Source organism: Protomyctophum parallelum (assembly GCF_964188405.1).
Source record: "Protomyctophum parallelum genome assembly, chromosome: 8".
NCBI classification, from domain to species: Eukaryota; Metazoa; Chordata; class Actinopteri; order Myctophiformes; family Myctophidae; genus Protomyctophum; species Protomyctophum parallelum.
This window is the reverse complement of record NC_139703.1, coordinates 11,605,787-11,749,965: the sequence shown is the minus strand read 5'-3', so window position 1 is coordinate 11,749,965 and position 144,179 is coordinate 11,605,787. Positions and strand designations below refer to the sequence as shown.

At 43.1% G+C, this 144,179-nt stretch overlaps 12 protein-coding genes across 14 annotated transcripts in view; 5 read left to right on the top strand and 7 right to left on the bottom strand.

Moving 5' to 3' along the window:
• Positions 1-1,287: 1,287 nt before the first annotated feature.
• LOC310862886 (long-chain-fatty-acid--CoA ligase ACSBG2-like) lies at positions 1,288-3,354 on the top strand (the record flags this gene model as incomplete). The annotated part of the gene is made up of 1 exon (XM_083771005.1): positions 1,288-3,354. The coding sequence occupies one exon, from the start codon at positions 1,288-1,290 to the stop codon at positions 3,352-3,354; it is 2,067 nt and encodes a 688-aa protein (XP_083627131.1).
• Positions 3,355-15,470: 12,116 nt separating this feature from the next.
• On the bottom strand, positions 15,471-16,064 carry LOC310862885 (mitochondrial import inner membrane translocase subunit Tim22-like; the record flags this gene model as incomplete). The annotated part of the gene is made up of 1 exon (XM_083771004.1): positions 15,471-16,064. One exon carries the CDS (start codon positions 16,062-16,064, stop codon positions 15,471-15,473), a length of 594 nt encoding a protein of 197 aa, XP_083627130.1.
• A 2,297-nt stretch (positions 16,065-18,361) lies between these two features.
• On the bottom strand, positions 18,362-19,534 carry LOC310862884 (leukocyte elastase inhibitor-like; the record flags this gene model as incomplete). Its single annotated transcript, XM_083771003.1, has 1 exon — positions 18,362-19,534. The coding sequence occupies one exon, from the start codon at positions 19,532-19,534 to the stop codon at positions 18,362-18,364; it is 1,173 nt and encodes a 390-aa protein (XP_083627129.1).
• Positions 19,535-25,615: 6,081 nt separating this feature from the next.
• LOC310863817 (haloacid dehalogenase-like hydrolase domain-containing 5) lies at positions 25,616-31,208 on the bottom strand (the record flags this gene model as incomplete). Its single annotated transcript, XM_083772309.1, has 9 exons — positions 25,616-25,804; positions 26,084-26,291; positions 27,111-27,287; positions 27,809-27,983; positions 28,188-28,218; positions 28,828-28,921; positions 29,085-29,197; positions 29,481-29,678; positions 31,203-31,208. The coding sequence occupies 9 exons, from the start codon at positions 31,206-31,208 to the stop codon at positions 25,616-25,618; spliced, it is 1,191 nt and encodes a 396-aa protein (XP_083628435.1).
• Positions 31,209-32,397: 1,189 nt separating this feature from the next.
• Positions 32,398-38,351, bottom strand: isy1 (ISY1 splicing factor homolog). Of its 2 annotated transcripts, XM_083771355.1 has the most exons (12): positions 38,211-38,351; positions 37,663-37,685; positions 36,979-37,030; positions 36,811-36,876; positions 36,685-36,727; positions 36,171-36,283; positions 35,924-36,041; positions 35,406-35,528; positions 34,727-34,845; positions 34,047-34,133; positions 33,614-33,730; positions 32,398-33,582 (listed from the first exon to the last, which is right to left on the bottom strand). In XM_083771355.1, the coding sequence occupies exons 1-11, from the start codon at positions 38,211-38,213 to the stop codon at positions 33,623-33,625; spliced, it is 855 nt and encodes a 284-aa protein (XP_083627481.1). In that variant the 5' UTR covers positions 38,214-38,351; the 3' UTR covers positions 32,398-33,582; positions 33,614-33,622. The 2 variants fall into 2 exon arrangements, with proteins under 2 accessions (XP_083627481.1, XP_083627480.1); XM_083771354.1 differs by having other exon boundaries at positions 32,398-33,730.
• A 2,875-nt stretch (positions 38,352-41,226) lies between these two features.
• Positions 41,227-48,646, top strand: LOC310862805 (uncharacterized protein). Its single transcript, XM_083770895.1, has 5 exons — positions 41,227-41,350; positions 43,517-43,716; positions 44,273-44,338; positions 45,500-45,698; positions 47,481-48,646. Exons 2-5 carry the CDS (start codon positions 43,548-43,550, stop codon positions 47,596-47,598), a joined length of 552 nt encoding a protein of 183 aa, XP_083627021.1. The 5' UTR covers positions 41,227-41,350; positions 43,517-43,547; the 3' UTR covers positions 47,599-48,646.
• Positions 48,647-52,714: 4,068 nt separating this feature from the next.
• On the bottom strand, positions 52,715-61,807 carry gmppb (GDP-mannose pyrophosphorylase B). The gene is made up of 10 exons (XM_083770920.1): positions 61,701-61,807; positions 59,107-59,239; positions 58,823-58,903; positions 58,554-58,602; positions 57,691-57,836; positions 56,071-56,229; positions 55,796-55,874; positions 54,533-54,660; positions 54,006-54,188; positions 52,715-53,167 (listed from the first exon to the last, which is right to left on the bottom strand). Exons 2-10 carry the CDS (start codon positions 59,233-59,235, stop codon positions 53,036-53,038), a joined length of 1,086 nt encoding a protein of 361 aa, XP_083627046.1. The 5' UTR covers positions 59,236-59,239; positions 61,701-61,807; the 3' UTR covers positions 52,715-53,035.
• Positions 61,808-62,499: 692 nt separating this feature from the next.
• On the bottom strand, positions 62,500-98,776 carry nisch (nischarin). Its single transcript, XM_083772097.1, has 29 exons — positions 98,551-98,776; positions 96,599-96,682; positions 95,005-95,187; positions 93,254-93,302; positions 92,050-92,213; positions 91,812-91,907; positions 91,492-91,587; positions 90,161-90,313; positions 88,365-88,433; positions 86,697-86,882; positions 86,125-86,253; positions 85,562-85,675; positions 80,681-80,837; positions 79,360-79,422; positions 76,239-76,333; positions 75,895-75,953; positions 74,716-74,931; positions 71,748-71,974; positions 71,101-71,321; positions 70,605-70,990; positions 70,089-70,258; positions 69,320-69,398; positions 68,741-68,909; positions 68,345-68,495; positions 67,758-67,883; positions 67,186-67,338; positions 66,478-66,641; positions 65,845-65,999; positions 62,500-65,009 (listed from the first exon to the last, which is right to left on the bottom strand). Exons 1-29 carry the CDS (start codon positions 98,626-98,628, stop codon positions 64,667-64,669), a joined length of 4,335 nt encoding a protein of 1,444 aa, XP_083628223.1. The 5' UTR covers positions 98,629-98,776; the 3' UTR covers positions 62,500-64,666.
• Positions 98,777-109,759: 10,983 nt separating this feature from the next.
• Positions 109,760-112,174, top strand: LOC310863136 (uncharacterized protein). Its single transcript, XM_083771288.1, has one exon. It carries the CDS (start codon positions 110,210-110,212, stop codon positions 110,963-110,965), a length of 756 nt encoding a protein of 251 aa, XP_083627414.1. The 5' UTR covers positions 109,760-110,209; the 3' UTR covers positions 110,966-112,174.
• Positions 112,175-116,930: 4,756 nt separating this feature from the next.
• Positions 116,931-117,956, top strand: LOC310863816 (ADP-ribose glycohydrolase MACROD1-like; the record flags this gene model as incomplete). Its single annotated transcript, XM_083772308.1, has 1 exon — positions 116,931-117,956. One exon carries the CDS (start codon positions 116,931-116,933, stop codon positions 117,954-117,956), a length of 1,026 nt encoding a protein of 341 aa, XP_083628434.1.
• A 2,553-nt stretch (positions 117,957-120,509) lies between these two features.
• On the top strand, positions 120,510-127,195 carry LOC310863815 (exosome complex exonuclease RRP44-like; the record flags this gene model as incomplete). The annotated part of the gene is made up of 3 exons (XM_083772307.1): positions 120,510-123,308; positions 124,190-124,717; positions 125,444-127,195. The coding sequence occupies 3 exons, from the start codon at positions 120,510-120,512 to the stop codon at positions 127,193-127,195; spliced, it is 5,079 nt and encodes a 1,692-aa protein (XP_083628433.1).
• Positions 127,196-128,979: 1,784 nt separating this feature from the next.
• The window catches only part of nol8 (nucleolar protein 8), a 23,409-nt gene continuing 8,209 nt past the window's right edge, over positions 128,980-144,179 (bottom strand). The window contains exons 2-14 of one of the 2 annotated variants that reach the window (XR_014569624.1): positions 143,215-143,486; positions 141,502-142,838; positions 139,961-140,101; positions 137,903-138,010; positions 137,305-137,401; positions 136,074-136,209; positions 135,827-135,904; positions 134,129-134,481; positions 132,860-132,995; positions 131,231-131,292; positions 130,616-130,698; positions 129,159-129,269; positions 128,980-129,123 (exon numbers count right to left, since the gene is read on the bottom strand). Coding sequence is in view for 1 of the 2 variants with exons in the window: in XM_083770880.1 (XP_083627006.1) it covers positions 129,210-129,269; positions 130,616-130,698; positions 131,231-131,292; positions 132,860-132,995; positions 134,129-134,481; positions 135,827-135,904; positions 136,074-136,209; positions 137,305-137,401; positions 137,903-138,010; positions 139,961-140,101; positions 141,502-142,838; positions 143,215-143,486 (2,863 nt within the window). In the remaining variant the exon portion in view is untranslated. The other variant, XM_083770880.1, reaches the window with a different exon arrangement.

Genomic DNA, 144,179 nt, shown 5'->3' with positions numbered 1-144,179 from the left:
ATGTCGGCCTCCTGGTGGCGCTATAAAGAGCAGATGTGAAAAATTCCAGGCAAAGGTTTTTCCTTGGCCTCTAGGGAGTTGGCATACAAAGTTATCCACAGATCCGTGCAGTTAGAGGTAAAAACACTTTTCGGCCAGTTATAGCGCCACCTTGAGGCTGAGTTGAAATTGTTGATGTGGCATTTTGTCCTCGGCCTAGTGGGAATGTGGGTGCACAATTTCACGGAAATCACGCGATGTGTTCATGATTTGCAGCATTTTGTTTGAAACTGAGCACTCCTGTGAACTTTGGAAGCCAATCTTAACCAATCAGGATGGAGTGTGAGAAATCTGAAAGACCGGTTTCGTTGAATGGCTCTAGAGAGACTGTGTACCAATTTGCGTGATGTTTGGACAAAATCTGTAGGTGTGCTGTGCAAAAACTTGTTTTGCACAAAGCGGCCTCCTGGTGGCGCTATAACAGGCCGTTCTGGAAAGTTTGGGGCAGAGGTTCATCGTTGGCATCCAGGGAGTGTGTGTGCAAAATTTGGCATCGACCGGGTTAACGGTGGCCGAGATTAGCTGTTCACGGACACACGGACACACACACGGACGGACGGACACACGGACGGACGGAGTGCAAAACATACTCTCCCCACATGCCTTCGGCCTGGTGGAGACAACTAGAACTGCACTCTGTCGAGTGCATACTTGCTTGTTGCACACAAGTAGGCCGCAAGCAGAGCACGCGGTGTTCTAGAATACAGCTCTATGACTTGCTTGAAAAGTATTTACCTATCTGACACTATTTTGAGATCTGTTGAAGAACATGAAGGTAATTCTATTTAAGCAATTCAAATTCATTCTTTCGTTACGTAATTAACAACAATCAATTACGTAATGTTGTAATTAATACGGATGAGTGACGGCTTTCGATGGGGAAGTATAAGTCGTTAAAGGCAATGCCTCTATGTATATGTATACGTATGTAATTTGTAAGTTGATTAGCGGTATAATGTGGTTACATATGACGTCAGGGTATAACTAGCTCTCAATGATGACGTAATAAAGATGTGGATTAAAGGACCCAATGCCAGGGTGTAATTGGTTTTTGATGGTGACGTAATGACGATTCTGGAAGGTATTGAACCTATAGATTTCAGTACCCAGCCGACCCAGCCCTGGTGTTGTGTGATGTCAGATAGGAGATGTATAAAGTAAACTTTGTCAACTTGATTCACATTGTCCTGTTCAAGTGCCGGTTTTGCATCTGCAGAACACCCTCATTTGATATACTGTGTGAGAGCCATGTCTGTAGCCGTGGTGGTGGAAGTACCAAAGGATGGTGCCAACAAGAAATTCTCTGCTGAACAGTCCTCACCCACACAGGCTGTCAGTGACCAGCACACAGATTTCCCATTAGTACCATCAGCAGGTGGGCCTCCTCTGTGGACGTCTAGAGGCAATGAGGAGGTGAGGTTGAGAATGGAGGAGTCTGGCACGGCCGGCGAGCCCCCAATGACGATCCACCAGATGTTCACCTCAGCCGTGGAGTGCTTTGGCGACCGTACCGCCCTCAGCTGGAAGGAGGGCGAGCAGCAGATGTTTATCAACTACACAGACTACTACCTGGCCTGTCGCACGGCAGCCAAGAGCTTTCTCAAGCTTGGTCTAGAGCAGCACCACGGTGTGTGCATCCTGGGCTTCAATTCACCGGAGTGGTTAATCTCCGACATTGCTGCCATCTTGGCAGGAGGATTTGCCGTGGGCATCTACACCACCAATTCTCCCGAGGCGTGCCGGTACATAGCAGATAACTGCAAGGCCAATGTGATCGTGTTGGAGGACGACACACAGCTTCAGAAGATCCTCCAGGTCCAAGACCAGCTGCCATACCTAAAAGCAATTATCCAGTACAAAGACGCGCTAAGAGAGAATAGGCCAAATCTTTACACGTGGACCGAATTTATGGAGCTGGGACGGCACGAGCCAGATGCTCCCCTTAACGACATCATCACCAACCAGAAGCCCAACCAGTGCTGCTCGCTCATCTACACCTCAGGGACCGTGGGGCAGCCCAAAGGAGTCATGCTCAGCCACGACAATCTGACATGGACAGCCCTCGCCACCAGCCGTCACTGGTCCTCCGAGGCCTGGGTGTCTGTGATCAGTTACCTGCCCCTCAGCCACATCGCCGCTCAGATGAATGACATCTGGTGCCCTATGAGGATCGGAGGGGCCACGTACTTTGCACAACCAGACGCCCTCAAGGGCTCCCTGGTCAACACCCTGAAGGAGGTGCGTCCCACGTTCTTCTTGGGTGTTCCCCGCGTCTGGGAGAAGATGCAGGAGAAGATGATGGCCGTCGGGGCCCAGTCGTACAGCATTGTCAGGATGATGGCGGCCTGGGCCAAGGATGTGGGGCTACGCACCAACCTCAGCAAAATGAACCAAAGCGCAGCTGTGGGTCGCATGCCACTCGGCTACTACATCGCCAAGATGTTGGTGTTCAAGAAGGTGCGGCAGGCGTTGGGCCTGGACCGCTGTGACATGTGCTTCACGTGTGGCGCCCCCATCAGCAAAGAGACCCAGGAGTACTTCCTCAGCCTGGACATCCCCGTGTACGAGATCTTTGGCATGAGCGAGCTCACGGGACCTCACTCCCTCTGTCGGCCCGACACCTTCAGACTCACCAGCTGTGGGAAGGAGCTCCCAGGGTGCAGGACGAAGATTCACAACCCTAACGAGGAGGGCATCGGTGAGATCTGCATATGGGGTCGACACGTCTTCATGGGCTACCTCAACATGGCCGACAAGACAGAGGAAGCTATGGACGCAGACGGCTGGCTGCACTCCGGGGACCTGGGAAAGCAGGACGAGGACGGGTTCCTCTTCATCACCGGACGCATCAAAGAGCTGATCATCACCACGGGCGGACTGAACATCCCTCCCGTCCCCATCGAGGACGCTATTAAGAAGGCTGTGCCGTTCATCAGCCACGCCATGCTGATCGGAGACAGGAGGAACTTCCTGTCCATGCTGCTCACCGTCAAGTGCCAGGTGAACGAGGAGACGGGTGCCCCCGAGGACCAGATGACGCCCGAGGCCATGGAGCTGTGCAGGACGCTGGGCAGCAAAGCCACGCGTGTTTCCGAGATCGCCTTCGGCCGAGATGGCGCCACTCATGCCGCCATCCAGGATGGGGTTAACCGGGTCAACGAGAACGCCGCCTCCAATGCCCAGCGCGTTCAGAAGTGGATCGTCCTAGACAGGGACTTCTCCATCACCGGAGGGGAGCTGGGTCCTACCATGAAGCTGAAGAGACCCGTGGTCACCAGGATGTACAACGAGCAGATCGAGAACTTATACAAATAGGTAGCGATTTGTAGAATGTTGCTGTCAGAGGTAGACAGTGACCATGGAGACCTATGGAGATCTCCATATCTTAAAATTTTCATATTTTTGAGGGGCGCTAGCCCCTCCTGTACGGCTTTTGTCCCCACACGTCTCTCTCAATATTTTCCATTGACAATGAAAGGAGAAATTGGGTCAAAGGTCTGCCAAATATGATGTAAATTTTGTCCCCACACGTCTCAATATTTGCCATTGACAATGAAAGGAGAAATTAGGTCAAATGTCCGCCAAATATGACATGAATTTGTACGATGACAAGAGCGCCTCTCACTTCACACGGGTGGGATTTTTGTAAATCAATGTCCTACTTCGTCACACTAAAGTGTCACATGGTAAACATAGCAGGGGCGTCCTCTTCCCTGAGCCAGGCCAAAACCTGACCGCATACCAAAAATTAATACCCTACTTTGTCATGCTGTGTCACACAAAAGCAGTGTTGGAAAGTAACTAATTACTTAAAGCAGCGGTTCCTGAACCTTTTTGGCCGTGCACCCCCTGTTACCTCCCGACCTAGCTGATGCACCCCCCCCCCCACCCACATGGAAATATAAATTGCATAAGCTATATAGACATATATTTCCTTTTTATCCACATATATGCACATACTGTATATGAACCTGAATATGACATAATATATGCAGCATAAACTATATTCTGCATTACTTGCCATATATTGACATAATATGTTAATATATTTAAAATAAAACCAGAGCACCACCATTAGACTTTTCATGTTGCGCACCCCCTAGAAGGCGCTCGCAGTTTGGGAACCACTGACTTAAAGTAATATTATTACCTTTTTCCAGTAACTAGTAATATACTGTAACTAATTGAGTGGTGCTAGCCAATCCTATGCACAGCTTTGTGCGTCTGTATGAGCACGGAATGTGCTCATACATGGTGATGTATGATGATAAGAGCGCAGCTCACTTCACACAAGTGTGATTTTTGAGCCCTACCATAGCTTTTGTCCCCACACGTCTCAAGATTTGCCATTGACAATGAACAGAGAAATTAGGCCTAAATTCCGCTAAATATGACATAAATGACATAAATTAAACATCAAAACATTACACGCCATTGACAATGAAGGAAAGATTTACGTCACATGTAAACGAGCAAATCAGCTAACCAATCACAGGCAACAGCATTTTGATTGGCCAGTATGAGATGATGCATGATGATGTACGATGCATGATGATGTCACTTCACACCATTTTGAGTAATGGTATTACTAATATGTTACTATACTTTCAAAAAGTAACTTGTTACTATTCTCACGAGCCTTGGTGGTATGGTGGGCTTGACTGAGTTAGTTGCGGTTCGAGGTTCTTTGCAGTCTGCTGATCCGTTTGGGTCTAGACTGAGCGGATATGGAAACTATGCACACTTGTCTCCATCCATCCATCCATCCATCCATCTTCAACTGCTTATCCGTAGTTGGGTCGCGGGGGCAACAGCTCCACCAGAGTGCTCAAGACTTCCCTCTCCAGAGCAACATTATAGTGACTTCCTCTTGGGGGATTCCGAGACGTTCCAAGGCCAGTCAGTCGATGTGTAAGTAATTTGGAATGGATTTATCCCCCCAAAAGTCATTTTTCTGCAACAAACGGCTATAACCTCTCAACGTGTTGAATCAAGACACGTGAGGATCTTCATTTTTTGCTATTCTTTTTGAGTAAAAGTTGTTAGCTGTGTGTATTTTACATACCGATTCTGATATGTATAACTTGCATATCGGTCAATACCGAGTACCAATACGATACCAGTGTATCATTACTTGCGCAAGCAGAGTGTGCGAGTAATGTTATCAGTCAGGTGCTACGATGCGTATGTCCCAGCATATGATATGACGACATATGCTGGCACGGTACATATGGAAGCAGACCGTGCAGGTATGTTTTCCGTCATGCTACGAAGCGTATGTCCCATGACGTGATGAATATATGTACCAATGTCCCTTAGCAGCAAATGATATGACGTCATATGCTGGAACGGGACATACGGAAGCAGACCGTGCAGGTATGTTTTCCGTCATGCTACGAAGCGTATGTCCCATGACGTGATGAATATATGTACCAATGCCAGGGTATAATTGGTTATCGATGGTGACGTAACGATGACATGTTTCAGTGTTGGGTGGACTAAAGGTAATGCCCCTATATGTATACATGTATGTAATCTGACACCACTGCCATAACAGGCATAAGTAATCATTACCATACTTCAAAATACTACTTTTTTTCCTCCAAAAGCAAGGTACGTAGCAAATAGCTAAACCTAATAATTCAATATTGCAAACGTTCTTTCACAGAGAGACTGAGATTTGAAAGTTTGTAGCGGTCTACAGTAATTGCACGCTCTGCTTGCGCACTAGTAGGTAATTTATGGCCTTGTGTGCAACAAGCAAGTAGGCACTCGACAGAGTGCAGTTCTAGTTTGTATTTATGTCCGGAGACTCCTGTCCAGGACAGGCTTTAGACACACATTCTCAGGAGACCTGTGTAATTTAAACAAAATCCATTAATAATAGTTAAAGTGCAGCTCCAAGTTAGTAAAATAATAATAATTGTACAGTATAAGAATATAAAACAGTATTGCAACATGAATTCAAACTAGATAAATGCAAGTGTGGTTTCCAATCTCTATATATAGGAATATTGTTCAATTAGAGCCATTTAGAAGTGTCTGTCTGTCTGTAACAGGACACTGGACAGTCTACCACAAGGCCACTAAGCATTTTGTGATTCACATCGGTTAACATAGAATTATCACTTGGATGGACAGAAGCCATAATTTGACTTTTGGAAAATAATAATAAATAGTCTGCATTAGAAATGCCTAAATGCTGCTATCATCACACAGATGATAAATTAATTGCACATTTAGCAGCTGCCGGGCAGCAAGCCAGGTTTGTTTGTTTTTACTCTGACCAGACATCTGTTTGATGGTGTTTATCATGAATCACAATCTGAATACTTCATTTAGTGGTGCCGGGGCCCTCTGGTGGACCGTGAGGATATTGGATATTGCAACTCAAATCTATATCTATATCTATACTATAATAGAGCGAAGAATGTCTGAGTGTGTGTGTGAGTGAGTGTCCGACCGCATTATCTCCTCATTATCTCCTCATTGCCTGCACCAATCGCTCCCACTTTTCACACAGGCATTGACCATATGAATATGGAGGGCGTAACGGAGCCCTTTTTTCGATTTGACACATTAATGATTATTAATTAATTTATTAGTGAATTAAAAACGCATGCAGTACCCCCCGCAGCCACAGGGCGGCAAAACTCCTCTCCCCAGAAATCACGTGTCACCAGTGAATTGCATTTTGGGACGGTCACTGATTAATACTGGGACACAGTTTTCCGCGTAACTTGAGTTGTTTCGCCTGCTGTCAATTTTGCTCGAGTTTTCCGCCTAACTTCAGTTGTTTCGCCCGCTGTCAATTTTGCTCGCAATAGACAGCGGGCGAGCGATCGGGATATTTCCAACCCCCTTACGCATCGACACAATTACTACATACAACAAACAACATGCCACGAAGAACAGCCTCAAGGACCCTAGCGCATTCTTCCACGCACCTATACCCTTTTTCACACCGCCCTCAGCCAACACGGAGGTTGTGTGTGTGTGTGTGTGCAGACTACTTTCGCTGTGAGCATGTGTGTGTGTGTGTGTAAACTACTTAAGCTGTGAGTGCGCACGTTCGTATGTGTGCGCGTGCGTCATCGCGTGGCCGTTTTCACTTTTCAGTTAGCTATAAACACAACACGAGATACAACTGTCTTAATAAGCATAAGCCACACACACACAGCGTGAAGTGGCTACAGCGCACGCTCTGGTGAAAACAGCTAATCTACAAGCTCACAACATCACAGGTTGCAAAAGCCATGAGTTCTCTCAAGCCAAAGCTCACAATTGAGACCGTTTTGGACGCAAATCCACCTGCAAATTGGATCTGTGCGACTGTCCATATATAGCTGCATGTCAAACTGGGGGTCCTTGATACTTTTCAAATGGGGCTCTGTGGGCTAATAAGTGTAAATGCTGCGGTCCTTGCTCTTGCCATGAAAACGTTTCCCTACCATGCATTTGGAAGAATACTTTAATGTTATACTGCTGTTTTTATTCATAAAAAACCACACACACACACACACAAATATATTATACAAGTTGAAATATATCAGAACGGGTAAGGACTAGTAATAATAAATGGCAAAAAACTAAGATTTTAATAATATGACATTAAAATTAAAGGTTTGGATTTGGGGGTAAGTCCCTGCGACATACTATAGGGTCATATCTTGTCCAGGCCTGGTGTACTTGTACATCAAGCCGCCTGCAATACAGAAATGGGCCGCAAAGCTTACTACTACTACTAAGGGTGCAAGACTTAATTGAACGAATTGATTAAAAAAATGATTTAATAAAATAATCAATGACTAATCAAACCCAATTTCAGGGAGGTCATTATAGGCAAAGATCTTAAAGACATTTTTTATATATAGTAAAATGTGGCAATCTCGGCTATTTTCACAATATTTTGCCATATAAAAAAGGGCTTAAGTGATTAATCGAATCGTTGATAATGTCTGATGTTGTTTATTAAAGTTGCAGTCCTAATGCATGGCTTGCTCAAACCATTAGAGGTTTAGTAAATGTTGCAAACTAAGCCAGAAGCGATATTTAATGAGGAAATGGCAGTAATCCCTGACAGACAGTATGTCTATGTGGACTAGCTTCTGGTGACTAGTTTGTGTTGCTAATGAAGGGTTGTGAAGTGACAGCTAAACGCCTCCAGCATTTCTGACTTCTCTGACTTCCTGCTTCATAGAAGTCCCCTGCAAGAGAAACTACTCTGCTGTAACAATACAATCCCTCTAACCTTTCATTGTGATGCTTAAGGCGAGAGCTGTCTACACTGTTTAGAGGGTGTTCATCCATGTATGTATACAGTATTCTGTATGTCCCACATATGTTTGTGTCAATGAGAGAGACCTCAGAACTAAATGTTGTGGAAAGAGACTGTGGTAGAAATGTACACTACATTTGTACTTGTTACCCCAAGTGTGACATGGATCAATAAAATGGGAGTAGGCCTACAAGAGAAGATAAGTGAGCCCTATCTTGGTAATCATTTCACACACACACACACACACACACACACACACACACACACACACACACACGCACACACACACACACACACACACACACACACACACCCACACACCCACCCTTTAGGGGCGAGGTCGCTTCTCGCCCTCAGGCGTCTTACTGGTAGTATACACATCGACAGACAGCCATGTTTTCCTCCCACTAGTGGAACAAGCAATTTTTTTAAGAGACTTTTTGGCATGATTAATGGAACAGTGAGGAAATGAGAGGCCATCCAAAGTCACACACTGAAAGACAGCTGTGTCAACATGGAGAGAGACATGGTGGATGGTGAGGAGCTTTTTGCACAAGGTGTCGGCCTGTCGGCTGCAGTCAGTGCCCGTGCCAGCGAAAGAAAGAAACCACTGGCCATTAGCTGGACCGTTACGACTGTATGCCAACTTCAGTGTTGCTCTACATCTCACAGTGACTGATGTGACATAGTCCATGAGCCAGACAAGATTTCAGTACAAAATGAGTGAGCAAAGCCATACAGTACCTATACTGTATATTAAATTGTTTATAGAGTCAATATAAGTAATTCATACGGTATATGATAACCCCTTCCACAGGAGTAGCGTTTTCATTTGTATCACGCTTTTGTTATTTCACCTATACATGATAGGTGAATAGGATGAAAAAATAAATAAGAAATAGTTATCATGATGAAACCTCCCCAGTTAATTACTTACATGAAGACAATGTGAAATTATACATTTAAATATGCATGTTAGGCATTATATAGGAAAATATGCCTGAATTTGCATGGTTTTGTACACTCATTTCAAAATCATGGCTACATTTTGGGGCTCTGGCTCATGGACTGGTTATTATTATAATGAACTACACTAACAAATAATATAATTAATTAACTGCAACTAGAATTGGAAAAACATTATAGTTAACTTAAATGAAAACAAAAACAAGGCTTTACAATAAATATGTAACTAACTGAAACTACAGTGTATTGTGTGTTTACAAAACTAAACATGATGTGAGCGAGTAATCCGTAGTCCCTGGATCCAACAGAGTTGTCTGGGTTGGGTTCTGCCACAGCAGAACACATGGGCACATCCGCATCCATCAACATGCAAAATTCTTCTTCTTACCTACAAAGCTCTCAATGGTCAGGCACCACAATATCTCAAAGATCTCATTGATCCCTGTGCGTCTACAGTATGCAAAAATGCTTACTGTCGGCCCAGGCCGTGGCGTAACGGTCTGGGCACCGGACTGGTAATCCAGTCGCAGTGTGCCGCGGGTTCGACTCCCGAACCCGACACGGCCTTTACTGCATGTCATCCCCCCATCTCTCTCCCGTTTCCTGTCAGCCTACTGTCTGTCCCTTAAAAAATCAATAAAAGGCGTAAGCCGCAAAAAAAATATCTTAAAAAAAAAAAAAATGCTTACTGTCCCAAAAATATCAAAAGTTACAATAGGAGGCAGGGCGTTTAGGTCCCAGGCACCTCAGCTGTGGAACCTTCTCCCGGCTTCGGTCCGTGGGGCTGACACGCTCTGCACATTCAAGACTAGGTTGAAAACCTTTCTCTACGACAAAGCCTATAGCTAGGGCTGTCTCCAAGTCTAGCTGGATACCATAGTCGTACATTGTTGTGTGGGTCTGTCTCCCAGCAGTACTTGTAATATACACTATATAGGCTCCAGTAAGGCCTGCCACTAATCCAACATCCGGGGAATCTCTCCCCGGAGTCTCTTTTCGTCCTCCCCGTCGCAGTTCTGTGGACCTCTAATATTAACCCCCAACTGACTGCCGAGTGTGACCGTGGATCAGGCCTCTTCATGGAGCCCACCAGAAGTGTGACCTGGACCCGGCCGCACAGAGCTCGACCAGATGTGGACCAGATGCGGACCAGACCCCTCCACGGAGCCCACCTGTCTATTTCTGTCTATTTCTCTCTGTCTATCTCTCTCTCTCTCCCTCTACCCCCCCCCCTTTCTTTTTTTTATCACATCCGAGACAGAGAGCAATTTATTTCATGGAATTAAAGGCTAATTACAGTAATAATGGCTATGATTCTAGTATACTTGAATGATCTGGACCTGTATTCAACAAGCTGGAATTATCAATGAAGAACCCACTCATGACACGAATAATGAAAGACATTTTATGTGAGAGACACAATGGAATATGATGTATGATTCAGTGTTGATTCCGTTGACTAAAACTATGACGAAAAATGTTCAACTACCTTTTTTCACTGACAAAAACTAAATAAAAACTAAACAAAAACTAAGCTATGATGACTAATACTAAGACTATTGACAATTTCGTCAACAAAAACTAGAGAGATGCAATCCTGCATTGCGGGTGTGGTTGCCAATCTATAGGAATATTGTTCAATTAGAAGAGTTCAGTTGTGTATGTCACCGTATGCTGTCCAATCAGATGAGAGCAAAGCGGCAGAGTGAAGAAGAGTGGGAAGAGTTCTGAATCGCTGGCCAATCAGAGGGGAGAATAGAGAGTTATTGCACGATTTAAACGTTTAACGATTTAAGCGATGGAGTGTAATATAACAATAGTCTGCTTGCCCATATAGGCAACCACACTAACTAGACTAAAATTATGTTTTACTCGCTTATCACATTGAAGTCTGTAGGTCAACACTAGCCCTAGAACGGCTCTTGTTGTTACATACAGTATGTACAGTACTTCACATACAGAGCCATAGAACACATAGGTTCATTTCAGTTCGGGTTCTAAATGGTCGGCTAAATGTGATGAATGCTCCGTTTGTACTCACCCATTAAATTATTCCAAAGACGTGGTGTGAAAAATGGTCCACTAGTTTTATATCCATGTGAAAGTTCTGGCACAAAACGTGTATTTAGTGAATTATCTCCACTTTTTCAAGAGATGCACACGGACATCTTTCTCTCCGGGCGAGGGGGGGCCGGAATGATCGATGAACTGATTTTACAAATACGTCCTGTTTACCGCAGACGTCATCACCAATTGACATGGGAAACACAAAAGTTTGCGGTCACACAATTGGCAGGTGCTTTGCGATAGGTGCTGTTAATCACACCACCTGCCAATTGTGTGACTGAAAACTTTTGTGTTTCCCTGGTATAATTAAATGATCACAGGCATTCTAGGTCTAGGTCAACACCATTGTTTAAGTTTGTTATATGTGGTTTAAAAAGGTACAGAAAACATCTATCTGTACTGTGGCTACACATTCACAGCATCTCATCTGGTTCTCCATGTGTAGTTGAACCTATTCTAGTGACCATGGTGAGGTCAATCATCACACAGACAGATACACGTACAGACTATTTCTAAACTGTAAAAATAAAATAAAATAAAAAAAGATAGAGATGAGTGTATATTTTGTTTAAATGTTGTGTTTTCAGTGGAGGTGGGTGGTGGTAGGCAGGTACTTTAGCACTTTAGCCACCCGAGCAGCCAGAGAATCATGGAACTTCTATCATCATGTCCATGGTTTTAAGTAGGGATGCACCGATCCGATACTCGTATCGGAGATCGGCGCAGATCCAGGCTAAAATTCTAGATCGGGTATCGGATCGGTGGCCGATCCATTATCCGATCCGATCCGATCCGATAATTATGTGTAATTACAGTATGAAAACAACTCTACCTCCTCTGTGACACAGCAGTGTAGTATTGACAGTATAACATGTGGAATGCAGCCAGGCTAGCCTGCGCACACATTAACCTGGTCTAATTGTTGCACAGTTATTTAATAAATAATTCAGTGCATTTATATCTGTGTTTGTTACATTTTGTTTTACAAAGTTGGGAAAGTAATGTTTAAGTCAAGCCTTGATGTTGCCTTACACAAAATAATGATCCCAGACTCCACACAGTGAGGCATACAGCTTAATAGGTTATTACGTTTCTTTGTGGGGGGTATCGGATCGGTACTCTGTATCGGCAGATACTGGACCCCCATGTATCGAAATCGGTATCGAATGCCAAAAAGCCGGATCGGTGCATCCCTAGTTTTAAGTTGCGAGTACACCAACAACATTTGGAATTGAAGGCTGCTCATGTCAGAGCCAAAAAATATAGATTGAACTTTAAAGGAAATAGCAAACTCACACAGGCAGCAGGCTAAGTGAAGTGACTAGAACCACAACTCACTACCTCCAACAGCAGAAACAACACAACATGCACACTCAAGATTCACATCAGTCTTCAATTCCATAGCCAGACAGTCACTGCACGTGTATATGTTTCATTGCCCCTGTTCTGTTCTGTTCACCCAGTCTCTGGGTCCCAAAATGACAGCAAAAGAGCAACAGTTTGAATCACTTTAGTTCGTACACAGCAAGCAGCAGCAACAAAGAAAAGAAAACAAGGTTCCTATACTTCCTACCTTGAGCCGTCTTCTGCATCACCACAGGGTCAAACTTTGAAACCCATCTAGTCCTACTCCTTACACAGGCGAGCCCTCCAGTGGCGTCTTCAGTCATTTTCATCCTAGCTCTGGTCCTCTAATTGGGGAGAAAAAGGGGTAATAATAATAATTAGCTACTAAAACATACATTGACAGCCCATTCATCCAAATACAAAAGTTTGGAGGCGCTTGTCGGAAGTCATTCAACAGTTCTACGTAGACTGCGTATAGCGTACCACCTGTTTCGAATTTGCTTTAATGCAGCAACTGGCAAGCAGCAACATGCGTTAATAAAAACGAGCGGTTCCATTTCGGGACCTTCACCTTCGGTTACCTTTTCTGTAGTCTGGACAGTGTCTCCCTTGAAAGTGTTTCAAAGATGCATAAAGTCCGCGGAAACATGTGCGAACTGCAAAGCGGCGCCAATCGGCGTTGCCGTCTCAGTATTTTTTATTGTGATTTCAAACGATTTATTTTCTACAAATCAAAAGCTTTCTCAAACGAATTTCAGAAAAAGTCATATATTTAAGAAACCGTTTTCACTCTCTGACAACACTAACAACTCTACTAAACTTTCATGTTGTTAAAGTTTACTTTATATGTTGTTGTTTTTTTAGCACTTTAGCTATAGGCGTAATTAGCCCTGGAACATGACTGCCATGATCATTATCATGACAGTCATGCAGTAACTTTGCCCTGTTTTTTGCAGTCGCTGCATTTACAAGATTTCCGTATATATAAACATTCAGATTTCAAATATAAAGTACTCACAAAGTGTCCCACGGGTGTTAGTTAGTAGCAGCGCGAGCGATTAGAATTGCTGCGTCTCGCGTTCTTTAATAAAAAGCATTTTTGTCCGAGCTCTCCGGCTACTTTTTTCAAACGGGGTTCGTTTGGGAAATTCACAGTTGCACACCGGGAGCGCACTCGCCTATTAGTCTGTATTGGCAGGGCGGTCAGCCTACCTATATCGAACACACCGAGTGCCACCCTCCTCCCGACCGATAGGGGCGCGTAGTTGAAAGCCAATGGCAAAATAACACCTCGGATAAAAATGCTTTTTATTAAACAACGCGGGATGCAGAAATTCTAATCGCTGGCGCTGCTAGGCTACTAACTAACACCCGTGGGACACTTTGTGAGTACTTTATATTTGAAATGCGAATGTTTATATATTTTAATTATTTGTAAATGTAGCGTCTGCAAAAACCAGGGTGAAGTTGCGTCATGACTCTCGTATGAATACGAGAGTCATGTTTACAGGGCTAAGGCGTATATGGTTATTGGGAGGCTAACTCAATGTTTGTTTGTTCCATTACAGATGGTGCCTTTTTGTTTCGTTTTTATGCTAAGCCTACTAGTTTTATTCTTGTTATATACTTTAGCCCAAGTGGCTCTAAATGTGTCCTCATCCTTGCTGTCTTAAACCTCCTGGTTAATTATTAGGCTATAGGCGCTATACCGCGAGAGACAGACTTGGTTAATCGTTATAAGACTGCAGATTTACACTTGATTATTGTCCCTTTTTACTAGGTGCTTATGGCTTAAGCCTTTTAATATTTGATTCTTGCAGTGATCTTTACAGTGGGTAGGCCTAATGCCAATTATACCTGGCTCAGAGTGTTTTTTTTATTTGCAGTGTTTAACCGTGTACAGACTTATAAAGTGGAGTAAATCTCAGTGCAGCTATTCAGTCCAGTTGTCTATTTGTAAACCTATGCAACCGCCAACCTATCATGGTGACAAGTGGAAATAGGTCTTGATTGAAATGTTTTAATAGGCCTACTTTGTACGTTCTCTGAATAAAGTTGTATTCACATTCAGCAACTGACCACTCTTGTTCACTCAACTGAACCCTTATAATATTCCGGGTCTCCCACCCTGTGATTGCAGTTCCGTAGTTTAACTGATACTAGGAGTACTTCATGGTAACTTATGTAACATTTGGTACATATATGTACATATACATATACATCATACAAGGGGCTGTCTGCAACACTGTGGTCCAGTAACCAGTTAGACTCCATTCGCATGTATATCGAAATGCGATTTCTTTGACGTGGCCAAAAAAGACCGAAAAGTGGATAGAGCAAATCATAACAATTTAGTCATCGGGAGGTCTAAAGGTCAGAGCTCTTTTGACGAATGAGTGTGAGCTTCAGTTCCTCAGGGATTCTCACGGCCCTCTACCATAATGCTGAATGTCGTGAAGAACATTAGCACAGAACTGGCAAAACTGTTAAAATTGATAAGGGGTCAACGTCCTTTGGGCTTGACCCCTAATAAATATAATACTGTTCCTGAAGAAACCCCATGGGCTCGAGTAGCTCACTACTCGTGTCAATGTGTTGACCAACATGACGTCACGGCCACGGGGGAATAATAAATAGTGAAAATGATATAGTGAAGATAATAATTGTCTTATTGGCTTATAGGCCTACTCGAGCTGACAATTATTAGTAGGCCTATTCTCTCTCTCTCTCTCCCTCTCATATCGTGTCAATGTCTATGAAAATCCCTGATGGCTCATCGAAGGTAATACTCGATAGCAGCAGAGAAAGCTGCAAAGCTTCCACATCCCAGGATGCCTGCCTTGGGACCAGCACGGAATCCAATGAGTCCCCCAGTGACACAACCGCTGTAGACCGCGTTCTTCCAGTCCGACTTCCCTCTGTGCGATTCAATGATGCATTCTGTGCAGGAGAACATGGCGCCCACGATGGCAAAGTTCTTAGCATACGACACCCCTCTCTGGCCCATGTCCTTGAGGACCTTTCGTGCCGTCGGCGTTTTCAGCGGGTCTTTGGGGTCAAAGCCAGCGTTGGTGTCGATGCCGGCTGTGAAAAGTCCAAAGGCTCCTCCGAGGACGGACCCTGCGACGCATGCTAGGACCGTCTTGAAGGTACAGCTCTCCATTGCTCTTTCCATCGTCTTCAGCTCCTCACTTTTGTGGGGCACCGGCAGCCCGCCTAAAACCCTGGGATTTAGGTCCTTTATTGGCCTCTTGTCACCAATAAGGTGTTCTAAGAGTGTGCTATACTGAACATGTTGGCTATCAACGTTCAAACTAGTCGAAGCTGAGCCTTGTGAGTCGGAGACGGGATGATTTCCATCGTCCATGGGCGGACGTAGCTGAGTGGATAGAGAGGCCGGCTCGTGTCCTGGTCCAGTTCAATGTGTTGAATAGTCCCTGAGGATAATAGGCAAAGAGTGATGTCAGTACTGTGATGTCAGCATGTCCATATATGGGCATAAAGGTTCATACACACAGACATGTGGCAAAGAGCGATGACAGTACCGCAATGTCAGCATGCCCATATATGGGCATAATGATGGTTCAGACACACAGACATGTACATCCATAATGTGACTTTGACAGGTGTTCTTCTATCCGGAGTCCGGAGTCACAAACATTCAGGGAGAGTCATGTACTATCATTACTCTCCCTGAGTGTCTGTGGAGACTGACTGGCAGGGGCAGGCAGGGGCAGGGGCAGGCAGGCAGGCAGGCAGGCAGGCAGGCAGGCAGGCAGGCAGGCAGGCAGGCAGACAGACAGACAGACAGACAGACAGACAGACAGACAGACAGGTGTGCACTGTGCAGGCACAACCATCCCACAGGGCAAACATGGACATTCATATCATGACACATGTGGACATTTTCATCTCTTTGGCTGCAAACACATTGTATAGAGGTAATGAACTCGTATACCAAAAGGTACATTCTATGCACATTCTTTTAACAATGCAATGCAATGCGTAACCAAATGGACCATCGCGGTCCTTCGCTCATTTTGAGAAACGGTGGTGTAAAGTGAAAACAAAGCAGGGTCTGAGGACGTAGCAGGACTTCACTATATTTTCCTTTGTAATCGAAACAAAGGTGAAAGTTCAGCTTGTTGTTACCCCATTCTGCGTGCATGTGAGTTTACTTGCATTTGTGAGGGCCAAATGTCCCCACAAGCATTGTAGAATTGGAGAAATGTATAGGCTTAAATTTATAACTAAGATTTAGGCATTTAGAGGTTAAGTTTAACAAAGGTTTAGCGGTTAGGGTTAGAGTTATATGCCTGATTTTCAGTGTCAGGCACCGAAAATAGTACTTCTACAAGCTCAAGTGTAGCTAATCTACAATCTATAATCTACGTGACATGGTACACACAGTACAATACAATACAAACAACTCAGTCTTTAGGATTAGTGTTAAAAATACAAAAGGGTGGAAAGGACATTTATTTATAAAGTTACCATCCTAAAATGTTGACGTCCTCACAAGGATAGTAACGTGTGTGTGCGCGTGTGTGTGCGTGTGTGTGCGAGTGTGTGTGTGTGTGTGTGTGCGTGTGTGTGCGTGTGTGTGCATGTGTGTGTGTGTGTGTGCCAGTTCCATGAGAGCTGCAGCTCGATACAATAACCTTTCGTAACCAATAGAGAGTGTGTGAGTGTAATTAATCATGTTGGATGCTGGCCGGGCGTTTTCCTCCACAACAACACTGATAAAAGATGGAGCTTCTGGTGGTATAAACACATGAATCACTGGTTGGAGAACACTTGCTCTGTACTTCAGTGGTTGCCAAACAGTACGCCGCCCCAACAAGTCCTGCTGGCGTGTGCCACAAGTCCTGGTTTAATTGCAATATATCATCGCTGCCGGGCATAAACCTCCAATTTCCATCTATTTTTAACCTTTTTTCGTAAATGAATGCCCTACTTGATCCCATTACAGCATCACACTAAAGTAGCAGAAGTAGCAGATATCTGTAAGCTTGAAATGTGGCACAAAGCATGCTTTGAGCTTGTCAATCTGCTACTTTTGATACTTTTTTATTTGAATCCTGAAAAATAACAGTTTTTCGGACACTCCTGTCCACCCAACAGAGATTATAAAAAGTTGTGATTTCTTTTCAATTATTATCATTTGTTACTATATAATATCAGGCCTTTTTTATGGTATAGTGCAGGGTTCCCCAATTAATTTTCCTCAAGGGCCATTTTGACTACGGTACCAGGCTGGGGGCCGAGTCGGCACGCGCAAGGTCGAGGTCTTGCCCTGAAATTAATGTTCAGGGCAAGATTTGAAAAGGACCCCCAGTTTGACATGCAGAGGCTACTGACCCCAATTTAATGCCAGTTATATCTGGGACCCCCCCCCCCCCCCCTCTTCTTTTTTTTCTGAAATTCTTCCGTGGGCCACAAGGGGGCGCTCCGCGGGACGCAGATGGCCCGCGGGCCGCTAATTGGGGAACCCTGGTATAGTGGTTTATTATGTTTGACGCAGTAACTTTGTTCCACGCTGCAAACCTGAAGAAAAAAAAAGAGACATTTTTTTAACACATCTTGAAACATTTTCAGATGGGGGTCCATGGCTAAATACATTTGGAAGGCATTTAGTAGAATCTGACCCATGGGTTAGTGGGATTAAGGAGGGGAGCAGTAACGACCTGCAAACAGGATGCTCGTGGTGGGCCTGTGTTGGATGAAGAAGAGGAAAGGGTGGTCAGCGACGAAGCTTTGGGGCCCCGATCGGTCACTCAAAATGGCGGCGGTGCTTGCCGCCGCCTCGCTGCCCTCCTCGCTCACCTCCACACAGGCCTTGTGCACCACCTTGGAGAGCACCAGGTCGCTGTCCGGAGACATGCCGCTGAAGTCGCTGCGTTTGTCATCGAAGGCATCCGCCATGCCCATTCCGATCAGGACGTCCTTCATGTCGTACGTCTCCTCCATCTTGAAACGAGGCAGACCTACCTTGACCTCTCTGCGGTGCATGGTGCCCGGTTTGGTCCATTCCACGAACCTCTCGTAGGTCAGCTCCTCTTCTAGCCTCTCCAGGCCCGTCGCGGTGTTGTCCTCCGTCTCCACGGGCAGAAAGACGAGCATGCTGAGGTCTCCGCCCGCGTAGGGCAGCTCCAGCACCTGACAGTCCACCTCGGGGACGAAGCCCAGAGGGAACGTGGCGGTCTGGTACATCATCTTCGCCGTCTTGCTTTCGGTCTTGCTGAGTCTGAACTGAACATCGCCCGTGCGGGCCTCGCTGAACGGCTTGTCCCACTTACCTTTGAAGTAGAGGCAATTGACCAGCACCAGCCTGGTCAGGTGGTCCACCGCGTCTGAGGCAAGCAGCTCCTTGATCTTACCTTGCGTCTGTTTCTCCACCCAGCCGTTGACGTTCAGCCTGGCTCCTTCTGCGTCGTTCACAAAGTCCACAGGCTCCAGCCTTGCGTTGTAAAGTTTCCCAGTGTCACTCAAGAACTCCTCTGCGAACCGGTAGGACTGCTCTCCGTACAGGCGGCCAACCAGGCTGAGGGTATGGTGGGGTTCCTCCCCTGCCGGCGTGTTGTTCAGGTCCTTCATGAGCTTAGAAAGGTCCATGTGGTCATCATGGCTGTTGAAGTGCAGGACCTGAGACATCTGTGCAGCTGTGTCACCTCGGGCTCCCAGCAGCACCATGGCCAGAGCAGAGCAGATGCTCAGAGGAGAGTAGAACACGTTGCCTGATGATGAGTTGTTGTTGTTCATTTCTACCAGCTGCTTGAACAGAGACATGGAGAAAGAGTTGCAGGCTGCCGACGGGGAGGAGGGGGACGACGACATCGTTGTGAACAATGTTGTCGTGACCAGTCTCCAAATGTTGCAAATAGCAACGAGTGAAAATATTAAAACTATAGTTATTTTTTTCAAAGTAGTCATGTGCTCTGAACTAGTTTATTGGACAGCCTGCAGAGGAGTCCTGCAAGAACAAAACCGGTTATGCCTTTCATTATGTCTCTTTATTGTAGAGGGTTGTATCTTTGGACGTCTGCCCTATACGGTTCCGCTTGTTTATGTTATGAAGACATTCAGATAGCTAAGTCAAAACAACTCACTGGAAGATGTTGTGTGAGATGGTATATATTGAGCCTCCATTCATCACTCTGATGTCATCATGATGTCAGACAATTTGCCCGAATATGGAGTCCTGCTGTGTAATTTGGGTGCCTTGAGGCTAGAGCAGTGGTCCTCAACAGGCGGACCGCGGTCCACGACCGGACCGCGGCACACCTCTCTGCGGACCCTGGAGAAATGATAGAATAAAGAGAAAAGGCCTGGGCCGTGGCTCAGCGGGAGTGACCCCCCATCTCTCTCCCCATTTCCTGTCAGCCTACTGTCTGTCCCTCCATAAAACATATCAAATAAAGGCGAAAGCCACAAAAAAATATTTTAAAAAAAGAGTTTCTCCGTTGTATTCGATCAATGCCGAGAAACGCAATTAACACTCTGAATGTGTGTATTATGGGCCGGCATGTCATGATGACAATGTTGCGCTGACTGGCTCACTAGCAGTGACACATTCACACATTCAGTTGAATGAACAAAATTGGATTTTTGGAGGTGTGAATAATGAATATTTGTCAAAGTGAAAAAATATATTTTCATACTCTGCCACCCCAGTGTTGGTTGGGATGGGACCCGGTTTGTATAGCTTGGTTTGACTGTACTAAACAGGCATAGTTGTTTCTAGGGGCGGGGGGCAGCCCCACCCCATGGGGCCCACGTGGCCCGCGACCTGCAATTTAATTTGCGTGCGCATGAGACTGGACCATGGTTTTATTCAAAGATTATTTGTGGACCTTCAGCATTTCTAGTTGAGGACCCCTGGGCTAGAGTATTAATGGTTGGGTGCTGGGGTACTTCTATTTGAAACTAGAGCATTACATTTGGAGCGAATTAACATACGATACAGATGGGGGAAAATTACATTATATTCATAAAAATCACACACGTGTGAAGTGAGGGGTGCTCTTATCACCGTACATCATCATGCATCTCGCTATCGAAAAAGCGCGAGTTTTTCTCGCGCTATCGAGAAAGCGCACGTTTTTGAAATAAATTCCAAAAAAATTAAAAGAAATCAAAAAACGATGGGTTATAGCCCATCGTTTTTTGATTTCTTTTAATTTTTTTGGAATCCTCGTTTTTCATAATTTTTGACCATCCCACTGAGCAATAGCCGGCTATTAGACGTGCGTTTAAAAATGGGATAAAAAACGTCTAAAAATAGACGTCTAAAAAACGTTTATAGACGTCTAAAACACGTCTATTTTTAGACGTGTTTTAGACGTCTATTTTTAGACGTTTTTTATCCCATTTTTAGACGCTCGTCTAAAAGCCCATATCGTACGGCATACTGTAGCACATCATTTTTGAGGATTTGAAAAGAATGAAAAAAATAAAAACGATGGGTTATAGCCCATCGTTTTTAGAATTTTAGATTTTTTTTTAAATCCTGGTTTTTCATCATTTTTGACCATGGGCTATAGCCCATACCGTACGGCATACTATAGCATGCCGTTTTTCATCATTTTTGAGGATTTGAAAGAAATTAAATAAATAAAAACGATGGGTTATAGCCCATAGTTTTTTGTCGCACTATCGAGAAAGCGCAAGTTTTTCTCGCACTGTCGAGAAAGCACACGTTTTTCTCGCACTATCAAGAAAGCGCGAGTTTTTCTCGCACTATCAAGAAAGCGCGCTATCGAGAAAGCGCAAGTTTTTCTCGCACTATCGAGATAGCGTGAGTTTTTCTCGCACTATCGAGATAGCGCAAGTTTTCTCGCACTATCGAGATAGCGCGAGTTTTTCTCGCGCGGCCCTCAAAAAAGTGACATAGTGCGGCTAATGTGCTATTGTTATTGTCCAGTGCAATCCACCACACATCACGTGTTGACTTGATGGTATTAATTATTAATTAACTAATCTCCCATGGTCTTGTGTGTGAGACCTTCAAACCAAACCACCTCCTCTCTCCCTCTGTGCGTCAGGATGAAGATAAATTATGTTGCCATTAGAAATCTATATGATCAGAGTTATGAACACAACAAAGGAGCACCTCAAGGAGACTGCATGAACGGCCCTGGTCCACATTAGAGCTCATTAATAAATGGATTTTGTTGTGGAACTTAAGCCCAGGAGAGCCATTAATTGACCATAAAACACTACAAGGAGTCATGCAAGGACAAAATATTGCGTGTGTGCATGTTTCTCCTGTGTCTGTACGAGGCAGGAAGTCCAGAGGATAGAGTTCAAAATGAGAGTACATGGTACTCAGATAAGTAAAAATCACACCCGTGTGAAGTGAGGGGCGCTCTTATCATCGTACATCATCATGCATCATCTCTGGCCAATCAGAATGCCTGTTGCCACAAATTTACGTCATATTTGGCAGACATTTGACCTAATTTCTCCTTTCATTGTCGATGGCAATTATGAGACGTGTGGGGACAAGATTACGTACATTTTCCCATTAATTTTGTGGGTAAGTATAGCAAATATCACAAATATAAAAAGACTATGTAACAAGTAAAAGTCCTGTATTGAAAATTTTACTTTAGTAAAAGTAAAAAGAAAAGGAAAAGAAATCTTTTATTGGCCTCAAAACATATAGGCCTACTTACCACAGGAATATTAAAGATTATTTTCCTACAGTATGAAACACTGCAGGATAATAATCTAAATAGTAAGTAAAGCTATCAAGTAATTGCAATACAGTAAAAAAGGTAGTCTATACTCACAATACAGTACTTTTGTACTTTTATTGTTCTTTTTTTAATACAGGCCTTTAACTTATTTTTATGAAGTGGTATTGCTAGCTTTTAGTCAAGTAAAGGTCAGTGGAAAAAAGCACCCAGTGGAAGATTAGCCTCAGTAAGTGACTGATTGCACTATTGTGAGTCTCTCTTCCTGAATGTATATACGTTTGTCACGCTCACCACAGTCTACGGTCAAGCTCCTAAGAGATAAACAATGGATTGATGTTGAGATGATTATTTCAGCTGCCACCTTCTTTTGTCACGGCCGTGAGGAATAACGCACTGAACTACTGTAAGGATGAATATTCATCAGGATCATCTGTCCTGGCCTGTCCGCGTGCAGACAATACATCCACACAACTAGCATGAACCAATAAATAACACAAATCTCTGCTGTCAGGCAGAAACCTTTTATCTTCATATAACTTTTTTTTTAATAATGAATGCCCTATATGCAACATAAGTAAGCGAGTGACCAACTAAAAGGATCATGGACAATCAAATGTGAACATTTTTAATTAGGTTTAAATTTAGTTTTTATTTTATTTATTTTTACTGCCGTTGTCTCTTTTGTACCCTTTTAGTAATGTTTTGCTCTTTTTGTAATGTAATGTTTCTTTATGAGAACAAGGGATGGAAATTAGCATTCTTGCTTAATCTGGCGTATTTACATTGCATTGCATGTGTGGTGTTATACTGTTCATCAATATTTGCTGTGACTGTAACTTAAAACATAAAATAAAAAATAAGTCAACGACACACGTATTCAACAGGCTATTAAGCAAACACTTCATTGCGGAGCTTTGTGTGTCTCTGGCTGGGTCTGTCGCTGGCTGGCTGGGTCTGTCTGAGCACGAAAATAGCGTTTGGTTGGTTTTCACAACCAAGTGTCACTGTTGCGCAGCCTAACACACACACACACACACACACTGCAACCTTTTGGTTTTTGGTGCAATGGAGCCTCAATTGCATCTGACACAACCCCACGCCCACGCCCACGCCCCCCCCCCCCCCCCCCCCACCCACACACACACACACACACACACACACACACACACACACACACACACACACAACACACAGGTGGGCAAATTGAAAGTGGATTCAATCAAGTAATGATTTTGTGCAACATGTTTACAATAACGTGGACTACCTCCAAACAAATAGGCCCCACCTGTGATCTTTGGTTCTTCCACAAGGGGGACCCCAGAGCCCAGGTTGGGAAAGACTGACATAGATAGACCACCAGTGGTTCTCAAAGTTGTCTGGGTCCTTGAGGGGCAAACAGGGGGTCCCCAGTCAAATCTGTCAATATAGCATCAAAACTACTTTGACCCTATATAGTACATCAGGTGCCAGCCAGGCCTGAAATCATGTGAAGACCAGCTGTACTGTACACAATAAAATACACAGTACACACAGTATAAAACACCTAAATACATATACAAATACATATATTTTCTAATTAGGTAATAAAACTATGCTATTGCTATTGGACTGGATTTTATTTAAACAGAGTAAGGTTATATCTACATACTGTACATTGGATTGGATTTGTAATTGCTTTTTTTGCAAACTGGCATATGTCAAAGGCCCCATAAACAAAATACATATGGTTGAAAGGACAGATTGGTTAAATAAATGAAATAATAATAAACATAAATAGGCAGGTTTTACTATATATTTTGATGAGTGAATAAATTAGTATATAAATAAAGTAAATAAAGGAGATGAATAAACTGGTTTTAATGAATTCATGAAAACGTGGGCACTGTCTTACCAATGCTGCGGTTTAAAATCAGTGGTTTAAAAGCCGGCTCCATCGCTGAGCTGTTTTAAGTCATTCAAGTGAAGTCACAAGTCCTGAATTCAATAAGTCCATTCTAATTGACTAGTTGCGATGCCTTGTGAGCTTGTACGTCATCGCGAGCCTCACGTGAACAGTATAGTGAAGACACAATAAACAGGAGTATTATTATTATGTTAACATTCCGGAGCAGGGGTCTTCAACGTCTTTCAGGCCAAGGACCGTGAGACCAAGACCAGGCTGTGACACATATTGTATAAAATTGTGCTGCATATTAAACCTTTTCATATATTTCATACATTAGAACACTGTATACATACACACTCTGAGGACCCACTAGGGCTCTCATGTTGAAGACCCATGATCTGGGTTAAAATCGTTAAATCTACTTATGTCCTCCTCTGAGATTAGATCTGAGTATAGGTATAAAAAAAAAGCTATACCATAGCGCATATAGCATTTGTAGAATCGGCGTCAGGTCTTAATGGGTTCATATTCATCAGTATGACAAATTAAATAAATCTTGCTTGTTTTTTTCTTTTTTATATATATTAATATTATATTAGCATTAACAATCTTGTGTTTTGGCGTCACTTTGTTTTGGTCCCCCCTGTTTGTTTTTAGTCTCGCCAGTCGCTACAAGTTGAAATAAAAGATGGATATACAAAACTAACTATTCCAAGACCTGTCGGATACATACGCTTTTGTTGGGTAGGCCCGGAACAAAACGCCTGCGGTCTCCGAGGCTAGGTAGGCCCTAAATGAAACAAAACGCCTGCGGTCTCCGAGGCTAGGTAGGCCCTAAATGAAACAAAACGCCTGCGGTCTCCGAGGCTAGGTAGGCCCTAAATGAAACAAAACGCCTGCGGTCTCCGAGGCTAGGTAGGCCCTAAATGAAACAAAACGCCTGCGGTCTCCGAGGCTAGGTAGGCCCTAAATGAAACAAAACGCCTGCGGTCTCCGAGGCTAGGTAGGCCCTAAATGAAACAAAACGCCTGCGGTCTCCGAGGCTAGGTAGGCCCTAAATGAAACAAAACGCCTGCGGTCTCCGAGGCTAGGTAGGCCCTAAATGAAACAAAACGCCTGCGGTCTCCGAGGCTAGGTAGGCCCTAAATGAAACAAAACGCCTGCGGTCTCCGAGGCTAGGTAGGCCCTAAAATCATTCTGATTCCGGTTTGGCAGTTCTGGCCTGATGACTACAAACCAGTGACTATAACATGATGTCAGTTATCATCCGCTTCCGACCGGATCAGGAACCTGAAAATGTTAAATGGTCCCATCAGGCTACTGGTTTAGAGGTCAGAGGTTAAGTCCTTCTTGTTTAAAGACCAGGTCCACAGCGGCCTCCACATCGTCTACGATGTGATGCGGTTCCACCAGGGCGGGGTCCAACAGGAAGTCACGCTGGCCGTGGAACATGGTCTCTGTCACCGTGCTGTACTGGTCACTAGGCAACGGCGACTGAGGGTTATAAACACCTGTACACACCTAGAGACACAAACACACAAATACAAGACACGGCCCACTGTAAGGATTTGTTTCTAATAGCGATTATTCTGTCGATTAGGCTACTTTTTTAATCATCAAATAATCAAAAATAATTTGAATATAATTGACTGTCACTAAACCTATTCGTCTGATTAACCCCCTAAGCCCATTTCTTCTTTAAACTCATCTAAGAAAGAAAGAAAAAGTATTATTCCCCAAGAAAGAAAGAAATCGATTATTTATAAAATATCAATAGTCATTCAGTAAACCAGTTATTACCAGAATTGATTGACAGCTGGTTGCTGTAGCTGCAGAAAGTAGATCGTCCCAGGCTGCAGTTCCAGTCTCATCCTGTGGGGGCGCCGTGGTCACCTGATCCCTGCTTCCCTGAGCTACTAGTTTAGCAGGCGGCGACCGGGCAACATGCCGCTGCCCAAGGTAACGGTTGTACAGGTTGGCGCCATAGATGTCCGTCATCAGGTTGTCGCTAGGCAACGAGAGACAAATGAGACAACAACATGAAGAAACAACATGACTAGTGTGTACTGTACACTACAGTACCTACACCCCCCATACTGCCTGCATTGTACACTAGTAGTTCTACCTACACCCCAACACTGTCTGCATCATACACCAGTAGTTATATCAATTCTACCAATGGACAAGGCAAAATTAAAGCTATTATTTGTAAGGGGTACTAAGGACCAAATGTCGCCACAAGTAGAAACAGAGAAATTGTGAGGACCATTTTCCTGAGAGGTGAACAAAAGTAAGACACAATTATTTGTCTGAGGTTGACACTAAAGGCCAGTCCACTCCAATGCAACTTCTTGCAACTGCCATTAGGGATAATGGTTGCTAGTAGCTACTAGCAAGCAACCATTATCCCCAATGGCATTGGCAGTTGCAAGGAGTTGCATTGGTGTGGACTGGCCTTAAAACAGTTTTGTTGCAAGGAGTTGTGACTAGTTGCATTGGCGCGGTCTGGCCTTATAAGGGCTGCCAGGCTGCCAGTCGGCAGGAAATAAACTTTCGGGCAGGTGGCGTTTGCCTTCAGGTTGCCCCTGACAACCTGGCAAGTGTGCGTTTGAGTGGAGACGCAACCGTCTTTAGTTCGCTATAAACACAATACGAGATATCTGTCTAAACACCTGAACGTGGCCAGAGCGCTGTCTCTATTTTATTGCACAGCCCCAGAAAAAAAAGCGGGCAAGTGAGCGTGTGTGCGTGTGTGTGTGTGTGTGTGTGCGAGTGTGGGTGTGTGCGCGTGTGGGTGCGTGTGTGCGTGCACGTCAGTGAGTCTTACCCTATAGCGTACAGGGTGCTGATGGGGGCGTGTCCAGCCTGCTGGGTCAACAGGTATTCTGCATGCTGATAGGTCAGCTGGCTGGGTTTCCCTAGCAACGCTTCATACTGCAGCTTCCTTCCGGTCAACTTCCTGTACACCTTCTCCAAACACGCCAAGAACATACCGTGACCAAACCTACACACAATTTATCATTTAGCCATTTGGCAGACACTCTTAAACCAGAGCAATTTACAGTAAGCAAGGTAAAGACACGGTAATACGTAAAATGCATAGAGACAGTATAGTGCCTCAATAATAGGATCATAGCATCAGTTTAAACTTCTAATATAAAAAATATGCAAACTATAGAATGCCAGCCAGGTCAACAATTTTAACCTTTGTATAAGACTGCATGGTGATCAAGGCTAGGGCAAGTGCTAGGGCAAAAGGTTATTTCATTCGGCGACCACCCGCGCATGTGTGATTATGCATGCGTGTGCTGAAGTCGTTAATGCATTTTTGGATTTTGTAATAATAATCAAAATCTAAAAAGTAACTAGTAACTAAAGTCTTCAAATAAATGTAGTGGAGTACAAAGTACAATATTTGCCTCTGAGATGTAGTGGAGTACTGGGGTATAAGTATTGGAAATACTCAAGTTAAGTACAAATGCCTCAACATTGTACTGTTCCAACAGTGTGTTTAGTTGTTGTTACCGTGGCGACGGGGCCTCGGCCATCCACAGCAGGTCCATGTTGCAGGCCAGCACAGGCAGGTGGGCGGAATCATGAGGCACGTAGGCTGAGCCAAGGTTCCCATTGGTCAGCAGCACATCAATCACCAGTTGGAGGTTTGTCTCCCATCTGACTGGCTCACCCAGGAGTATGATAGCTGGGGGGAGGGGTCACACGAAATATTAGTGTGTGTGTGTGTGTGTGTGTGTGTGTGTGTGTGTGTGTGTGTGTGTGTGTGTGTGTGTGTGTGTGTGTGTGTGTGTGTGTGTGTGTGTGTGTGTGTGTGTGTGTGTGTGTGTGTGTGTGTGTGTGTGTGTGTGTGTGCGCGCACGCGCGTGTGTGTGGTGTGTGTGTATCTTACCCTCTACTTTAGGGTGAGGCAGAGGAGAAGACTGGAGAAGTGAGAACACATTGTTAGCTTATTATACATTTCCTTCACACACACACACACACACACACACACACACACACACACACACACACATCCTGTCATTCGTAGATTATACACATATCGATTCAGGCTAAATAACTACAGTAGATATGGCAGGCTGTATCTGGCATTATAGCATGCTAATCACTTTAATAGTGGATGTGTAGATCAAGGTGTGCAGGTCCATGTCCCCTAAGATACAGTATGCCACGAGGAAAACTTGAGAATATCAGTTTCCATTAGGGAAGATTGAAAATTACTTTCTACTTGACATTTAACAACTTCCAGCATCCATATTCTGGCCTGGGGGGAACATTTGCCAAAAATGTAGATAGAGGGTTAGCCTAGGGTTAAAATGAAGGGATATTGATCAATTTCAAATATTTTCAAAGTAAATTCTGTGGCACACCTGAACTCTTTGAGAAACCCTGAGCACACCCACTGTTAATTTGATTAGCTGCAGCTGTGCTGCTTACTTGTAGCCTTGTAGCGTACACGGTCAGCCTGCTATGTTTTAACACTGCTGTAGTCTTTAACATGAACTCACTGCAAAACAAGGGTTTATACGTACAGCTAGTTTAGGTCGTCTGTTGTGATCCACCATGTCTAGCAGGGGGTACTGTTCTCTCAACTGGTCAATAGTCACTGCCTTCTGAAAACCAAGACTAGTTTCACAATATTAGTTAAGGATTCAAAACCAGCCAGAGACACTGTGGACTGGAGGACTCAAACCCCAGTAAATATGATTGATACATTTCATTTATTTTAAGCTTAAATTAATACAGTTTTTAGTAGAATGGGTTAAATCATATTTTGGTGAAAGGATACTTGTTTGCAATGTCAAGGACAGGTCCCTGACCTGAAACCAACACACACTTATCATGGAACCTCTGAAACATCTGCAAAGGACTATGGGACAGCATCACCTGGTCCTCTGAGATCTGTCACAAAGACAGACAGACACGTAGACAGATACAGAGTAATGAGAGTATGTATGTTGTTAATACAATGACTACCGTAGTTAATTTGTATGGTAGAGTATAAATGTTTGCAGATGATGGATGGAGCCCGCACACCACAGGTAAAAGAAAGACTAACTATTTAGCCTATAATGAATTACAGAAACGGGGAGTGATTTTTAATCGATAATTTGTATTAAATCGATTGATTATCAGATATTGTTTCATAATCGATTGCTGTACTCTCTCTACCTGTCTGTCCTACCTGGACTCCCAGGATGTGAGACAGCTGCTCAGCCTTTTGTCGCCTCAGACAGTTCCCCGCGTTGGTGACGAAGACAACAGGAAACAGGAAGTGACCTTGTGCGTCCAGCAGCTTGTGGAAGGCTCGCCGCGCGGCAGGAAGAGGCCGCTTGCCCCGAACCAAAACGCCATCGATGTCAAAGATAAACCCCACCCCTCCCTATGTGCAGAGACACAGATAGACAGACAGACCATTATATATATTTTTTATCATTGAAATTGTCGCCGACTATACGTAAATACATTTTATTGTACTTATATCTCACACACACACAGTTTGATCCCATTGAGATAGAATGAGCACTTCCGCATTGCATTATTACAATGGGAGTCAACGCTATAGTGTCGTCACTCTCATACTAGATCAAGCTGCCGAGACTAGAATTTCAATGAGTTTTCAATACAAATATGGTAATGCTATATAGTCGTGAAAACAAAGTGATCTTGTTTATTCATATTGCACACAGTAGGTGGATTTGTTACAGAAGATAGGATACATGCAGGCCTATGCATAAGGGTCAACATCGCCTTAAGTACTTTGGCCCATAGTAGAATGAATGACAATGAATGAACCCATACTTCATGCTTAATGTGAAATGAACAAACATTGACCACCTACATGCTCCATTTCTCGCCTAAATGTTATCAAAAACTACCTTTGTTTGTAATAATTAAGTTATATACTGTACTGGTCAGCTCCCAGTACAACAGTAGAAGACTGTGGTTGTACTGGTCAGCACCCAGTACAACAGTAGAAGACTGTGGTTACTGGTTGTACTGGTCAGCACCCAGTACAACAGTAGAAGACTGTGGTTGTACTGGTCAGCTCCCAGTACAACAGTAGAAGACTGTGGTTGTACTGGTCAGCTCCCAGTACAACAGTAGAAGACTGGTTGTACTGGTCAGCACCCAGTACAACAGTAGAAGACTGTGGTTGTACTGGTCAGCACCCAGTACAACAGTAGAAGACTGTGGTTGTACTGGGAAAAGGAATGACAACTATTTGACAAACAGACCTTTCAGTTTAAAAAATGTACTGATAACAATGTTTGCCACACACACATACATGCATGCACACACACACTACCTGGTTATGTGTGGTCGTAGAGGATGCCCTTCGGCAGTGAGACAGTAACAGTTGTCCAGATGTCTGTCTCTCTGCTGTCCGTCCAGCCAGCATCACAGCCCTCTGCAAACCAACACCAAGCATCTCCACCTGTCCGTCTGTCTTCACCTGTCTGTCTGTGTGTGTCTTTCTGTACACTTCATGGTGTTGCAGAAGTTCATATAGGCCCTCGCTCCCCCCACCCCCGTCCCCAACACAGCACCACCCACAACAGTGTGTGTGTGTGTGTGTGTAATGAGTTGATTGTGGAGTCGTGCGGATCACATGCGGATCACATGTCTGTCACAGACAGACAGCCTCTAATCAGCCAATCATATGCAGCAGAATGCTTCCAATCATTAACTGTCAGGTCGCCGGCCAGAGAAAGAATATAAATTAAACGAACTTGTCTAAAACTAATCAGTTTAAAACTGACCCATCTAATACTAAACAGTTTAAACTAACCAAAGTCTAACCCATCTGAAACTATAACCAAAGTCTAAAACTAACCCCTCTAAAAGTAACCAGTTTAAAACTCAACCCTGGTTTGAAAGGGGACAGAGTGGCATTCGGACGCACCGCCATTCCGACTATGTGGCTTCCACGTGCGGTTAGGGACAGGGTTGGTAATGCGGTGAGTCGTCGGAATGGCAGTGCGTCGGAATAGCGGGATTCGGAAAACCGGTGTGAAACTGCCCTTTTCAAAATACTGAAGCCTAGAGCTGCATGGACATTTTTCACTCATTGGTTCCAGTATTTTGTCCATAATGAATTGTTGTTTGGAAGTTATATAACGATATACTGTAGGTTTGACAATTTCATTAGTTTCTGTCCAAAATCAATATTGATATCGTTGCTGTCGTGCAGAAACCTCTTATCTCCTCTTAACATAGTTTTTTCGTCAATTAATGTCCTCCTTGATCATACTAGTGTCACACTGACAAAAGTATCAAAAACAGCTCGAAACGTGGCTCAAGCTTGTAGATCTGGTATGTTTTGTGTTGCGCTGGGCAGACAGCCAGTCGTCTCAGAAAACAAGTGTTGATCAAATAGATTACATAATACATACAACTAATCAGAATCTTACTGGTTTCTCACTTGTACTGTAACATAAATTAATACATTTGGGGTTCCTTGAGAGGAAACAGTCTGAGAACCAGTGCTGTATGCAGTACAAATGATATGTTGTTGTTAATCTTCACACTACTATGGTATGGTTTGGAACGTTGGATCAAAATAGTGCGGCTGTTATTTTAAATTGTGGCCACTGGGGGGCGCCAGAGGGACTGAATGGAAAGGAGATTGAAAATTGGAGAATGACATTATTATTATTTTTATCCCAGGAACACATTTTTCAGGTGCCAACGAAAGTTGTAGTTTTTAACCACTTAAACCTTTACAGCAGTGGGGTCCAGGACCAAGACAAGCTACAAGCTTGTAGATCTGCTATTTTAAGGCTAACATTTCCCCCATAACATGAATGCTGGCATTAAAAGCATAGAGCTATAATATAATCAATTTGAAGCCACGACAAAGTCTTCCAGGTAGTACCCCTCGAGCATTGATATGATTGGTTGGCTCCTATCATAGTACCCCTTACGCTGTTCTTGTGGTACCTCTACATCACGACCTACGTCACAATTCATTCATAAATGTAACCTGGGCCTGCACTAGTAGGGATGGCGGCTTCAACATTGTCCAGCCATTCTGCAGGCTTGGGGGGGGGCTTAATTAAGATGGCAACAGACAACTGTGTTTGTACAATCTGATTCACATTGCCTTTAATCTTTAAACAAAGTTCATGTAGAAAAAATATTATTTACATAAACATCCAATATTACGACAGTCACCTAGCAACGGCCGTCTTGACAAGACACTTCTGCTGGCACGATGGCGTTTACATCACTGGTATTGTGCTGTTCCCTCCAGGTGGCCACAGGCAGCCACACACACACACACACACTCACACTGGGGCTATTCATGTGTCCACTTCTCACTGCTTTTCAACCTATCTTCATATATAATAGGTCCTCACTAATAATCATGATAAAATGTCACATTCTTTTTCTACTCAGTCTGTGTCTCAAAGGAGGGCTGTGGGCAGGTCAGAAACCCGTCCACCAGTGACATCATCGATGGGGAATCCAAGCCAATAGAAACTGTAGGCTTTCTAGAAAGCCTATCGTTCTCACGATAATACAAATCTAAACATTTTTGTAAAAATGATCTTGTTTATATATCTGCCTAATGATGTCACTGGTGGACGGGTTTCTGAATTGCCCACAGCGCTCCTATGAGAGACAGAGTAGAAAGAAATTGTGCCATTTTATCATGATTATTAGTGAAGATAGGTTGAAAAGTGGTGAAGTGGTGAAGTGGTGAAGTGGTCCTTTAACAAACGTGCCATATTCAAGTCTAATGGACCCGTGAAATGTGTTCCAAAATCCCATTTCGTCCAACATATTACAGAACAACAAAACCCAACTGTTGGGTATTACATGGATGTGGCAAAAAAGATAGGCTCAGTCCTACCAGCAGATGCCAGTTAGACTACTGCTCCATAATTACACCTACCAGCTACATACAGCATACCTACAATAAGAGAAATACAATTTTTAGATTAATGTTTTAGCTGAAGAAGGAATCCAAGATGGCACAGGGTTTGCACTGTGCACGGCTTTGATCCCATGGAGCTATAGTTTGATCTAATCTCAGCTGCCTGATACGGCCTGACACATGCACAGCTTTCCCTCAAAGAATCATCTGATCCTAGGTCAGTCTAGTCATCAGGCATTCTTTTCTTTCCTGATCAGTTCGGAGTACGAGTCTTCACGGATCCATTCGGGAATTACACATAACGATAAACAGACCTGAGCGGTAAAAATAATTTGAACCGACCCGGGCATTGTTGGATTTCTTCGGTTCAGGTAGACCCATGAAGAGCCCTAACACTCACACACTCACACACACACACACACACACACACACACACACACAGCCTACATTCCCAGTAGTGTTTTGGCCTCTTGGCTCTGTGCCATCAGACTCTCACTGGCGTATCGTTCCAATAACTCCATCTTCCTCCGACGAACAAGCTCCTCCTCCACCTGCACACACACACACACACACACACACACACACACACACACACACACACACACACACACACACACACACACACACACACACACACACACACACACACACACACACACACACACACACTGACATTAGTCATGTTTCTGTACAGTTATTTCAAAAGGAATCAAATCAATACTTTAAGAATATTTTGATGCCAATACTTTTGTACTGCTCAAGTCAAAACTAGTATTTCTAGTTCTACAATATATTGTGGTATTGCTACTACTTTGACCACCATTGATGAAATGAAAACATGACAGCACTCATATAAGCGCGTCTCACCTCTTTCTGTGACGGTACAGGTACATGGGCGATGAAGGTATGGGCCCCTTCCTCTTCCTCTGTCTGCGCTCTGTTCTCCTCATCCCACTGGCAGACAGGAAGACAGACAGCTTGGGAGTTACCAATTATCATTTTGTACATTAATTTACGAGTTATGGAACTGTCGCCAGCACACACACAGACTGCCTTCTTGTACCCTGACGGACTCCAGTGTGTATGATCTATTATCTATTTATATGTTGGCAATTCAAAAATAGATCTACAAGCTTATTTAGTTTGGATGACTTTCAATAATTTTGAATTACTTCCACATAAATATATAATACCAGAGCATATGATGAGTGGCATAAAGTGGGAGCGAAGAGACAGGATTTTGAATTGAGCGTGGAGCGGGTTTTAAAACGGGTCAGAGCGGCTTCGTAACGAGAACCGCATGCCACTCCAAGCCACTCCGGTCGGAGCCGTGCACCACATGTTTAAGATGCCCGGTCGCACGGACAGACACAGAGAAACGTGTTGCCACGTGTTTGTTGCGTGTTTCGGACGCATAGCAAAATACGTTTTCTGCTGCTGAGCGGTCAAGTCTAAGCAGAGCGACCGGTGCGCAAATGAAGGCGAGCGACAATCAACATGAACACAGCTCAAGTGTCCCCGAGCAAGGCTGCAGCCTGGTGCCTCACCTCTTCATCCTGAACAGCATAGATACTCTCCTCTTCCTCGTCTGCTGCTGCTGCTCCTCCTGCTCCGGAGATACGAGCCTCCTTCTCTGCTTTCCACTTTTCTACCGCCTCAGCTACGGCTACACAGTACACACACACACACACACACACACAACATAAACCAGTGGTTCTCAAACGTTTTTATTTCAAGGACCACCGGTTTGGTAAAAGGCCAAGGACCCAGACAAGTCTGAGAGGGTACAAATGGAACCAAATGGGTCCATTTGCTTCCATTTGTACACTAGCTCCATTAGGGTACATTTGGTTCCTAACCGGTTCCTATCAATTTCCTGGTGACCCCCTGGAACCACCTCAAGGACCCCACTTTGAGAACTACTGGTAGAACCACATACCCTACTACATTTTTTATATTTATCAACGAATCGTCATGGAAAAAATCGAATGGATTATTTTATATTAGACTAAATTCATTAGTCTGATTAGCCTATTAGCCTACACACAGTACATTTACATTTCTAATTTTGCTATTTTTGAAAATCACTTGTAAAGGTGTTACAAGTGATATATTTATTTTTTTGTGAAAACAAAAGGTTTTTATATTAAAAGGTCAAATCTCTATATTCTCATAGTAATCATTCCTATAGTGTTTTGCTTTGACCGCTGAGTCCAAGTCGCTCACCTTGTTTTTCATAGATTAGTTCCAGAGGAAGTAGGAGGCCGTCATCTTCATCTCTATAGCCGTAGTATTCTGCGTCTACCTCCTTCATCATCTCTGCCCTGGTCCGCCTCTGCGCAGGAGTCGCTATGCACACACACACACACACACACACACACACACAGTTACCCATCAAACTACTTAATGCTTCATCGTTGCTGTGGGGCAGAAAACTCTCATCTCCTGAACATTCTTTTTTTTAATTAACGGTGCAGCATCACACAAAAAGCATCAGCAGATCCACAACTTCGAAACATGGCGCAATGTGTTTCGACCTAGCCGATCTGCTGTTTTTGAATTTGAATCCTGAAAAGTAATCCATGTAGTTTTGGACATATGAGGTTTCCACCCAACAGAGACGACATGAAGTACTGAAGTGCAATATAGTTGTAGACAGTTTTAACTGTGGTAGGTTAAGTACCAAGTAGAGGAATAGTAGTATTAATAGAGTTAAGTGTAGTACTTGTAGTATTAGTACATACGTTCTTTCTCAAACAGTTCTCGAACTCCTGGTAAATCTCTGGCGGCTCCAAAGTATTTGTACCCTCTGTTACCAGGTACTTCTTTACCTTCATGATCCAACATCCTAGGACCTGTACGCTACAACACATTAGATAGCCATTACATACAGTATGTGCATTCTAGGACCTGTACGCTAGATAGACATTACATACAGTATGTACAGAAAAGGATAACATAATCACAAAATTATAACGAAAACAAACTTACAGCATAGTCGGGTCCTCCCAACTCTTTAATTCTGACCTCCCAGTGACCTTTCTCTCTCAACAGTTTGTTGATTTCATCGTTTAGATCTCTAATCTTGAATTCTCCGAGACCAGCTGGACGGACGGACAGACAGACAGCAGTCAGCATGGTGGACAGTACATCTTCATCAACATGTTAGGGAGGTCTGCACACTGTAGATCCCAGTATAACATTTAGTTTTAGTTTCAAACATTTCGACCACTTCATCAGGTCTGAATCAACAATATTAAAGCAATAAGCCACAAGAGGTCTCAGGTTACCAGGTATTTTATAATGGCTGAGAGTGTCTTCGACCCTTTCCGACCCAATCAAGTGCTCCCAGTTGTTTTATTTAGGGGTGTTTGTGTGTGTGTGTGTGTGTGTGTGTGTGTGTGTGTGTGTGTGTGTGTGTGTGTGTGTGTGTGTGTGTGTGTGTGTGTGTGTGTGTGTGTGTGTGTGTGTGTGTGTGTCCTCTTATCCCACATAATATTCTCACCATTCTGGATCTGAGCCACTTTCTTTGAGACTTCACTGATGATCTGCAGAACAAACACACATCATTTATAGCAGGTCTGACATAAACAGAAACACTGCCACTATGAAAAACAACTGCAATAATAACCTGTCTCCTCCACTTCTCTGCTTTAGGAAGTTCACTGCACTCTGAAGCCAAGAATGGCCTCCTCTCCTACAGACAGACAGACATGTGTTGTATTATCAGTGTTCATGTGCGTAGTAGCAGAGTACAGTAGTTCAGTAGAATTAAACAGTATAGTTATTAGTTTCTTACCTTCACTTTCCCCTCCTCCAGCTGTGCCTGTCTGAACCGAGCCAGAGCAGTCCTACAATACACAAGTTACAACCCATTAACAACAAGCCTGAGGCAGATTCTACACAAATCCAACAAGTTTTCTGGAAAACGTATGTTGCTATATCAGTGGTGCTCAGACGCCAACCGCCATCTCAAAATATTTTGTCCCACTAGGGACCCGAGGAAAGACTTTAGCAAAAATGTTTGCTTGAAAGAAAGAAATATATTCATAGATTTGCACAATTAAAAATATATAATAATAATAATAATAATAGGCAACCTATTAAATAATGGTTAGTGCCAGTGTTTCAAATCTAAAATGACCGAGATGCTTCCCCGGTTTTAATGGGTTAAGTAAACATGAACACAAACACCAGCTCAATAACTAATACAATAACTCAGTGGTTCTCAAACTGAGGTCCAGGACCTTGAGGGGGTCCCCAGCTAAATGTGTTCATAGAGCATCAAAATATGTTTAACCGCTTTACCCTAAATACATCAACCACTTAAATAGCTGATCTACAAGCTCACAACATGGCATTGTAAGCTTGTACATGGGCTAAACACAATAAAAATAAGAATATAAATCTTGGGGGGAAAGGAACACGTTTAGAATATTTTAACACAAAACCTGTATCTGTTTAATTCAAGCACAATACTCACATGGCTTTCTCTGCATTTCGAGCCTGGAAGAGAAGGAGGAACGATGAAGCGATGGTATGGAGGAAGACAGACAGACAGACAGACAGACACCAGTCAGGGTCACAGACACACAGATTTCACAACGCTTTGTGTATATGATGCTAGTTATTTTACATTCACAAATTCAGATTCAAATCTTATTAAAATACATCATCAGGACTGAGGAGCAAAATGTGTCCTTAAAATTAACATGTACAGCTTTCACCATTAAAATTAATGTACACACGTTTCACTGCATAGTGAAAACAAAATAATGTAGAACAAAATCTAAATAATAATACATAAAATTAAAAAAACAAAACAAAAAAGGAATACATATCATGACAGATTTTGGCCAGGGTGAAAGTAGTTACAGTTCAAACAAACATCACATAATTTAGCCGCAATTTGCATTTAGAAGTTAGCTTAGCCTCCATTCACATTACATTACAGCACCGCTAGCAGCTAAGTTAACAGCAAGCATTTTAAACGTCTGCATAGGTTTTAATAGCACCACTGGTGCTCCTTACCATCTCTGCTGTCTCAAGTGTTTTTTGTCTGTTATATGTTAACTGTTAGTTAAATTGTAGATTAATTAATTTAACTGATAGATTTTAACTTTGTCGTTAAAATCACTTCACAACGAACACTGCACGATCTGGAAAACCACAGGAAGTACTTCTTAACAACAAGCCCGATACTTCGGCGCAAGACGGTGTCGCGCGTCAGAAATGGCAATGATCTACAATCCCACGACTCCTCGCATCCGGGACGCGCTGTGGGCTTGTAGATCTGCTATTTTCTGTTGCTGTTTCTGGCAGACTATAGACGCCCGTTGACGTAATGCTGCCGCCTACTGTTCAGGAAGCAATAAAGCGCTCCAACGTTTATTGTCATCGCCTCATCATAAAATAATTTAGACTCAAAATTAACTTTATAATATTAAGCATATAGCCTAGATTGTATCAGTTTGTAATTGTAAATGTGATTGAACCAATTAAAAGATAAAAGCTTAGCCAGGATGTTGTGAATGTGAAACATCTGTCTGTGGGAAATAAACCTTTGTCGCCATCTAGCGGAAAGAAACCATTACTGTCTCCTTCTCAGCTTTCCTTGCAGAAAATATAAATCACACCCGTGTGAACTGAGTGGTGCAACTACCCTCTCCCCCTGCCTCTCTCTCTCTCGCCTCATGCGCTTTAGAGCAACTTAATGCAAGTGGATGGGAGGAGAACTCGGGTGCCGTCTCTATTCATACTCTAAGACTATAGACTGACACCACGGTGCGTATTCAGAGCGTAAAGCTGTGACTCCGCCCACCCCCGGGTGGGCAATGCAATTTGCGGCATTTCCAAAACAATATTGCACAGAGCAGTGATTATCAAACGTATTTGCAATGCCATACGTTGAAAGATCTGTTGCCCGTGGACAAGGCACGCTACCTCCGCAAGTTAGATATTATCGGCATAGATAGATGTTTGTCCGTATGTGATTAAGGATTGGACCAAGTTGCATTGGCAGCCATAGAAAATTCTTACCCCGGGCTAAAACCGGATGTGACATTTGTGGGCGTTCCTGTCTAGCGTGGTGTCAGTCTATCTCTCTCTCTCTCTGTTTCTGGCACAACAGCGCCACTTTTGCCCCTACTGGTACTCTAAACATTGGGACATAGTCCCATAGGGACTGACCCATAGGGACATTGCTGTTCTTTGGAGTGGTTGCACCACTCAAAAAGCACAGGAAAGTACAGTCTATGGCTATGCCTATAGGCCTATCTTGCGCCACCCCTTATCACATATCCCTAAACTTTTGCCATTTTTACTATTTTAAAACATTTTAAAATAGTACAAATAGCTGATCTACAAGCTAACAACGTGTTGATGTAGATTGGCTAATTGAACTATTTTTTTTAATGTTTTAAAATAGTAAAAAATGGCAAGATGGAGCCCTATGAGTACAGTTCAATACAAGGAGGAAGAAAGCCTATAGGCTTGTTTCCATTGGAGTCCTTTTATATTCAATTCATCTGAAAGTTGTAGTGTACTGTGTAATCACACCTTTGAAAGCATGAGTGTCTATTTCAAACACAAAGTGTTTTTTGACTGGGGGTCATATTTTGACAGCAGTAACTGCCTGTCATAATTTCAACCCCCTCCCTATCTAAGTATTGGACAGTATTAAGATGTTGATATTGATTTTGTATTCATCTTTAGGGCCCCAAATCAAACCTTAGAAAGCACGAGTGTATATTCAAACAGTGTTTTCTTTGACTGGGAGGTCATATTTTGACAGCAGAAACTGCCTGTCATAATTTCACCCCGCTCCCTATCTAAGTATTGGACAGTATTATTGATTTTGTATTCATCTTTAGGCTTGAGTGCTTTCAAACACAGTGTTCTTTGACTGGGGGGGGGGGGGTCCTATTTTGACAGCAGAAAGTGTCATATGAAACTGCCTGCATGTCATAATCCCCCCTCCCTATTTAAGTATTGGACAGTATTAAGATGTTGATATTGATGTTGTATTCATCTTTAGGCTTGAGTGCTTTCAAGTTGTGCTTGAAATGTACTGTAATTCTGCAAACTGTTAATAAATACTTCAATCAATCAATCAATCAATCAATCAATCAAAACACTTTCTAACCACCTGCCCACTATATCATGACATCAGAGACACATAATATTATTCCCACAGATTACACACACGTGACACACCCAACGTGAGTTTGAAACTATGACCAATGACAAAAAACAATGTGCAACAGCAGCAAGATTTGTGAACTGTTGCAACAAAAGAAGGTTAAGGATTACTATCTATCTATACCGCTGCCTGGACCTTGCACATGTAAACAGAGCTAAACAGAGTTAAATCTGAGTTTTCTGTAAATAGTAGTTATAACAACATGTATTAAGTAATGATACAATGTGACATAGGTCTTTTTACAAAATGCTGTAGCCCACCAACTGTATACTTTCCCCATCGTATATCGTATTTTGACACTTGCTTGTTTGGCAATGTAATGTATGTAAATAAAGCTTATTTGAATTGAATGTCAGTCTCCTCAGAATTTGTACTATAACACAACATTTACTATGAAACTACCGGTAGTTACAGACAAATATACAATAGCCCTACTATGTAATAACATCATATAAACACACGGTGTGCACACGCACACACACACACACACACACACACACACACACACACTGAATGCTTCCCTGCCGGCTGCTGTCTCATTCACAACTAATCACGAGATTGGGACAAAAACACAATATGTTGATGATGTCACACCAGGCAGGGGTGTCAAACTGTAATCAACACATGATGTAACAATATAACTGCACGGGAGGGGGAAACCTCGTGTCGTGTGTGTGTGTGTGTGTGTGTGTGTGAGAGTGTGAGGGGGGGGGGGGGGGGGTACTACATCGGGTCGTGTGTGCGTGTCCCCCCCCCCCGAGTCTGTGTGTGTGTGTGTGTGTGTGTGTGGGGGGGGGGGGGTACTACATTGGGTCAGTGTGTGTGTATGGTGGGTGGGTGGGGGGTCGATCCTCTGGTGCCGTGTGCAACAGAGTTTGGGGGGCGGGTCACAGTGCCGTGCGCAGACCGCGTGTCGCAGGGAGAGAGGAGGAGGGATAGAAAACAAACAGCAGCAGAGTCACGTCGCCAGGTGAGTTTTATTCACAAAAAAACATTAAAAAATATCCCCTTCAAAAAAAAAAAAAAAAAAACTTCCTCATGCACGGACACGCGCACGCCACGGGTCGACGCGCACGCGCAAATTAAAGTCGATAAGAAAACAACAGTGGCGTTGTGTTTGATGCTAACAGTGGCTAGTTTGCATGCTAAGCTAACAGCAGGCCCTGGCCGTTGCTGCGTCAGAGACTCCACAGTTGTGTTTCTTTACGGTGACGTTATCATTAAATAAACACACAGGCGCGCGCTATATGCGGGGTGGGATTGTGAACAGGGGGGGGGGCGGCGTGTGTCGGTTTATGCGTGCGTGCGTGGCCGCAGGTCCGTTACAGGGGGTGGTGACCGTGATGTGTTTGTTTTGTGTTGTATAGGTGTGTGTGCGTGTCGTGACTTTTCTTTTCGCAGATAAGTAGGCCTGGGACCGAGGCTACTCGTGATGGGGTTTAGGGGTCACAGTCACACTGTAGCCTGTCTGGTAGTTTGGGGCTGTTAAGGAGGCCTGCAGCGTGGGTGGGCGGAGCAGCCTTACTTGACACACCAACAACGACCAACGTGTGTGTGTGCGCGCGCGCGTGCGTGCGTGTGTGTGCGTGCGAGAGAGAGAGAGAGATTGATTGACACTGTCAACCTCTCAAAGTGTGTGTACAATATACGTGCCTACCAACCTGTGTGTGTGTGTGTGTGTGTGTGGGGGGGGGGGGTCAGTTGTCATGGTTGAAATAATAGTATTTTATTTAAAACACAAAGTTTGTAGTTTAAAATCAGTGTAGAGATTGTAGATCCTGGAGTATACCTGCTATGAACCCCCTATAAATAATTCTGCAAAACACCCGCCATCCAAGTTTCCTTTTTATGTAGGCATTGTATTTTTAATAAGAGTGACACAAATAAATAATCATCTTTCTATATCCCTCTTTCTCTGTCTCTGCTTGTGTGGGGCAGTGAAAACTTGACAATTTCCAACAAAATCCATGCATAAATGGTGATTGTGTGCTGATAACCGTCAATCACGGCATAACGATTCGAGCAGCACTTCCGGTAGCCCCATATGTGCCCTCTCCCTACGCTCATTCTGTAGCTCCGAGATGAGGTCACACACTGGGCCCCTCCCACCGCGTTTCAGAAACGGCGCAAGTTTCCGCAAACATCGTTTCTTATCCTTACCAGACCATTAATCCAAAACGTGTAGGGCCGATGCAGGTTTACACTAATTCAAATTTTGGATCGGCCCAGAAAATCCAACTCGCCATTTGAACTGAGCCCTTACGTCCCGTCTTTTGTCAGTCGCTTCCATGTTTATCAAGGAAGTTTAAAAGCTTTAGCGCCTCCCCGGCGCCTCCCCTGGTCGAAAATTTCCAACCGACTTCAGTTCACTCGACATGCACGCGCACACGCACACTTCCTCGATAAACATGGAAGCGACTGACAAAAGATGGGACGTAAGGGCTCAGTTCAAATGGCGAGTTGGATTTTCTGGGCCGATCCAAAATTTGAATTAGTGTAAACCTGCATCGGCCCTACACGTTTTGGATTAATGGTCTGGTAAGGATAAGAAACGATGTTTGCGGAAACTTGCGCCGTTTCTGAAACGCGGTGGGAGGGGCCCAGTGTGTGACCTCATCTCGGAGCTACAGAATGAGCGTAGGGAGAGGGCACATATGGGGCTACACTTCCGGGAGCCACATAATGCATGCACTCTGAATGGCCACATGCTCCAATTGGGCACGTCCCCCAATTGAGCACAACCCCCAAATAGGCCCCCGACAACTGCATGCAGCAATATTAGGAGCCAAACGCACACTGCACTAATCTTAGTTATACATTCCAGGGATTAGAACCAGCAACCTACTATGAATGATCTTTGATTATCCTATTGATTACTTATATGATTAATCAAATAATAAATAAGTGTGTTTTATAATATATATATATATCAATGAGTGAATCAACCACTTTAGCCTTTTTGCACAACGGTGTCAGGCAAAAGTGTAGGCCAACAATTTCCACTACTTCTTAAATGTAATGACATGCTCAAAATATTTGTAATAATTGATCAAATGTATTAGATTGATTAAGTGTTAAGTGCACCCCTAGCCTAGTAGACCAATCTCTTACAGCTGTCTGTCTCTGTCTGTTACAGGTGTAGTAGGAGTGTAGTGGTTGCCGTGGTGATGAGCAGTAACGAGTGTTTTGGGTGTGGCCGGACGGGTCACTGGATCAAGAACTGTCCCAACGCTGGGACTGGGACTGGTACTGGGACTGGGACTGAGACTGGGACTGGGACTAGGACTGGGCCTGGGACTGGGAGGGGGCGGGGCAAAGGACGAGGTCGAGGAAAAGGTCAGTCTGTCTGACTAACATATTGATTGCATGTATTAAAGTTCTCAGTCACCACGACTGATTTCAGTCATTTGAATATCAGCATGTCTTCTATGGAAGCACGCCATTCACAGGCTGTGACGTGTTTGTAAGCTTGTAGATAGCCTATTTTCAGTTATTTGTTACTTCTAAGTGGTCAAACTAGCAATAGAATGCAAGTTCAATCTTCCAGAAAATCCTAATGATTAGGGTTATAACCCTCTGGCTTCTGGTATTTTGTTAAAATGCTTTTTTGTTTGGCCGACTTTAGCATCAATCTGCAATTTCTTCAACTGGTTCGTTGTATGGCTATTGGCTACCAAAACATAATTCTACATACTTGTGCTAATTGTTTTTTGAAACCTTTCAAGCTTTTTCACAAATCACATATTACGACTGGGTCTAACTTTTTTGTTGTTGCTTTAATCCATGTGATTGTTTCTAACTGTTCAGAAGTCAAATGTAACACAAATTACATGTGTGTGTATGTGTGTGTGTGTGTGTGTGTGTGTGTGTGTGTGTGTGTGTGTGTGTGCAGATCTGTTCTGTTATCGCTGTGGAGAACCAGGACATGTCGCCAGGGACTGTGAGAGAACTGAGGATGGTGAGACACTCCTGACTATCTGTCTACCCGGCTGTCTGTCTGCATGTCTGTCCACCCGGGTTTTATTATCTGTCAAATACTTCTCACCAGAGCCTACTATTAGAGAGTTGTGTCACCTCCGTTCACTTCATCGGGCCAGTCCAATGGCGGCTCTTCTACATATACTTCTATTGGCGAATAGTGACAAAGCACTGGACCGTGCCGTCTCTATTGTCACTATTTCGAGTTACATGAACCACGTGACGGGTGCTGTTTTCGGACTCCTTTTTGACAGACCTCTAATAAATAGGGCTGACCCCAAAAAATCGATTAATCGATGTTCAATCGATACGCACGGGAATCGATTATTAAATTTTGAATCGAATAGTCATTAAAAAAAAAGCGGACGCTTTTGGTCCGCGAGACGGCCCCATTTGGTCCGCGAGCCATGCTCGCGCCTCGCAGCACCGCAACGCCCTCTCCCCCTCACTCGTGGTGGTAACAACAAGGAAGGAAGTCAACACAGCAGCCTGCAGTCATGCTGCCACAAAATAAATCTAAAGTGTGGTTGCATTTTAGAATATGCAAGGAGAACAAAGAACAAGTGGTGTACAGTGTCAACTATGTGACAAGAAATTGGCGTATCACATACGGGATGGCCCAAGTGGGGCAAATGGGACAGGGGAAAAAGCCCCTGACCTCCTGGGCTCCGAGGGCGCGCTAATTTGAGCCGCGCCGGTCATCCACACTTTTCTACCCCAAGAAAGAGCCTCGTCGGAAGGGTCTGAGAGCGGCGTTGACCGCGGCGCAAATTAGCGCGCCTGGAGCTCCAGGACTGGTGCTTTTTTTGGTGTTTTCACATCTGAGTTTCAATCGGAAGAGAAGCTAAATCCCTACATTTTCTGGATTATAGGCTATATATATTTTTTTTGAGAGGTAATGCCTGTGTCAGGCAGTTGACTTGTTACGGTCGGATGTTTTATTAAGCCTAATTATTTGTGCGTCACTGCTTTCATGAAGGCTGCAGACGATCGAAACAAATTTATATCGAAGCGTCGATCATCAAAAACGTAATCGAAGGTCAGCCCTACTAATAAAAGGCTCTGCTTCTCACCATTTGTCTAAGATGTCAAAACATCACATAAAGTAACTATTGTCTGTTTTGTCTCCTCTCCTCTCCAGCCTGTTATAACTGTGGTAGATCAGGTCACATCTCAAGGGACTGTAAGGAGCCTAAAAAGGAGAGAGAGCAGGTCTGCTACACCTGTGGGAAAGGAGGCCATGTGGCACGGGACTGTGACCACGCTAACGAGCAGAAGTGCTACTCCTGTGGAGGCTTCGGACACATCCAGAAGGGATGCGAGAAGGTCAAATGTTACCGGTAAGAACAACGAAACTAGAGCCCGGCTGATCAATGGGTTGTCTGATTTTATCAGACGATATTGTGTGTTGTTAAGGCCTATTCATAGTCTGGATTTTCGGTGGTGAGGTGACCACCGCTCCGGTGGTGAGCTGACCACCGGAGCTGAAATAACGTTGAGCGGTGGTGAGTAAAAACAGAGAGAAGGGCTGGAGCGGTGGCGGTGGTTTGCTCTTCACCGCGGCTCGTGACGTCATGTTGTAGTTCGGTGGTCACCCCACACCGTAAATCCAGACTATGTATGAGCCTTTAGTCCCTGCCTGGTCATGTGCTTATTCAGCAAATAGAGAGAGGCACAAAAACATTCATATAACCCATATGAGTGCTGTTTTGAAAGACACGTCCCAGTCACTTACTGAAATGATGCCAGTGGTGCAATGTTACACTGGAGGTTGTGCTTTAGCATTATCATTGGCACGACAGTGATGTGGCCAGGAACGAGGCACTTGCACCTCTTTCTGTAAGTGTCATTGAAGTGCCAATAATAACCCCTGCCCTAGACCCATTGAGATTTTACTGTATAACATCAAGGTTGAACAGTTGTATTTGTAAGTAATGGGAGTAATATTTAAAGGCATGCTCATTTTGAGCATGGCTTACAAGCCTATTTATAACAACTCAAATTAATCAGAGGGAAAATGGGTAGAAAACAAACCTCACTCCCAGGACTAACCTAACCTCAGCTCACTTTACTAGGCTGGAATGGCTGAAGTTAGAGGACAGTACACAGCGACTTGCAATGGGCCTTGTCTTCAAGTTACTCAGGGGATCTGTGCCCAATCTGTCAAACTACTTAACTAGAGTGAGAGACGCCCACGGGCATAGAACCAGATTGAGCTCCACTGAATTTGTCTGAAGCTCCTCATCATCGTATATCATCATGATGTAAAATAGACACTATTTGCTCAAACACTGACGTAAAATGTTTTATTCATTGTCAATGGGAATTGAATGTTTGTGTAGGACAAAGTCTGTGGACACACCAAAAGCTGGATATGAAACGGACTAGCGCCCCTAAAAAATACAAAAAAACATGCAATGTATGGATAATCGGACTCTGATGATCAATTTTAAGGAGGCAAGATAGTTGTATGCTACCTGAGGTCATGCCAGCTAGCCTACCCAGCCAGCGTTTTAGCTTCATAATGGTCTCCTCATGTCCGTTCATAATACAACTTACTGATGTTCTTTAAATCGACTTTGGGTACCTAGAAAAGTGCTCTTTAAATCGTATATATTATTATTATTATTATTATAGTTAGTTTATTGATCTCGTCATGGTTTAGTACAGCATTTGTACATACAGGGAAAAAAAGGTTCATATATTATACAGATTGACCAAAAAGGTATGGGCCTTATTATGCCCACCTTGTTAACATTAGTTGATTACATAGAAAAAAGAAACCAAAGCAGAATAATAAAAAACAAGAATCAACGATGCTGCACTTCTTGCTATATCGTCTCTTACACCAGTGGTTCTCAACCTGTAGGTCGGGACCCCCCAGAGGTCAAACAATATAAAAAAAGAGGCAGCATTTTTTTAAATAGCTGATATACAAGCGCTGTGAGTCTGAAGATCGTCTATTTTCACAATATTTATCTGTGGAACCGAGTCAAACTAAATGAGTCAACTTGTACAATCTTTATGCTTTTCGGGTGGGGGGGGGGGTCACTTACACCATGCTCCTCTCAGCTGTCCTATCCGTCTCAGTTCTAATAAAGTGGGTTTGTCTTTTTGTCCAGGTGTGGAGAGATTGGACACGTGGCGGTTCACTGCAGCAAAGCCTCTGAGGTCAACTGCTACAACTGTGGGAAGTCGGGTCACCTGGCCAAGGAGTGTACCATTGAAGCTAGTGCCTAGCGGCCCGCTAGCACGCTAACAAACCCACACACCCTCCCACTCTCAACCACCGTCTTTCCTTTTATTTCTATTATTATCTCTATCGTTTTCTCTCTTCTTTATTTTATTATTTTTTATCTTCTCTGATCCTCCTTTTTCCATTGGTTCAGAGGGCACTCGGGTCAGCCCCTGTACCAGCCAGTCAGAGCAAAGATAAGGAAGGACACTAAAGTTTTCAAAAAACAACAAAGAATCCACTTTGTTCTGCATTATTTCTAAAAAGTATATATATATATATATATATATATATAAAAATACAGCTTTAGTTTGGTAGAGATGTTATAAAGCTTTGTTTTAAGACCACTGTTCTGCCCAGCCGATTGGCTGAGAACGTCATGTGACCCATTCAGCTCTGACACAGACTGGGTTACCTGAGGAAGGCAGAGCTTACAATAAGCTTGAGAATTCACTTTGTATGGACTTATTTGAGTTTGTCTTAGGGGTGAAATGTGATTGGCCAGCCTCCGGGCAAAGCTACAGCCAATCAGATCACAGGACGACTATCACGTCATCACACTATAGGAAAGGAACAAACCAACAGAAAAGCCGGATGTTTCATAATAATAATGATAATAATAATAATGACATGTAAACACTGATCATTCATTAATATTTTAAAGATTAATTTCGTTTTTTTGTACAGTTGAGCTGACTGAAGTTCAGTTCAGCTCACAACACATCAAAGAGCGCCACGGAGAGATGGACAAACGGATAGACTGACACATCAGAAAAGACAAAAAAATTAACAAAAAAAAAAAGAACAAAAAAAAACAATTTAGGTTTGGACATGGAGAGGAAAAAGTTTTCACAGCAAAAAAAAAAAGAGAAAAAGAAAAAAATTCAAATGTTATTTTTGTACAATATATCACATAGAAGTACAGAGTGTAAAGATGAAAGAACATTCAGCTTCTTTTTACAGCGTGGCTGTAGACTGGGCGTGGCTTTAGACGGTAGAACTGTAATTTTAACCAATCAATAAACGAGGAGGAGGAAGGGGAGTGGACTGGAATCATCAGCTTGCTGACTAATGTCTTTATTTAATACTCCATACAAACACAGCTCCCTGTTCAAAACAAAACCGTGATGAGCTTCATTTATACTGAATAACCGCTGTTCGTTTGTACTTTGTAGATCAGTTATTTTGGCAAGCGCCAAGCTTGTATTACAGAGTGAAAATTAGGCTTCACTCTTGTGAAGGATCAGTCTCAGCGTTTCCAGACCTGAGCCGACAGCCGCAGCTGTTTTTTCTGTTGGCCCACGTCTTTTCCGGGTTTTTAGACAGCTGGTGGATGGAAAAGAAGCTCCACCCACATGGCTGAATGCCACGACGGCCAGATTCCTGAAAGCGCCTGCCCCCGCGGCAGTCAGACGTGGGGGTGGAGCTTAATTTCCATCCACCAGCTGTCTAAAAACCCGGAAAAGATGCTGGCCGACAGAAAACGTCCGCGGCTGCCGGATGGGTGTGGTGTGTGTGTGTGTGTGTGTTATATATATAGTCTGGTCTGTAAACTGATCTGGCCTGTATTTGGACGGCCTACTGCACTGAAGTGTGCGCGCAAGTGTATAACTGGGAGTGACATCAGGAGTTCAAATCAGGCTCATGACCTTTGTCATATGAGGAGTAGTATTTATACATAGCCTTCGACATTCTACATATTTAACACAGGTTTTATATTAAACTATATATATGAATACAAGTACATGGGAGTCCTACAGAGGCTATATACAGATATGGTGACTTTGTGAGCCAGGCTACGGGAGTTCAGCACTCAGCCGCCCACTATTAGAGAAATTAAATATTTTTGGCATGGTTTAACCACTTCATTTAAGCAATACTTTGCTGTTTGGGTATATACTTGGCCTGCCCTTTTTTCCCTCTAGACCTCACCTCGGAAATAGACCATCAACAAGTTTGCGATTGGCTTTTCAGTTTGTTGATGGGCTGTTTTCACCGAATGTACTGGTGGAATTCCATTGTATTACGTTTTGGATTTGATTGTTATGTCTGAATGTTTGGATCCCATGAAGAGTATAGAAGGACTACTGTTGATCCCCACAGAATGGGCAGTTATCTCCCCCACAGTATGGACAGTTGTAGAATTAATAATCTAAACAAAAAAATAACCTCTCATGGGGGTCCATGGCACAAAATCCTGTCAAATGGCCTAATGTGTGTCAAGTTGGTGGACTTTGATGTGAAAATGTTTGAGAATCACTGTTATATAATGTATTGTGGCTCCCTCTGCTGGGCGAGATGAGTTCTTGCTAGGTGTGGATATTTATAAATAGGCTACCCATGATCAATGTTTTCAGGGCTGCTGGGCTGAATTGGTTAGTTATTTCAGGGTAGATAATACTAGAACACAACAAAGCAGCAGGAGTTGGTGTAATCTTGAAACAGTGGGGCCCGGGGACCTCCAAGGGTCTATATAGAATCTAGACAGATCCTTAAGTCAGCGTGTACAAATGGAACCGAATAGACCTGATTTGTACACTGAGTTAAATTAGCACTGTTCAGATTGGGGGGTCCTATAGAGAACCCCTTCTGACACACTTAACAAAAAAATGAAATAAAAATAAAATGTAATGTTAAAAATAAATTATAGATAAGATCAAATAAAGTTTAAGGACAGGTAAGTATGATGAACATCTGGCAAGCATATGTTTTAGCAGCAATGTGGAATGTGTTAAATAACTGGATACACTAAAGCGCAAATAACATGCATTTTAAAACTGCTTTTAATATTTAATATCATATTGTCTATGTCAATCACCACTCTGATATAACTAGTCCTTGTCATTTCTTTCTGGACTTTGAAAGCAGTTTTAGCTGCAGTACCACAATGTCCTGAGGTGGTGGGGGTGCTGATATGCAGATTATTTAAAACCAGGCTTGTTTCCAATCCATGCCAGCTTGGAAAATCAACAACGGTGGACGTAAACAAAGGATATAACAAGGACATGATAACAAGGAATTATACAAAGTAGGGTGATATTGATTGATGACATCACGATTAATTCAAAATCAGCTGAGCTGTTCCTGAGAGCAATTTTTAAACCACCCATATGATATGAAAGCCTGATTGTTCAAAATTGGTTATTTGTGGGGATAGAAAACACACATATGGGAGCCCCAAAAACACAAAATAAATTGAAAAAGTTTAATTTGATGTTATAGGTCCTTTAAGGTCTAAAATACCTTTATAGTAAAGAGTGACGCAAGATATTTTATTGAAGAGTCTTGATCCCTATTTTTATTAGTTTTGTAGCAAAATGAGACAGAACATTTGAGTGTTCCATCCACTATATTCATCTCATATAAAACAATACATTCAAACACAGTGGATCATATTGTTTTCCCCCTAACAGTGCTGAATATTTTGGGTCTGGACTGGTTTAGAATTGGTTCCATGTTAGCACTGCTAACTACTAATTACACTGCTAATTACAAAACAATTTGAAGCCATTTTCTGCTAATTACAAAACAATTTGAAGCCAGTGATCTGGAGTCTGGACCACACCAGTGATCTGTCATGTTCAGCCCACTGACCTCAAGTCACATTCTGACCTTACAAAACAAGTCACATTCTGACCTTAAAAAAAAAAAAAACATACAGTAGGCCTACTGTTAGTTTGATTTAGGAAGAACTTAAGTCATTTGTTCTACAATTTTGTACAGACCTGGTTTGTTCGTTTTCTAATACCAACATTAATGCCAAAAAGCCTAGCCTACCCATTCATTCAGAGCACACACACACACACACCCCTCTTACCCTAAACTATTGCTTCACTACTAGTGGGAAACCATGTTAGCTACATACCGCCTACAGTTAAATTCTCTCGTAAACAAATATAATCTGTTTGTGTTTGCATCATTTGGACAGAAGAGACAGACAGTGTCTTATACTAGACAAGATGTGAGTTCATAGCTAAACAACCGTATAAGATTACTGGCATTTTATTTCAGTTTGATAACTACCTTTAGCCTACTTCCAAGCTAAGGCCACATGTTCGCTAAATTACTTCAAGTTTTGTTTGGGTATCATGTGTGTCTATGGACATTTAAAAACAGAAGTTATGTTAGTGGAAATAAAACTTCCATTGTCTTTTTATATTAATTCTGAAGCACTTCTTAAAAACTATTTTGGTTACGGTTAGGCATTTTAATGCATTCTAAAGTAGGCTATGGACTCATTTTAAAGGTTTAGGAGAAAAACTGTTGCAAGTGATGGTGTTTTGCCAACATTGACACAATTATTCAGGTAAGTTTGATGATGAAATGATTTAGGAATTGGGACAAAATGTAAACGAACAGGAAAATGGTCTGTTTATGTAAGATATTATGACTGAAGTTGGGATAAACAACGACATCTACTGACAACGGTATGGTCCTTTAAGTTCAGCACTTTTCACAGTGCCGGAAAAATAAAGGAAATATAACTAAAAATAAATACATACTAGTCTTCATACTAGTGTAACAGGACCCTCACAGGCAGGCAGACAGTCCTTCCAGACTCATCTACAAACCAACATGAGTGGTCAAACAAAGAGATCTCTGCAGTTGTACAGATATGGACAGTTATTTGGCATAACATCACAGCTAGTTGCTTAGCACCAGTCCTCCTGGCCTCCCTTCACTGGATTGATTTTAAGATCAATCAAATCAATTCTGAAAACCTACTTTTATACCAAGGCCTCTTAGATAATTTTGCTTATTGTTTTGTTTTATTATTGTACATGATCTTACCATCAGTTTTTAAGCTCAAACCTTCAGCATAAACAAAACGATTAAGCTGAATCGTTCTTGGTGTACTCGACATCGTAAAGCACTTTGTAACCATGATTTGAAAAGCACTTTATGCGTCATTATTATTATAAACAGAGCAGAATTTATTTCTTTGTCAAACTATTATGTCTTACTTTGAAATCAGAAATCAGACAGTTTAGCCATTGAATAAACGCCTGTGATCACACTTCACAGCTGTATTTACCAAAACTCACTCCCTCTTGTGTTGTTCTGTTGCTTAACCACTTTAATCCAGGCATCCGAATGGTTCCCAATTTCTTTTGTGGTTAAGTGGATCAGTGGTACAGCAGCATTTATGGTTGGATTACTGTTGGAAAACAAACTGGTGAGAAGCCCTACTGTAGTTGTCACCTATGTTACTTAATGGGAAGTTAAGGAACAAAGGTCCAGCTTGCTTGGCATCGTCACTGGTCCGTCGCTGTGAAAACCACCTCAGAACAAACTTGTTCTAACACTCTTGCATCCTTCCATGATTCCATCTATAGTATCTGTCTCTCCATCGACATAAACAGTCCATCTACAGTATTAGTAACTACTGTGTGTCCTTCATTCTCCTTCAGTGTTGTGCTGCTGTGATTGTCTCTGAGGTGTTTACATGATGATCCGGGGTTCAGGCACTGAGTCACTGATAGATTTGTGAGGCAGAACGTTGGCTCCGTTCAGGTACAACTCGTCATTGACGATCACATCCTCCCCAAGTACCGTTACGTTCTCCATACGCACCTGCAACAAACAGCACACGGTCAATGCAGGACCACTTCTAGAATATACATCGTCGCTGTCGGGCAGAAACCTCTTATCTCCAGATTTTTACGTTGTTTTGTAACTTAACTAGCATGGGATCTAGCCTGATTCACTATATTCTGTGGATTTCTTTTGGCACTTTGAGAAATAAATCCACGGAACGTAGTGAATCAGGCTATAAATTAACACACTACTTGGTCATACTATAGCAGGGGCTTTCAGCCGATTGTGAACCAGGGACCACCACCCTGACTAAGAATCAACCAATTACTATCCTACAGTTACCCTTATTACATTGTCTTACCTTCCATTAAACTCAGGTTAACTGATATACAGTACTGATAGAGCAGACACATGTCCTAATGATGATGACTCAATCAGGCAAGCTAGTACACTTATCCTTCTTGAGATTCTATCTCCCTTTTCTGTGGAATTGACACACTTCAACGGAACAGTGCACACAAGTTTAGTGCACTTTTCCGTGGAAGAAAATACAAAATCTTAATTTTGCTACATTACTAAGTGCATGGTCAGGGACCACATGCAATACCTTCACGGACCACCTGTTGAAAACCTCTGTACGATAGCGTCACACAAAAGTAGCAGATCCACAAGCTTGAAACGTAAAGACACGTTTTAAGCTTGTAGATCTACTACTTTTGGTATCCAGCAAAGTACCAGTTGTGACTTTAGACATAAACAGTATATCAGTAGTATAATAGTAGTAATAGTACAGTAGTAGTGTATATACTGTAGCAGGGTATACGTAAGGATGATCAGTGACAGTTGCCATAAAACATATTTGTTCTGAACTCACCCACTGGCCCACAGATGAGCTCCATCCCACAATGCAACTCTCCAGCCAGGAGTGCGACCGAATGCGCGCTGCTTTCAGGACGGTACAGCGTTTTATCCTCACACCATCCTCCACAACCACGCCTGCTCCGACCGTCACATTAGGCCCTATCGTACAGTTCTGTCCTATCTGTGCTGTAGGGTCCTACACACAGAGAGACAGAAGAAGAGGGACAGACACACAGACACACAAACAGATGGAGACAGAGACACATACCAACAGACATTAACAAAAGAGACTAAACTCATGCACTGTAACATGGAAGTTATCGCTACATATTAACCAGTGCTTAGTATGCGTGAACACAAATGTCAGAACTCATGGGACCTGAAATGCCAGACTTGACTGTGCCAGCTTCCATTGAGTGAAGTCGGTGTAATGTCCAATTTAAACGTAAAGGCTCAATGTGTGAATGGGCGAGGTGATTGTCCAAATCCACAATTCTTTCCAAACAAGCTAACCAACTAGCCAGCCAATGAGATACTCACAACCAGCACGTTTCCAAGGAAGCCGGGTCCTGTGCGTAGCTTCTCTGGTGCATGTTGCCGTAGCGATTGCAGGTACATACACATTCCTGTCAGGAAGTCTTTAGGCTGACCAATGTCCATCCAGAAACCTACGCACACGCACAGACACACAGCATGAATCAGTCTGTGCAGGATTGTAATATTAATAATAGACATTCTACTGGTCTCTAGTACTGCTGGTTTTCTATCCTACCAGGATCGCTAATGCAGCTGCTTTGTATGTGAGGCCAGAGAATAATTAAGAGGCCAGACACTTACGTTTGGTAGCACTGAGAGCTGCAAAAACCAAACACAAGAACGCCACACATTTACAACCATGACACAGAGTCTACACACATTTACAACATACAACCATGACACAACACATTTACAACCATAACTCTACACACTTACAACATCCATCCATAACTCTACACATTTACATCCATAACTCTACACATTTACAACCATAACTCTACACACTTACAACATACAACCATGACAACACATTTACATCCATAACTCTACACAATTACAACCATAACTCTATTTACAACCATAAATCTACACATTTACAACCACGACAACATATTTACAACCATAACTATACACATTAACAACCACGAGAAACGCATCTACAACCATAACTCTACACATTTACAACCATCATGACTACCGGTACACATTCACAACTTACAAGCATGCTAGCACACACAGCCACACACCAGGCATACTGTAGGCACACACGAGCCTCGCCTCCCGACAGCTCTGGTAACATGAAGGAAGTCAGCGATTGTGCAGTGGGCTCTCCTGAGTCCCGACAGCCAGGTACATTCACAAAAGAAACTACTGTAGTGTGTACAGTGCCCCGCTCGGCTGTTTATAAACCAAAACGCAGTTTGGGCTTATTTTCACAGGCTGCAGCTGCTGCTCTGTTCACAATCGCGACAGGTACCCTCACAACTGCTGTACAGTATCCACGCTGTGCTGTTTATAACTTAAGCATAAAAAAACAGTCAGTTTGGGCTGTTTTCACCGGCGGCTGCGATCGCGGGGGGGTTGCTGTCAGGGGGGACCAGCCTGCGTCGGGGCCTTCTGACGTCTAGTTTACGCCCCTGTACAGTAGGTCTCATCACCAGCTGTTTTGTGAGTGCAGGCTGCAACCAGAAGCCAGAGAAGGCTGCACAAAAGGGTAGAGGAATATTAGCATTAGTGCCGTAAGCGGCAGTACTGTGGCATCATTACCTTGTAGCTCCATGGCGTACAGTTGTCCCTCCTCTGCCATGACAGGGAAGATCTCCTTCTCTATGGACGTTGGTCTGAGCTGCAGAGAGACAATAAGACCTGAATATACACAATGACCTGAACACAACGTAAATCATATTATAGGCCAACTACTGAATTTCTAGTGTTCCTAACTGTTTTCTGAAAAACGCATGTTGCTACAGTACTGTATATCAGTGGTTCTCAAACTTTTTCATGTCAAGGACCTCCAAAATGTATTTGCCCCCCCCCCATACCTGTATGCGTTTCAGTATGTGTGTGTTGAAGATGTACATTCCAGCGTTGATCTTGTTTGAGACAAAGGTTTGAGGTTTCTCCACGAAGCGCTGAATTCTGCCGCTGTCAGTCTCAAAGATCACAACACCGTATTTAGAGGGCTCCTCCACGCGTGTCACCTACAGACACATTAAAATAACAAATCTAAATAACATAATATGTAACAAGTACCTGTAAACCACATACTGTACAAATACCAAAGTGGAAAAAGCAACACTCCAAACTCCAAAGTAAAGAATGCAAGACTGGCTCAGATAAAAAAAATCTCATTGTATTGCCAACGCTTATTCTTTTCTGCCTCAGCCTTTCTAAGAACAGATAACATTTTTAATCTGAGCCAGTCTTGCATCCTTTACATTGGAGTGCTGCTTTTTCCACTTCTGTGGCATTTAAGTTTTTATCGCTGAGCACCCACTGCCTACACTAAGATATCCTGAGGAAGTGCACCTGCTTTTATTTTTTACAACTAAACAACATACATTTGCATAGTATGGTAAATGGTGTATGTCAGACTCATCATTGTGTTTTTACGTCCAGAGACTTTTTTTCCTCCCAATTTAGTCGTTATGCCAATACCTTCAGGTATTGATTGAATTAACACAGAAATGCAAATGGCACGAGTACAGTCATACAATTCGTCTAAAACCCCCAAAAGGTCCTGAAAGGACTTGTTTCCCATTGAGTTGCACCACTCAGTTCACATGGGTGTGATTTTTACCTGACAGTGAGGAGTTTGGAGGAACATGCTATTCCTCTCCCTGCTCAACAGACCAACCAGATAGTGCAGTGACAGATCCGCACTCTTTCAAAATCGCTTCTGAATACACATCGTTACGTTAAGAGTTTCTCTTACCTATGACACCTCTAATGTTGTAAAAACAATAATTGCTGTTGTTATACTATTGTAATTTAAAAAACTGCAAAAGGCAAAGCAAAATGTCTGTTTGAAACCAACAGTTTTCTGAAAAAGCTATGTTATAGCAGACGTACAAGCAGACCTACAAGCTCATAGCGTGCCACTCAGTGGCGCGCTATGAGCTTGTAGATCTGCTATTTTTCAATAGCTAAAGCATAACATAATGCTAACACCAAAAGGGGTTCCCGCCCAAAATGGGTTAATACAATATAACGCATGGTTGTGTTTTGTCTTCGTACTATTATATTGAGACATTTAGACCGTGTCAAAGGTCAAGTTTGACCAAGATTCAATTTATAAAGAAATTAAAGAAAAACAGATTACATTTATCGCCTGAACAAGCAGGCAGTCTCTATTAGCTCAATGGTAAAAATTGCAGCACTTGCGCAGGAAACCGGGTTCAAATGTGGGGTTTAAGGGGAAGGTTACATAGTGCTGCTTTAACATGCCTAAATGTGAGTTTTGGAATTAGTCTCTAGTCTACACAGTGGTTAAAGAACTTTAACCATGTGCCACCTGAGCTGTCTGTCTCTCTCACCACTATGGTCCCCTCGTTAAAGAACTTTAACCATGTGCCACCTGAGCTGTCGGTCTCTCTCACCACTATGGTCCCCTCGTTAAAGAACTTTAACCATGTGCCACCTGAGCTGTCAGTCTCTCTCACCACTATGGTCCCCTCGTTGCCGTGTCGTCTGTGAAAGGCAAGCAGGTCTGTGAAGGGGAAGTCGCAGATGACATCAGAGTTCAGGACGAAGAACGGCTCATCGTCATCACCACCCAACAACTCTTTGGCCAGAGCCAGGGGACCCGCTGGAGACACACACACACACACACACACACACACACACACACACACACACACACACACACACACACACACACACACACACACACACACACACACACACACACACACACACACTTTCTAATTCATTCTCAATGTCCACGGAGGGCACACTTTGAGTGGCAGCGCCAGTCTGCTATGCATTTCTATGGTAAAGACGGACTGGAGCACTCCTCTCCCCAGCACCCGAGCATTGCTCCGACGCCCAGCGTTTTTTGTTCAACTTTTAGAAGAGTTTTTATCCTCCTGGCTATGTCTGACAATCCAGTAATTTACGACCTGACTCTGAGTCGTCATCGTGACCATGAGAAGCCCTTGTTTATCCTTGTTTCAGCTAAGCTATTTGTGTTATGTTATATTATATTAATAACAAATAATAGATGAGGATATTAGAGCACAGCAATGGTTGGTGGGTTTGAACGTTGTGGGTGTTATTAAACACTGAATGCGAGCGATGGACATTATGATAAGCACGGCGCTCTTAAGAAGGCCCTGACAACGCTGAGGAAGACCTGGTAGGTTGAAAATCGTCTATTGCTCTGTATGTGGAGAGGTAACATGGACATTTACTGTGAAAAGGGCATTTACTGTGTGTAACAGCCAGTGCTATAATCTAAAATGACACAAATGCTTTCCCAGTTTTAATGGGTTAAGGTCCAGTAGGAACTGGTAGATGGACTCACCTGTCCCCAGTGGCTCCTTCTCATGAGACAGAGAGATTTTAATCCCAAGCTACAAATGAAACAAATTATTGTATTATTATTATGAACAGTAACCGTGCACGACAAGGACAGCTAACAATTAACCACTTACATTTCTATTTCAAAATAGCAATCCACAGGCAAGACACAATGTGAGCTTGTAGATCTGCTCTTTTTGATCATTTAGATCACAAAGAAACATTTTATGCGGTTCTTCTGAGTGTCGGATGCATTGTGGGTTCTGTACTAACCCTCTGCTCCTGTGTTCTCATCTCTCTCTCCAGCAGATCAGACATGTAGCTCACAGCTAGAATCACATGGTCCACGCCAGCCTACACACACACACACACACACAAAATGTAAAAATCAGTCAGTCATCAACAGTTTGACTGGCTGAAGAGAGACGTTCCTCTGGCTCTTTTGTCATTGGGCTGAACTACGTGACGGCTGAACAGGAAGCACTGCATGGTGAGCGAATCACTGGAAATCTTCACACACAGGAGGAATGGTTTGTTTACATATGACTGTCTCTCACCTTGACCAGAGCCTCTACTTGGTGCAGGAGGATGGGTTTGTTGCAGAATTCCACCAGTGGTTTTGGCACACTGAGCGTGAGGGGGCGGAGCCGGGTTCCATAGCCACCAACCAGAATGAGAGCCTTCATCGTCCTGAAATCACCATGCCAACAAATTGTAACCAACGCAATTCAATTCAATTAGACAAAAGTCAAAACTAAACATAACGTCATCACTGACAGATTTGGTCCTGAACAATGCTGTGCTGAGGCAGTTGGAATTGGAAAACTATTACATTTTCAGAGTAATCCATTATTGAGACATCTAAATGTTTGTATTTTCAACTTTCAACTGTCAACAGTACCCTCAGCCAGCTTAATCTGTCTTGAAGTGTCCATGAGATGAGCACTTCCCCAGTGCTCATAATAGTTGGGACAGGATAAACACTCAAACCCTAGTATCCCCATTCTGGGCATGTCATAATAGCTGAACATTCCACGAAAATAGTCCTGGGGGATCCCAGTCAACAAAGTGTATATAGGGTTTAAGTTAGTAGTTAAATGGGGTATTTGTCAGGAAGACCTGTTGTACCTCTGCAACAACTAAAGGGGACACAAATGTAAAGAATCTATTTATCCTGCATTATCCAGAGTTCTGATCTCATGACTGAAAGAAATGTTTTGTTAATCTAATCTTTTGTATCTGTTATCCATCACTAACCAGGATAAGTCTGTCCACACCCAACCTCTCAGCAATGGCTTTGGTTGTGTGACACACAACTACATCTCAATATAGACCAAGACAATACGCACCCACCCAGTCAATCAGCACCTTATGCCCGCTCTGTGCGTCACTTGGTACATAACAATGAGGTAAGGCAGGGCAATTATTAATAACCAAAATATTATAAATATATTTAAATACTACAAGAACATTAACATTTCTTACAAATCAACAGATCGACACAAAAACACATTCTAAATGGATTTGTCTGACAGCAGTGTTGGTCATTCCAGTAATGCCTGGTCTTTACAAGCTGTACAATCAACAATTAAAATGATATAAAATACAATACTCATTTATTAAAGTGGAGAAATAATTGACCAACATTAAGTTTTGCTGAGTTTATTTATTTGAAAATGTATGTATAGTTTGCCGATTACTTTTGATGCAGGAGTAATGGTAATTTTCTTTTTGAGGTATTAAAAAGGTCTTAAGGTCCTTAAATTGTCACTTGATCATAATAGAGAGGAACTGTAATGCATTAGTGTCTCCAGTCTATCATGTTATAAATTATAATATAATTCTCATCATACAGATCTATTTTCATGATCTATCTATTGAGGCATACATATAGATTTGAGGCCAGCAGGTTGAGCTGGCATGATGACCTAAACCTGATCCAGTAGGACTGCATTCCTGACAACAATCACTTCTCATATTATGACCCGCAGCCTGACATGTGAATGAATGAATGAATGAAACAGGAGCCCTCTTTGACTATGCATGCACCTCTTGGTACCACAGCACCTCAAAGGCCCTTAAAACAAGGCTCCAGACCTCCCAAAACAAACTGGTCAGGCTCCTACTTGGCCTCACCCCCCGAACCCCTGCCCATTTTGACAGGCTGGGATGGCTTAGGGTCGACGACAGAGTACAGCATCTTGCAATGGGTCTGGTCCACAAGATTCGATACACCACCAAGATACCCATCATGTACCTGTCTAAATACTTCCTTAATGTAAACGAAGTCCACACCCACAACACCAGAGGGAGTGCAACAAACCATGTACAACCCAGATTCGGCACAAACAAGGGACTAAATTATTTTCGCTCCTATGCCACCAAAATCTGGAACGCCCTACCAACAGTCAGTAAGACATTTGAATCCCTTGACTCCTTCAAAACCGCTCTCAAAGGGCACCTATACGGACGGCTGCAATCCGAAACTGGTCCCCGTAAAATCTGAATGAATGAATGAATGAATGCAATATTGCAATAATAATAATAATGCAATACTATCCTGCTAGTGGGTGATTCGTATCAAACCAACAGTTACAACAGTGCAAGAATTTGAACCGATTCAGAAGTAAACAAAACGACTCGGTGATTGAATGACAGCTGCATGCTACTGTTAGCATCTTCCAGCTAGCCTCCAACAGTCATGTACTAGTAGAAGAACTATGAGAAGTATTGACGTATACTTGTATTGTCTTATTATTTTATATGGTCTCTCTACGTGAGGCTCTCGGTCTGTACATCACTTTCCGACACTGACTCACACTGGTGTCACCGTACGTTCGTGTGCTTGAACTTTCCACAGTTCATTGACATTCTATAGCTCACTGACTGTGCTAGGCTAACAACAGCTAACACTGGCAGTGATTGGCTTAAACCTTAAACCAGGCATTAACAGATGTGTCATAATGACAACAACACAGTGAGTGATATTATTAACACATACATGCACAGTACCACTATACCTCCTTTAACAGAACAGTTTACACAGTAATTATGTCTTACAGAGTACACTTTCAAGGCATAACAGCCACTATTAAATTAAGTATGTCGTTATTATTATGCATGAGTAGTGGTATTATATAGTAGTACTTACAGTGAGTTGAGTCACAGTGTGTGTGCAGTATCCTATGTGTAGATGGCATGAATGACACGTACATTAGAATATCAGGATGGATTCCACTGTTTCTGTTCCTGGATCCGTGGTGGGCGGAGCTGGGACCGTACCATTATGTATGTATAGGTAGGTAGGTACCCTTCCAACCAAGTATCCTTCACGCGAGGAGGGGATGCGCATGCATAAAGTGAATGGGAAATCGAGTGGCAAAGTGCGTTTAACGTCGTTTAATGCAATTAGATTAGATTTTCTGTTTGGATGCATGGGCTGTCAAGGCCAGAAAGTAGTTTTTTAGCCACTCAGTAGGCATTCCTGTATAACTTCCTGGTTTGATGATGATGTCACACGCATAATGTAATAAAGTATCTGTTGTCTCGCCTCTTCTCCGACTTTTGACCAATCAGATAGGAACAACGTGGCGATTAATAATAATCGTTACAATAATATTAATATCTATTCAGTTGAAATGTTTGCTTGTTTAAATGTATTCTTATCTGTGAAATATACATTATTTTTTGCCATTATGTCTTTGTTTCATTTTCACAATTTGTGAAACCTGTCTACTATACCTGAAGCAGACTTTAATTGGTTAATAGTTCGGGGTTTGTCTAAACAATGGGAGTGGATGTGGTCGATACTGTATGTATTGTATGGATTTGGGCAGGTCATTTCTCCACCAGGCAAAACTGGTATATGTGGTTTTTCTTACATCTGAAGGAAGACGTCGTGTAAAAGTGTGAGCTGTAATGTTAATGAAGAGTAAAGTTGCTGTGTGAAAGTAAAAAAAAAGAAAAACATGATAGCATAGTATGATAGTTGATGTTTTTAAAACATATTTATTAAAGGTTGTTCCTTAATACTGCATCTTATGTTTCCACATTAAAGCAGAAGGAAGTCGTCAAGCAGATAAAACAATAGTTTCGTTAAAAGTTAGGCAACTCAATACAGCACTGGCTGTTATTGGTCACCTTGCATTTGGTCAAGTGATGCGATAGCTTAAAAACAATAAATAGGGAATAATAATAATTGAAACATTATATCATTATGAAAATAACCATCATATATATTGTCGCTGTGGAGCAGAAACTGTTCTCATAATTTACTGCCATTCTAAAAGAAAATCCTTCTGTATAATATTATGTCGAAAATAAGGAGGCAATGTTTAAAGTTAACTCGGTTTTCTTTAACAAATTAAAAGTACTGTATTAACAAGAGCTTGTGAAAAAATAATAACTACATTGTAGCTTATGAATTGATTAATACATAGGACCACAATGGAAAAAGAAATCAAGGCTTTTTTGTTTTATCCCTTTACTTAGCATTGCTTGCGTAATTGTACTTGCTGTACTGTTTGCAAACTGTAAATAAAGTCAAAAAAGTATCCAATCGAACACACTAACACAGGGTCTTTTTTCCATTTCCTGAAAAGTTACGGTTTTATACAACCACCAGCAACAGTGTGTGTGTGTGTGTGTGTGTGTGTGTGTGTGTGTGTGTGTGTGTGTGTGTGTGTGTGTGTGTGCATGCATGTGATATCACTTTATTTGAATACATACTGTAGACGGACATACTGTCAACAAGGAACTTCCCGGATTTACCGCCCACGGATCTATAAGCTCAGTCAATGACCAATGTCAGGGTGATAATCAATATCGTTGCAGTCGGGTGGAAACCTTGAATGTCTAAAATCTTAACTTTTCAGGAAATGGAAAAAAAAGAACCTGTGTTCCAATGGACCCAATGTTGTAATTATTTAGTCCCGTTTTCATTGCTTCAATATTTACATAAAAAAGACCCGTTGGGACCTGTCTACTCAGGAACAAATGCATATTGGAAATGCATGCTACACCCGGTTGTACCTGATGTCGGAGTAACCTCTGTGTCCGACTGTCTGTTTGTGTCCCTTTTTTATGCCCATATGTGGAGATCTCTGTACCTCACCTGTCTGAATCCCTTTTATACCCATATATAGAGTTGAAGGAGTTTTGTGAAATGCATGCCCAAATATAGAGTCCAGGCCAGTCTATGAAGTCAGTACTTCATAGACCAGTATGATGTCATATTGATGATATCAGGATGCTCCATATATGGGGATTTGCGGTTTTATCAATAATTTTGGGAGAGCTGATGATCCGACTCACTTTCCATATCTCTCTCTGGTCCTCGGTGACCCACGTTTGAAGGTGGTCAGCCAATATATGGGCATACAGGTTCTGAACAACGAGATCTCCCATGACGCTTGCACAGAGTTTGAAGTCAGTCGGTCGGACACAGTGACACACTGATGGACATAGATTTTGTTCATCAATAGTAGGATTGCGATACAAGGTTTCTACCCAACAGCGATATACAGTATAAACAATAAACAATTAGCTCTGAAATGTAAAACCATTAAAATAATAATAATACTAAAACAATTATAATTATAATAACAATAATGACATTATTTAAATTTTGTCAAAGATAATCTTCATTCAAAAAGGAACACAAAAAAATATGTAAAATAAAGCAGATTGTTACAAGCAGCTCTGTGTGTGTGTGTGTGTGTGTGTGTGTGTGGGTGCACATGTGCACTGAGAAGCCGTTAAGAACCCAGAGACAACGTAAACAGGAAGTCAAATTTTCAGGACTCTGTGGCACTGTTCAACATCATATCCATGTTCAATTATTAATGTATAAAAAACACTGTCTGTCTGTCTGTCTGTCTGTCTGTCTGTCTGTCTGTCTGTCTGTCTGTCTGTCTGTCTGTCTGTCTGTCTGTCTGTCTGTCTGTCTGTCTGTCTGTCTGTCTGTCTGTCTGTCTGTCTGTCTGTCTGTCTGTCTGTCTGTCTGTCTGTCTGTCTGTCCGTCTGTCCGTCTGTCCGTCCATTAGATGCAGAGTTCACATCATCAGTAGACTCCAGCCAACCAATCATACCGTTTCCCCGACCTGTGAGTTGGGCCAATCAGCCGGTGAGTTCCACAGGCAGTTCTCGACTGCAGAGAGCCTCCCACTGGCGCGCCAGGAGAGAGAGGAGTCTCTCCCTGCTCTCTGCTCCTGGTACCAGGATGCACCACTGCACCTCCCCGACCGCACCTCCTCCCACTGCACCTGCACCTCCTGCTGCTGCACCTCCTCCTGTTGCTGCCGTCTCCTGGTTGAAGTGGTCCATGGTCAGGTGACACAGGAGGTCCGGTCCGCTCCAGTCGTCAAACACCAGAGTGAGAGCCTGTGGGACCGGCTGGTAGCCCAACAGAACCCTGTCCAGGTCCCGAATCCTCCGCCACTCCCTCACCTGGTACTTCTCCCTGGACCAACAGGTAGATTTTAGCAAAACACATTTTTGGAAGAAAATGCCTCAAATCATCCAATTGCCATCCAAAGCGTAAGAAGAAATGGTACCCTTTTCACATTGGCCTATTATAGCGCCACCAGGAGGCCACAACCTGACCTGCCCTGGTGGAGACCTGTTCCCAGAGGCACTTTATCTAGTTCTTTCTGTGCCCAGTAGGTGGTAGCATCAGCACATCTAAGCCTTGCCACCGTTCACTCCCATTGTAATGACCCGCTGTTTAATTTCCGGGTTATCAGGGAGGTGGGGGCTGTGCTCAGTGAGCAGTCCTCACACCCCTTAGCTCTCATCAGTTTGTTACATGTCATCAGCGATGCGAGACAAAGTAAAGAATGATTTACGATCGTCTGGATGCGAGACGGCTCACCATGGACAGCGCTCGAAGATTCAGAGATACAGAGCTTTGAAAATCTTGCTTTTAATGGATCTAAATGGAGCCTGGATGTAAAAATCCCATAGCTGGTACGAACATGTCCGTAGATGGCTAATGCCGTACCTTAGACTAGAGGGTACGAGTATAATCGTAGATCGCACTGAAAGAATTAACCCATTTTGGTGTCAGCATCATGTTATGCTTTAGCTATTTAAAAATAGCAGATCTACAAGCTCATATCGCGCCACCGAGTGGCGCGATACGAGCTTGTAGGTCTGCTATTTTTGAAAAATCGAAGAGCGACTGACATTTTTAGAATCTGATCTCAGGTCAGAATGGGTTCATCAGACCAGTGTGTGTCCGGCGGAAACCTCGTATGAATCTGATCTCAGGTCAGAATGGGTTAATGATGACACACCTGGAGGGAGGTTCCTTAGCCAAGTCAGGCAGAGGGTAACTGACATAATCCTCGTCCAATAGGAATATGTCTGTAGAGGTCAGGATTAAGGTCCTGGGTTCCAGCAGGGGGTTGGGGGAGGGGCCAGTGCCAGTGGGACTCCCAGGTGTCTGGACCTGGACGAATGGAGGAAAGGAAGGGTAGAAGGAAGGACGGAGGAAAGGAAGGGTAGAAGGAAGGAAGTGATGAAAACAAAGGACGAAAGAAATGAAAGTTGAACCAATTAAACCATGTAAATGAACCTAGTAAATCAGTACATGAAGTTGTGAGTTGTGACAGACAGTCCATACTTACTAAACAATCACAAACTTAGTCTGTGCTCTTAGAAACTATAGCCGGAAATTCTATGGAATGCACTGAAGGCAATGATAGCCAGGTGGACAAGCGTATGAATAAACAATATGTTTTTTTAATGTTTGCGAGATAAAATCGCTCACAAATACACCTTGTTTATTCCTTGTTTACCCAAACGTACAGTGCTATTTAGCACTGTACGTTTGGGCAGTATGGGCTGTCAGAAGGAGAATGGATTAATTGACCTAGTACGTCCACCCAATGCATCCCATGGAGTGTTCAGCTCAGCTTAGTGTGTACCTGGAAGGCCAGCAGGTAGAGGAGGATGTTGAATGAGGATGAGGATGAAGAGGCAGCCGTCTTCCTCTCTGCCACGATGAAGGTGAGATCTCCCATCTCCTCATCACTGGGATAGACAAACCTCACCCTACCACCATGAACCAGCTCGTAGTTCTTCATCTTACCTGCAGGGGGTGACGTCACACACACACACACACACACACACACGCACACACACACGCACACGCACACGCACACGCACACGCACACGCACACGCACACGCGCACACACACACACACACACACACACACACACGCACGCACACACCAAATAATGCCATTATATCTATCTATTCTAAGTATCGTAACCCCCGTAGATCTATAACCATTACGAGACATTACGCGTCTATTTGATTACATTTTCAAGTTAATTTAACAAGTTAATTATTGTTAAACATCTGCATTAATTACTTAATTTACGTGAAGTCTACACAATTAGCGAATGTAGAAGAATTGTTATTTTGATCTATGTTTGCCTGTCATCTCTCCTATGGAACCACATCAATACAGCATGCAATTGTGGACAAAATCATATTCAACGACAACAGAATATTCAATGTTTTGGGTCTGAGAAGCTAAATCTTATGAAATGGTGGTCGGTGGCTCAAATGACAAATAAATAATGGACATTGATAGGAAAAGGTAGGATGGATGGATGTGTTTGTGTACCAGTGTCTTTGTGGCTATAGAAGTCTTGCTCGGTGGAGTCAGGTTGAGGGACCTTCTCCTGGAGACTGAGGACTGCCATCAGCTGCTGTAAGAAGCCATGAGTCCCAAAACTGTCTCTGCTGAGACAGCACACGATCTGATCTGCACTACTACCTGCGCGCGCACACACACACACACACACACACACACACACACACACACACACACACACACACACACACACACACACACACACACACACACACACACACACACAATGACTGACTAAAAATATATTAACAAATAAAAACTAGACAAAAATGTTGGGGAGGACTAGTGGACAAGAGATCCATTAGACCTAAGACAACTTATTTTATGCTTGGCTTATGCTTTTTGGGTGTCATATTCAGAAAATAGGCCATCTACAAGCTCATAGATCAGGGATTATGATGCCGTCAAGGCCTGCCAAAATAAAAGATTGTCGACAAATTCAACTATTTAGGTTTAGGTGTAGTTTTATTCCAAAGACTATGACTAAAACTAAATCAAAATTTGCTGTCAAAATTAACACTGCTACCAGAACCTCAACTAACCTACTACCCGGAAGTATTGGTCAAATAGCCCCACGTTGACAGACAACAGGTCAGCCAATCGGATGGTCAGATAGTAACATGACTCCGCCTCTGGATCTCTGCATGCTGAATCTGACGTTTCCCACACTGATGGCGAGAGAGAGAGAGAGAGAGAAAGAGATAAAGAGAGGTAGAGAGGGAGGGAGAGAGATATATATATATTTTTATCCCACGATTTTGTAACCCATTTTTCACCCCTGTGTCAATTATCTAACGTGATCCGGCTCTACAAACCCTCCGCCAACCTAGTCCCCATATATGGGACATGGGGAGAGCAAGTGTCCAAGTTGTGGGGAGGCAGTTTAGAGACCCTGATTTTGTGAGGGTACCTACCCTAGAGACAGATATTTACATTGACTGGAAGTCATTCATGTTTATTTTTGTGGTGTTTAAAATGGCCACCTGCCATGGCCACTTTAATGGAAAACATGCACGGACACATGCATGCACACGCACACGCATACGCGCGCACACACACACACACACACACACACACACACACACACACACACACACACACACACACACAGAACCAATTACTGTCTTACATGAGTGGTGAGTAAGCGAGGAGGCAGAGTCCTCCAACAGGAAGTAGATGGCGTTGGTGGAGAGCAGCAGACAGGAAGTGAGCTCAGCCTCAGGGGATTTGTAGAGGACCACAGACAGCCACAAGACCTGTCTCACCTCCTCCCCCTCAGTCTGGCGCGCACACACACACACGCACACACACACGCACACACACACACACACACACACACGCACACGCACACGCACACACACACACACACACACACACACACACACACACACACACACACACACACACACACACACACACACACACACACACACACACACACACACACACACAGGTTACAATTTCCCTACACAGGGAATTGGGTACTGGGTAGTGTCCCCAGAAGTTTTTTTCTTATTTTTTTTACCTGTGCTATGTTGTTGTGGAAGTATTCCAATAGGCCTTGGCCTTCCAGCCCAGCGAGGAGCTTCAGTCCCGGGGAGAGGTTGAGAGCGAGGTGGGGGGGTGGCTGGTTCTCCTCTCCCAGGCTCTGAAGCAGAGAGGAGATGCTCTGGACTGGAGGCTGCTGGGACACACTGTGATGGAAAACAAGCTCAAATTATTAGACAGAGCTTTCCAAGCATTGCTCGCATCATATATCTACATTAACGTTGGCAGTTGTGGCAGTGTGTGTGTGTGTGTGTGTGCGCGCACGTATTTACTTAAATGTTAATGCAAAGCCAGTTTAGGTTGAGAAACCGCAACCAACTTTTGTGTGCTGTGTCAGAGGCTGTGACACCTTGGACACAGGCTATGCATGATTGATGAAAGAATTGGTGAATATAACTCATGCATAGTAAAGTGCTTTGAAAAAAGTGCAATATAAATTAATATTATTTAAAGTTATTTTAGGAAATGCTTTAGTTTAGAATGTGCGGCCGGTCACCCGTTCAGGCATTCACACAGACGGTGGTGGAAACTCAGAGTGAGTTCAGATGTTGTTTACCTGTAGGTGAAGCTGGCTGGGTTGGGTGGTGTAACACACAGACAGCAGTGTCCTGTCAGCTCTCTGCCTCTGGACTGACCTAGGATCAGAACAACAAGGACAAACACTGTCCTATCATCAGAACTACAAGGACAAACACTGTCCTTAGTGTCCTATAGGATCAGAACTACAAGGACAAACACTGGCCTAGGATCAGAACTACAAGGACAAACACTGGCCTAGGATCAGAACTACAAGGACAAACACTGTCCTATCATCAGAACTACAAGGACAAACACTGTCCTTAGTGTCCTATAGGATCAGAACTACAAGGACAAACACTGGCCTAGGATCAGAACTACAAGGACAAACACTGGTCTAGCATCAGAACTACAAGGACAAACACTGGCCTAGGATCTCTGGTCAGCATCAGAAGTTGTCAATCATCCTACTTGGTCAAACACCTGTTCTAATCTATTAGAAGTATGATTCTAATTTCACAGTTAAAAAAAATAAAAGTGAGTAGGCTATATATAAACTTATGTATGTATCAGTGGTGCTCAAAATCCCCCAAAAATATTACGATATGTACCGAAGACCAGGGGGGGAGCAAAGATTTGAAGAAAAAAAATCATCAGCTTCTATATCTGCTATTTTTGAATAGCCAAAGTATAAAATAATGGTTAAAGTGGTTAAAAATAAATAATGACACAGATTCTTTCCCAGTTTGAATGGTTTAACACCTGGTCTAGTTCCTTGAATGTTGAGTGGTTTGTTTCTGTGGGCTTACCTGGTTTCAGAGCAGCACTAGTAGTCCTGGGGAGGACCAGGGTCTTCAACCCAGACAGAGAGTCTCTTCTCTCCCTCAGCTGACCCAGGAACAGCAGTCTGTCCTGGGCTAGAGGAAACACCAGCAGCAGCCTCCACTGGCCCAGCAACACTTCCAGCACATGGTCCAACCTGCACACAACATCATTTACATATAGGCCACAACACAACTAAATAGAGACCTGTGTATACTGCGTATCAGAAACCAGTGGTAGTGGTAGGCATTTTGTTTACCGGCTCCGTTTCCACAGATAAGATAGAAAGCCCATTCATTCAGCCCATAGATAGACATTTCCGAAAATATGTATTTTAAGCATGAAACCAAAGGCTCTGGTTTTCAAATATTGTAGGAGTTGAGGCATTATATTAGCTTGACTTGGTTCCATAGATACCAAGTCAAGCTTGGTATCACCCCAAAAAGCATGTGGGGAGTGGGGGAACCACTGCCTGAAGGGTAAAAGGTGGTTTAAATAAATACCTGTGCTGGCCTGCAGGGGGTGCTGAAGGACGTGTGGGGTACAGGGCCACGGAACCCAGGGGAACACGCAGCAGCCTGCAGCAGGACGAGTCCAGCACCTCCGCCTCGCTCCTCTTCCTCTCCGCCAGCCACCTGAAGTTCACCTTCATCACCAGCAGGTGGCGCTGTGTGAGGAAGAGCAGCACGGGGGCGCCCGCCGTGGTCTCCCCGCCGGCCGCCTGGGCGAGGAGGTCCGACAGGAGGGGGGAGGGCTCCGGGGAGGAGGATGAGGAGGAGAGGAGGAAGGCTGGGTATCCACCCTGGGGAGTCTGGTTCTCCTCCACCTCCCATGAGGTGAGGAGCGGGCGGAGGAGAGGAAGGGGTGTCGGGTGGGGCTCTGAGGGGAGCTGAGGGAACAAACGTGGAACATTAATGAATCGATTCTAAAACGTCTTCTATGTACACAAACCACAACCTGAAAAGGTTGAGAACCACTGAGTCAGAGAGCAGCTCTTACGTTGATCTGTGCAGACAGCAGAGCGGTGGTGTCCGCGATGGACTGCGCGTCAGAGAACAGGAACCACGTGGTGTTGCTGGAGGAGTGACCCAGGACCAGACAGGAGGCGGGGAGGAGGTCAGAGCACGAGGAGGACAGCAGGAGGACATGGGAGTACGGCAGCAGGAGATCTCTCTGGAGGAGACGCACCACCTCCTTCTGACGCTGGACCTGCTCCTCAGCTGAGGGCAGAGAGGGGAAGATGGGACAAGAGGAGTGCAATTCATATCAATTCATACAATATTAGTACGTTCCTTCCTACCTCAAGGAATCTCCCTACGAGCCTCTACCTCCGCTCTTAAAACACCAACCTCCTCAAAGACCAACCACAGGACAAGAGGCGACCGGGCCTTCTGCTCCGTCGCCCCCCGAACATCCATTATTATTATTACGTTAATATGAATACAAATTGCTTAATGAGAAAACAACAGATCTACTGTATATGCTCACAACACATCGCAACCAGCTTGTAGATCTATAAGCTTATAGATCTGTAGATTTGGGGTTCTAGTATAGAGCCCTAGGGAATTCCGGTCATCTAAGTTTATAGATATTAAATAGTATCTTTGCATACAAGTAGGAGGGGAGAGGCTGGTCAAAATGTGTACCTGTGTCGTGTTTGGTTGAAGTGAGGTCAGTCGACACGTAGAAGAGTCCCAGCAGGCTGTCTGTCAACACAAGACACGCCTCCATCTGTTGTAGCGTTTTCTCCACCCGAACACAGTGACACCACACCACCCTGCTCACCTCCACCCCCTGCTGCTGGGGTGGACTGCTGGCCGGGACCTCCACCTTGGAGTCGTCTAGTCCCATCTCAAAGTAGCCTGGACCTGACCTAGGATCACAATGAGAAGACAGGATGACTCTAGGAGCACAATGAGAAGACAGGCTATAACTGATAGTACAGCCAATCACTATTATACAGTATTTCTTGCCTAAAATGTAAAAATCCTTGATCCAGACTACCGGAGCACTCACTACTAGAGCACAACCTGCTCATTTACAAGTGTCACTTATAACGTTGGACAAGCCCAAATTATTGCACTTTGCGAATGTTCGCACTGTCATCACACTACGTACGTGTCTCACTGTCATCCCACTACGTGTCTCACTGTCATCTCACTACGTGTCTCACTGTCATCCCACTACGTGTCTCACTGTCATCACACTACGTGTCTCACTGTCATCTCACTACGTGTCTCACTGTCATCCCACTACGTGTCGCACTGTCGTCACACTACGTGTCTCACTGTCATCTCACTACGTGTCTCACTGTCATCACACTACGTGTCTCACTGTCATCTCACTACGTGTCTCACTGTCATCTCACTACGTGTCTCACTGTCATCCCACTACGTGTCTCACTGTCATCACACTACGTGTCTCACTGTCATCACACTACGTGTCTCACTGTCATCACACTACGTGTCTCACTGTCATCTCACTACGTGTCTCACTGTCATCACACTACGTGTCTCACTGTCATCTCACTACGTGTCTCACTGTCATCTCACTACGTGTCTCACTGTCATCACACTACGTGTCTCACTGTCATCTCACTACGTGTCTCACTGTCATCTCACTACGTGTCTCACTGTCATCTCACTACGTGTCTCACTGTCATCTCACTACGTGTCTCACTGTCATCTCACTACGTGTCTCACTGTCATCACACTACGTGTCTCACTGTCATCACACTACGTGTCTCACTGTCATCTCACTACGTGTCTCACTGTCATCTCACTACGTGTCTCACTGTCATCTCACTACGTGTCTCACTGTCATCTCACTACGTGTCTCACTGTCATCTCACTACGTGTCTCACTGTCATCTCACTACGTGTCTCACTGTCATCACACTACGTGTCTCACTGTCATCTCACTACGTGTCTCACTGTCATCACACTACGTGTCTCACTGTCATCACACTACGTGTCTCACTGTCATCACACTACAGTACGTGTCTCACTGTCATCACACTACGTGTCTCACTGTCATCACACTACGTGTCTCACTGTCATCACACTACGTGTCTCACTGTCATCACACTACGTGTCTCACTGTCATCACACTACGTGTCTCACTGTCATCACACTACGTGTCTCACTGTCATCTCACTACGTGTCTCACTGTCATCACACTACGTGTCTCACTGTCATCACACTACGTGTCTCACTGTCATCACACTACGTGTCTCACTGTCATCCCACTACGTGTCTCACTGTCATCTCACTACGTGTCTCACTGTCATCACACTACGTGTCTCACTGTCATCACACTACAGTACGTGTCTCACTGTCATCACACTACGTGTCTCACTGTCATCACACTACGTGTCTCACTGTCATCACACTACGTGTCTCACTGTCATCACACTACGTGTCTCACTGTCATCACACTACGTGTCTCACTGTCATCACACTACGTGTCTCACTGTCATCACACTACAGTACGTGTCTCACTGTCATCACACTACGTGTCTCACTGTCATCACACTACGTGTCTCACTGTCATCACACTACGTGTCTCACTGTCATCTCACTACGTGTCTCACTGTCATCACACTACGTGTCTCACTGTCATCTCACTACGTGTCTCACTGTCATCACACTACGTGTCTCACTGTCATCACACTACGTGTCTCACTGTCATCACACTACGTGTCTCACTGTCATCCCACTACGTGTCTCACTGTCATCACACTACGTGTCTCACTGTCATCACACTACGTGTCTCACTGTCATCACACTACGTGTCTCACTGTCATCACACTACGTGTCTCACTGTCATCTCACTACGTGTCTCACTGTCATCACACTACGTGTCTCACTGTCATCACACTACAGTACGTGTCTCACTGTCATCACACTACGTGTCTCACTGTCATCACACTACGTGTCTCACTGTCATCACACTACGTGTCTCACTGTCATCCCACTACGTGTCTCACTGTCATCTCACTACGTGTCTCACTGTCATCACACTACGTGTCTCACTGTCATCACACTACAGTACGTGTCTCACTGTCATCACACTACGTGTCTCACTGTCATCTCACTACGTGTCTCACTGTCATCTCACTACGTGTCTCACTGTCATCTCACTACGTGTCTCACTGTCATCTCACTACGTGTCTCACTGTCATCTCACTACGTGTCTCACTGTCATCTCACTACGTGTCTCACTGTCATCTCACTACGTGTCTCACAACACGTTCTAATCGGTGATCTACTGTCTGTGACTCGCCGACAGCCTCACAACAAAATGTAAACAAGGATGTGAATATGGTCTTATCTTCCAACCAATTACTTTCATCGTGCGACATGTCGTTCGACACAAGGCAGAGTTGGGTGGTCAGGCCGTCATTCAGCGGCTGTGTGACAATGTTGGTTGTAGTTGTTGTGGTGTGAAAACCATTTAATGAATACTCTACATTTGAGTATGCTAGGGTTGAAGATGTTAATACAAATGTAATAGTTTTTAAATAATGTCTAATTAAATCCACATTTTCAAGTGAGCTTTGAGATATTCATTCACCTGCAGGGTATTGGGTATTGCAGGGTATTGTAGTGATTACCTGTTACTGGGGGCGAGTACCTCCGTCTCCTCACCTCCAGACTCACTCCTCCTCTCCTCTACCTCCTTCCTCCTCTGCTTGTCTTCCTTCTCCTGGAGGGTGGAGCCCAGGCGCTGGGAGAGCTGGGAAATGAAGTCTTTGTTGGAAGAGGAGAGGGAGAGGAGGTGGGAGAGGAGGACCGGGCAGGAGTTCACGATGGAATCTTCCACTGGTTCACTATGACAACAAAAGAGAGGAGAGAAGAGTAGAACGCTGAACACTGTAAGCTATTTTAATAGCTTACAGTGTTCTACTTCCTTACAACATTTGTCTTATGAAATATAGATATGATGAACAGAGGCATCTTAGTTGCACTTTTTCATTAGACTTAACCATATTTTTCAAAGCCTTGGGAATATAGTTATAGTTTAACATAGTTAAAAGTAGATTTTGGAAGCTAATTGGGCAGAGCATCAAGGCAGAAGGTGGAGGTCTTAAGACGTCACACAGTGTGGGTATCCGGGTGGTGCCTACAGTACCACCATGGAGACAATGGGGTTGAATCCTCCACGGCAGAGCTTCTCAAACATTCGAGACCCAAAAGAAATGTAGTGTCTCAGTGCAGTGACACCTAGAAGGTGGTCGGGGCGCTTGACTGTTCAACAGGGAGCAGAACTGGAAGGAATCGCTAGACATGTCTACACCAGAGTTTCAAAACTGTTCATTTCAAATGACTGCTGGTTTGATATGAATTAGGCCAGGGACCCCCTTTTGACATATCGTTTAGAGACGTTTACCTCCTGGACCCTATAAAAAGACACTAGAAATATGAAATCCTCAGTGTTAGAGGGCATACTATAGACCGATTCACAGAGGGTTTCCTGGGTGCGGCCATTACTGAGGGTGTACCATTGAGTACTGCAGCACTGATTAGCTACACCTGGCCTACGGAGCACCTGCTCCATGGATTACCCCTCAGTAATGGCCGCGCCCAGGGCACCCCTCTGTGAATCGGTCTATACTATACCCTCTAACACTGACTAAAGGGTCTGCGTGTGACATCATCATCATACCCGGAAGTTATGCGGGAACGCCTACTACTACCGAGTGGCAAAGAAATACTTTCTGGCCTTGACAGCCCATACATTCAAACAGAAAAGTCCTACAGTATCTGATTGCATTAAACATGCACATGCATACCTGGTATGTATGTGTTGGTGAGTAGAAGTGTGACAGCTAGACAGACAGACAGCAGGTTTCTGGTTCAGAAGATCAGAATTATGACAAGAAATTACTTTCATACAAAGAATCAACATGTTAATGATAATGATGTAGAGATAGGTGTCATTCCCGGAAAATAAACAAGTTCATCAACATGTCAATGATAGTATACGGTGGTCATCATTGTAATATAAACAACAGGTTGACAAATGTGTACAACTATTTACTATTACAATAATGACCACACCTAACTGTACTTAACTGTACTTTCTACTTATCACGCAGCTTATCCAAATCAATACTTCAGTTGTGTGTGTGTTTACCTGTGTTGTGTGTTGTGTGTTGGTGGTTGGTGGTGGGGGGGGAGGGGTCTGGATGGTCGGGGGGGAAAACAATTCTTCTTGTCCCATGTTTACTTCTGAAAATGGCACAAACAACAACAGCACAGAACATCTAGTTAAGGTCGCTCATGCATGGGAACAATGCTGCTTACTTATATTAATAATACACTTATAATGTGTCAATTACATGCTATTTGTTTTCTTTTTTCACAACTCCCATTTGAAGTTCACCAACATTTTGGAATCATACTTGTCAAACTAAAAGTAATAATTAAAACATATATATTAGCAGTTTGATGCATATGGGGAGATATTGGAATAAAAATAAACAAACCTACATGTTTATTGTTCACAGACCTGATGTCTGAACAGAGCCAACAGTCACAGACACATTTTTATGGGTCACAAATAAATCTCTGTCACTCTTTTTCCATATTTGTTTTTTAAGAAGTAGTGAAAATAGCAGAATTACAAGCTCACAATCTGCTATATTCACTAACTTGGGTCCTGGCGAGACATAACATTTCTCTTTTGGGTTTTGGACTAAAACCTTTGTGAACCAGTGGTCTAACTCAGGGGTGCTCAATGTTTTAGGCTGGGGACCCCCGGAAATGCTTTGGCCATGTCTCGCGACGCCCGCCCCGCCCCCACTCCCAATACAAACGGCAAAAATAACCTTAATAATAGAGAAAATATATCATAAATGAATACTGAAATCAGATATGAATACTGAAACCAGATATAATCATTAAGGAAAGTTTATGCATGCACTATATGTACTATGTAAACTCTTCATGTCCATTTTCCAGCCATTCAGTTGCAAATAAAAAGATTTTGAAAATAATTTGGGGACCCCCCAAAATAATTTGGCGACCCCCCGAGGCGTCGCGACCCACGGGTTGAGAACCCCTGGTCTAACTGATAGAGATGGAATAGGTGACGGTTCAGTGTCTTGCTTAACCCATTCAAACTGCTAGATGGCAGATCTACAAGTTCATAGTGTGGCACTTTGAATATATGTATTTTTAAAGCAAAGAATGTAAGCTCAAATCTTTGCTTCAAAACACATTGTTTTGATGAGGGTTCACGGTCAAATACATATCATTTTGGGGGTCCATGACATGAAACAATTTTGAGCACCACTAATATAGCAACATACGTTTTTCAGAAAACAGTTTCAGAAGCTGATTTAGAAGAGTAAGAAGACATTTGTAGACTTGACCTCATGCAGGTGTTAATGGGTTAAGGGCACCTGGACCGGACACGTTTGTTCAGATTGTAAGCGGTGACACCGGGCCGGCCTGACCCACTGACTAAACAACGTCAACATTACTGTAGGGCCCTGTGACTTGTTCTACCGACCCTCCCTCCATGATAAGAACATTGATTTTCCCAATCAATTGACCCATTCAAATCTGGTAGTTCCCACACTTTCAAGATTTTTCTAAAATGTTCAAAAATAGCAGATGTACAAGCTTGCAGCGTGGCACAAAGTGATGCACTGGGGGCTTGTATATCTGCTATTTTTCAATAGTCAACAAACGCAAAAATCTGCTTTCCAGTTTTATTGTGTTAATGTAATAGGCAGCAGCAACACAACCATAACATTATTAACTTTTTTAAATAGTGACACATGTGTACACTTTTAGTTATTTTTTAACCACTTTCAACCTGACATCCCGATTACGGGCCTATTATAGATATCTTTATATATTATCTTTATAGTATAAAATAGAGCTTAACCACATGAACCCATACATCCCTATGCTGGGCATGCCATAGTAGGCTAACATTCAGCAACAATAGCAAATCTACAAGCTCAACGCAAACTGCTATTCTCTGTGAAGGCATTTGCTATGGAGGGACAAAAGGACCCTTGGGGGATCCCAGTCAACACATTACAGTACATGGGTATAACTGGTTAAGTGGTAAATATTTTGACACATTTTAATATTGTGTGCTACTTACTTTTGTAATAATGTAATGAATCTAAATATACTAGTTTAGAGAAAGAGGAGGTCATGTGTTTTGGGCCTACCCTCAGTACTTCCAAAACACAAGGATGAACACTAGGCTCATGCACAAACGAGCATGGACAGAGTATGGCTTGTGCCGAGTGTGCACGTGCTCAGGGGCCCTGAGATAACGAGGAGCGTGTCTGGGTGAGAGCGTGCATGTGAACTCAGATCGTGTTGTTGAACCCACATGCAGGCACAGACATGCTCTTCGTTCAAGGGTTAGACAGACACTGGGACGTGTTTTAAATACTAAAGTTTGAGTAAGAGTTCAGTGTTGAAGAGTAATGAAGGTATGATTGGATATACAAGACACAAGGATTATACTGTGAGAGCTTTGTTTGAGTGTACAAGGAGATTGGATACAGTTTTGCTGCTTTCTTTTTGCATTCTTCAATCACGATGAAGGATCGCGCTGATATTCTTCCTGCACCTTAATGTCTATATTATGAACAGTATATACCAGCTACTATGCTGATGCACCTTATGTCTAAAACCTCATGTAGGCCTACATACAGTACTGTGCGGTTGGACACCATGTGTTAATATGTAGATACCTCATGTACAGTAGGCCTACATACAGTACTGTGCAGATGGATACCATGTGTTAATATGTAAAACCTCATGTACAGTAGGCCTACATACAGTACTGTGCAGATGGACACCATGTGTTAATATGTAGATACCTCATGTACAGTAGACTTACATACAGTACTGTGCAGATGGACACCATGTGTTAATATGTAGATACCTTATGTACAGTAGGCCTACATACAGTACTGTGCAGATGGATACCATGTGTTAATATGTAGATACCTCATGTACAGTAGGCCTACATACAGTACTGTGCAGATGGATACCATGTGTTAATATGTAGATACCTCATGTACAGTAGGCCTACATACAGTACTGTGCAGATGGATACCATGTGTTAATATGTAGATACCTCATGTACAGTAGGCCTACATACAGTTACAGTACTGTGCAGATGGATACCATGTGTTAATATGAAGATACCTCATGTACAGTAGGCCTACATACAGTTACAGTACTGTGCAGATGGACACCATGTGTTAATATGTAGATACCTTTGTGTTTTGTTTTCTTGATTCTTTCTTTTTCCCCTTCTTCTTTTTGTTTTCTTTCTCTTTCTGGGAACCACAAAAAACAATGAATCTCGCACCGAAATTAATTTCACCCACTGTTTTAAACCTGCGATGTGACAATATTACAATGAAGATGATTCTGAATTTGATGCAATACAAAAACATTCTCTATGAATTCAAGGCTCCACTGGATGAGTAATTGAAGTATCCCTTTAAATGTAAATTCCAGTCGGACAGTTTGAAAGAAATAACCTCTGAGGACAAATAGCTGGTCTCTTTAAAGGTGCAAACAGACTGTGCCATTCTGCTTGTTCATTACATGTCAAACTGCATGATTGGAAACATCTTAATTATACACCTTGTCAAACTGTACGTACAAGTTGAATGAAGTCTACTGTCATGAGTGGTACAGGAGTAAAGTTCGATTCCTACACGTGACTTTGCAGAAATCCATAAAATTGCTGCAGTCTTTTTAGTTTTCATTAAAGGAAGCCATTTCTGTTACAAATCATACCATTTTTAACATTCCAATCCAATGATCAATTTCTGACTCCATCAAATCCTACAACTCCATAGATCAGCACATAGATTGCCATCCTTTTGCCTATCAAATCATACTCAACAGCCTAAGTTGGCAAAGCATCATTTAGGCTCAACACTTTTTGCTCACAATGTTGTGGACAGTTGGCAGAATTGTAGTCTGCGGTCACCATTTTGACCTAAGTTCGATTCTACAAATGTCTTTTAAATCATGACAGTTTTCTGAAAAACCTGTTTCTATGTCAGTCATTCTTCGATTTTTCAAAAATAGCCAAAAGGGGTTCCCACCCAAAATGGGTTAAGACATTGCTATAAACAGGTGAGGTGACATATAAATCATCTTCAACACTTTAAAACCAACATATAACACATTAACAACCAACATTTCTGGTTTTTCTGTAACCTACCCTACTATCTATCTACCCCAACTCCCAAACACCATTACTGTACCTCTCCTAAACCACCACATGCACCACCCAAAAACAATGAGGCAAAAAGTCACTACAACAACAAGCAGTTCAAAGGTTATGCCAAAAGATAGGAACTATCAAATATGGACTCTTCATCACCCTACCGCCAAAACACCTTTACTCTACCACCGTACCTTCCAAACATTCTACCCTACGTATGAAACACCCGTCCTACAATCCTACCTCTGAAATAGCCTTATATGTCCTACCATTCTACCTACAGTATGACACACCCCGCCCTCCCACCGAAACACCCTCCCCTCCGATCCACAGCCTGTTACATGCATGATTACCTTGACTGGCGGCTGGCTGGGCCACACAGGGGGGAGGAGGAGGGAGGGAGCAGGGAGAGGAGGTGACAGCAGGAGGAGAAGGAACGACAGCAGGGGAAGAGCAGGAAGGGGAGAGGTGAGGAGGTGCAGCAGCAGACAGCCTGGTCTCCTCACTGATCTAATGAAGACAGGAGAGAAGGGCAGAGACAGATAAAGAGAGGGTTTTCATCTTGTGTGTGTCCCATGGGCCTGTAATAGAACATTGGGAGTCACTAGATGACCATTATTTAGCTTTAAATGTAAATGTTCACAATTTCATCTTTAAACTGGCTTCCCGCTATCATCTGAAACTGCAGTCCAGTTAATCCATTGATCAGTTGGTTTGGTGTCAATCCATTGATCAGTTGGTTTGGTGTTAATCCATTGATCAGTTGGTTTGGTGTTAATCCATTGATCAGTTGGTTTGGTGTTAATCCATTGATCAGTTGGTTTGGTGTTAATCCATTGATCAGTTGGTTTGGTGTTAATCCATTGATCAGTTGGTTTGGTGTTAATCCATTGATCAGTTGGTTTGGTGTTAATCCATTGATCAGTTGGTTTGGTGTTAATCCATTGATCAGTTGGTTTGGTGTTAATCCATTGATCAGTTGGTTTGGTGTTATGCTGCGTTAACAAAAGCTACAAAAGAACTTCAGCTGCCTTCAAAAATGTTCAGGGTTCCAATGACGCAATGAAGCGTCAATCAACCATGTTTTGGTTTCACCATGTTACACAATCCTTGTCTCTGCAGACAAGTACTGCTTGTAATATGTGTTTTTCCCCTTTTTTAATTTTCTTTACTGTATGATTTCCTGTATATTTGTAGGTCTGTGTTCTGATGAATTGAAAATGGAGGACCCCAATGTAAGCAAGTCTTAGTGCTTTTCCTGGTTTCATACTCAGTTTTTGTAGTGACTTGTACCCATTTTCTTTTTCTTTTTTTTTCTAAATTTTTATCCCACGATTTTGTAACCCAGTTTTCTTTTCACCCAGTGCCAATTATCTAATGTAATCCTCTGCCAACCTGGGGGGGCAGCGGACTGACCTCATGCCTCCTTCTATGCATGAGGAGTCCAAGCTGCTTCTTTTCACCTGACAGAGGGGAATTTCCCCGGCCGGACGTAGCGCGTGGAAGGGACACGTTATTCCGACCAGTTCCTTTCCCCTCCATCAGGCGCCCCGGCTGGCCAGGGGGAGGTAGTTTTAGAGACCAGGATTACGGCATGGTTTTGTGAGGGTATCTACCCATGTACCCATTCTACATACTGTGAATAACATTTTCAATCAATCAATAATGGGGGGGGAAAGGTAATTCTTGCTATAGGAGCGAATTGTCCGTTTGAACCAAAGCCAAAACCTTTCTCGCTCCACGCTCCCAAACTTGGCTGTTCATAAAATCACAATGACAATTGCAGTGGATTCAACAGGTTTAAGTAGATAATAGTATAATATCCATATCGGCATAATATGACTTCACTGTTATCACATATGTCATGTCATGTGATAACAGTATTATCACAAAATAAATTTGTTACAAAGTCGTGGGATAAAAAAAAAAAACATTAGGTAGGTTGTCTGAAAAGGAATCCATTCTGGCTGACTAGACACGACGTTTGTTACGGTGGAATTATTAAGAAGAATGATTTTTCTTTGTGACCATGATAAGTTGATACCCAATGCACCCATGATTGGTATTGGTATTGGATGGTGTTTATGAGCAACACAGAGACGATTTTAAAATGTACCGTTGTGGGATGTTTCTTTATTATTTCCATTTAAGGATGGGGGTGCCAACCCTAAAAGTTTGAGAACCAGAGTGATGGGGAAGAAATCCAGGTTAGTCAGGTGCTGAAAACACAATGAATTTAATAAAAAAATAAAAACAGCTGTAGGGCTCTCATTTGAAAAGGATTGTCTTTATTCCCACAAGTGCCTGTGTGATGTTTCAATCAGGGCTGCAACTGCAACTATCAATTATTTACCCTTTTATACTTCACCGCATAATGGTGTCATGCAAAAAGCTCACAGGAACTTGTAGAGAAGTAGAAGAAATCGCCTAAATGATGGTGTCACAGACAGGTGGTGCACAACTCGCATGCAAGTTTGAATCTGATGGCCTTGCACTCTAGGCTATTTTCTAGACAGCTCTCTATTAAATAACTCGACAGACACTCCTTTGTGATCAGATTTTTCTTTATTTAAAAAACGAGCTAACAGTGTACAAAATCAATGTCCAATATGAAAATAAATAACATACAAAAGAAAGTAAAAGATAAAAGAAAAGGAACTAGAAATGTGTGCTCAGTAGAGCACAAATCTCCGGCAGGAAGTATTCACAACCTCCATCTTTCTGTCAACAAAATCTTTGATGAAGGCACAGGATTATGGGGGCGTGGGGATTTGATAAAAAATATATATAATTAGTTTGGGATTTGAATTTGACCTTTTCGCCTAGTTCCATGTGATTGGTTGCCTTTGTTTTTTTTAAACCCTGTAGCACTTTGAGATTTGCAAAAATGTAAAGTGCATTATAAATAAGATCTATTATAAATGTTGTTTCCACACACACACACACACACACACACACACACACACACACACACACACACTCTAAAATGTTCATCCAAGGAGTGGCTGTGACGCTGCATCATTGTTTCAGTCGAACACAATTCGGTTTTCCAGGGTGTGTTAAAACAGATTGACCAGTACCCTGTCTCTCTCTCTCTCTGCATGTGTGTGAGTCAGTAGGCGCTAGAATGGATTCCCAGATTCTCTATGCAGAAGAGGTGAAGCAAGGTGGTGGGCACTGGACAGTTTACATAGGGCTCATTTCTATATGGACATAAAAATCTTTATAAACTTCATCAATAAGAAAAACTATTTCACAAGAACAATGTTTAAAATAAAAAAGATATATATTTTTACATGCATTCTAGATTATCAGTTAGGATTCAAGTTGTTGCATAACTGCATCTAGGTGTGGAGTCGAATTGTAACAGATCCCATACACCGGACGGACAGCTTGCGCCCAACTGGCTATATCTCATAGTCTGGAGGGATGATTGTTTTGCAATTATTAATTCCCAAAAATGACAGGAATTGAGGTCACTGGCCTGCTGTCAGTGTGCACAAGAAACAAGACACTGATCCGCCTTGTAGCATGTGCTGATGTGATTAGCTACAGACCGTCACACATTGAGACAAGAGATAGGCAAAAACCCCACTTGCCTGCAGGAGATGATAAAATGACTAAAAGCAAGATACAAAATAATAATGAATAAAAACCAGACATTGCACCTTACCCGGGATCCAGACTATACCCCTCAAAACTCATTGACTCCTTCACTCCACGTACACAATACCTAAGCATGTCAGCCACTACACTGGAGAGGAAAAGGAGTGGGTTGGCTTCTAGTGCATGGTCGCTGTAAGTCCAGCTAATAACACTTGTTTATTGATCCAGGTCAAGCCCAGGTTTGGACATGAGTGTAACAGACAAAATAGGCACTGTAATCTGACATCAGAGATGTTAAAAGCAACCATCTCCCAGATTACGGGCCACTGGACAACATTCCCAGAACACATGTAAATACGTACCAACAACCTTCATAGAACACAGTAATCATTTTCAATTAACCTTTTCCTAGGCTAGTGCAATTTTCTAGTGGCCACACTTTGTTCCAATCAAACGCTGGATCCCAGTCCGGAATAACGGCCCTCCATAAAGCATTTATGACCATGCGTCTGCCACGGAACTCCACTATTCTTTACAGCTGATCTTAACTGAAAATAAAAGAAAAAAGGAAGAATGTGGTAAATCAAATTCTGTACATAAATCTTGAAAGGAATACAAGCCCTCGCCTTTAAAAATATACCCCAGTCTATGAAGACCTTTCTCTCTCCAACGAGAGAACCAAGTAGGATGACCACCAAACAACAGTCTTACATACAACTACACAGTGTCTCCGCCACCCTCCATACAGAGAGCAATTGCTAAACAATGCAGCCAAAGTCACAATAACACTGAGTTTTGTGCAGAGTAGAATACAGAAGATCCTGAAGACAGTAAGGAAAGGATGCTCGTCTAGAATCTCTTCCAGAGCCCACCACAACACCAATGTGTTAGTCAGAAGCCAGGTTTTTTTTTATGTCTCTTCCAGCGCACATCTCAGATTTCCCTGGCGAGGTTTCTCACACGCTCTTTTTGCTGAAATCTCAGGAAACAAAATGATGACGAAAGGTTTCAGTGGGGCCTGGTTTGGGTGGAGACTGCGATCTTTGAGTGTGCTCCAATCCAGGTCTCCTGGAAAGTCCTCTTGAAGGATCTCTTGGAGTGTTTTTCTTCAGGAAAGATTTGGCGTCTATGTCCTCCGACTGCTCTGGAAAACCATAAATGTGTAAATTTACCCGGCTGTCCCTGTCCTTGTGTTCAAGTAGTTTGGCATTCAACATCTCAAAGTTGGGGCCAAAGGGTAGTCATAGCGCGTCTAGCCTAGCTTCCATACTAGACACCCATGTAATAACATTGGTTACATTTCTCCTCAGCAGAAGCAGAAACAGCTCTCCATGTTTCCGTCAGTTCGCTCCACGTTTCCAACAGTTCCATCTGTGTTTCCGACAGTTACTTTAAAATGTATTTTTTGATCCTCAGATAGCCTTTGGAAATGTTCAATACCGGTAATTTTGATATGGGTTGAGCTACAGAGCTAACCGGGGGGTTTGGGAGAAGCCTGTCTGGCCTTAGAGTTAGCATTAGCCTTGAAGCCCAATAACTGATGTGGTGAAACTATAGGGGAAAAGAGATGATGTGGTGAAACTATAGGGGAAAAGAGATGAGCACAGTGTGAACAGAGGTGTGTTTACCGTTTGTTCTGTGTTGTTCATTCGTTCTCGGGTCTCTCTGGCTCTCTGAATGGCTTTCAACACCTCCACTGTGTCCAACTCCTTCTCTGTGTTGGATGTCCCATCCAGACACACCTGAAACGCACGCACACACACAAAGCATATCTATAAAATTGCAATACTGGTGGGTGGGCGTCAAGTAAAACTGGATTTGATTGGCCAAGCTTTGCGACATAATTTACTATGAGTAGTAACCAAGGCAGTGATGTCATGGAGGCCGTGAAGGCCATGGCCACTGCACTGTAGGGTCCTTTGTTGAGATTCTTATATAATGCTTAAAAATGTATTCATTATTTCCATGAACTTAATAATTGTTTTATTACGTAGATGGTCTTTAGCCTGTGCCCTGGCATTTGGCCTGTGTTCCCTAAACAAAACGTGAACGTCAAATGCCACGTGGCCTACCCTGGTAGTAAAACTGAAAAACACATTTAAGCCTGTTAGCTTGTCCATCGTTCTTTTAGGCAATGACACTCCTGTGATGGTATATGAATGTACCTACTGTACCGACAGACAGACAGTACCTCAGCAGCGCGGTCACAGAACTGAGCGAGGACCTTGGTCCTGTAGTCTGGGTCGATGCACACTGGATTGTTGTTCAGACTCAGTCGCTCTAAACACGGCAAGGAACCAATGTGTCTGACCTCCTCCAACTAACACACACACACACACACACACACACACACACACACACACACACACACAAGTTAACATATGTACAGTACCTCTTTCATGGCTAACAAGGCTAATTAGCAGTACCGGTACATTTGCCAGTCAGTTGGTTAACTAGACTAGTTAGCACAATATGTATCAGTTGAACACTTTACTGTACATATTTTTATCTTCAATTTCTACTCGTTTATATGATTTTTCGCATAGTATTGTATATATGTTTCAATTAATCGAGTACAAAGGATCTCAATGGAAACAAGCCATAGTGATTTATTGGGTTTAAAATCCTCTTAACAAACATTGTATTGAACTGTTAATTGTAATCTCCTGTGCTTATGTTTGCAAACTGTCAATACAGGATTCAATCAATCAATCAGTTGGTCAATTAAATAATAATAGACTAGTCATCAGTGTATGTATGTACCTGTGTCAGCTGGTTGTAGCTCAGATCTAGGTTAACCAGTGAGTAGAGTTTAGTGAGTCCAGACAGGGTAACCAGCTGGTTACCGGCCAGGTTCAACGTCTTGATGTTCCCCAGTCTTGTGTGAACCGACTCCAGAACACACATTCTGTTATAAGACACGTCTAAATGAATCAGGTTGTACAGGAGCTGAAAAATAGACGCACGCACGCACACGCACACGCACACGCACACACACACACACACACACACACACACACACACACACACACACACACACACACACACACACACACACACACACACACACACACACACACACACACACAGTTAAGGCTCACTTCATCCTTCCCAAAAAGGCTCATATCGTCTGTAAAGCACAAACCTTGTATCTCCATATATACTGCAATTAATGTTTAGGAGTAATATAAACTAGTAAAATAATGTTTTTTTTTGTTTGTTTGTTTTTTGCTAAATAATTCTTCATTTTGTTGAGGAAATGCAGAGCCAGATCACTCATAGCATCTCTGAGGATAGAATTCTGGATGAGCAGGACATGTGCAGCATTTTGTATGAAACGGGCCACGCCTGAAAACTTTGGAAGGCAATCTTAGCCAATCAGTGTAGAATCTGAGAAATCCAACAGACTCGTCTTGATCACATGACTACAGAGATTGTGTGTACCGATTTGCATGAGATTTGGATGAAATCTGTGCGACTAACAAACAATGTGTTTTGCAGAAATCAGCCTCATGGTGGCGCTATAACCGGCAGATGTGGAGGGATGCAGGGAAAATGTTTTTCCATGGCCTCTAGGGAGTGCGCATACAAAGTTGTACACAGATCGATGCAGTTATAGGTAAAAACAGGAATTGGCCTGTTATAGCGCCACCGTGAGGTTCATTTGGAAAGCATGGCATGTCGTCCTCGGCCTAGTGGAAATGTGCGTGTATAATTTCACGGAAATTGTTTGTGATTTGTGGCATTTTGTTCGAAACGGACCAATCATGTGAGCTTTGGAAGCCAATCTTAGCCAATCAGGATGGAAGATGGGAAATGGAGATCCGTGTTGATCTCATGACTATGGAGACAGTGTATACTGAATTGTGTGATGTATGGATAAAATGTGTACGAGTAATCTACAGAAATGAGTTTTTCCAAAATCAGCCTCATGGTGGCACTATAACAGACATAGTATTTGGGGCAGAGGTTCGTCGTTGGCATTCCAGGGAGTGTGTGTGCACACTGGTAATGGATGGACGGACACACACACACACACACACGGACGGAGTGCAAAACATACTCTCTCCCCATGCCTTCGGCCTGGTGGAGACAATAAGGGAAATGGATCACACACATTGGCAAGAGTCAATTTCAATTCTATTTATTTTCTACATAACAGAGACAGATTTACGGCTATCCAGCCTTCATCAGCCAAAACGTCTGTCTCTGTTATGTAGAAAATAAATAGAATTGAAATTGACGCAATCCATTACCGTTATTCTCAATTTTATACTTCATCATTTGACAGTGTCAAGTAGTGGAAAACTGCCAATCTGTATGCTGACAACACGTGGTGATGCGAGCTAGACATGCAATGTTTCCACCAGACAGTGCCGATGTTTGTTCTTCATTTGTGAAATAAGACTGTAGATGATTGCAGATATTTACCTGTAGGTTGTCAACTGAACAGAGCTGGTTGTGGCTCAGGTCCAAAAACTCCACTTTAGGGATGACTTTCTACAAAGAGAACATAAAAGAACATATCCAGCTATAAATAACAGGACAATGTCTGTGTGTCCATCTGCTATAAATAACAGCACTCTGGCTGTCTGTCCATCTGCTATAAATAACAGGACTCTGTCTGTCTGTCTGTTCATCTGCTTGTTATAAATAACAGGAATCTGCTCTGTCTGTCTGTCCATCTGCTTGTTCTTTGTGTTATCTCAAGTCTCAAGTTCATCTTATCTTAAAGATACTTTTTGGGGACTTTCTGTCTTTATTTGTCCAGTATATAGCGGAGACTGGAGAGTGGCGAGAGAGAGAGAGAGACGGGGAGAGACCTTCGGACCGTTGGGCTCAGAAATCAAACCTGCGACTCGCTGTCAGGCTACAGAACCTATGGGCCAGTTCTTACCCATTCTGGGCAGGCACCCAGATGTTATAGAGTGTGATTCTGTTGACTGGAGTTGTATGTGCGCTCGTACAGAGCATGGGCGCCGCCATTACGGTTACGGAGACTATTCTACACAATGCGCCCCTCCCGTCCTGTTTTCAGGAAGGGAAGTTTTTTCTTTTTATCACGTGACCGGAGTGTTGTGGGATGAATCATCTATCTATCTATTCATCTATCTGCATAAAAACAAATTGGTTAAATAGATTATATAAAAATAAACATAAAAATTATATCCTGATGAATATCAATATTTTGATAATTGCTGAAAATATATTGATCCTAATAATATTTCGCCATATTGCCCGTCCCTACCTCATATCACTATATTAAAGAAAAATCACACCTGGGTAGTGAGGGACACTCTTATCATCATACATCATCATGAATAATCTCGTACATCAGAATACCTAGCTGTGATTGGTTTAATAGCTGATTTGCTCGTTTGCATATGACGTACAATCGTACATATGACATTTTCCTTTCAATGTCAATGGCATTTAATGTTTTGATGTTTAATTTACGTCATATTTAGTGGAATTTTGACCAAATGTATCCGTTCATTGCCAATGGCAAATATTGAGACGTGTGGGGACAAGATTTAGTGGACATTTGACCTGAATTCCCCTTTCATTGTCAATGGCAAATCATGAGATGTGTGGGGACTATGTATACCGGTATACATAGGAGGCCCTCCTATGTATACCGGTATACATGTTATCAGCGCTAGCCCCTCCTAAGGAAAACACATTATTTGATAACTTTTCATCATGCTCCTAAAATAATTTGTGTGCTACTAGATTTTTCAACTTAGTCGCACACGTGCTACTTGGAAAAATGCTAAGCGTCAAGCCCTGCTTGGCCATGCCTTCTTCAGCGATCCTAGACATGTTTCACACATGCACACTGTCGTCCACTTCCTTGTTTACTAAATTGTCTCCAGGGTTTTGATCAAAACGGCAATGTTCTGTCCTCATTTCTGACTTAACCAAGCATCTCGTTTGGAATATAAACATTTCTGAAGAGAGATCAGATGTGACAGCGCAAGGTAGTAACGGAAGATTATGCCTCCCGGTTTTAGTGTTAACATGTATTTGTCCACGGAAACCCCCCCCCCCATGTGCTAGGGACCCCCGTAACAGAGATGCATATCCGGTGCACAATTTCAAAGTGCACATGTGGCCTATATAGTCACTTATTTTGGCCTGGTTGCTTATTTCTCTGGCAAAATCTGACCAACAATGCCCCTAAAAGGCACTGCAGCAGTAACAACGATCAATGTGCTCCTCCTCACCACAGAGCCGTCAATCACAGTGATGATGTTGTGGCTCATGTCCACGGTGGTGAGCTGCTCCCACACAGGGATGACGGCGGTGACGGGACACTGGGACTCCACCCCTTCCGCCTCCCACTGAGAAAACTCCCCGGATTCTGGGACCAGGATGGACTGTGAAAACACACACACACACACACACACACACACACACACACACACACACACACACACACACACACACACACAAACACATGGATGCAGAGTTCAATGGAGTTGATTTTGTACTGCTTGAAATGTATAATCGAATGATTGAATTGAAAAAATCTAACTTCCATAACCTTTTAACCCCATTTCCAGGCCTATATATATACACAGGTATTTATATATATGATAATATGGTGCCATAATGAGGCTATCAATGCCTCTAGTCTAGACACTCGAGCAAAGGTGTCACCAAACATAAGTTAAATAACAGTTCTACAAGGCAACAACATATCACAGAGCAATGTGTTGTTTTTGTCGTCCTGTAATACGCCACACGTATTTCACGTAATGTTTTGGCCTTTGGGACATGATTTTATGAACAAAGTCAATAGCCAAAACATTTGAGTAATTCCAAACCTTTTCCAGGCCTGAAAAAAGATCTCTGTGGAGACACTGGAGATAAGAAAGGGAAGTCTGCACACTGTTGTTTATCAAACGGCAGGTCAGACAGACCTGGGGAAGACCTGTTTTGGGTCGAAACGTTGTCTATAAAATACGTTGGACTGGGAGCTGGTAAACAGTGTGCAGACTTTCCTTTCTTCTCTTCCACTGCTTGCACGTTACACCACACTGTTTGACCTCTGTCTGTCTACTCTGTCTGTCTGTGCACATTGGATACACCTTAAACCTAACACTCCATTATTCATTGTATTAATAGACCGGGACAGTACAGTACAGTAACTTGGCACATGGACTTTGTATTCACTACTAAAAAATTTAAACATCTAAAAAAAATACTTTTAACAGCTGCGTTGCTTACCAGCCTGCCATATTTCCAAATTTGGCGTCCAAATTTTGAAAAATAGTAACATTGTATATACCATAAGCTCACAACAACGTTGTGATGTGTTGTGTGCCTGCATGTGTTTTTCAGAGTTAGTGTCGAAGTGTCCTTGAGCAAAACGCTGAACCCCTAATTGCGCCTTGCATGGTCTCCTCTGCCATTGGTGTATGAATGTGTGTGTGAGAGGATGAATGTAATGCAAAATCTATGTAAAGCACTTTGGATAAAAGCACCATTTACTGTGTGTGTGTGTGTGTGTGTGTGTGTGTGTGTGTGTGTGTGTGTGTGTGTGTGTGTGTACCATCATGTTGTCAGTTGAATTATGGATGCTGAGAGTTGCCAGGTTGGACCTCAGAGATGGCAGACCTGAGATCTGTTGCCAACAGCATTCACTGATCTGGAAATACACACGCACACACACACAATTAACACACACACAGAAATATAACACCACAGCGTGTTCCTGTGAAAATGATGAATATCACTAATGATGGTTTGAAGACAACACGTTGTCTATTAACGGACGGACAGACAGACAGACAGACAGACAGACAGACAGACAGACAGACAGACAGACAGACAGACAGACAGACAGACAGACAGACAGACAGACATACTTACCTCTATGTGTATCAATGATTTGAAGACAGACAGGTCAAAGGGCAGGTTGTTCTCCTGAATGTTGCTGCTCCCAATCGGACCTTTACTTCCTGAGATCTGACAAACACAACACTAAAGATTAACAACTGATCTGAGATCTGAAACAAACACAACATTAAGATTATATCCATCCCAACATTTCTTGAGACAGTTTATTGAAAACAGTTTAAAGGTTATTATATTCCAATTAATTTTGAACCTTGAGGTATCTGAGGCGACAGGTGAAGTCCAGGATGTGACCCAGGTCTGTCTTGGCGTCTCCCGTACAGCAGGTTGGTTTGGCCTGACGAAGCTGCTGAGTCACAGAGTACAGCTGGAGGGGCCGCAGCGTAAACACCTCACCTGCTAATATCAACTGATCACCTACACACAGAGACGCAGGCAGGCAGGCAGGCAGGCAGAGGGATAAAAAAAAGAAGAAAAAAAAAAGAAAAAATAGACTATCCATCATACTGCTTTATGAAGAAAGACTATAGGACTTAAGCGGTTAAAGAGATTCAAAATGTAAATATTTTTCCAGATCCCAGTGTGTGTGTGTGTGTGTTTATTTGTATTTTTATATATTGTTCATTATATCTATGAATGCATTCTACTGTACATGTCTGAAAAGTCTCCTGTGGTGCACACTTTGTGTAATGATCAATGTAATTGTGATGTCCATATATAATTAAAAACAAATCTAGATCTGTGTGTGATGTTGCAGTACCACTTGCCCTAGCCTTGACTACCTTGCAGGTGTAAGGTCAGACCCAATGGAACTAGTCGCAACTCCTGGAAGCAAAACAGTTTTAAGACCAACGCAACTCCTTGCAACTGCCATTGGGGATAATGGTTGCAAGTAGTTGCATGTCGCAATGAGTTGCAAGGAGTTGCATTGGTGTGGACTGGCCATAATGGAAAGGCTAAAAATGTAATGTAGATATGTAGACATTATGCCAGGTTCATTTGTAGACCTGGAATCCTATAGTGTGTATAGTTTCAATGTATAAACCATTGATTTATTTTTAATACAAGTAAGACGCGCAAACGCGGGAAGCGAACGCAGCTCGTGTGTGTGTGGTTGTGTGTGTGTGTGTGTGTGTGTGTGTGTGCTACAGCTGCGCCCTGTGTGTGTGTGTGTGTGCTACAGCTGCGCCCTCTGGTGGCGGGCGGGTGGTGTAACAGCGGGACAGACAGACACACACACACACACACAGACATTCAGCCCTTGCTGTCATAGTAAGTGGCTCACTGCGTTCGCAATTATACTGTGTAGAGTGTAGACTGATTATAGGTTATTCTTTTACCTATGATACTAGATTACTATTTCTATTAATTTGATGTATAACCTCGTGTTTACCTTGCTTACTGTAAGTCGCTCTGGAGCAAATGTCTAAATTGTAAATTGATGATGACTCACTGACCTCTGTGGAATAACTCCTCTGCCAACGCTGCGGTGACACCGTTTACCTCCTTAAAAGACACACACACACACACACACACACACACACACACACACACACACACACACACACACACACACACACACACACACACACACACACACACACACACACACACACACACACACACACACACACACACACACACACACACACACACACACACACACACTTTATCCAAAGCGCTTTACATAGATTTTGCATTACATTCATCCTCTCACACACATTCATAAACCAATGGCTGTTACATTGTTACACTGATCCAAGCCAAAACACATTAAAATAAACAGTCTGAAAATGCACACGGCCCACCCATCTGATCCACTTAACCACCCATCTGACAACTTAACCTCAGCCTGTTGGCTCCCCAACAAATTTCTGACCACTTGAATGTAGAAGAGGTCGTAGCCAAAACGCATCACACAACCACAAGGGTCACAGAGTGTTTGGCGCAGTGCAATAAGGGATTGTGAAGGACAAATATCACCCCAGCAAATGGACTGTTTGTACTGATGTAGTAGACAAACGCCTGAGGTGTCTCAGTAAAGTTCTTTTTTTCCCCTGCAGCTATCAGAGCTCTGAATAAGGACAAAAAATGCATTCAACTGTAACACCCCTTTGCTCACTGCAGTCCAAACCCCCTGCACATACTGTTCTAGTATGTATGGTACCCTGTTAAATACATGCAGGTCAGCATTTTGTTTTCCTGCTACTTAAATCAACTTCCTCTTTATCACCCAAACATAACGACAGTGACACACTGACAGCATCAGTCTATCCAATCAGAGGGCTAGCAATGTGATGTGACAGTCACTGGTTATCAGGCAGACATTGGAGCATGCAAGATAAAAAAAATAAGTAACTATTATAACTATAATAACTATTATTAAATGGTAAATGGTGCATTTATCCAAAGCGCTTTACATAGATTGTGCATTACATTCACCCATTCACTCACTGATGGCGGAGGAAACCATGCAAGGCACCAACCTGCACATCGGGAGCAATTAGGGGTTCAGAGACTTGCTCAAGGACACTTCGACGCCAACTCTGGGGGAGCCCGGGTTCAAACTTGGAACCTCACGGATTCCCAGCCAGCTGTTCTACTGCCCACTCTACCCCTGAGCCAATGCCGCCCCATTACACATCCATCTATACATTCCAGGATTCTCTGTATGTCTGTCCTACATATATCTGGAGAAACGTACACAGAATTAAGACTTGGTGGGCGTATTGATATTTCCAGAGGACGGTTGACGCCGTCAGCAAGGGCATGTGGTCACAACGGGTTTCCAACGCCAAATCAAATTGGTTCAGATCTGAGACAAGTCTCCTTCAGAAGGCACATCTGCAAGCATTCCAGAACCGGTCCTAAACGGCCATTTCACTATTACACTAATACATATTTCGACTTTATTTTCTATCTATTGACTGAATTGTCAATTGGTTATTTTTCTTTCATGAGCAATTAATTCAACCATAGTTCATAAGTTTAGTCTATGTTGTTGCATTTGCACTTTGCTTTATATAGATTTTGTAAAGATAGTTTTTACAACTATCTGTACAGATAACACTTATGACTGAAATGGCGGATCTGTGGACTGATCAACTGACTCCATTCAGCTCACAGAGTTTCAGTGTACAGTACTTACAGTACATTTACTACCGTTCCATTGTACTCAGTACATTTACTACCGTTTCAGTGTACTTACGTATAGGTTAAAGTGCAAGAAGCAGGACAAAGCTTTGGGAGTAACCGTGGTGAACTGAGACAACAGTGTGTGCAGGTAGACGTCTAACTCTCTCTGTCTCTTCTCTACCAGACTCTTGGAGTTCTTGCCCAACATCTTCTTAGGAGGTAGGAGCTGCTTGTCCACCTTCTTTTCCGCCGTCAGCTAGGAAGAGCAAACATAATATGACAACATTATACCCAGTTTACATGCATGTGTTTGTGTTAAATAAAAGCAGTAAGCCTCAAAAGGCTGTGGTTTACTGTGATTTTAGAACTGTTAAGGGGTGTTGTTAGGCCCAATGTGGAGCAGAGTGCCTTCCCAGATGTTATAAAATAACTGGAAACTAAGAACAGTCTCTTAGGGCTCATTGCTTTTTAAAACACTATGGCAACATGAAAATCATAGACATTCTTGATTACCTGCAGAAACAAGGAAGTTGTTATGCAACTCAAACTAGCTGTTGTGAATGTGAAAGAAGTCAATACTGCATGGCCAATGTCTTACTTAAAATGTTACCATAGTTTTGTAAATCAACATTTTGAACCAATTAGTTTGTGCTGTGTGTTTCACAGCACATGTCATCTTGCCAGCACATCGTGGAATGCCATCCATTAAAACATGTTGTTACAGTGATGTTACCCATGTTTTAAATGGCAAGTTTGTACTTCTTCCCTCTGGGAGAAGATACAAAGAACCAAAGTGGAAGTACAACGGATTTAAAAAAACGTTTGTACCAGCATCAACTAAGATGTTGAACGAGGCTCTGAAACAGCAGTAACTGTGTGAGGCTAGATTCTTCACATCATGTGTGCAATTGTGTAATGTTGTGTCTCCCTCTGTAATGTATTTTTGTTTGTCATTGATGTTTTATGTGTGGCTGTAGCTGGGGTGAAATCCCAAGACAAATTTCCCTTGTGGACAATAAAGTTTACCTTGACCTTGATGCTAATCACTGATTTCTTTCAATACTAGCCTATCATGAGGCCACAAGGGGAGGTACCGGTAAATGCATTTTCCCATAGAAAAATTCACTGCCAACGTTTTCCCCTTTCTCCTTCTCCTGTACAGTGTTTATTTGTTGATGACATAGTATTGATTTTTATGCTATGTTGAGTAATTGAATACATAGGGCCACAATGGAAACAAGTCACCAGGACTTTTTTTGTACTATCCTTTTAGCCTTAATATCTGACTGTGTCAGTTTTAGTCAGTTACAGCCAGTCTAGGTTGTCTATTATTGCATTGTGGGATAAAGTTAGTCTCGGGACAACAGTCAATGGTTTCCATCACAATAGCCCTACGCACACACTGTTGATTAGATTGACTGACTGGATGTGATTAATTCAACTGTTACACAAAAGGTGCCTAGTACACCAAAAAATAACATTGTAGTTATGAGACAGGCGGACCTGGTTGTTAGGGCGAGCCAATTAACTGAAAATATATTCAAACTGACATTTAGAACCAATGACCAACTCAATCTTGTAGGTTAAGTAAAAAATCAATAAGCAGCTGCTTGGGGGGGGGGGGGGGGGGTAATAGTTTAATAAGAACAGTATCAAGGTGTCCTGACCTTCTGGTGGAGGTCGTGGAAATCACTGTAACGATGTTTGACCATCCATTTATGGTCTCCGTCTCTCACCTCGATGATGTACACCTGCAACATTGTACAGTATGTCCGTTATGGACTCATAACATACATTTACAGATTACATGTACTCATACATTTACAGAGCAAACGTGTACATAAATGTTCAGATTTCAAATATAAAGGCCACGGATGTTACAAATTTCCTGGAGCATTTAATATTAATCCGAGCTGTTTTTTTCACCATAGGCTTTCAACTACTCGCCCCTATCGGTTGGGAGGTTTGATTGATTGATTGATTGATTGGTACATTTCAAACGAAAGCACAAGTCAATACAAAAACTGTTACTGTGTATGACACCATGATTAAGCATTACACTTGTTTACAACAGGGTCCATCGGTCCACCAATTTCAATTCATCAGAAAGGTGTGTTGCACTGATACACTGGGTGTGTTCTTAGATATAGGCACACTGACCCTACTGCTACAAACTAATAATAGGCGAGTGTGCTCCTGGTGTGCAACTGTGGGTTTTCCTAACGCACCCCGTTTGAGAAAAATAGCAGAGGGCTCGGATTAAAATGCCTTTTATTAAACAATGCGAAATGCACGGGTGCCGTGCATTCGACCAGCTAAATTCTAACATCAGTGGCACTTGGGTGAGCGTTTATATTTGAAATCTGAACGTTTATTTGACATTTGCTCTGTAAATGTAGCAGTCCCAAAAAACAGGCTGAAGTTGCTGCATGACTGTTATAATCATGACAGTCATGTTTCAGGGATAGAACAGATGCAACAACAGATGCTCTTTTCAATAAGCAAAGTAATCACATAGACTGCACAAATATGTGATGAACGAAATTAAACATCGATTTGAATATCATAGGGTCTTTAATAACCTGTATTATATGGTGTGTCTAAATCGAAAACAGTTAACTCATATATGATATGACACTTCAGTAAATTGACACTTTGAACCAACTACAGTGCAGAAGAACCTGTCACATCATCATTATGATCATATAGCATTGCATATAATTAAGATAATCATTTTCATCAACCTTCTAACCTCATTGATTGATTGATTGATTGATTTTAGAATGGGTAGGTAGATATATCTAAAAGTGCTTGTTAGACAAGCAATGTAACTTTGAGGAATTAGAGTAAAAGAATATGTTTTAATATATTTTTCAATCACCAAATATATTTTAGTAAAACCAAATCAAAGCAACACACGTGTACATTGCATTTCTTCTTTAGGTGTTGCACCGAAAATGGTGACCTAACACATTCTGTAACTTAAGACGGTTACATCATAGAACGGTTTAGAGGAACTGTGACTTTTTCAGTCAATATTTAGTTAAAACTGGTAGAATTCGTATTAATATCTCATGAGTCATGACCAATGCATCAACGCTGTGTAAACGCATGCAAATAAACAAATCAGTAATGACAGAAAGTAAACATTTTGTAACCTGCTGTCCAAACTGAAATGGTGAAAATGATGTCAACATTAAGCATTTATCATAATACTGAGGTGTTAGCTCAGACACAGTATTGGATAGGTCACAGATTCCCCTGCAACACCTATCTAACTCCTTACCTACCCCGGTGTCGCTTGCAAAAAATAAACAGCAGATCTGTTCGAATAGCTTACATAGTAGATCTACAAGCCCACAAGGCCTCGCGGAAGCCACTTGTGGCCTTGTAGATCTGCTATTTTAATTATTATTAATATTTTACATTTTTGAAAACCGAACACATACTGTAAGTGTTCTTTTATTTTGGTGTCAATAATTCAAGCGACACCCTCGCACCATGGCATATAAATGAAGCCGTAAAGGTATTAAATAAACACTGTTAGTTAATATATACAATATATGAATATATCAGTTGTTATAATGATAATAATATTGAATAAAAGTGTGCAACGTACGGTGTAATTATCTACCAGCTCCGAGCCAACAACAGACACTAGTTTCCTCTCCTCTGGGAAAACCGCGACGGGATCCATGTCCAATATGAAATACACAGCTGCTGCTGTTCACCAAGATGTTATTAATAGTAATTATGATCAATCATAATAAGAAGAGGACTCTCAGCTCAGGACATGATGTTTCTGTTTCTCTCCTCATCATTCCTCTGAAACCTCCATGTTTGTTGTTGTGACGTCAGCAGTCAGCAGCTCGTTCAAAGCAGAGCAATCTTTATTCAGCACTGCAGTGCAGAACAGACAGGAGTCGCACACACACGCACGCACAAGCACACACGCGCCCCTTTCTATTTTGATTAGAAACGGACTCTCCTGTGTTGTGTAGTTTAGTGCAGAGCCATATGGCTCTGGTTTAGTGTAGTCCCAAAGTAACTGCAAAAATGCTGCCAGTGTATGAAAAAAGCTTTATGCCCTGTATAACATGTATATAATGATGCATATGTTTACAAAAAGCTGTAGTGTACCCCCTACAGCTGTATTATACTTTCCCCATTTTCAACAGTTTTTATATTTTGACACTTGCGCTTTGTTTTCTCATGCCAATAAAGCTCCTTTGAATTGAATTGAATTAATTCATTCAAGTTTTATTTATTCTCAAAATTACACCGAGTAATCAAACTCATTTTCAGTGTTTCAGTAATTGTGTGTGTGTGTGTGTGTGTGTGTGTGTGTGAGAGAGAGTGTATGTGTGTGTGTGTGTGTGTGTGTGTGTGCGTGTTGTGTGCGCGTGCGTGCGTGTCATAGTTCTAACCTCGTGAAAATTGTCTACAAATATTTTTTAAAGCGAAACATTTTTAAAATCTTTTCTTCTGTGATGACCTTAGAATAAAAGTATTCGAGATTGGGATCGTTGGGGTCTGCAGCCAGATATTATCTCTGGGGGTCCTTCCTTACATGAAAAGGTTTGAGCACCACTGATATTAAGCAACATACGATATGTATAGTTTTTCAGAAAACTGTTGGGATTTAGAGGACATTAAGTGGAATTGGCCTCAAGCATATCCCCTCCATCCAGCATGCATGTGTGTTGTGGGGCCCGTCTGAAGTGAGTGGTGCAAAAACCTCAGCTTCCCATCATGCACCTGTGCACAGTGTGAAGCTCAACAGCGCCACTTTGTCACCTGTTGGTACCCTTAACATACATACTGGTATACAGACAGTCATAGGGAGGGGCATATGATAGATATATTTGGTCTAGTTTGTGGGTGAATGGCCTTTTGACCTTTTGACCTTTTAATCTAATTGCCCTGTGACTGACATTTGATGTCCAGCTGTCCCACTGACTTTAAAATAGTATGGTTCTGAGTCTCGATAGTAATACTTTTCCCTAGCCAGCGTTGGTAGATAAGAATTGTTTTGTTTTCGTTGGCCAAAACACCCAGCCTCTGTGTTTTTGCCCTTGAAAGTTAGTATTCGCTCTAACAGACTGGTAAACTGCACTCAATGACGTTCTGCCTTGTCACCTGATTCCACTAACTGATATTCATATCAGGACTATCTCTGCCCCGTGAGATATTTTCTGTATGCAATATTCAGTGACGTCTTGCATTATCTGTCCATTTGTTAACAAATATGTTTTTTAACCTTGTTGTTCAACACATTGTCCGGTGTATTGATTACGGTATGCTATATCAACCATGTTTAATTGAACATGGTCAGAGATCGTTGTGAAACGCTGTCCGGATGACATGTCTTCTTCTCTCCCGAAGCAATGGTGAATATATCTGATCGAACCTCCCTCTAAGTTCTGCTTGTCTGAGTTCTCTTTCTTGTGTCCGTCAATTCATTCTAAGGTATATTGGTTAACTCTGTTATACTCTGACTTTTACTCATCATAGCCTATATGGTTTTTATATCCATTTCTGTAAAGTTACAAGCCCTCTGCTTCTATTCTGGTAAAGAGTATTTATGGTACTTAGATTACTTTCTAAAGTATAAGTATTTATTCAGTTCCGGTGCTCCGGAGTTCTTTCTAGCTCTAGCTCTCAAGCTATCGATCCTAAGCTATTGTTTAATATTATTAATACAGTCCTATACAGTCCTTACATAGTATCATTATTTTAAAGATGGATTCCAGATAAAATTATCCATCATTTGGTCCAATCTTGCCTCCTTTAACGAGTTTTAAGCCTAATTTTTATTAGCCTGCTCCGAAAAGTAAAACAACCAGTCCTATTAGATTCACTTCCTCAAATTCACTTGACACACACAGGGAAGAGATCAGACGAGCAATTTTTTTGAGCATGGAGTTTTCTTTTGATCAGTGTTCGCCATTGTATCGGAATGCATGTTATCAGATTTCGACGGACAAGCGATTTTTTATTTTGGGGTCCGTGAACGGCTCATGGCTCAACTATAGTGAACACTTCATGGACCTCTCCACGGATCTGTGAACGAGCGATCGACGCATGGGGTTTGACAAGCCTGGCTTGTCCAGGGTCGGAACGCTCCTCCACAGAACCAACCCTCCTCCCGGCTGTCTCTCTACTGCTGGCTCCTTCTTCCTCCGGACAGTGTCTGCTTCGGTTACGATACAAGTTAAGTAAATCAAGGCTTGATGTCTTTCTCTGTCTTTCTTTAGCTTAAATAGATTATACTGTCATTATAATTCTTCCCCTGATAAACACCTTGAGCAGCGAGGCATTCATTTTACCTTATCAACTTAAGACAAAGTAGCGGAACTTTTTATCATGTCATAAATTATTTTAGCAGGGTCTGTTTGTGGATCGTAACTACAGTCTAGATATATCTACTTTCCAGCACTCGGTGTAGAACGATCGCTTCATTGTGTGCGGGAAATGTATATATAATATTTATTCTTGCTTTCTCCTCCGAGTCGACACGGAGCGATCAATGCAAGGGTAAATTTTCTACCTTATAACGATCCATAAACAGACTGGTGTTCATTCACGCTTTTCCCAGTACTTAACACTAATTCATTCATTCAATTTTTTATCATCCCAAAACAATATAAGATTATTGATACCATAATTACATTTTGCCTATTTAATTCCCATTGTTTTTAAATTAATATTCTTTTAATCATCCAATAGTGTTTGTGAAGGCACTCTCTATTTTAGAGTGTGCTCTTGTGTACTATTTTCTTATCTCTGTCAGGGGAGAGCGGAATGTCAACTCTCTCCCTGTCTGTCGGTGTGCGTGTGCGCGTGCCAGGTGTGTGTGTGCATATGCGTGCGTGAATGTGTGTTTCTCCCTACCGTCACAGCGTGGGGGTGTGTGTGAATCCCGTGCCAGGTGTGTGTGTGCGTGTGCGCGTGTCAGTTGTGTGTGTGTGTGTGTACATGCTATGTGCTGTCTGGCTGTGGGAATGTGTTCGCAAGTGTGTGCCCGTGCGTGTGTGTGTGCGTGCATGTTTCTCCCTCCCAGTCTTAGTGCACGTTTGTGTGTGCTTGTCCGTGTGTGTCAGGGTGGGTTAATAGGAGATATCGCAGAGTGCCCTGAACACTTTAACTAAATTATTAGGTGCTAGGAAGGCTCCCAAGTTTGTTTTGTTCAATTTATTTCCTGCTAATTGAATGGTCACAATATCCTATCTTGACCATGACCATTCAACAGTGTAAACTCTTAGTTATTCTCCCTTTTAGAAGGTTTTCCCCTTAAAGGATCATTTCACCATTTTCCAAAGCGAACAGATCACACTGTTCTCTCTCTCTCTCTGTGTTTGCATGTGTGCGTGAGTTCTACATTTAATATTACATTATTAAGAAATAGGATCATGACGACAATTACTGTCAGACTCCGATTCCACCATTTTTCAAGTATAGCCTCCATTCTACCAAAACACAACTAAATAACATTTAATATTTCATTTTTACGTTAGGTAAACTTCCCAGTATTATTAATTAATTTATTTAAATGTATTTATTTTATTTACATTTATTTTTACATTTTTATTTTTTTTATTTTTTATTTTATTTTTATTTTATTTTTATTTTTCATTAAAAAAAAAAAAAAAAAAAAAAAAAAATCTTTTGAAATATTTTAATTTTGATTTTAATTTTAATTTTGAAATATTTTAATTTTATTTCAATTTCAATTTCAATTTTAGATTTTCGCTTTTGATTTTAAATTGAATTAATTTTTATTTTTTAATTTGAATTCTTTATGTTCAGGTGCTATAGTCTATAGTACTAACACCAACTTAAAAAAAAAAAAAAAAAACAAAAAAAAAACAGATGTCACATTTAGTCTTGATTTCTGTGCGCGGCAAGTAGCACAACTAGTTTATCAGTAAATTAGTGTGCCAAGTGGGGTGAATAGATCAGTTTGTCCACACCCATCTTTCAGAATAATCAGTTATCTCTGAAAGCAATACCAGCTAAAGCCGATACAAAACATGTGTATTGATCAGTCAACCACATACTTTTAATCCCCCAGAATAGATCAGTTTGTTCTGGGAGGCATACAGTTTATCAGTAAATTGGTGTGCCAATTTTGGGGTGAATAGATCAGTTTGTTCATCCAGGCCTTCAGAATGATCAGTTATTCCTGAAAGCAATCATAACATGTGAACGATCAGTCGTTTACATACTTTACAAAACATGTGTATTGATCAGTCAACCACATACTTTTAATCCCCCAGAATAGATCAGTTTGTTCTGGGAGGCATACAGTTTATCAGTAAATTGGTGTGCCAATTTTGGGGTGAATAGATCAGTTTGTTCATCCAGGCCTTCAGAATGATCAGTTATTCCTGAAAGCAATCATAACATGTGAACGATCAGTCGTTTACATACTTTACAAAACATGTGTCAGTCAACCACATACTTTTAACTACCCCAGAATAATCAGTTATTTCTGGGAGGTGCATAACATGTGAACGATCAGTCGTTTACATACTTTAACATGTGTCGTTCGGATTACGGAACGCTCAGGAGAAATATAAATATCTATATAAATATTGGTTATTTTGATAAAGACCAGGCCCTCAGGAGAAATATGAATATGTATATATATATCTTTTTTTTTTAAGATACCTTTCTCTTTCTGCCTTTCATCTGCCCAGTTCACATGCGCAGGTGTTAGAACCAGTTTGAAGTGTTTGTCAGAATTATTATTTTATTTTATTATTTTATGTTTTATTTTTATTTTTACATTTTTTTCATTTCATTCACCAGTTTGTTCTTTGTTTTATCTGTTTTATCTCCAGATACGGACTTCTGTGCGGGTCGTGTTCGAGGGACAAACCGACGGAATTTCGACTTCCACAAAATACGAGGGAGATTGTTCGGCTGGTCTGACTTCTCTTCATTTGTCTGATTGCTCTGTTGATTGTGGACGTCGACATTCCATCCTTGTACAAGGTTTGACACTTGATCCCGACCCAACTCAGAACCGTCTGAATTCACTATGGTTAGGCCCAACCCCCAGAACAGTTTGCCCTAATCAGTTGCCCATATATTTCCCATATGGAACAAATTTATTCCACTCACGTTTCACCAGACATTTCTTTCGTTTCACCATTTTTTTGTTTTTGTTTTCATGTTGTATGTGGTTTATTGAATGTTTTTCTTTTCTGTTTGCTAATATCTGCTTCCCAAGACATGTTCCCCTAATATTCCCTTCTCCCCACAATTAAACAAATATTAGGTAATTTTGATTTGATTTGATTTAATATTTACTCTTATAACCATTCCATTTCATCATAAGATCTGAGAACCCATTACATAGATTATTTGAACTGATTTATCCCATCTTTGGGACAATCTAAATTTCATTCCATTATGATTCATTATCCCACCTCACCCTATTTTGATTATTTTAAATTTCATATTGGATTCATATTTCCCCTAAATTGGAATATCCCTCCCCTGTAAACAGTTAACTTTATTTTCCCCATAACATAACCTATTATCCCAGAACCCCCCCTTTCACCTTAAATTGAGTTTAATATAGGAACACCTACCTCTCCATTTTATTTTTTTGGTTTTATCATCATGAGTTTAATTGGACTAGGCATTAATCTCCCCAGAATCACTTGATTCTATATTTTGACCTTTATATGGTACTAAGGGACTCCCAAAGACATTGTTGCGACCTCGCGCTGGAGCGCATGAATAATATCACCATCGGAATACCCCGTTTCCCCTCTCCAAGCTCTTGAACCATGTGACGCCATATCAGTATCGCCCACATGGCGGTTTGCAGAGAATGTATCTGTGAACCTGTCATTAGGGGGGGGGGGGAGGGGCGAAGAATCGGAAGAACTAGGGCATGCAGTCCGCTCCGACTAAGAGCTGGTTGACTGTCCAAAAGAACTCTCGCAGATTCAGTTCCGACAAAGAGCTGATGGCGAGCCAGAAGAACTGCTCCAAAAATGAACACTCATGTGGTCAAATGACACATCTCGCCGGCCAGGAGGCTGCAACGGTTTGCTGGGTCGGTTGCCGGCCCCGAAGATATCTTCATCATCATCATCATCAAGAGAGAAAAGCCATTCTTTCTCTTTCCCACGAGTACCATCTAAATAAGGATTTTATGCCTAGTAAAGTTGAAATCATTGTGTTTTTATTTTATTTTTCATTGTTCCTGTTGCCATTCTGTTCCTGTTTGATTCATTGTTAAAGTAAAGTTTCCCCTGAGGATTTGATATTGTCAAAGGTCACATGACCATTCGCCCACAAAATGCGATGGAGTTGATAGATATATTTGGTCTAGTTTGTGGGTGAATGGCCTTTTGACCTTTTAATCTAATTGCCCTGTGACTGACATTTGATGTCCAGCTGTCCCACTGACTTTAAAATAGTATGGTTCTGAGTCTCGATAGTAATACTTTTCCCTAGCCAGCGTTGGTAGATAAGAATTGTTTTGTTTTCGTTGGCCAAAACACCCAGCCTCTGTGTTTTTGCCCTTGAAAGTTAGTATTCGCTCTAACAGACTGGTAAACTGCACTCAATGACGTTCTGCCTTGTCACCTGATTCCACTAACTGATATTCATATCAGGACTATCTCTGCCCCGTGAGATATTTTCTGTATGCAATATTCAGTGACGTCTTGCATTATCTGTCCATTTGTTAACAAATATGTTTTTTAACCTTGTTGTTCAACACATTGTCCGGTGTATTGATTACGGTATGCTATATCAACCATGTTTAATTGAACATGGTCAGAGATCGTTGTGAAACGCTGTCCGGATGACATGTCTTCTTCTCTCCCGAAGCAATGGTGAATATATCTGATCGAACCTCCCTCTAAGTTCTGCTTGTCTGAGTTCTCTTTCTTGTGTCCGTCAATTCATTCTAAGGTATATTGGTTAACTCTGTTATACTCTGACTTTTACTCATCATAGCCTATATGGTTTTTATATCCATTTCTGTAAAGTTACAAGCCCTCTGCTTCTATTCTGGTAAAGAGTATTTATGGTACTTAGATTACTTTCTAAAGTATAAGTATTTATTCAGTTCCGGTGCTCCGGAGTTCTTTCTAGCTCTAGCTCTCAAGCTATCGATCCTAAGCTATTGTTTAATATTATTAATACAGTCCTATACAGTCCTTACATAGTATCATTATTTTAAAGATGGATTCCAGATAAAATTATCCATCAGCATAGGGAGGGAGGGACATAGCTGGGCATTAGCAGTGCTAGCACTACAACACTGTTTGTACTCGCAGTGTATTCACGTCGCGCACATATCCATGGCTGTGCCCAGTGGATGCCTGCCTGCCTCCCTACCTGCCTGCCAGGCCAGTCCTGCACTGGACCAGCACTATACCTGCCTCTGTCTGGCTGCGGCCTGCCTTGTCTGTCTTGTCTGTTTCCGCATGTCGGTCCGTTGGTGTGTCTAATCTCTGTGTGCATCCCTTTATCTTTGTATGTATTTACCCCCCAAAAAATAATAACACTAATTTGACACAAACAAATAATCCGTCCGTCTGTCTGTCTGTCTGTTCTTCGTGTCCGGCCCTCCTCTATAAGTCTATATCATGTCTTTCCAGTGGTTGGGTCAGGAGAGTGCAGCAGTATTTTTCTCCAGTACATTGTGGAGCATACAGTAGCTACATCTCATGATATGTTCCATTGTTTGTGGTTCACCATCAGAGCATGTTCATTTCCATCCCTCCATTTTTTCATGGATGCCTTGCAGCGTCCTTCACCGAACCGCAGATGGTTAAAAGTTTTCCAGACAGCCCAAGGTTGGTCATGGCCAGATGCGAGGCATTGGTCTGGGCTGATGCCTCTCTCTGTCCATTGGGTTGTCTGGCTGTTCCCATGGTTGTGCCACTCCGCAATCCTGGCAACAGATGGTGTGGTCTCCAGTTCTGCAGTGGCATCCAGGAAGCTACTTCTGGACCTGAGCCGTTTCTGCGGGGCAAAGTGTTCGTGGAGTGAGTGCCGGATGCCATGGGCCATTTGACCTGCTTTGTGCGCTCGGCTTTAGCGGTGACTACTCTGCTCTGGTAACTGCTCTGTGCTCTGACTGTCTGTCACTGTCAGTCAGTCAGACAGTCTGGCTAGCTGGCTGGCTGCAGGCTACAGGTTGTTTTCATTGCCACAGACAATCTTATGATCATCTATTGACGATCATAAATGTATGTCATACTCTTCTGTATTGTACTGTCGGATCCATCTGCAATGTATGTTTCTGTTTGTATGTATGTCAGTGTATATCCATCAGGCACCAGTGGTGGAAAGTAACTAAGTAATCAATTGTACTCAAGTACTAAGCAAATATTGTACTTTTTACTTAGTTACGAATGCAAAACATGACCCGCTTTAATTAGGCTACTTACAGTCTAAATTAGCAGCTTGCTGAGTAGTATTACAATAATGTAATTGTCTTTTTTATGTCCAATATATTTGTATTTAGTTAAAATGACTTTTCAGGATCCCAATTAAAAATAGCAAAACATTATTCAGGATTTCAATTCAAATATAGCAAAAATAGCTGATCAAGTTGTAGATCGGCTATTTTTGCTACGACATGCATGCAATGTGGCCCCTCTGGAGTGAGTATGGAAATATAATCGTCAAAGTTGCCCACCCCTGTTCTACATAATGAGTACTTTTACTTTTGGTACTTTAAGTTTATTTTGATGCCAATACTTTTGTACTTTTACTACAGCAAATTCTGAATACCAGACTTTTACGTTGTAACAGAGTATTTCTGCAGTGTGGTATTGATACTTTTACTCAAGTAAAAATGTGACTACTATGTGATACTTCTTCCACCTCTGTCTCCTCTCCACAATATGTCTGTCTGTGTATGAGACTCAAAGCCAAAGTCAGATGTGATGTGCACCAGTCTGTGTACATAGCAAGAGTGTGTCTTATTACACAATAAGGATGTGTTGTGGGGCCCACTTCTAAAAGTAGCAGTGCTAGCACGACAACACTGTTTGTACTCACAGTGTAGTGTATTCACATCGCGCACGTATCCATGGCGCAGTGGATGCATAGAGTTATATATAAGTGGATGGGGTGCCTGCCTGCCTGTCAGCCCTGCATTGGACCAAGGCTACCTGCCTCTGCCTGCCTGCACCCTGCCTTGTCTGTCTGTCTGATTTTATTCTGTAGGCTATGTATCTACCCACCAGAAAATAATAACAGCAATTTGACACAAACAAACGTGGTGATGGCACCCATTTTAGTGATTTCACACACAATGTTAATCACACAAAAATGTGACTATACTTCTTCCACCACTGTCTCCTCTCCACAATATGTCTGTCTGTGTATGAGACTCTGTGGGGAGAGCCAAAGTCAGATGTGATGTGCACCAGTCTGTGTACACAGCAAGAGCGTGTCTTATTACACAATAAGGATTAAACCATGTATGAACCACATATAGGTTACGGTGGGATATACTTAGCTGTGACTCGTTTTTAAGTGTGTCATTGTTACATTGTGGGGAGGCATTACATGCAGTGTTACTATGATTGATGACATAATGGTGCCATTTGTCACAACGGATCATGTTTCACTTTCCACCCAGCAGCACTGACAACAACAGCGGGAGCAACCATTCAGGTATAGGAAGAGGGGGGAGAAACCACATGATAATGAAGCCTCATCAACCACATGATCATTGATCATTTAACCCTCTATTCTAGGGGCAAACATTATTCGAAAATAGCAGATCTACAAGCTCACAATGTGTCACATTGCAAAAACGCGATGATAGCTTATAGATCTGCTATTTCATTCTTTAGCAAGATATGTGGTGTATATAGAGCAAGAAAAGGAGGATGGACTAGTGTAGACTGTGTAGACAACTGGGTGACTTTGGTAAAATAATATAGGGTAAATAAATCACACCCGTGTGAACTGAGTGGTGCAACTCCGTGATGTCCCATGTGGATTGACTTCCATTATAAAAGTTACATAGTTTGGAGATAGGCCTACTTCTGTCAAGAACTTCTGACAATGAAGAGAAATTTATGTTTGTTTTAACATTTGTCCCTAACACAAACATTAAATCCCATTAACAATACGTTAATGGGATTGTTAATATTTGTTTGTTTTAAATCATCATTACATCACCTAATCATAGCAACATGAGTTAGACTTTAATATATTAGAGTTAGATTAATAGAGGTTACACGTAAAATATACCTGTATGTATTATAGTTTGAGTCCTCGATGTTGTAAGATGATAAGAGCGCCCCTCACTTCACAGTTCACACAGGTGTGATTTTTACAAAACATACACCCGATATATGCTCACAATGTGACCTGATCTGATCTGTGATATGCTATTTTGAAACATTTTCATACATTTGAAATCTTGTGAAATGGGACATTCTGCAAAAATGAGTACTGTAAAGTATACTGAAAAGTGAATATATGTGAAAATATTTGTAACAGATTGTGGTATTAGTACTTTTACTAGTACATCTTCCACCAGACACCACTGACATACTGTAGGCTCACAGACTCTCTCAGACCCATTTTGTGTACAGCTAGGCTCGGGTCCTACAGAGCCATTGAGCCACACCATGAAAACTGTTGTAAACACTGAACACCCCTACATGACAGCAATGGCATGGATCATTCCAACTCCATCTTAAACCAGTGCAAATATCACCGTGTGATGTCGACTGAAAACCCCTACATGAAAGCAGTGGAATGGAACATTCCAACTCCATATAACACTGTGTAACCGTCAGTAATCTCAGTTGTGTTTGTTGGTAGTGAGACAGAAGGAGCTTATGTTAGATCTTAGACACATACACAAAAAACAGGTTTGATTCAGTCAGAAGAAGCTAAAACAAACACAACCGCGCCCCTTTTACGACACAAACACTGCAGAGAGAAATCTTTATTTGTAGCATTTATTTTTTCAGAAAAGGCAGCAGAAGACGATTGTATAGCAGCAGACATAAGAGGGTGTGTGTGTGTGAGCTTGGAATAAAGCTGCTTTAAGGGCCAGGCAGACAAGGGGAGCCAGAGCAGGATATGTGCTGTCTAAGGCCTGTGGTGACAAAAAAAACCCACAGGACAGTAAAAAGGTAGACTCGGACGGGGGTTCGGGGGCTTATCCGTGACCCCCTTGATCCCTGAATTCAGCCCCCGAGCAACAAGAGTTTAATTAATTCTTTGTTTAGCCGGAGAGGAGCATGTGAAGAGACAGCCAGGGGCCAATGGTGTCAGAGGAAGAAGACAGTATGTGTGGAAAGTCCATGTTGTGCCACTGGCAGCCTGCTGGCAGACACCACCAGCTGCAGCCACAATGGAACCAGAGAGGAGGAAGCAGTAAGAAATGGTCCAAGGCTGTCAGGGGACGTCAGCAGCAGGCCCCAGTAGGGGCCAGTCGTGGGAGGAAGAGAGGACAGCGCAGCCATCATCACCAGCATCCCCACTCCTACCTTCATCATCACCATCATCATCATCATCAGCCCAGACACTTCCACAGCAGCGGGGCGTCAGGTCGGTCCCTCCGGCCCTTCAACGTGAAGGGGAACCGGGCAGCGAGAGGCATGTGCGCCCCAAAGAACACCAACCAGTTCCTGATGCACGAGAAGTACCAGTTCATGAAGATGCGCTCGGACTCCACGGGGACCGACAGCAGCTCTGACAGCGAGCTGGAGCTGACGGACATGGACTCGTACCTGCACGTTCTGGAGAACGCCAGGGGCGCACTGCCGGACGACAACTCTGGCCTGGAGCACCACTACTCCCCGTCCCAGTGGTCGCCCCGACCGAGGCAACACGGTCCGCTCCACGTTTTCACCGTGCAGGCCACGGACATACTGTCCCTCAAGGAGGCCTGGCACTGTCCCCATCAGGAGGACAGCATGCAATACTTCCCCTCCGAGGACGACGTCCTCCAGAGTGAACAGTTCATGCAGAAGGACTTCAATGAGTTCTGTGACACTTTGACCGACGACACTGCCTGAAAACACCATGTTTTAACTTCTGGACATGTTTGTGTGTTTGTTGGTTTTTCTAGGCATTCTTGTTGTTGTTTTTTTTACAATGAAGAAGCATTTCAACAAAGACATGAGGAGGTAAGACTTTAAATCAGAGGCCATTAATGACTGGAAAACATAAATTATGGATAATGTGTATGATAGCCTATAGTACATTAACATAACTGGTTATTATATCTAATAATGACTCGATTTTACACAACTTAGCAAAGGTAACAATTAGATTTCCCCCCTCTGGGATCAATAAGGAAGGTCTATCTATCTATTGATCTAGATGTTGTTTTCACTTCTTTCTTTTTTTAGATTAGTTTTGTAAACAGAGACAGGAAGGGTGGGAGGGAGGCGGGGGGGTGTGACATGCAGCAAAGAGCTTTTGGTCAGATTGAAACCCTGGCCAGCTGCAGAAAGGCTGGTCCTAATATATGTATCTACATGTATGCACTCTTCACTGATCCGGGGGGTGGTGGTGGTGGGGGGGGGGGCGTGTCGTCCCTTTTTTCCATATTTGACCAGTGATTGTATTTTAACTGTGTTTTATTACTCTGTAAAATACAGTATATCCACAGGCAGTCGTTTATTATAGTAAGATAACTGCTTATTAGTTGTCATTGCTGTCTCGCAGAAAGACATTGCATCTCCATAATATTTCAACTTTCTTACCCCCCGCAAACACAAAAGTAGTGAGAATTGATCCACAACCTCACAGCTTGTACATTGGCTATTTTTCACAATTTTACAATGTTTTTTGATTTTTTTAAACATTACAAAAATAAAAATGAACAGTTTTGGACATACAAGGTTTTCCAGCCAACAGCTATTATGCATTTACAATTATGTCATTTAAGGTGCTATTTGTCAGTTGTGTTGTAATGGCCTCTCATTTAAAGAGGTATTTTTGACATGTACAGGTGCAGATAGATAGCGGCGCACACAGCAGTGTTGCTAGAACGGTGTCATTTTGTTGGAGTGTGTGTTGTGTAAAATGGTGGTCTGTTGATGTTTCATGCAGAGGAGGTGGGCCGAGCTGTGTGGGAGTGAGCCACAGTAGCCAACCAGCATCCAGTTGGTTGGTCTAGCCTGCAGGTGATTGGTTGATACTATCTGTCATTCATTACAAGAGCTTTTTTTTACTGTTAAAAAAAAACGCAACAAATAAATTCTTGTTATTATAACTGGTCTCATTCTCTGTCTATGTGTGTTTGGTTTCTATAAATGACTTTCAGAACAAAGGAAATAGTAGGGAGAATATGGAGGCTGATCTAAACCCCTTACCATTATATCGGTCAACCCATAAGCCTGTCTCTCTCTCTCTCTCTCTCTGTGTGTGTGTGTGTGTGTGTGTGTGTGTGTGTGCGTGTGCAAAGGCCCAGGCTTGAGGCACACAATATATAAATTTAACCCGTTGTGTCCCAAACCTGGTTTGAATAAACAGAACGTTAAGAAAAAGGGGAAAAAAAAGGTTCTGTGGTAATAGGCCTACAGTATATAACAGGGTCTGTCTGCCTGCTCGTCTGTCCGAAACCAATTTTACAAACCACTTGACCAGTCTGCCAAATGTCTTAATTGTGCACACTGCCACTAGGTCAATTTAGTAGGCCTACATATATTAAGCACATACCTATGGTATGTTTTATATTTTGTCAGAAATCTAACTCTAATTTTAAGATGTAAACCATTCCAAATTTTGAAGTTGGCTGAGGAACGCCAGAAAACAATTATGAAAGCTATTTGCAAGCACCTGATTTGATGGTCTGTTCGTTAGTTTTTTGTGTTCTCTCATGTTTTACATTTACATTTGATATAATCGTACCCCCTCTATTATTAATCTATACAGATTTGACTGAAGTCGATTGGTTGAATCATGGTTTTCAAGATATGCAAAGGACAGACACACTCACAGAGATTTGCATACTATACCATCTACTACACCAACTACTACTGCAACTACTACTATTACTACTACTACCTGAAATTCATATAGCACTTTTCTAAGTAGGCCTACTCAAGGTCATATTTTAAGTGTGTGGGGGTGGGGGGCGCACTGGTACTAGACTACTGCTACAAGTAATTCAAAAGCTATAAACAAGTTGAAACAACTACAGCTCTTAACACTAAGCAGAAAGATTTGACGTGATGTATATTGATTCAAATTTTGATTTAAAGTTAATAATTCCAAAGGTCATTTCAAAACAGAGAAGTACATGGAGAGCAGGATATGGCAGGCTTCTTCAAATTTGGGCCCATGCTGCCTGTCACCTTCTGATGTACTTTGTTGTTATCATGTCAAATAGAGAAAATAGAAGATCTACAGGCTTTTAATGCACCGCGTTAAAGGTCCCTGCACACTGCTGCGCTTTTCTGATTTTTAGCAGCATTTTTCTGACGGTTTTCCGAAAAAACGCGTCCAGTCTGCAAGGACGATTTGCTACTCTGCCGAAGTTTTACCTATTTTTGCCAAATGTTTGCCTATACTGTTCACCCCTTTATCATGACATTAATAGCGACGATATGGTCCATGCAGTCAATTGTCACATTCACACACTATGGCCACACTATGTGCAAAGCACCAACGCAAAGCCATGTAGTTGGAGTAATCGGATATCGGAGTTATGGGCAGTCCCTGGCACGAATGGCTTCAGTGTCTTGCTCAATGACACCTTTGACACAACGCCAGGAGGAGTCGGGGGATTGAACCGGGAACCTTATATACGGTTCCTAGATGCTGCTGTACTCCAGAGTCCAGGGACTGCCGACGTCAGTGTAAAGTTAAACTGAAACAACAGACTGGTTTCTAGTCAACACCGTCTTGGAAGTCCCTGCCTATACGTGCATCACGTTGGCTTGTGGTTCAACTTTCAGTGGCCATGTTTTCTTGCCAATGGCATGTGTGTGCTTGTGCACACATTGATGCGTGTCCTGATTGGCTGGTTTGTGTGCAGCCCTGGTCAAAGTTTCCGCCCCTCCGAGCAGATAGTTGTACTTTTCCACTCCTCTTCATTCCTCTTCTCTCCCTTCCTTTACACTCTCCCTCCTTTCCTCAACTCTCGTCTCCTCTACTTCTCTGTGCTCTCTTCTCCTCTCCTCTGAGCTCTCGTCTCCTTTCCTCTCCCCTGCCTTTGTCCCTCCCACCCCTCCCCCACTGTTTCTCCAACTACTCACCCATGAAGTATTCACAGATTTGCACTGCAAACACCCCCCCCCCCCCCACACACACACACACACACACACACAAAAACACACAAGCATACACGCTCACACACACGCACACGCACGCTTCGCAATGTTTTCATACTTCTAGAGTTATTAACAAGAGTGGCAAAACATTTAGCTTTAGCACAGCTAGCTCCCCGGTTTATAAATAGGCCTACCAGAGCCTAGAACACATCGACATAATATGTGGTACTGGTAGGAAGCAGTGTTTACGAGACTATACTGTAGGTGGTTAGGAAATGGGTCCTATCTTGCACCCAGTGCATCGATCCAAATCGCAGTGTCATTGCTTGTACCAAAATCTAGGTTGTTGCCCATATGGGTTCATGGGTATGTTGTTCCTGCAGTGCAGGTCTATATACTGTAGTCGTGGGTAACCGTAAGGCTCGTCCCAAAAAATACTTGCCCCCCATTTCTTTCATAGACCGCTCTCCCCAGTCACACACTGGCATTCCAAAACCTATTCTGACGCACTGCTATTGCGACGCACTCAATACTAACCCTGTCCCTAACCCTAACTGCACGCGGAAGCCTCATACTGTAGTGGTAGTTGCGGTGCCATTACTGAGGAATATAGTTAGAAAATTCGTAACAGATTAGCACGCACGCACACGCACGCACACACACGCACGCACTCACGCACATCAAGACCATCACTATGTATTGACAAACGAGTGTTGAACAGACAACATATACCGGACCACACCAACGAGTGTACAACACAAAACAAAGTGATGGTATAACCTCAAATTCCTAAATGACAGAACTAGCGGCCGACATGGGGATCACGCCGATGAAATTAATTGGCCTCTGTTAACATGCTAATGCTATAGCTTATCAGGAGTTTAGTTAGATTGTGAGATGGACTGAAGGTCAACTGGTGGAAAAACACATTGAGAGAAAAGATAAGCGCACGCACACGCACACACTTCAAGTGTTATACTCAGTGGACTATCGCGCGGCAACTTGCTGTTGATACATTAGACATTCTAGGTCAAGGAAATTACGGTACTTTATTATCCCAGAGGGGAAATAAATATAATCAACACACACCAAATCACCAATCAATGTATGCACCCTAACCCACTTGGCTACTGGATCGCCCCCACGGCCCCAATGCACTCAAATGACTTCTTCAATTGTCCTGCACCTTGAGGGCCTTTTCTATGCCCAGCGTTGTGCGTTTGTGTGTAGTGTACCAAACAACGATGATTTGATTGACTGAGCACGGAATGTGATGTATGATGATGTATGACGATAAGAGCGCCCCTCACTTCACACGTGTTTTTTTGCAATGGCAGAATCATCTGGTTTCCAGGCTACACCTTGTTAAGCGTACTACTCTGGCTTAACACATTTACTGCCATCAAGCACACAGTATTGCATCCTATGGTCTTTTCAGTGGTTTACGCTAGAGGGCACTCTTCTTTTAAAGATTAGTTTTTGCCTTTTCTGCCTTTATTGATAGTATCAAGTGAATACTGACAGGAAAGAGGGAGAGAGAGAAGGGGAGAGACATGCAGCAAAGGTCGTCATGAACGGGACTCGAACATGCAAAGCACTGTCAGGCCAACGCCTATATGTGGTATGCGGCTATGCGCCTGTACCACTTGGCCACTTAGCCTGGAGGGATGCAACGCTCTGATTGGTTCAGAAACTTAGATCCTGCCGTCTGAGGCTGAAACTTCAAAATAAAATTCCCCAAAAAACATTTCACTACATCTTTCAGACCCACCTTTATACCTTGGCTTTTAACCCCGCTTGAGTGTTTCTTTGGTCCATGTTTACTTTTGTGTCACTGTCTGACGCTGTTGCGTCTTGTACTTTTCAGTGATGTGTCTCAGTTGTTTCACTGGCTTGTACTGTGTGTTCTTGATGTTTTTTTTGTGTTTTAGCTATAGTGCATTTGGTTAAACTCTGTACAGCACTTTGTAAACCTTGAGTTTTGAAACGTGCTATATAAATAAAGTGGATTGGACACATTGCGGGTCCTGTGGGTCGACAAAATAGTGGCGGTGGCGGGAGAATTAATTAATACCTGGCAATAGGGATGTCCCAATCACGATTCTTTGCTCCCGATCAGATTCTGATCATTTGAGTATCTGCCAAAACCGATTTTTCCAAATCCGATATTTATATTTTTATAGAACACTATATGCCATATCACAGTACAAATCCAAAATCACGGATAATATCCAGTTTAACATCATGATATGGATAAAATATTGATACTAGGGATGTCACGATCACGTTTTTTGCTCCCGATCCGATTCCGATCTTTGTAAAATGACGTGATCGGCCCGATTGTTAATAGTACTGGAGTATACAGTATGCTCATATATGGATATCTCTATATGACATCATAAAATGGGTAGGCCTACTGCATTCTGACAACGGATATTCTGGCAAAGAAAGAAAGAAGAAAGGAAAGAAAGAGCTAATAACGACAACACTCCCATGTGGATTTTGGATTATGTGGGCTGTCTATGATGCCAGTCAACTAATTTCCATATTTGGGATTAGAGGCGTGTCATTGATGACATGGCACATATAGCTCATACGTCATGGTGTAATGCACATATATATTTCCACGAAAGAGTCCTCTGTGATCAATTGACACCCGTGTGCTTATCCAGCTGGTATCTTGGTATTTTATTATTCAAACAGAATGTCAAACAAACAGGACATGAGTGCATATTTCCGCAGTGGTGAGCGAGCCACCATGAGGCCGATCTCCTGGAAGGACACCAAGGACTACCTGCTGTCCTTGTCCGTTGAGGACAGGCGACAATTATACAAGACTAGATATATTTCCCTGAAAGACATCCCCGTTTTTACTCCCACATCAAATGGCAATGATCAGCCCCGCTACGCCAGGAACGAGAAGCTGGACCAGAAGATATCCCTCATACGCGGTGACATCACAAAGCTGGAGATAGACGCCATCGTCAACGCAGCCAACAAAAGCTTGCTGGGGGGGAGCGGAGTAGACGGAGCCATCCACGATGCTGCCGGTAGCAAGCTGTTGAAGGAGTGTGCTAGCCTCAATGGCTGCCACACGGGCCAGTCCAAGATCACAGGCGGCTACTACCTCCCGGCAAAGTATGTGATCCACACGGTGGGACCTATAGTCTTTGGATGCGTAGGGGCGGAGGACAGGGCCAGTCTGAGAGAGTGCTACAAGAGCGCCCTGGAGCTCGCTGTCAAGAACAACATTCGCTCTCTGGCCGTGCCTTGTATCTCCACCGGCATCTACAGCTACCCACGGGAGAAGGCTGCTTGCGAGGCATTGGCGACCGTGAGGGAATATCTGGATGAGCATCATGACAAGTTTGACAGGGTCATCTTCTGTGTGTTCGAGCTTAAGGATAATGAGATCTATCTGAGGAATCTGCCTCTGTACTTCCCTGGGGCTTCTGCAGGGTCTATGGATGAAAAGCTAACTTCCGCAGATAAAGAGAAAAAGGAAGAATGTGCTTCCGCAGATAAAGAAGAGAAAAAGGAAGAATGTGCTTCTGCAGATAAAGAAGAGAAAAAGGAAGAATGTGCTTCTGCAGATAAAGAAGAGAAAAAGGAAGAATGTGCTTCTGCAGATAAAGAAGAGAAAAAGGAAGAATGTGCTTCTGCAGATAAAGAGAAAATGGAGGAAAGGGCTTCCAAAGGGCCCATAGATGAAGAGCAAAATTCATCAGATGATAAAGAACAAACTAAACATGAAGGGATGCGAGCCCCTCATCCTGTTATTTGACCAGACCCATCCCTCTGTTACAGACTCACAAGAGCGCTTGGGTGGCGTAGTGGTATAGTCCCTGCCCACCATCACCACAAAGGTTGTGGGTTTGAATCCACCGTAGTTCATCCGGATTTGTCTGGCGTCTATGTGAACATTGCCGTCTATGTGAACATTGGCCTGTGTTTGGGGAGAGGGGGATAGCTGGGCGGGGAGGGCGATATTGGTCATAGCATGTATCCTAGTACGGGCTGGGGTGGCACCTGTGTTTGTCGGCCGTGGGAGTACTAGGACTTAGGGCTGTATTTTGCGTGTCTTAAGTACCAGGTCTTATTCCCTAACTTGAGTAAACTAAAGATCAATGCTCTTTGGCCACTCAGAATAGCCAAATGGCATTGATCACGCCTCCAGGTCTTTAGTTTACTCAAGTTAGGTAATAAGACCTGGTACTTAAGACATGCAAAATACAGCCCATACTCTAAAAACATGTCTCAATTTTTTTAAAGAAAGAAAAAGAAGGGTTAAAGACACATTTAGGTTCCATTTGGACACCTGGTCTGGTCACATGGAGGAGGGTATACTGTATGAAGGAAGTGGGGATTTTTAATAACAAACAGTGGAGGAGAAAAAAGTAAAGCAAGGAATGTAGTCTACAACATAAACAGGCAGGTAAACATGCTTCCCAAATTAACTGTGGCCGCTCCTATAGCCTGGAGAGGAATGAAGAGATTGAAGTTTTGACAGGGCAGGTATTTTATACTGTGGGGAAATAAACTAATAAAAAAATGGACAAACGTTTCAGCTATCCAGCCTTCATCAGTGTCATCCAGTGCTGGATAGCCGGAACGTTTGTCCATTTTTTTCAAATATGAAATAAACTATATTTGAACTGCAGTCTTGGTGTGCGACCCACTACCCTTTATTTTGATGTGTTTTGAACGGGTGACACACATAGTCAGAGCGCGGTGGTCATATGAAGATTGATACTGTGTGGGGAGACAGTGGCCAGGTGTCTCCCCTTCACTTCCAACGAGCACACACTGCAACAGAGAACAGTTACACAGCAGAGCCCTGGCCAAGGCCCCTGGGGGCCATCAATGTAGCCCCCCGTATTTTTCTGTGTGACTGCAGGAGTGTAGTTATTGTGGTCTTATAGTCTTAGCTTATGTCACAAACCAGGTTAAATAAATGTTATAATTGAAGTCAATCGGGATCTATAGCCTATCTATACCCAGGCTTTTTTTTGTTTTAAAATAGAATCTAAATCATATTTTGTTGAAGCTAAATGAATGACCTAATTCACCCAATTGACACCCAAGTGTCACACAAAAGTAGAGAAAATAGCACATTGCAACAACAACACATTGCAGCACGCTGTGAGCTTGTAGAATGGCCGTTTCCACTATTTTAAAAATAATAATACAAAAGGAAGGTTTCCACCCGACATGGACATGTCACCCGATAGATGAGTGTCACAGGCTGCTCTCATGATGTCCTATAGTTCCACTTTGGAGGTCCACATGATTCTATTTTTTTGTTTTTTTCAACATCCTCCTGCCATAATTGTACACACACACACACACACACACACACACACACACACACACACACACACACACACACACACACACACACACACACACACACACACACACACACACACACACACACACACACACACACACACACACACAGGTCCCCAAACTTGCTATATACAAAATAAAATCACACCTGTGTGAAGTGAGGGCTGCTCTTATCATCGTACATCATCATGACATAAAATAGACACTATGCCTATTTGCTCAGAACACTATGATGTAATATAATGATAAAGAAAAGATAATAACAACATCATAGCAATATAGGGACGGAAAGTTTTCTATTTTTATGATTCCCTATTTATCTCTTCAATTGCCCCCGTACGGATCTGGCTATTAAATCGCCCCCGTACGGATCTGGCTATTAAATCGCCCCCGTACGGATCTGGCTATTAAATCGCCCTACAGGTTTTAGAAAAATCATCATCCGACATATTCTGCAAGGTCAAATGTCATATAACTTATAAATAAAAGATGTACTCAAGAACTCTGATTTCTAATCACACTTTAGGATATGTTTAATGTACTGTTTGCACTGTTGACTCTGTACTACTACCGTCACTTTTGCCACTGGTTTGTCAACAACACTTTTTGTTTGTGGCCCGGATACTATGAGGACATTGTAATCTTGTGTTGTTTTTATGCATAGTACAAAATAGTTGTAGGTGTATCCTTTAGGGCGAGGTCGCTTCTTGCCCTCAGGCGTCTTACTGTTCTGGTGTATACTGTAATTAATGGTGCTTCTTATTGTTATTTCTTACCCTTGTATTGCTGTACTCTATATCTGTAACTTTGTAACTCTCAACTGCCATTTCCCCATCTATGTAGGTTGGGCTGAAATGTTGCCCAAATATAGTCATACATCATGGATACATCTTAGATGAGTGATGTCAGTCCACCAGATCTAACAGATATACCTTTAGCGAGTGATGTCAGTCCACCGGACATGTCAGCATTTCCCTGATTTGGCACCATGTTGAAATCTAAAACGTTTGTTACGAAGACCCGGTCGGGTGGCGTGATGAAGATAGTGAGAGAACACTACCTGAGAGATGATATCTGGTGTGGAAGTGAAGCTTGCACTGAATGCAAACAGGAGTCCACAGTGCTGCAGAAAGATGCAATCATTGAGAGCAACCTGTGCGTCTTTCCACATTACCTGCTTCCTGACACTAACGTGGTGTTGCATCAGATTGACGTGCTGGACAACCCTCTGATTCGTAATGTCATTATCCTACAGATAGTGCTCCAGGAGGTCCGCCATCGCAGCCCACCAGTCTATAAACGCCTGAAGGACATCACCCATGACAAAGACAAACACGTTTACACGTTTACAAACGAGCACCATAGAGAGACGTTCATTGAGCGTGAACCAGGGGAGAGCGCCAATGACCGCAACGACCGCGCCATCCGTGTGGCGGCCACATGGTACAACCAGCACCTGAAGACCACTGAGTTGAAGGAGGATGGACTCAAGGTGGTTCTCCTCACCAATGACCGAGCAAACAAGGAGAAGGCAGTGGAGGGCGGACTTCTAGCCTACACATGTGAGGAGTACGTCAAAAGTCTGATCAGCAACCCCGAGCTAGTGGATCATTTGGCATTAACCAGCAAAGAACATAACAAAGTTGGTACTGATAAGGTGGTGTTCCCAGAGCATCTGCCTCTCTCCAGAATCCAAGCAGGAATCAAGAGTGGGACATTCATCCAGGGCACCTTCAGGGCCAGCAGGGATAACTACCTGGAGGCCACTGTCCTCATCCAGGAAGAGGGGGAGGACAGCAACGAAGTTCTGCTGAAGGGTCTTCCGCAGCTAAACAGAGCGGTGCACAATGACGTGGTTGCTGTGCAGTTGTTGCCGAGAGACCAATGGGTAGCACCCTCTTTGGTGTTGCTGCAAGATGATGGCAGCGACGAGGATGATGACACCACTGAGAAAGAAGACGGGGAGAAGCCGCTGAAGAGTGTTGGGCCTGAATTAGCCAGGAAACCCACAGGCAAAGTGGTTGGAATAATCAAGAGGAACAGGAGACCGTTCTGTGGCATGCTAAATGTCTCTTCAATTAAAGAGGCAACACGATACCTTTTTACCCCAGCGGATCGTCATGTCCCCAGGATTTACATTGAGACGCGTCAGGCTGCCGTACTGGTGAGCCAGAGAATAATGGTGGCTATCGACTGCTGGAATAAATACTCAAGGTACCCCAATGGTCATTTTGTGCGCAGTCTGGGCAAGGCAGGGGACAAGGAGACAGAGACAGAGGTGCTACTGTTGGAACATGACATCCCACACCAGGCCTTCTCTCAGACCGTGCTCAGTTTCCTCCCACAGATGCCCTGGACCATCACACCAGAGGACATGGCTGTGAGGGAGGACCTGAGGCAGTTGATGGTGTGCAGTGTGGACCCTCCAGGATGTACGGACATCGACGATGCCCTACACTGTAGGGAGCTGGATAACGGAAACCTGGAGGTTGGTGTCCACATTTCCGACGTCAGTCACTTCATCAGACCTGGCAACGCACTGGACATAGAAGCTGGCAACCGAGGGACCACTGTTTACCTATGTGGCAGGAGAATAGACATGCTTCCTGAGTTACTCAGCTCCAATCTATGTTCTCTACGCTCCAATGTGGAGAGACTGTCCTTCTCGTGTATCTGGGAGATGAACCACAAGGCGGAGATCCTGAAGACCAGGTTCACAAAGAGTGTAATCAGCTCCAAGGCATCTTTGACCTACGCTGAAGCCCAGATGAGGATAGACGATGCCTCGATGAATGATGGCATCACAAAAAGCCTACGAGGTCTTGACAAGCTGGCCAAGAGCCTCAAAAGGCAGAGGATAGAGAACGGTGCATTGACCCTGTCGTCTGTAGAAGTGCGTTTCCACATGGACAGTGAAACCCACGACCCCATTGACCTCCAGACCAAAGAGCTCATAGAAACCAACTCCATGGTGGAGGAGTTCATGGTGCTGGCCAATATTTCTGTGGCCCAGAAGATCTACGAAGAATTCTCTGAGTGTTCCCTGCTCAGAAAGCACGCCGCACCACCTCAATCAAACTATGACATCCTCAACAAGGCTGCCAAGTCTAAGGGCCTGCAGATCCATACAGACTCGGCCAAAGCTCTGGCTGACTCTCTGAATGTGGCCACAGTGGACGGTTTCCCCTATTTCAACACGCTGCTACGCATCCTGGCCACCCGTTGCATGATGCAGGCCGTCTACTTCTGCTCTGGCATGGACAGCGACTTCAACCACTACGGCCTGGCCTCACCCATATACACACACTTCACCTCACCCATTAGGAGATACGCAGATATCATAGTCCATCGACTGCTGGCGGTGGCTATAGCAGCGGATGGCACCTACCCAGACCTGGTGGACAAACACAAGCTGTCTGCCCTCTGCAACAACCTCAACTACAGACACAAGATGGCTCAGTATGCACAGAGGGCATCCGTGGCCTTCAATACGCAGTTGTTCTTTAAGAGCCAAGGCATCCTAAAGGAGGAGGGCTATGTCCTGTTTGTGAGGAAGAACGCCATCACTGTCCTCATCCCAAAGTTTGGCCTGGAGGGAACAGTCTTCTTTGATGGCAAGGACAGGTCTGGGCCAAAACTCAGTTTTGATGAAGAGGTCTTTGCTCTGACCGTAGACCAGCACATTTTCCACATGTTTGACAAGGTGAAGGTAACCATCAGCGTAGACGATGGAAATATTCAGCACCAGAAGATCCGCATGGAACTGGTTGAACCCATGATTCCTGGTGTGAGCCGGGAAATACAGTTGGCTTCCCAATAGTACCAGTCGTAATTACAGAGCTCAAGCATTTAATTTAGTTTTAGTTGTCCATGAAGTGCTGGTATAATGTCAGGTTGTGGTTTCTTTCAAAATGTTGTGGTTTAGTATGGCCAACATAAAAGCCTCCACATGGCCCAGTGAGGCAGTATACAACACACTGTAGGTAGGTGGTGTTGTTGTAGTTTAATAAATCTCTGTGGAGGTCTATTGACTTTATTCAGACCGTGGCCATCTTGCCAGCAAGGTGCTAACTAGGTGCAACTTCCCATTGACAGCCCATTCATCCAAACAGAAATGTCAAATCTGATTGTATTAAACAACATCAAACTCACCAACATTGCAGCTGTACGAAAAGCTTGAATTATCCTATTTCTATCTGCAAAGTGTTTGTTTCATATAAATCCACTGTAGACATATTATGAGCTACTTCCTGTCAAGAAATTCCTTGCAGGTGATTCTATTTCTAAGTGTCGTATGTGTATCACCTGTTTTGAATTTGCACATAATGCAGGCAGCAGCAGGAGGTTGCTTTACCGATAACGAGTGCTTCCAAACTCTGATACTTAGAAAAATAATCATCTGCAAGGAATGTCTTGACAGGAGAAACTCATAACATGTCTACAGTGGATTTTGAACACTTTCTTGACAGGAGAAACTCATAACATGTCTACAGTGGATTTTGAACACTTTGCAGATAGAAGATAATTAAAGGTTTTTTAATACAATCAGATAGGACTTTTCTGTTTGGATGTATGGGGTGTCAATGGGAAGTTGCACCTAGTTAGCACCTTGCTGGCAAGATAGCTGAATAAAGTCAATTAATGTTTCAGTTGTCATTACATCTGTAGGTGCCCAACGGTCTCCTGAGCCAGCCAGCAGTGGGCCCCAGCCAGCAGTGGGCCCCAGCCAGCAGTGGGCCCCAGACAGCAGTGGGCCCCAGACAGCAGTGGGCCCCAGACAGCCAGCAGTGGGCCCCAGACAGCAGTGGGCCCCAGACAGCAGTGGGCCCCAGACAGCAGTGGGCCCCAGACAGCAGTGGGCCCCAGCCAGCAGTGGGCCCCAGCCAGCAGTGGGCCCCAGCCAGCAGTGGGCCCCAGACAGCAGTGGGCCCCAGACAGCAGTGGGCCCCAGCCAGCAGTGGGCCCCAGCCAGCAGTGGGCCCCAGACAGCAGTGGGCCCCAGCCAGCAGTGGGCCCCAGCCAGCAGTGGGCCCCAGACAGCAGTGGGCCCCAGCCAGCAGTGGGCCCCAGCCAGCAGTGGGCCCCAGACAGCAGTGGGCCCCAGACAGCAGTGGGCCCCAGACAGCAGTGGGCCCCAGACAGCTGTGGGCCCCAGCCAGCAGTGGTCCCCAGACAGCAGTGGGTCCCAGCCCACAGGTTGAGAAACAGTGGTGTAGTGAAAGTCCATCCTGATCCATATTCATCCGAGCAGTGATGAAAACTAACTTAATGTATTTACTGAAGTGCTTTGATATTTCCATTTTGTAATACTCCACTACACTTGTTTGGCAGCTTTAGTAGTTACTAGTTTGTAAATGTAGATCAACACAAAGCACCCGTTAACCACTTTTGCTTTATCTTATATTTAGCTTGTACATTTGGATGTCAATACTTTTGTACTTTTAGTCAAGTAGAAGTCTGGCTACTTAACTCGGCAGCCCATAGAGTTATGTGTTCTGATGGGCGGACAGCGAACGCTTTTGAGATTTTCAAGTGATCCAGAAAAGGTTGAGAACCACTGGACACACAGCCCAATACAACAAGAGGAGGGGCAAGAACATTTTGGAGCAGAAAGGTAAACAGCGTGTACAAAAATCCTGCCGCTGGGGGTGACGAAGGCGTTGCCTAGCAACCGGGCCAATGTTAAAAGATTATTTTCGGCTAATCAGTTTCATATTTGGTGTAAAGCTTAAGGTACAAACATATACATACTACAGCCAACGTACCAATAGGGGGGGTATGAGTATGTTCGTACTTGGCAATAGAATAATGAATATGTTCATTAAGAATAACCGGTCGGGTGGGGTGATGAAGATAGTGAGAGAACATTATCCGAGAGATCATATTTGGGGCAGAAGGGAACTTTTCACTGCTTGCAAACAGGAATCCACAGGTATAGTGTTTGGAACCATAAAGAGGAACTTGAGATCGCTTTGTGGCATGCTAAACGTCACCACAGCAGACCGGCGTATCCCCCAGATATGTATCAAGGCGTGCCAGGCTGCCACGTTAACGAGCCAGAGGATTACGGGCCACACGGGGGACAAAGAGACCAAGATGGAGGCTCTGCTGTTGAAATATGACATCCCACACCAGGCCTTCTCTCAGACCGTGCTCAGTTTCCTCCCAAAGATGCCCTGGACCATCACACCAGAGGACATGGCTGTGAGGGAGGACCTGAGGCAGTTGATGGTGTGCAGTGTGGACCCTCCAGGATGTACGGACATCGACGATGCCCTACACTGTAGGGAGCTGGACAACGGAAACCTGGAGGTTGGTGTCCACATTGCCGACGTCAGTCACTTCATCAGACCTGGCAACGCACTGGACATAGAAGCTGGCAACCGAGGGACCACTGTTTACCTATGTGGCAGGAGAATAGACATGATTCCTGAGTTACTCAGCTCCAATCTATGTTCTCTACGCTCCAATGTGGAGAGACTGTCCTTCTCGTGTATCTGGGAGATGAACCACAAGGCGGAGATCCTGAAGACCAGGTTTACAAAGAGTGTCATCAGCTCCAAGGCATCTTTGACCTACGCTGAAGCCCAGATGAGGATAGACGATGCCTCGATGAATGATGGCATCACCAAAAGCCTACGAGGGCTCGACAAGCTGGCCAAGAGCCTCAAAAGGCAGAGGATAGAGAACGGTGCATTGACCCTGTCGTCTGTAGAAGTGCGTTTCCACATGGACAGTGAAACCCACGACCCCATTGACCTCCAGACCAAAGAGCTCATAGAAACCAACTCCATGGTGGAGGAGTTCATGGTGCTGGCCAATATTTCTGTGGCCCAGAAGATCTACGAAGAATTCTCTGAGTGTTCCCTGCTCAGAAAGCACGCCGCACCACCTCAATCAAACTATGACATCCTCAACAAGGCTGCCAAGTCTAAGGGCCTGCAGATCCATACAGACTCGGCCAAAGCTCTGGCTGACTCTCTGAATGTGGCCACAGTGGACGGTTTCCCTTATTTCAACACGCTGCTACGCATCCTGGCCACCCGTTGCATGATGCGGGCTTTATACTTCTGCTCTGGCATGGACAGCGACTTCAACCACTATGGCCTGGCCTCACCCATATACACACACTTCACCTCACCCATTAGGAGATACGCAGATATCATAGTCCATCGACTGCTGGCGGTGGCTATAGCAGCGGATGGCACCTACCCAGACCTGGTGGACAAACACAAGCTGTCTGCCCTCTGCAACAACCTCAACTACAGACACAAGATGGCTCAGTATGCACAGAGGGCATCCGTGGCCTTCAATACGCAGTTGTTCTTTAAGAAGAGCCGAGGCATCCTAAAGGAGGAGGGCTATGTCCTGTTTGTGAGGAAGAACGCCATTACTGTCCTCATCCCAAAGTTTGGCCTGGAGGGAACCGTCTTCTTTGATGGCAAGGACAGGTCTGGGCCAAAACTCAGTTTTGATGAAGAAGTCCCTGCTCTGACCGTAGACCAGCACATTTTTCACATGTTTGACAAGGTGAAGGTAACCATCAGCGTAGATGATGCCAATATTCAGCACCAGAAGATCCGCATGGAACTGGTTGAACCCATGATTCCTGGTGTGAGTATCTCAGACTCAGAGACTGAACCACAGGACAAGAAACCCAAACTGGACCGCTGACACAGAATCTAGTACCTCCGCAATGTTCTCCAAACGGATTTGTTGGAGAACAATTTTTACAGCACCATGCACAGTACTCTTTATATTACTGGTAAGTAGAGGAACCACATCTCAAACCTTTACTATCTGCTGGCTCGTGCAGGAAACGTTTCTCCCGTTTCCAGCACGGTGTGGTGGCTTCATACGACTCTACCATTATAAAAGATTGAGCCCTGGCATTGGCATATTAATTCTTGGTTTCAGCCGAAAATATGTTAAAGTATAATGACACTTCTATAGGTTTCAGTTGTGGAGTTACATTGCCATGATATTATATGCTCCGGCCAAGGACCCCTTAGGCCCGAGGGCTGGGTGCAATAACCGCAATATCGCCATACCGGTTTTTTTAATGAAATTAAAATTGTATCATAATAAACAGTGACGCTCAGTCAGTCTAATCATGCCAGCAACACAACAACACCAAAAAACCATGTGCAACCAAGATTCGGCACAAACAAGGGTGGTAACCGCGGTAATAAAAATCCCATACCGCCCCAGCCCTATTAGATGTTGCAGATTAAACCTTTCCATCGACTTCATAGACAGCTTTATAGACTTGTTTGACAGCACTATCAGTGTATTTTAAGACATTTAAAACTCTCAGTTAACTTGACCCTTTTTCTTGGTCTTTTATTGCCTCTACATCGAACGTCTTTGCCAAAAATAGACGATCTACAAGCTCACAACACGTCAGATTGCGCAGTGAAACAGCTCTCAAAGTCACTCTTTGTTAGCACATACGATTTTTCCAATATGTATAAACATCACAAAACTGGGAAAGGGTTTAGGTGATGCTATTTGTAGAAGTAGCTTTGTTTGGTTAATCTATGTACTAAAAGAGTTATTTTGAGACTTGTTTCACCGTGCAATGTAAGTCTTCAATGAGGAGACTAATCAACAGAGCAAGATAAGTGTTCTCATGGCAAGGTAACTACACAACCTAAACCTCTACACAGTGTCCTTGTGCTTCATGTCAGGGGCCTTCAACTCTTTTATTTTTTGTATTGATTCAACCTTTTCATCATATACTTGTTCCATATACTTGTTTGTGATCAGTGTTGTGAAAATTCATGTTTGTTTGTTTCTATTTATTAATAGAAAAAAAAAAGAATCCCTTCTCCGGCAAAAATAGCTGATCTACAAGCTTGTAGATCAGCTATTTTCGGCTAATGTCCCCCAAAACAGGTAGCTTACCGTACTACTGTCCTTACTGGCCTCCCCGGCATGTGCACTTAAGCCCCTCCATGTGACCCAGAATGCTGCAGCACACCTATATTGTGTAGAGATGCTAGGTTTGATATTCACCTCACATCTTAGTTGTTTTGAAAGACATGTGTTCTTTGCACTCCATTTACGTGAGCATTTATCCCGTCATTTGTTGACTAGAGTTCATGTCATTTACTCTGATCTTACACTTTGTAAATCACTCTGGAATAAGAGTGTCTGCTGAATGCCTAAATTGTAAAACTGTAAAAGGGCTTGATATACATCATTGCACGCCTTGCCATGCAATATGTTGATTGTGTTGTGTGACACTGGGGGCACATTAACCAAATCCAACTTCTTTGTCATTTTTGTAGGACAGTATTAGGTTTAGGACAGACAGACAATCGTTAGAAACATGTTGATTCATCAGAGAAATGACATGAGATTTCATGAGCGTTTCATTTACATTTATTATTCCAGTTCAGCTTTACAGCATATCTAGGATACAGAATGTTTGAGGCCTGACATTTTTTATCAAAAGCAAAAATCGAGTAATTAAAGTAAAATAGTTATCATAGAATACTGTGGCTGTACTGGTCAGCTCTCAGTAACCAACAGCAACAAACTGTAGTTGTACAGGTCAGGTTGAAAACCTTTGTATGTGTGTTGTACCTCCTGACCACCTGTACAGGGCAGCTTCCAGTGTCCTCCTGAACACCTGTACAGGGCAGCTCTCAGTGTCCAACTGTAGAAGAGTGGTTGTGCGTCTTCAGCTTCTGTGAGAAAAGTTGACTTTCTTCCGGGCTTCTCTATGTTTCTTACGGTAGTCCTGCACACACGCACGCACGCACGTAGGGCAATTAACCAAAAAATATATCGACTCGACTCAGACATTTAGAATATCTAACCATAATAATTTGTCTTGCTCATGTAGGTTAATCGAACGAATCTTTACAATACATCCATTATAGACCGATTCCGTAGCGGTTTCATGGTCGCAGCCTACGTATTTCCTGTAGGCGGACTCGACGTTGCTGCGGGTTTAAACCCTCACCAGGCGGCCCAGGCCGTAGCGTAACGGTCTGGGCACCGGACTGGTAATCCAGTCGCAGTGTGCCGCGGGTTCGACTCCCGGACCCGACACGGCCTTTACTGCATGTCATCCCCCCATCTCTCTCCCGTTTCCTGTCAGCCTACTGTCTGTCCCTTAAAAAATCAATAAAAGGCGTAAGCCGCAAAAAAAATATCTTAAAAAAAAAAAAAAAAAAAACCCTCACCAGGCGCATCTCTTCCACTACAGTGAACGGCAGAGTGAGAATGTTAGTTTGCCTCAAACTTTACTCTTTTACCTGCTTTTTTACTAACACTAACATTACAAAGATGTCCAGAACATCGAGATGAACCTGTGTAGTTTATGGCTGCTCCAACAGTAGTGGCAACATAAAGAATAAATAAATACGGAATGTCAAAATATCCACCGCGGTGGCCAAGACCAGAGCCATTGAGTAATGGTTGAGACAAAGCAGTGAAAGGTCCTGAAAGATACATAATGTCAGTCTTACCCAATACCCAATCTTTCTGTTTTATGAACACAAGGCTGCTGTATTTTATACCTCATACTAAGCATTTAAAGTATGAGGTATAAAGTACAGCAGCCTTGTGTTAATAAAACAGAAAGATTTCGTATTGGGTAAGACTGGCGTTATGTATCTTTCACTGCTTCGTCTCAACCATTACTCAATGGCTCTGGTCTCAGCCACCGCGGTGGATATTAGACATTCCGTTTTTTTTCTTTTTTTAATGTTGCCACTACTGTTCGAGCAGCCATTAACTACACAGGTTCTCGATGTTCTGGGCATCTGTGTAATGTTAGTGTTAGTAAAAAATCAGGTAAAAGGAGTAAAGTTTGAGGCAAACTAACATCAGTCACTCTGCCGTTCACTGTAGTGGAAGAGGTGCGCCTGGTGAGGGTTTAAACCCCGCAGCTACGTCGAGTCCGCTTACAGGAAATACGTAGGCTGCGACCATGAGACCCGCTACGGAATCGGTCTATACCAGTAAAACACACAAGAAACAGGCTTGCAAAATAATGTGTATTTTACTGGTATGTATAAACCTTATTATTATCATTCCACACCAACAGCAGAAGATCAACAGAAACTGTGGATAGCCTACCTGGATGAGAGAATTCCTCTTCTCCTCCCATGCCTCCTGTTGCTCCCCAAGCTCAGAGGAACGACAGAATAACCTGGGCCCCTCTGTTAGAGGAGAGGAGATAAGAGAAGGAGAGGAGAGAGAAGGATGATAGGGGAGAGGAGAGAAGGAGATTATAGAAGGATAAGGGCTTATTTTACATTCTGTTTTTTTGTAAATGAATGCAACACTTTGTCATGCTACAGTGTCGCACAAACACAGCAAAAATATCGAATCTTACAATATTGTTCGGCAATTTTTGAATTTTTAAGTACATTTGAAAATGGCTAAGCCTGTCTGTGTGTTTCATAAATATGCAACCAATGAAAAGTATTAACAAAGAGCTTGTGACAAACCTGAAAAGTAACACTTTGACATTTTTCAAGATTTCCACCCGACAGTAACGCTCATAAATTATAATGATCAGTTTGGCCGCACAAAAATAGTCTTAGCATTGTGTTTATGTTTGTGTGTGTATTGTTTATGTGTTTGCATGCGTTTATATATATATGCGTGTGTGTGTGTGTGTGTGTGTGCGCGCGCGCACACGTGTGTTGTGTGTGTGTGTGTGTACAGTACAGTATGCGTGTGTCTTACCGGTCAGTCTGTAGTCATCAGCACAAAAGAAGAAGAAATCTTTCTTAACTGGAGTTTGAGGCCTACACACGCACACACACAATATAGAATTAAGTAAATATAAAATCGATAAACACAAGTAATATACAGAAACATACCGAATAATCTCATTCAGGTTGAAGCAGCCCCTCTTATTAACGGCTATTTATGACCAAAATCAATCATTTGACACAAAATAATCATTTACAAATGACATTAGCATAACAGCAGTCCATTAGCTTCTGGAATTAGTCAACTCCCCAGTCAGCTTAACTACTTTTACCATAATTATACTGTATCTGCAGCTATTTAAAAAAAAAGATCTTGAAAAAACGTGAACACTCTGAAGACAGATTCCGCTGTACCACTACTTTAAACACAGTGTTGTTATTAGTAGGAATAAACAAAGAACAGAAGAACCGAGGAGGCAGTGGACTAAGAAAGGGGAGGAACCAAAAACAGTTCCTGTTTCTACACAAAAAGATCCTTGACATAATTTTTTTTGAAAACCACCGATACCGTAATAATATCATAGTAGTGTAATACATAATGATGTAAAATAAAATGGTAAACGGTGCATTTATATAGCGCTTTTATCCAAAGGCACCAATCTGCACAACAGGAGCAATTAGGCGTTGAGAGTCTTGCTCAAGGACACTTTGACACTAACTCTGGGGGAGCCCGGGAGCCACTGCCACCCCTAATGTAATGTAAAATAGCTTTAGTGCTTTATTGCAATAGCATTTATACTGAGGTTCAGTTAAATATAGTATCGCTCACTGTTATCTTCTACATAATTTGATGAAACTGTTAAATCATTTTCTCCAACCACACTTCCTGTTTCTAGAGCGTAGCCTATTTGCACTTCTCGTCAGGTCTACCACTTTGTGGTCAAGACGTTGATCATTTTTCCACACTGAATAATTAGCTGCTTTGAGTTGTCTAAGGCCTTGTCCACACGTATCCGGGTAAACGGATAAACGTAGGTTTTTATATGCGTTTTGGGGGGGTCGCCCACACGCAAACGCGTTTTTGGTCCATATAAACGCATCTTTTGGAAAACTCCTGCCACAGTGTATTTCTTTAAAACTCCGCCTGTGTGTTCCCTGTGTGGACAATGTAAACGGAGTTTTGCATGGGTCTTGCTATTGGTCATATGGACAGAGAGATTTAAAAAAACGTGTCGTATGGACAGAGAGATTAAAAAAAACGAAAATGAAAACGAAAACGCTACGTTTATGTAGGTGTGGATGAAGCCTAATTCTCTGCTGTATCACATTCGATCTTTCCTCTTTTAACATAAACCAGCTATCCAATGGGGTGACAGGTCTGCACAGGGATAGCTATTCAAACAGGTTACTCAAACATGGCTTACAATATGGAATTAAAGTTGCAGTCTAAATTTTAACTTGAAGTATTGATTTGATTCATGCTACTACTGTTATATAAAGATATAATATTAATTATGGATATTATTTATAATGCACTTTACATTTGCATGAATCTAAAGTACTACATATATAAATAAAACACCAGTAAATGTTTGGTATATTATACATATATAAATAAAACAACATTAAATGTTTGGTAAAAGTAATGATGTAATCGTACTCTATGGTGGTCTCTCCGCTCTCCTCCTCTTCTTCTACGTCACGTTGCTCCTCCTCTTCATCAGAGCTGCTGTCTTGGAAACGAGGGTCTGTTTGCCATGACACCTTGGGTCCATGGAGAGCTTCCACACTGTACTCTGTACGCACACACACACACACACACACACACACACACACACACACACACACACACACACACACACACACACACACACACACACACACACACACACACACACACACACACACACACACACACACACACACACACACACACACACACACACACACACACACACACACATTATAAAACCAAATAGGACCAAATGCCTCCCTTCCTGCTTGGTACTCGACATCAAGGGTTGCAGTGGGGTATGGCACTGCAACATACAGTACTACCGTCAGGTCCAGGAAAACAGAAACATTATACTGTATTATACTTTGTTATCAAATGGTGGCGTGCAAAAATAGTGACAATAGCTGATCTAAAGCCTTTGTTATTTTCACAATTGTTTAAAAATCAAATCATTCCTTAACTGTAATCGAGCTAAACGTTTGAAATAATTGTCATACTGATTTGAAGTCCTATCGTGATATCCTATTAAAAAAAAACCCAGATAGGATAACAATGACCAGATTAGATACAGTCTTTAAACCATTAGTAATATTGATAATAAGTGTACAAAACATTTTGACAAGATGGTCCCGGGATCACCCATGATCAATATGTCTGTGTGTACTGACATCTGTTTTCCATTCAACCAACAGCTGCCCTTCATTCTCCAGGCCCAGGCTGCCACCTGCTGGATACACTCTGGTACAACAGTTTTTAACTAAATATTTTGCCCAACTGCCAAACAAACACAGCCGTTTGCTTGGGAAGTCATGTGGTTTTACTGTAGCATTTAAAGTCTTTGGTCATTCACAAAAACACTAGTTTGTTCTGTAGAGACATGGTGAATATGCATAATGACTGTGGGTGTGATTTGATCCTGTAACTAACTACACAGTAAAAGGCATTGATATGTTGTCCAGGGGCCCTGGACAGGATTCACAAACTACAGCTCTTGTGAACACAGTCGCAATGACCTTCTGCAATTCTTTTAGAAATTCACAAAGCGCAGCTACTGAGATTGCAGATGCATGGAGGGGAACAGAACCAGCAACCTTCAGCTCACAAACCTGCTCTTTAACCTCTGAGCTGCATGTCACCCTGTTCAACATGTCTTTACCATGTTATTATGGATTCCACCATTGTTATAGTCTTTACCTGTTTCCTGCTTGCTTTCCAGTTGGGCATCGTCTGAGAAGAAGGAGAACTTGAAGCCCAGGCCCTCGTCCTGTTGTCCTGCAGCGAGGTCAGAGGTCATGTAGGTGGACATCAGGACGTCCGTCTCTGTCCTCGGTCCTTCACCACTCTGCTCTTCCTCCTTCTCCTCCTCCTCCATCTTGTCCCAGCCCACACTCTCAATCCCCTCTCCTGGGTCGTGGTTCTTTTCATCCGCCTTGTGGTCTGTAAGACCGAAGGCAGCCTTCAGGTCCACGGAGACGTCGTAGTAGATCTCTGTGGACACCTCTGGAAGCTGAGATGCTTCCTCCCTCTTCTTCTTCCTGGAGGCTTTACTGAAGGACACAAATTAAACTCTGATGACGCCAATGAACCTGATTAAACTCCGGCAGACTCCATTAAGCCTCAAAATACTCCATTAGCCGTTGGATATCATGAAACCTCATCAGAACTCAGTTCAACTTTAGTAAGGGCCGTTCATGCCAAGCATACAGCTCCTTCTCAAGAAATAGAATATTGTGCCAAAGTATTTCAAACCTATTTTTGTTTTCATCTTTAATTTACAGATGAAAATCAAAAAATCCTATCTCAAAATATTAGAATATTTTACGAGACCACTAAAAGATATGTCGACCATCTGATAAGCATATGAATGTATGCAGTCAATACTTGGTCTGGGCTACCTTTGAAAATTAAAAAATAAAAATCATCAATGGGGGTGGCATGGAGGCATGGAGTGCCTGTGGCACTGTTGAGGCGTTATGGAAGCCCAGGTTTGCTTTGATAACAGCTTTAAGTTCATTTGTATTGTTGAGTGTTATGTCTCACACCTTCCTCTTGACAATGCAACCTAGATTCTCTGTGGGGTTCAGGTCAGGCCAGTTGGCTGGTCAGTTAAGCACAGTAATACCATGGTCAGTACACCAATTACTGCTAGTTTTGGCACTGTGGGCAGGTGCCAAATCGAGCGGGAAAGGAAAATCTGCATCCCCATAAAGCTTGCTTAAGCACTGAAGCACTCTAAAATATCCAGGTAGTGGTACAGTAGATGGCTGTGTTGACTCCAGTGTGAAGTTTTCACTGTCAGTGATGATTTTGGGTGCCATGTCATCTGCAGTCAACATAGCCATCTATCAAGAGTACTTTGTGCTTCAGTATGTTCACAAGCTTTATGGAGATGCCGATTCTCCTTTCCAGCTCGATTTGGCACCCGCCCACAGTGCCCAAACTAGTAATAATTGGTGTACTGACCATGGTATTACTTAACTGACCAGCCAACTGGCCTGACCTGAACCCCACAGAGAATCTAGGTTGAATTGTCAAGAGGAAGGTGTGAGACTCAACAATACAAATATAACTTAACTTACAGCTGTTATCAAAGCAAACCTGGGCTTCCATAACACCACAACAGTGCCACAGGTTGATCACCTCCATGCCACGCCCCATTGATGAAATATCTTTTTCCAAAATAGCCGTTTCGGTGAGGAGTGGACTCCACGCGAGTTAGAACAATTTGGAAAACAATATGACCAAAATGCAAACCATCGTAATTATTAAATCTCTTTAACCTCTGAAATTCATTACAAATGATTGTATTACATTACACCTCTGAAAACCTGAACTATTTGAACCTCATTTCGGAAGAGAGAGAGAGATTGAGAGAAAAGGAGTATGTTCTACCTCTCCTTGGGTTGTTCTTCTGTTTTTGTCTCGAAGGCGACGTGTTCTTGTCTGCTGGGATCATAATGTAACACATCTCTGCACACACACACACACACACACACACACACACACACACACACACACACACACACACACACACACACACACACACAAAGTTACTTGACACACAAACACATCACATTTAGAAAGTGTGTTATCTGAATGCGTTTGTCTTGTTGGTCTTGTGTGTGTTTGTGTGTATTACCTGAAAGTCTTGGCCTTGCTGGGTGTGTGCGTGGTGGTATGTGTGTCCAGGTTGATGTTCAGAACACTCTGTAGGATGGTGAGATTCTTGCTTTTCTCTTCAGCCAAATCCCCCTTCTCCCCTTCCTTCTGACTCCCTGAAGAACCACAGAATACACCTTCACAAAAATAAACCAACCCACAGAGCCACACCCAGATATTGGCTTGGGCAATATGGTAAATGGTAAATGGTGCATTTATATAGCGCCTTTATCCAAGGCGCTTTACATAGATTGTGCATTACATTCACCCATTCACACACACATTCATACACCGATTGCATCGGAAGCCATGCAAGGTACCAACCAGCACATCGGGAGCAATTTGGGGTTCAGTGTCTTGCCCAAGGACACTTCGACATGTAGACAGGAGGAGCCGGGATTCGAACCGCCGACCCATGGATCATTGGACGACCTGCTCTACCTCTTGAGCCACAGTCTATATATATATATATATATATATTGGTCAAGAGACCACTTGAAGCGCAACAGCCCTATTCTGGGTGAACAATAGTCAGAAATAGCAGATATGCAAGCTAAAAACATGTCGCAAGACGACGCACTGAGAGCTTGTGGAACAGATACATTGGCATTGGAAAAGGAAATGTGAAGAGAAATTGTATTTATCTTACAAGGATTGACTCAATTAAGTAAAAAATTTAATAAAATACAACCACAGTAATCTACTGTTGTACTGAGAGCTGACCGTGACCAGTCATTTTTGGGGCTTTTTGAGTGGTGCAACCACTCCTACATCCAGCAATGTCTGTGTACCTGTGTGTGTACCTGTATAAGTGAGCACGAGTATGTTACATATTTATACCAGTAGGGGGCACCAGAGATACAGAGAAGAAATTGGAACGATACAGAGAAGAAATTGGACGATACAAATTGGAATGATACAGAGAACCAATAGACGGGAGTTGCACCACTCGGTTCACACTGGTGTGTTTTTTATGCCTCTATTGATAGGGAAAAGACAGGAAAGGGGGAGAGAGATGGGGAGTGATATGCGGCAAAGGCCGTCGGGCTCGGGAGTCGAACCCGCCGCACACTGTCCGGTTGGCTTGGCAGCCTAGGTGCCCAGACGGTTGAGCCAACCCTCCGGGCCACAAGCAGTCTTCTATGGTTTTACTGTCTGACCAGTATGCGTTTAGTGTGAACATAACAGTAGCTGATGAAGCATTTCCTCACCTGGACCTTCCTCTCCCTCTTCTTCATCACTCTCCAGGAAGTGTGAGCCCATCTGGAAACGCTGGTCCGTACCGAACCGAGACTGGAGCGCCATCAGCTACAAACATGACACAACACCAGTTATGGATCAACCAAACAACTTGTCCATCAGCTCACACTACACTGTTCTCGGTCACATTTCATTTTACACTAATGTGATGATTTGATATATATATTTGTGATGTAAAACCAGCTGACACAGAATGCCTGTAGGCTACTTCCTTTCCTATTAAAACATCCTGGCTAATATTCCTAAAACACCCTGAAGGACTGCTCTCTCCTTGTTGTCTATGCAGATTTATGTTGGCGACTTGTTCAACTTCACATACGTTCTTATTTACAGTAGATATATAGCACGTATACTGCTTGCTTGCTTGACCACAAATGTAAAGAATGGTATTTAGATTTGATGTTTACCTGTATCCTAGTTACTTTGCAGCACTCTATGTGACCATTTCATCTGTCGTTTGTTGACTAGGGTTCATGTCATTTTGTCTTACCCTTTTAAAGTCACTCTCTGCATAAGAGCATGTGATGAATAGCTTATGTAGAGTCTCACCTTCTGTCCAGCTTTGCCTTCAAACTGAGGTTTGATCTGAAACCTGCTGTCTTCATCATCACCATCCTCATCATCACTGTTGTCAAACAGCTTACAGCCTGAGGGCTTCTGGAAAGACATTACACATGCACACAGTTACAGGACTCATCATGGCCCTCATTTATCAATTGAGTGTAAAATCTGCCACAGATTCGAGTGCAGGTTTCATAGTACACCCACGTCGCCACGGCATTTATAAAGTGATCGCAAACAGCTGATCCTTCCTTAATTTCGTTCTGACGTTAATAAATGTGACGGCTGAAATCTATCTGGCACTCCCTATGAAATCAAGCCTCGCCCTCGTTTTTGCGACATGAACACATGCAATACGTCCTTGAAACCCTGGTTACAGGAAGAAAAAAAAAGGTTCTCCCGTGCCTTGCTGCCCGCCTCACCCCCCTCTCTCATACACACACACACACACACACACACACACACACACACACACACAACTTGCAAGCCCTGCCCAACTAACTGGTGTGTTGTTAAATAAATAAAGAACGAACACCTGCATGAATTAAATAAAGTTGTAGGCCTACCCTGTCTGTTTCCCTCTCACCTCGCTTGCCTTGCTGTCATGCACGCGCACACGCACCTACATGACACATCGACATCGCATCGCCATGAATGGAATACGTTTGTAGGCTGGCCTATATTAATTTTACCCATTTGTGCGCAGTGCACGGCGAAGGCGTGAGACTGCGCACTGCTGTGATAAGTCCTGTGGGTGAGTGTCAGTGATGCCTGCATGAGATGCCTATCATGTCGTCAAGGCAGTCATAATCAACGTTGTAGTGATTTGATCATTGATGAACGAATCATAAACATATGGATGAAGGCTTGCCGCTTGCATGTGTGCTGGTATGTGTTGGCGACGCACGCCGCGGTCCCGTCCTCCCGACCCCCTAAAATAATCTCGCTTTTATCTGAACTGTCAAAGCACTTATTTAAATGGTGAATGATTAAGCCCCTTACGCCTATAGCCTGCTACAATTGCAAATAGGCAAGCTGTATATGCTTGTCATTGTCACTTGGAAATAAAGTCCATTTATGCCTTTTTTTAAATAATATCACACAGACAGTACAGTGATATAGGCATCTGATGTCATGCCGCATGCTCCAAAACATCTCACAAGTGCGCTCGCATAACAAGGCCAGTAAAGCACTGTTAGATTAAGCACAAACTAATACATTGTAAACATGTTAAATTGTTTTTAGTTTCACAAATTTAATTACTTGTAAAGTTGGAAATCTCTTTTTTTTTTTTTTTTACATGTATAGTTTTATATTAACATTTTAGGAGTGAAAACATATGCTTAGATGCCTGTGACAGCGTGTCAACAGTTCAGACAATGCTGCTCCGCTTGTGTACGACAGAAAAACAGCCGAGGACAAAGCATACGACCAGACGTGACTTTTTGTCCTACTCAAGTTCAATTTCAAGCTTTGTCGGAAATGGTAAATGCCGAAACTTTCGGTAATTTTGGCGTGCACCCATATTTTGGCGTACGCACGGTTGATAAATGAGGGCCATTGTTACTAGTAAAGTTCACCAGAACATCATTGGGACTTGTGAGGGTTGTCAAGCTTTGTCTCAATGTTATCCATCGTCTTTAGACTTTGAAAAACAAGTGTTATACTGTAGCTCACTGGCTCTCAAAGTGGGGTCTGAGGACCCCCAGGGGATCTTGAGGGATTCCCAATTTAAATAGTTGCCAAGTGGAGCTATATAGATCTGCAAGCCAGAGAGCATACAAATGGGCAGCGGTTTGGTTCCATTTACGATTGGAACCAAATGCCCTACTTTATCACACAAGAGTGTAACACAGAAGTATTGAGAATTCCCAATCTACAATCTCACAGCACATTGGCTATTTTCACTAATTTACATTTCTTTTTTTTTAAATAATGATAAAAATGGAACAGTTTTGGATATTGTAGATACATATAGCATAGATCAATGACATCATTTTGCACATACACAACATGTATACACATGTATCAACCACACCCACATACCTGTATTGCCTCATCATCCCCCGAGCCGTTTAATTGGTTGTCCACAAGCAGGGTTTTTTTCACTGAGGTCTGTTTGACTTCGTCATCATCATCATCAGAGCCGAAGACAATGTGTTTACCGCTCCCAGCTGCTGGAGTGTCCTAATAGAAACATCACAATAATGATAAGAATGATAAGAAGAAGAAAAGAGAGTTACAGCACATTTTAACAGCGGGCGACAGCCTGGCGTATTTTCCGGAAGTGTGTTATATTTGTCTATGGGACCCGGCAACTACTGGCGATAACAGGCGAAGAGGCGATAGTCGAACAGTGGGCGGAGGAAGGTCGTTCAAAAACATGAAAATATTTGATCTTTTGGACGACAACGTCCGGCGATAGCCAATCAAATTCATGTGTTGCTTTGTTTTCCCTCCACGCGGAACAGTGATACGTTTACATTACATACGGTAATGACAGCAGGAATGCCCACTAGGAGATTTCTAGCTCCCAGAGTAGCCACTGTTAAAACATAGGGTGGAGCCTGATTTATGCTCTGCTGCACAACGGTGTCACGTGCTCAACATAGCTCAGTGCGCATCACATTGTGACGCATAGTGAGCTTGTAGGTCTGCTATGTCTTCATCTGAGACAAAGTATGACTCAGGCTTAAAGGAGTATAGTTCACCCAAAAACAGTCCAAACTTAATGACAGGATGGATGAGCCAGCCAAACGAAATATGTGTGAAAATATGCTGCTATACTACTATATGCTGCTCACAAAGAAGGGAATAACAACTTTGATCTATTCAATACATACATAATATTTATATTCCTATATTTGCTTTCTACTGTCTGCCTGATACGCCATCGCATGGCGTATGACAAGATCTGTTCTTGTCAACAAGTGACACAGCCGTGCAACAGCATATAAACTAGAAAAAGTGCCCTTCTGGGCACAGGTCTCCACCAGGTTATCCACAGATCCGTGCAATTAGAGGTAAAAACACTTTTCGGCCAGTTATAGCGCCACCTTGAGGCTGAGTTGGAATTGTTCATGTGGCATTTCGTCCTCGGCCTAGTGGGAATGTGGGTGCACAATTTCACGGAAATCACGCGATGTGTTCATGATTTGCAGCATTTTGTTTGAAACTGAGCACTCCTGTGAACTTTGGAAGCCAATCTTAACCAATCAGGATGGAGTCTGAGAAATCTGAAAGACCCGTTTCGTTGAATGGCTCTAGAGAGACTGTGTACCAATTTGCGTGATGTTTGGACAAAATGTGTAGGTGTACTGTGCAAAAACTTGTTTTGCACAAAGCGGCCTCCTGGTGGCGCTATAACAGGCCGTTCTGGAAAGTTCATCGTTGGCATCCAGGGAGTGTGTGTGCAAAATATGGCATCGACCGGGTTAACGGTGGCCGAGATTAGCTGTTCACGGACACACGGACGGACGGACACACGGACGGACGGAGTGCAAAACATACTCTCCCCACATGCCTTCGGCCTGGTGGAGACAATAAGTCCTACTGTAAGCAGAGAGATAGAGAGAAGAGGTAGTCACCACGTTGCCCAGAGCTCCCTGAATGATCTTCTTGTGCTGTTCGACCAGTTGGACTCTGTGCTCCATGGCCGCCAGGCGCCTCAGGTTGGACTGCCTCTGCTTCTCTTCATCCGGCTCTTCAGCCACTCTGACCGAACTCTCCTCTTCCTCACTGGACGACGACGAGTCAGAGCTCGTCTCGAGGTTGACCCGTGTCACCGACTGCTGCTTTGAATCCGGCTGTCTCTCCGGAGACGAGAGCGTGTTGGCGACGTGTTGCGTCCCTGAGCTTTCCGTCTCCATCTCCTGTGGGTTTGAGGACATTTGTGTCTCCTGTAGTTTTAGGGACTGTGCAGTCTGCGGTTTCGAAGGCATCTTTGTCTCCCGTAGTTTTGAAGACGTTTCCATTTCCTCTGTTTCTGAGGACGTCTCATCAGTTTCTGAGGACGTCTCATCTGTTTCTGTGTCCTGCGGTTCTGAAGATGTTTCTGTATCCTTTGGTTTTGAAAAGGTTTCTGTCCTCAGTGTCACTGCTGCGTTCTGTAACTCTGTCGTGTTTAAGCCAGTCTGTCTCGGTTCGTTTATTCGCTCCTCTTTCGTCTCTTTCTCTACTCTCTCCATCAGTTTCTTTGTCCCCTGGAAAGCAGGGAGACATGTCACCTTCTTCCTCACTTCCGTTTGCCCGTCATCATCGCTGTTCTCCATGATGGCCGCCAGGATCTCGTGTGGCATGATTCCCTTTTTGGGGGCTCGTGGTGGCTTGGTGTTGGCACAAGGGATGCTGGGAAGTGGAGTTTCTGTTGAAGCCAGTGCTTGTGTTGTTGAGGAGGCACTCGGTGTGGGTGGACTTCCTGTCTGGGTGGTGGAGGGGACTGTGGGAAGAGTCGTTTGTGAGTCTGAAACAAGCTGCTGCAGGTCAGCCAGAGAGATCTCCAGTCTGGGACAGTTTGAGAAGAGAGCCTCATACTCACTGTCGCCTTCATCACCGTCATCATCGTCATCATCACTGCTGTCATCATCATCATCAGTTTCACCACAATCATCAGCAGCAGAAGTCTTCTGGACATTTTCTCCTTGTGAAGTGTCTATGTCAGAGCTACTGTTTGCATCTTGATGATCATCATCCTCCTCCTCCTCCTCCTCCTCCTCTCTCTCAGACTCTGAGGAAGGCGAGTCCGTTACAGATGCCCTCTCCTCCTGGCTGAGGCTCTTCAGACGTTCTCCCTGTACCTCCTCTGTGTTCCCCGCCTTCCCTCCGCTCCCCCTGGCACTGTGAGGAGCTGGAGGTCTCTTGGAGGTCAGCAGTTCATCAGTGTCTGCCGAGTCATAGTCGTCCTCATCTTTATCAGCCATGACACCTGGAACCACAATCACAGTCACACATGATGCTAGGTTATTGGTTTACCAGTGACCCTAGTTTATTGAGGCACTACACTGTCTCTCTGCATTTAATTTGATGCGTTTACCTTGCTTAGTGTAAGTCGTAAATGTAAGCATTTAAGCAAATCAGAGACATCTAGTACTGCTAGTTTTCTACTCTAGTACTGCTAGTTTTCTATCCTACCAGGACCTCTAGTACTGTTGGTTTTCTATCCTGCAGGAACCTCTAGTACTGCTGCTTTAGACTGGTTTGGTTCCATTCGTACACTGGTCCGTGACGAAACGCATAGTAAAGTCAGCTTTCTTGAAATAAAAACGTTTGACAGGACAACCAATGTGACAGAATACAGGTACCCTTATGCTGCTGCCGGGACCTGCCAGAATTGTCCAGGAAGTCTACTCCAACCACTTCCAGACGGTCATCCTCTTCCACTTCCTGCCCCAGTGCACCCTGGGAGCTGCGTTGGTTTTTCACTAGCCTGCGTATCTCCTCATCTGAATCGTCGTCGTCGTTCAACACGCACACCACCTTCGGTCGCCTCGCCGCCGCTCTGCCGTCTCCGTTATGCAGAGGAGTGCTGGGAATGTCTGGGGCCTTGGACCTTGGATCAGTGGGAACACCGGGCCTAGAACCACAATGAGAAGCACAGACCTAGGATCAGAACAATACCCCCATAAGAGAAGATTTATTTTTTAAATAGCGGCTGTATAACTATTCCTCATCTTGCTGAGGACTCCCTGGAACCCCCTCAAGGAGTACTTTTGAGAACCACTGTTCTATAGTAACAGGAGGTCATCTGAACGCGTAAAGGCCTATTCATACTCCAGTTTTCGTATAGGTAATAAGGTGACCACCGAAACGGTGGTCAGTATCAACAGAGAGATGTGTTCGGGTGAGTGGTGAAGCTTACCACGGCGGCATGATGTCATGTTTTCGGTGGTCACCTTATGACCTAAAACTGGACTATGAATAGGCCTTAACACATTTAGTACAGGAAGTGCCTTCAAAATAAAGGCTATAGAGTGCCAGAGTTGTCTGATCGCTTTTACTTTGAAAGCCATGAAACAGGAAACACTTGCCTAAAAAAGTTGACTTTACAAAGGGACCTCACATCCCCGATCATCTTAATATATTGTTTTACGCTCCAAAAAGCGTTCATATTTTGCGAGAGAGACGGATGAGGAACAGAAATGAAGCGCCAGCATATCGATCCATTCATCACCACGGAGAGCGCCCTGGATTAGGAGATACGAGTCATTCTTTCCGCTGCGCTAACATGGGAGTCAATGACAAGCTAATAGTTGCACTGAGCGTTAGC

Bases quoted from the DNA above. Each gene is read 5' to 3' on its own strand.
- isy1 (XM_083771354.1), bottom strand. The intron at 36,877-36,978 runs GTAAGAAACTAA...GTCTGTCTGTAG, and splicing joins TGGAGGAGGGGAAAGTGAAG to GAGAGGAGGCCATTCTTGGC. The intron at 34,134-34,726 runs GTGAGGCACCAG...CCTGTCTGCCAG, and splicing joins ATGCTGTTCAGGATGAAGAG to TGGGATGAGGAGAACAGAGC.
- LOC310862805 (XM_083770895.1), top strand. From the start codon at position 43,548: ATGAGCAGTAACGAGTGTTTTGGGTGTGGCCGGACGGGTCACTGGATC. The intron at 43,717-44,272 runs GTCAGTCTGTCT...GTGTGTGTGCAG, and splicing joins AGGACGAGGTCGAGGAAAAG to ATCTGTTCTGTTATCGCTGT. The intron at 45,699-47,480 runs GTAAGAACAACG...CTTTTTGTCCAG, and splicing joins GAGAAGGTCAAATGTTACCG to GTGTGGAGAGATTGGACACG.
- gmppb (XM_083770920.1), bottom strand. From the start codon at position 59,235: ATGAAGGCTCTCATTCTGGTTGGTGGCTATGGAACCCGGCTCCGCCCC. The intron at 58,603-58,822 runs GTTAGTACAGAA...TTTCATTTGTAG, and splicing joins TGAGAACACAGGAGCAGAGG to CTTGGGATTAAAATCTCTCT. The intron at 54,661-55,795 runs GTAATGATGCCA...GCGTGTGCGTAG, and splicing joins GTACGCCATGGAGCTACAAG to GTTTCTGGATGGACATTGGT.
- nisch (XM_083772097.1), bottom strand. From the start codon at position 98,628: ATGGATCCCGTCGCGGTTTTCCCAGAGGAGAGGAAACTAGTGTCTGTT. The intron at 75,954-76,238 runs GTAAACACACAC...CTTCTGAACCAG, and splicing joins ACACACAACACACAACACAG to AAACCTGCTGTCTGTCTGTC. The intron at 71,322-71,747 runs GTACACATTTTG...CTCTGCCCTCAG, and splicing joins TTCAACCAAACACGACACAG to CTGAGGAGCAGGTCCAGCGT.
- LOC310863136 (XM_083771288.1), top strand. From the start codon at position 110,210: ATGGTGTCAGAGGAAGAAGACAGTATGTGTGGAAAGTCCATGTTGTGC.